Genomic DNA, 144,179 nt, shown 5'->3' with positions numbered 1-144,179 from the left:
TATATAATTGGATGTTTTATTGCATTACGAGGTTTTGTGAAGGTTTTTGTTGGTGGTTTTTATGGTTGAATGTTGGTTGAGGAGACATTGTGATGGGGAGTATAAAATGGATTTGACGGTGGTCAATGGTGGTCCATTTTGTGATGGGGAAGTTGCTGAAGTGGAAGCAAAGCCTCATAAAATGCTCACCTACAGTCTGCCTACTTACAAGAAGGCCCAGGATACCACCTTGCCTCTTCCTCCTGTGCCTCCTCTTTCTCCCTCCCTTCCTCCTTGTGGAGCTTTCCCTCTCTGCCCAATTTCCTGGCTATGTTGAAGACCAGGCGACAATGCAATATCTGTGCCTGTACCTCGATGAGGTAATTCTGTCTCCTACAAACAGGCAAACATATGACTTAGGAGCAGGAGAAGGCCACTCAATAAGATCATGGCTGATCTGATTGTATACTTAACTCCACATTCCTGCCTACCCCCGATAACCTTTCACCCCCTTGTTTATCAAACTCCTTGGTCCTCCACAATTACATTCAGAAATTGACAGAGAGCACCTCCAAGAACAGTACTTCCACAAACTGCGCCTGAGCAAAGTTACTTAAAGACAGACACCTCAGCTGCCACTTGTAATGTGGCCCTTTAATCAGTGTAGGTTCAGAGCCCATGTTGTAGCTTCACACTTGTTGTTTGTGGAGCAAACAACAAAGAGGTTGCCTGCACAAGTTCCCAGGCAAATGTGGAATCCTTGTGTCACAACAGGCTGTGTGACCTCAGGATAGACCTGAAGCAGAACCTTCTGGTGCATGGAGGGAATGTACTTGAGTGTGGCCTTCTCCTCCTCCAACAGATCATGCAGAAAGCTGTGCATCACAAACAAATTTCTAGCCCTCAGTGTTAGTGAGAGCAAGAGCATGAAAGTAAAGGCAAGAGTGTGATTAAGCAGATCACTGTAGAAATAGTGTGATGAGTGGAGGGCCAAAGGCTAGTCAGTTGGGAATTTGAAAGTGTCATTAAAACTGCATTGGGGGAGAGGTACTTTAAGAAGAAAGTGGGGGAGGGGGGTGTGTGAGTGGAGAGGGATACAAGGAAATGATCAGAGATGGTCTTAACTGCGATTAAGATGATGGGAATAGAGAGATATTGTGAGATGATAAAATCATGAAGCTGGCCATGAATATGTGTCAAAGAGTTTATCTGGAGGCAAATCCTAATGGAGGACAAGAATGCTGTGAAATCAGAGAGGGAAAGGTAGATTGAGCTAGAATTAAAATCACTGAGGATCACTGAGTCACTCGGTACAGCGACTGAGGGAAGAGAGCAGTGAAGATATCTCAGTGAGAAACTTGATATAAGAATTTTAAAAAGGAGGCAAGAGAGGTGAAACAAGGTGAGATCCTCAAAGGAGGAGAAGGGAAACAGGAATAGAGAAAGAAAATGCACAGGGAAATGTAATGGGTCAATTTCTAACTTCAATTTTCAGTGCCACTCTTATATTTCAAAAATTATGTACGGCAAGCACCTGAATTTTCAAATGCACAGTTGGCAAGTGAGGCTGTGCACGGACAGAATTTCCCTTGGAAATGTGATTTGTCTCAGGAGAGGGAATTGGGGACAAAAACAGAAATACCTCGAAAAACTCAGCAGGTTTGGCAGCATTGGTGGAGAAGAGCAAAGTTGACGTTTTGAGTCCTCATGACCCTTCAACAGAACTAAGTAGAATTAGGTAAGGGGCAAAATATAAGCTGGTTTAAGGGTGGGGGGAGGGGGAAGAAGGGGGGTGTTGTTGGGACAAGCAAGCAGTGATAGGAGGAGATAACCAAAAGATGTCACAGACAAAAGAACAAAGAGGTGTTGAAGGTGGTGATATTATCTAGAAGAATGTGCTAATTAAGATTGGAGAGCAGGACAAGCAAGGTAGCGCTAGTGGGGGTTGGGTGAAATAAACCATGGGTGGAATACATTTAAAAATAATGGAAATAGGTGGGAAAAGAAAAATCTATATAAATTATTGGAAAAAACAAGAGGGAGGGGGAAGAAACGGAAAGGGGGTGGGGATGGAGGAGGGAGTTCAAGATCTAAAGTTGTTGAATTCAATATTCAGTCCAGAAGGCTGTAAAGTGCCTAGTCGGAAGATGAAGTGCTGTTCCTCCAATTTGCATTGAGCTTCACTGGAACAATGCAGCAAGCCAAGGACAGACATGTGGGCAAGAGAGCAGGGTGGAGTGTTAAAATGGCAAGCGACAGGGAGGTCTGGTAATACTTGTGGACAGACCGAAGATGTTCTGCAAAGCGGTCACCCAGTCTGCGTTTGGTTTCTCCAGTGTAGAGGAAACTGCATTGGGAGCAACGAATGCAGTAGACTAAGTTGGGGGAAATGCAAGTGAAATGCTGTTTCACTTGAAAGGAGTGTTTGGGCCCTTGGACGGTGAGGAGAGAGGAAGTGAAGGGGCAGGTGTTGCATATTTTGCGTTTGCATGGGGAGGTGCTGTAAGTGGGGGTTCAGGAGTAGGTGGTGATGGAGGAGTGGACCAGGGTGTTCCGGAGGGAACGATCCCTACAGAATGCTGCCGGGGGGGTGGGTGAAGGGAAGATGTGCTTGGTGGTGGCATCATGCTGGAGTTGGCGGAAATGGTGGAGGATGATCCTTTAAATGCAGAGGCTGGTGAGGTGATAAGTGAGGACAAGGGGGACCCTATCATGTTTCTGGGAGGGAGGAGAAGGTGTGAGGGCAGATGTGCGGGAGATGGGCCGGACACGGTTGAGGGCTCTGTCAACTAATGTGAGTGGAAAATCTCGGTTAAGGAAGAAGGAGGACATGTCAGAGGAACTGTTTTTGAAGGTAACATCATCAGAACAGATGTGACAGAAGCGAAGGAACTGAGATAATGGGATGGAGTCCGTACAGGAAGAGGGGTGTGAGGAGCTGTAGTCGAGGAATTGGGGCATTGGTGAATCGTTCAATGAAACCAACAATCCAGGGAATTGAAGTCAGAAGGAAAGCTGATCAGATCTTGAGATGCTTGCAGAAGGATAGAGCACAAATCTCATGAGATGTTAATAAGTCTCTACAAGACACTGGTATTTCCACCTGGAGTATTGGCCACAATTCTGGTAGTCATATTACAACATGGCATCAGAAACCATGCTCAAATGGACAACCAAGCTGATAATTAGCTTAAGGATCTGAGCTCTGTGAAGAGGTTGAAAAGTCTGAGATTGGTTACGTTGAAGAAGAATAGGATCAGGGGAGATATTTTTAAAGCAGGGAAGATCATTAAGGGAATAAGTAAAGTGAATCCCAAACTACAAAACCAGGAACACAGATTGAAAGTTTAATGGAGGGAAGGAAGCAAGTAATATAGGAAAAAAAAGTAATGTAGGATTAGACTCTGAGTGGTATTCATCTTGGAGTCAGTCAGATGGAATCATAGTCTTTTCTCATTTTATAGTTTTCTACATTCCTGTAATTTGTCCTTGGGGTTTTAGGGGATGGAGGGGTGAAAAGTCCATATCTGATTCCTGACGATGCCATGTGTTCTCTAGTGACCTTGGAAAGTTGTAGTGTTTGTGCATAGTACTTGAAGGGTAGGGCATCCACTTCATGTTGGTCTTGAGGATATAATTCCCTAATGGCTCATGGTCAATTAGTCATGTGTCCAAACCCTATTGTCACAAACAAGGAGATGAAATGGTTTCCCTGACAATCCTTAAAGGCTTGTATGTTATCCTGGGTTGTCACTTTGGCTTCATAGACATACAAAGCTAAAACATTAAGATACAATTTTGAGTTCAGTGAGCAGGCGCGGTGGGCAGGCATGGGAGTGGGCAGGAAATAGCCCGCTGCCCTCTATCGGCTCACGACCACAATTTCATGCTGGGGTGCCAATTAAGGCCTGTGAGAGTGAACGGCGGCTCCTCAATCATTGGGAAGGTGCAGGTGGGGGCAGGGGCCTTTCGGCCGCTGGGTCCAATGGTGATCTGGCAGCCGGTTTAAAACCAGCACAGTCAGGCCCTGGAGAGCTGCCAGCGAGGAAGACATCTTCAGTGTTGTCAGCAGGAGATTACAAATTATGGATTCAAATGCAGTTGCAGATGCCAGGTGGGAGGGTGGGGCAGGTGGCCACTTGGCCCCTCCCCTGATTTTCTGATGAGTGCCTCTCGGTCCTCCAGGAAGAGGTGCTGCCAGGAGGGACACACTTGTCCCCAGGGATGGAAGGAGGAGGCCACCACACTTCACAAAATGTTATTGGGAGAAGGTGGCAGTGCTGGTGAGCAGCCATGATATTGTGTGGTGCACCTGTGTCCAGTGCCACAAGAGGTTTAACAACCTGCTGCGCTCAGGAAGGGTGAGTACCTTGTTGAAATGGATTAGTGTGTTGAAGTGTTAAGGGCTGGCCGTATCCCCTGTGGAGCTCAGAGGTGTTAAGAGTCTGAATGCTAATTGTCAACGACACTGGAGCTGGCCAATGGGTGAGCCCTGGCTGCTTGGACTGAGTACCTCGCGGCTCGAAGGCCATGACTCAGATGTGCCCTGCAAGGTGTTCCTCAGGCAGGGTTGGCCAGGCTGCAATTGCGCTGCAGGTAGAGAGTGGACTAATCAATGCTCCTCTGTCATTTCAGAGGCAGACCGGCCCATAACAGTATTGAAAGGTCGCAGACAGGTGGAGGCCCCCAAATTTCCCTAATCTTAACCAGATATGAGTAGGATGCCTTGGAGCTGGAGAGACACCACATACCTCGGTTAAACAGCTGCGGTGGAGCTGGGTGTCAGATGAAGGTAAGAGTGCAGTGCACAGAGTTGAGAGTTTCGGATGGTACAAACATTCGTGTGTAGTCTCCTCATTGATGGGAGCCTCAAAACTGGATTCTCCATTGATCATTGAAAGACAATGGCACCATGATGCAGATCTCCATGGTCTCACCAGGGTGCCTGGCATGCACAGTGACAGTCTGATGACTTAAACTAATGACATGTTGTTGTTCTACCTTAGGTTTGCCACCACGCACTCAATCGCAGGACCCCAAAGTCCCACCAATGACACTAGAGGACCGCCAGGATCCAGATGCACCTGCATCACTCCCACTCTCTGAGTCATGCACCAGTGCAGATACCAGCACCTCGGTGGGTATTAGATCTTCGGCTAGAATGTCGGTGCACAACGGTGAGGGCACTTCACAATTGCTTGAGTTGCAGGCAGAGGCAGAGAATGCCCAGGGTGCCGTCAGTCAGAGAACTGCTGGAGACCAGGATGATGCTCAGTCGAACGCAGGGGATGAGCCCCTGGAGTCGTCCATTAGGTGGCCGATGCTGGATATCCAGCGAGATGTGCAGGAGGATCTACTGAAGATCCTTGAGGGTATGCTTTCCATGGTCTCCATTATGGAGGAGTCCATCAGGAGCATGAACACAGCTTCAACTGTTATGGCCGAGCACACTACCTCCTTCATTGAGAGTGGCAATTCTCATGGAGAGGCAGCTCCAGCAAAAGAATCAGGGGTTCCTGAGGTTGCGCTTGGACCTGCAAGCCCTCACACAGGCACTGACCTCAGCTGGTCAGTGTCCGTGTGGGAGATGGATGAAGCACCTAGTATCCCAGCTAGGTGCCCATCCATCAATGGTGTCCAGAGCAACCTTACCTTGGCGCACGAGCTGCCTGTCATCTCTGCGGGCTCCTCTCAGGGTGCTTTCAATGATGGCAGCAGCTCGTCTGCTCCTCTACCAGTGACCCTGGCATCTGATAAGGCTACGTTGACTGGGGAGATGCCAACCATGGAACAGGCCGCCCCCTCCCAGGTGAGGTCAGCACAGGCTCCACTGGCCAGAGTACAACCGCCAAGGTCATCAAGGCCAACAGGACAGCAGAGTCAGCAGGCTGTCTCCAATGCCAGTGCCAGTGAGGGGAGAGAACCAAGACATAGCACTCGCAAAGGTAAGTTTAAGACACCATGAGCACAAGAGGGACTGGTCACAGTGATCTTCTGTTGTGCAATGTTTTGTTTATTTTAACTGGCCTGGGGTTGAAGACCAGAGAAGGTCCTGTTAATTTGTTTTGACTGTCAACATAAAATGAATTTTCTTTTGTCGTAATGGCCTGCGTAAGCTTCACCTTTTTTATTTAACATGGTGCAGGATACACCAGTATGTAATGCTGGATGTGGATGGCTCGAAAATTTATTGCACAGGCACTAAGTGGACTTTAGGGTCAAAGAAAAGGGCCATTTCTAACACCTGGGATGAAGGTGGCAGCCCTGGCATTAGGTGGTAGCGCATATATGGCAGCCTAGCTGAAGGAGCATTGGATCAAGGCATCCTTGGTGTCCCTGCCTCCCTGGAGGTTACTGAGGTCTGCCTCCATGCCCTCAAAATTCTCTTCACTGTTTCCTGACTCACTGCTGGATTCACTGCCTGTGCAGCTGCGTCAACATCCTCTTCCTCCAGTGAGTCACCTTTTGCCAGTGCCAGATTTTGGAGAGCGCAGCATGCAACCACTATCAGTGACACTCGCTCAGAAGGGTATTGAAGTGCTCCCCCTAACTGGTCCAGGTATCGGAAGCAAGTCTTCAGAAGACCTATGGTCCTTTCTATCACCACCCTTGTGGAGGCATGACTCCTGTTATACTGCTGCTCAGCCTCTGTTCTTGGTTGGTAGAGAGGCTTTTCAATGGGTAGCCATTGTCACCCAGCAGCCATCCATCCAGATGGTCTGGAGCACTGAAGAGCCTCAGCACCTGGCAGTGTCTCAGGATGTACGCGTCATGGGAGCTGCCAGGATACCTTGACAGACTTGCAGAATCTGCATCCTGTGGTCACACACTATCTGCACATTCATGGAGTGGAAGCCCTTCCTGTTAACAAACACACCCGGCTGACCTGCTGGCGCCTTGATGGCCACATGTGTGCAGTCGATTTTGCCCTGGACGCGGGGAAACCCAGCAATCGCTGCAAAGCCTTTGGCTTGCTCAGCCTGGCTGGCCTTGTCCATATGGTAATGAATGAAAGTCAATACCTGCCTGAACAAAGCTTCTGTCACCAGCTTGACATGACTGTGGACAGCTGGTTGGGAGATCCCACACAGATCCCCCACGGAGCCCTGGAAAGAGCCAGAGGCATAGAAGTTAAGGGCCACTGTGACCTTCAGAGCCACTGGCATGGGCTGTCCACCCACACAGTCGGAGCTGATCTCAGGCCCAATCATCTCACAAATGGAGTTCATGGTCTCCCTTGAGAGACGGAGCCTTCTTTGGCATTGCACCTCGGACATATTGAGGTAACTGCATCGCCTGTAAACCCTGGCAGCAGGATAGTGGCATCTTCTGTGGCCTCTTTCGCCTTGGACTACCTGCTGGCCCTACACCCCCAGTGCCTGTGTCTCTCCTCTCACAGGTCGTTCCCCTGGAAGCTGCGTTGGGACACCTGGCCTCCTCTCCCTTCTGCCCCTCCTCCCTCAGAGGAGGTGCCTCCAGCGGAGACCACAATCCGCATTACTAGAGTAAAAAGGCTGTCTGATACCTGGAAGGGTCTGCATGGTCTCAATTCTCTGGGGTCCTTGGAGGCACGAAGGAGTCCTGAAATGAAGCCTGGAAATGTTAACAAGGAAGCCCCGAACAGAGATGAAGTGACCATATACCAATAAGTCACCAGCAGCAAACTATCTACCAACCTCCTCACTACTCACACTGGCAATGCTGCTGACCCTTTTTATCCCACCTGTGGATGAGACTTTTGAAATTGTCAGTTGGCCACCTGTCCGTTTTGCCTGTGCGATGAGTGCAAAATTGCACAGGCAACAAAAATTGGTGTCAATTGACTTTTTAATGGCTTTAACTGGCCTCTTAATTAATAGTGGGTGCAACTCTGGCACCCGCGTGTGCCCACCGGGCGAAATATTGCGAGAGTGCATTATGACTTTGGGACGTTCACCCGATGTCATGCTGCACTATTTTATGCTCGAGTGTGTCTGGCGCGCGCCCACATGCCGCGCGAAAAATTCTGCCCTAAAAGTTCGGAGCCTATTAAATAAATGTTTCAAATACCAGCCTAACACAGATTCTACATCCTGCTTATGTGTCTTGTTATATGGCATTTCTGAAACGCAAGTCACAAGCGTTCCAATAACTATTTAAGTTGTCAAGCTCACAGACTCTAAAACAGGAATACTAATCGTGAAATAAAATTGTATAATTTGTAGGGTTTGTTGTGGCTGAAAGGCACACTGATTTTTTTTAAAAATTGTATTATCATAAAATCTTACCAATAAAGTACTGCCATAATATGTGGTTTTATGATAATACACAAAGTGCAAATTACCAAAATGCTAATTGTGAATTCTTGTTATTTTACAACTTTAAGTCTTCAAGGCTGAATAGTATCTAACACACGGTAATCAGTTCAACATTCTGATCTCCTTCCAAACCACAGCAGGAAGGTAATTATTAATAGTTTTATTCTAAGTGAGAGCTGTTGTGGTTTAGATGGGAACAGGAATTAACCCTGGGTATATTCCTACTGGTAATTAGGTACCTCATTACGTATATAAATGGGCAGCATATGAGTCTTTAACTCTGCTTCCTTTTATTTCATAAATAATTTAAACTAAGTACTAAACCAAAGAAATCCAATGATGGAGTAAAACCAGAATAAATACATGCTGCTGATATATTAATTATCATTAGATGATGTCAATTGTACTTGCAAAATAAAGTGGTCTCAAAATATAGTTAACAGGGGCTTTAGCTCAGTTATGAGACAATTGCATGAGTACATGTCCAACATAATTAAACATAAAGTGTTATATGTGTCCTTTAAACAATTCCCATGAATATAACTTATATGGCCTGGTAGAAGAACTGGCAAACAGATGCTTCTTAATTAAGAGCGCCAAATTCACTTTAGACTGTTATATGGTTTACCCATACAGTTCTATAGTTCCATTCTCAATGCAATTCACATCCAGCAATTAGATATGGAGATTTTTAACATTCCTGTTTTGCTAACATACCATGATCCAGCATGTGCTATTGATTGATAAAATGTGGATTCATGACTCCACAAAAGGGGATGCATCAAGCAGAGGCTAAATAATTGCCCATTGGGAAGGGAAATTGGAGGTGAAGTGTGTCCTCCAAGCACAAAAATCTTACCTGTAAATAACTTCCTACCTCCTCGATTATCTCCCAACATCCATTACTCCCCAAGATCACCGGCACTTGGGGCTGAATTTCCTGGAGGCAGCAGCAGTTCCACTGCTGGGGCTGAAAACTGGATGTGATCCCATTTCGATGGGCAGTTGGATCTGGGGAAACATATTGCCACTGGCTGCCAATGAAGAGGCCACTGAAAAGGTCACTATTCCTTTAAGGACAGCGGCCTGCCTCCCGGAACTGACAGTCCAATCAGAGGGCTGGCAGCTCAGCAGCTTCACCTCTACCTGTGGCAGTGCTGAGATTGCAGCTTCATGGAAAAGGTGCCTCCATGGTCAGGTGCCCTTAAAAACAGGTAAGTGGGCTTAGCAATAAGCTGCTCATTGATGCCCAGTTTGGGTTCCGTTAGGGCCACTCAGCTCCTCAGCTCATTACAGTCTTGGTTCAAAAATGGACAAAACAGCTGAACTCCCAAGGTGACATGAGAATGAGATTCTTTGACATCTAGGCCGCATTTGACCAAGTGTGGCATCAAGGAGCCTAGTAAAACTGGAGTCAATGGGAATCGAGGGGAAACTCTCCCCTGGTTGGAGTCATACCTAGTACAAAGGAAGATGGTTGTGGTTGTTGGAGGTCAAGCATCTCAACTCCGGTACATCACTGCAGGAGTTCCTCAGGGTAGTGTCCTCGGCCCAACCATCTTCAGCTGCTTCAACAATGACCTTTCCTCCATTAAAAGGTCAGAAGTGGGGATGTTTGCTGATGATTGCATAATGTTCAGCACCATTTGCGACTCCTCAGACACTGAAACAGTCTATGTCCAAATGCAGTAAGACCTGGACAATACCAAGGCTTGGGCTGACAAGTGGCAAGTGACATTTGCACCATACAAGTGTCAGAAAATGACCATCTCCAGCAAGAGAGAATCTAACCATGTTCAATGGCATTACCATCACTGAATCCCCCACTATTAACATCCTGACGGTTACCATTGACCAGAAACTGAACTGGTTTAGCCATATAAATACTGTGGCTACAAGAGTAGGTCAGAGGCTAGGAATCCTGCAACGAGTAACTCACCTGACTCCCCACAACCTGTCCACCATCTACAAGACACAAGTCAGGAATGTGATGGAATATTCCCCACTTGCTTGTATGAGTGCAGCTTCCATAACACTCAAGAAGCTTGACACTGTCCAGGACAAAGCAGCCCGCTTGATTGGCAGCACGTGCACAAACATTCACTCCCTCCAATACTGACGCACACTAGCAGCAGTGTGTACCATCTACAAGATGTACTGCAGGAATTCCCCAAGGCTTCTTAAACAGCACCTTCAAAACCCATGACCACTACCATCTAGAAAGACAGGGGCATCAGACACATGGGAACACCACCACCTGAAAGTTCCCCTCCAAGTCACTCACCATCCCAACTTGGCAATATATCGCTGTGTCTTCGCTGTTGCTGGGTCAAAATCCTGGAACTCCCTCCCCAGCAGCACTATGGGTGCACCTACACTATATGGATTGCAACAATTCAAGAAGGCAGCTCACCAGCAGCATCTCATGGGCAATTAGGGATGGGCAATAAATGCTGATCGAGTCAGCGACATCCACACCCCATGAATGAATAAAAAAAAGGCCATCAGGGCATGGCAGGCCCCAGTGATTGGGTGAAAGGTGGGAGGGCCCTCACTTGGGGGTGGGCTTTCCAAAGTGGGCAAATTGTCCCTAGAAGTAGCCCTTAATTTTGCCATATATGCCTCAACTGGCCTCCTGGCATGTGTCCAGGCTGCCAACATTCGCACCTCTGGCAAATGGCATGGCGGGGGAAAGAGTGTATTACACTGAGTGAGCCTTATACATACTCAGCTCCAGGCAGGCATCATTGAGCTAACTTTATTTACACACCTAACAGAGAGACAGCAGACAGGGCAAAACAATCAAATGCTCAGTCAGACCTTACAATACACTATAGCGCTGACTCCCTATTGCACACCATTTTGCCATCCTTCCAGCCTCCTAGCTCATCCCCTTGGAAAATTAAATCTCCATCTTGTCCCTGTACTGTCCAACCTCTCCACTGACCCCCTACAATTTTCCCCAAGTGCTCATAATTTTCCCTAACCATCCCACAAGCTTCAACACTCCAGCATCTTCAAGCCATCGCCCCACACCATTCATCCCCGACTTGCCAACCAAGCTGTACCCAACCCCGACCCTGGAATACCTTCTTTCAACAACCACAAAACTTACCTGGTCCTTGGCAGTGGCTGTGGCCCTTTTCTGGAGACTTTCTCTACCTGCCCAGCCTGTCAGTCAGGTGGGCACTGGTTTGGAAATACACGCATGCCATGGAGTTTTAGCGCCACACTATTTGGGCTTCCCAACCATAACTCCGCCACCCAGCTCCACAACCTTACTTCAGTGAGTGTCAGGACCAGAGCCGTTATTAAATTAAATTGATTTCCATCTCAAATGTTGTCCTTTTCTGGGTCCATTCCAGGACATCTTGATGAAATCATGCTTGATTATGCTTGTGAATTTTCCACCTGGATAGGTTTTCCTCCTTCCCTTCATTACATAACCACCATTGACAAACATTCAAAGTAGCATCTTGATTATGAGCTCCTGCCTCTCACATCTATTAAAAAAAATTCAAACTTAGCAAAATGTTTCTTATAAATCCCCACAAGTTTGCATTCATTCTAGTCAATGCAAAGTTATTTGCTGGTGTCTTGGAACAAAAACACACTGTCAGTCTTGAGGCGGCAGGTGGGATTTTCAGACCTCGCCCACTGCCGGGATCATCGGGTCCTGCCAAAAGTCAATGGACATTTGCCTGTGCCGCTGAATCTCCAGCAGCAGGCCCTGTCACAGTGGGGCCGAAAAATCCCAGCCATTGTGTTTTCTTTCAAGAGAGGAATATCATTGGTCACTCATTAAAATGGACAAGTGCTAATCTTCAGTGGATTGATTGAACTCAAATGTGAATCCAATGCTGCCATGGTCAGCTTCTTAAGGATTAGCTATTTCTGCCAATGGAAAGGCATACATTTTGTTATATGTAGGCAGGAAGGATAGAAAAGCAGAATATCATTTAAATGGAGAGAGACTGCAAAATTCTGCAGTACAGGGTGGTCCCCCTATACTTGTACTTGGGCGTCCTTGTACATGAATCACAAAAAGGTAGCATGCAGATACAGCAACTAATTAGGAGGGCAAATGGAATGTTGGCCTTTATTACAAGGGGGAAGGAATATAAAAGTAGGAAAGTCTTGCTGCAACCACACAGGGCACTGGTGAAACCAATCCTAGGGCATTGTGTAGAGTTTTGGTCTCCTTACTTATTAGGGATATACTTGCACTGGAAGCAGCTCAGGGAAGGTTCACTAGGTTGATTCCTGAGTTGAAGGAATTGTCTTATGAGGAAAGGTTGGGCATATACTCACTGGAGTTAGAGGAATGAGAGGTGATCTCACTGAAACATTTAAGATTCTGAGAGGGCTTGACAGGGTAGATAATGAAAGGATGTTTCGTCTTGTGGGAGGATCTAGAAGTGGGAGCATAGTTTAAAAATAAGGGGTCACTCATGCATGATTGAGATGGTGAGAAATTTCTTCTCTCAGAGGGTGGTTAGCCTTTGGAATTTTCTTCCCCAGAGAGCAATGGAGAATGGGTCATTGAATATATCTAAGGCTGAATTAGACATATATTTGGTCAGCAAGGGACTCAAGGGTTAGACGGTGGGTGGGGGAGTGTGGTGCAGGGAGGCAAAGTGGACTTATGTCCACAATAAGATCAGCCATGATCTTATTGAATGGTAGAGCAGGCTGGAGGGGTCAATTGGCCTAGTTCTGCTCCAATTTCTTATGATCTTATAAAACTATGTTCCATAACCGAAGTATGTGATTTACATAACCGTACTTTAGAGTGTGAGCCTTGGCTCACTGGTAGCACTCACACATCCTGCGTTAGCAGAGTGTGGATTTGATCCCTCCTCCAGAGACTTGTGCCCATATCTAGGGCAGGATATTTAGCTCGGTGGTTGGGCGTGTGCCCGACCTGACCGAGGGTGAGATGATGCGTGATGACGTCGGCCGAGCATGCCATGTCAACGTGCAGTTGTGTGATAGTTTAGTTGGCGGGCGTGCACCAGAGCTGGCAGCGCGCCCACTGACATTTAAAAGGCCTGTTAAGGCCATTAAGTAATCAATTGTGCTGAATTTTTCACTGCTCATTCAACCTAATGGTTGATGGGCAGGCAAAAAGGACAAGTGGCCTTTGCATTTTCTGGAAACCTCATCCATGGATGGGATGAGCTTTCCAAAAGCAAACACAAATGAAATAAAAACTTTAATTTTTAATTAGAAACATCTCCCTGCTCATGTGACAGAGTCACACATGGGGACATGTTTCATTAATCTTTTCTGTTGGTTAACAATTCTTTCAATATAGTCTTCATCTTAGGGAGATTACTCAGAACTCTTCTGCACACATGCACGAATTGAGCGCTAGGCCTGCTTGCCCTCCTCCCCCCGCCCCCACAGCTCAACACTGCTGCTTGCACGTCATGCTGGGCAGGCCTTAATTGGCCCGTCAATGAGAAATTGTGGTTCGCTGTCGATTGCGGGCGGCAACCACCCCCGCCCGGCCCAGCTGATCTTGCACGCCAAGGGCAAAATTCTGCCCCGGTGTACTACTGAGAGAGTGCTGCATTATTGGAAGAGGTGTCTTTTAGATGATGTTAAACCAATACCATGTCAGCCAACTCAGGTTGATGCAAAAGATCTTGTGGCACTATTGGAAGAGGAGCAGGTACACTGGCCAACATTTGGCACTCCCTACCAACACCATTAAAACAGATTATCTGGTTATACATCTCATTTGCTGGTTGTGTGACTTTGCTCTGTGTAATTTAGCTGCTTAAAGTACTGCAGTGACTCCATTTCAAAAGAAAATGTTTGGCTATGGCACTTTTTGGGACATCCTGAGTTCATGAATTCAGGTTCTTTCTTCTGTATTTTCCAGAATGTTTTGATCTTTGACTTATCCTAGCAGCATTTCTCATGCTGACACACCCTAAATAGATGTAAATGATCCCATGGCACTATTTTGAAGAGCAGTGGATGTCTCCTCAATGTCCTGACCAATATTTATCCATTGAACAACATCACATCAAATAGACTATCTGGTGATTACTCCTCGTCTGTTTGTGAGATTTAGTCATGCACAGATTGCCGCTGTGTTTCCTACACTACAAATAACCACGCTTCAATAGTTCTGCGTTGGCTGCAAAGCACTTTGAGATATCCTGAATGGTGCTATATAAATGAAAGTCTTTCCCTTACTGTCTTTAAATGTCAGTTTACAAATGAGTTATTCCTGAATAATTGCTAGAAGCTCAAAATCTTAACTGATTACCTCTCCCTTTGACTTGTATACCATGAAACCTTTTGTTATTTAATCTCTCCTGCCTTCCACCCTAAGACCTTCCCTTTAGTTCTTCCACACCATATCTCCCCACCAACCCCCCACCCCCACCCCCACATTCCACTAGCTCAAAACCTCCTATATTTCTAATTTTCCTCAGTTCTGATGAAGGGTCATCATGACCTGAATCGTTAATTTTGTTTCTCTCCATTGATATATGTCCAGCATCTGCAGTATTTTGCTTTTGTTTTGTCTCAATCTCTCATGAAGTTGCAGGATTTCTAGTTTTGGAGGTGTTGAAAACAAAACAAAATGGACAACAGCCCCATTCATCACAAATGGAACATATTTCTTGACTTTAGCTAAGTAGCTGTATTAAACTAGTACTCAGCATCTTTTAAACAAAATTGCTGCCCACATTAACTTCGAACAATAAAATAAACCAGCCTCTTGCAACAAATTAACCACATCATTACTAGCTACTAGCAGACCGTACATTTGCCAGGAGGTGATTTCATAATTATCCACTTTGTCTTTAATGTTAGAAGCTATCTCTTACACTCTCATTGCATCAACCAATAAATTGAATACAATCTTTAAAACTTAGTGGATGACAGTCTGTAAGGAATTTTTGTTGGTCTAATGAAAGGAAGAGGTAGGCATTCAAGTGTATACAGATAAAATTCCCTTCATTATCCCATATCCTGTTCCCAGACAATTTTTACAGAAACTAGTAGTATCGGCACAGTAATGAGACAAACATGTGCAATGGAAAGAATTTTTCCCATGTACAGCCGTCAATCGCCATTTTTGAGGTTGTTGAGCCCGAAATATGACCAAAGGAGCTGGCAAATAACTTGTTGCAAACTTCTGTTTGAAATCGAAAACGCAAGAGCTGCCTAGGTATGTTGCCTTCTGATTTCTCTTAATTCTTGCAATGATTCTATAGACTAGCTGTGCTGAGATTGGCAATTTAATTTGTAAGGATGACAAGTGCAGAAATATATTCCAATGACGTTCAGTGGCCTGGTTCCTATGAGCTCCAGCATGCTGCACCACTCAAGCAGCACAGAAGAATGAAAGTGCCACCAAAGGCTGCAGAACATTTTACCCCTCGGGCGCAGACTTCAAATTAACGTGCGTTTTAGGGGGCAGTGGGACAATTGGCCAACTTGGAAAGTTGTGAAAGGTGGCCATGACGCAGTCACTGGTGGAGGCACTCAGAGCCCCTTGCAATGTATTTATTAATGTTTGGACCAGTATCCATCATGGTTCAAGCTAACAGTGCAGCCTTGCAGTGTGGGTTAGGAGAATGCCTGCGCTTGAACTGAGAGCACAGCATGCAGTCCAATGGCTGAAGCTGCCACCAATCGGTCAAGTGGAGTGGGGGTGGAAGTGGGTGGGGTTTCGGACAGCCAACACGTGAACTATACACCGGCCATCCAAGTGATGGCCAGCACTCTCCTGCATGCGTGAAGGGGCCTTCAGACTTAATCAAGTAAGGTTCATAGCTCACCTATGCTAACCCACTCGTCTCTCACTTTGACCCTGCAGGAGGAGAACATCAGGATCATGGAGCCTGGTGATTTAGCGGTATGTTTCATAGCTTACAGGGAGCAGAGAAGAAGAAGAAGAGAGCGGCGGAGGTGCCTGGTTTGGCAAAGGGAGGAGCAGATCCCTCAAGATGGAGGGGGGACAGGGCCTGCAGTTCATGCAGCTGAGGATCCACGGTAAACCATCGCTCATAGACGCTTTGCCAGAAGCAGGGTCTATAGATGGCACTTGTCATTCCTGCAGATGACTGGGAAACAGTGCTGCTGAAGACTGCACATGTCTATGGAACTGGTCAGTCACATCTGCTGCCTGCTATAGGATTTGGTGCCACGGGGACACGGAGGGCATCCACTGCTAGTGAAAATGACCGTAGTGCTCAATACTTATGCTAGTGGCTCCTTCCAGGGCTCCACAGGTGACCTGTGTGGGATCTCACAAGCCTCCATGCACAAGTGTATCCAGAAGATCACGAATGCCATCTTCACAAAGGCACAGAACTTTGTGCATTTCGCCTGGGATCAGGAAAGCCAGGAAGCAAGAGGGCTTGGATCTGTGCAGGTCTCAGGTTTCCACAGGTGCAGGGTGCCATCGACTGCACTCATGTGGTGCTTCGATCTCCGAGGCAACAAGCAGTCAACTGTGTCAACCACAAGGGCTTCCAAGCGTTAAATGTTCAGCTGGTGTGCAACCATCACAAACACATCCAACAGGTCTGTGCATGATTCCCAAGGGGCGCCAATGACTCCTACATCCTCAGCAGGTCTCAGATCCCTGACATCTTCCAGGGTCCAGAGGTTACAGGATTGGATCCTCAGATACAAGGGCTACCCACAGAGGATGTGGCTGATGATGTCCATGCGGAGGCCTCTGACTGCAGCAGAGACACGGTGTAATAAGACTCATGCCGTGACCCAGTCTTTGGTGGAGCAAATGATAGGCATTTTGAAAATGAGGTTCCAGTGCCTTGACAGATCCAGTGCAGCACTGCAATACAGTCCCCTGAGAGTGTTGCGCATCATCATTGCTTGCTGTGCACTCCACAACCTGGTGCTGGAACGGGGGGAGGACCTGGCTGAGGAGGAGATTGAGGAGCTGCACATATCCTCCGATGAGGAGGATGAAGGGGCTGATGGTGATAAGGCCCTCGAAGGCAAATATGCGGGCAGTGAGGGTATTGCACAGGCCAGATGAGGCAGGCGTAATTGGGCAGCCCTCATAACCTCAAGGTTTGTGGAGGATGATGATGAAATGCAGTGAGGACAGTTCTAATATCCTCACGTTTCATCAGTGAATGTTTGACTCCTGGCTAATGGCAACACACATACCCTCAGTACTCAGGCTCATGTCATGGAGACGCAGTGGAGGCCCTAATAGTCGCTAGGTTCCAGGCGGATGATGACAACATGCAGTGAGAATACTCCATAGGTCTTCACGTTGCCTCTGTGAATGTCTGACTCCTGTCTGGCTGAGGGCTGCTCACTTACGCTCTGTGCTCAGGGGCAAATCATGGAGCCGCACCGTGAAACTTTAAATGCACCTGATCCTTTGTCAGCCTTCAGCACCTGACCCCTTCAGGAATGCAGCATCACTGGTCACAGATGCTGAGGAGATGGGGGCCAGCCCCACCTCAAAGGTGCTGGAAATACAGAGAGGGAATGAGGGAACTCTGTGACGCCTGCCCACAACATTCTGGCAGCAATGACCAGCACCATCAAGGTGCAGGCATCACTAATGTGTCCAGGGAGTGAGAAGCAGGATCATCACTTTGGTCTGAAGGTTACACACTGCACAGGGAAGAGGCCCTGGACTGAGACACCTGCCTTTATCTTGTGCAGGAATCAAGGAGCCAAAGGCAGGGAGAAATTTTTGGGAGTTTATTTACAACAGTGAACGTTATGTACAGGTGATTAACACCCGTGCCCAGGCTGTGCAACCTAACCCTGCCACTACTCCCCGGACATCCACAGCAGGGGTGGTGGCAGCCTACTGACTGCTACGCACTGTCTGTGATGACCTTGACGGGTGTCCTCTGGAGGGCCAAGATTTGGAGGGCCCCGGCCTGCTTTCGGGGTTCTGCCATGTGGCACTGGCACCCTCCTCGACCTGTGGAGCTGGAGCTGCTAGGGTCACAGGAAGATGGGATTTGGATGGGCTGGACACTCCCAGAGTCATTTGGGTGGATGGACCCAGGGTGTGCACCTGCTGATCCTCCTCCCCATGGGCCCCTGCCTGATTCCTTGAGGAGAAGAGGAAGCTGGAGTGAGATAGAGCTACACAGCACCCCTCTTGCATACAGACTGTTGGAGGCCAACTATGGCGTGAGTGATGGAGTTCAACCCACACAGCAGCACAGGACCGATGTCTTGGACCAAGGTCTCCATGGCAGCTGCCACCCTACCAGTGTTGACCTCAGTGCATTGGCATGTTGGCACTATCATCTCAGACTAAAGGCGGACTGACTCCTCCATTGTGCCTTGCAATCTGAGGAGTGCAACAACCTTTCCTGATGTTCCCAAGCTTGCCTTTGTGGCTCCAGAAACCGAGGTATGACTGAGTTCAGAGGTCCCTTGTCTGACTCGGACTCAGAGATTTCTGGTCTCCAGCAGGCCTCCGAGTGCTGGATACCTGGGAAGTCCCTGCCACCGCCTGCTGTGGATCACACAGTGCAATGTGCTCACCAGATTTTGACCCTGAGGCTACTCTAGAACTAGGTCTCACCAAGGTGTGTGGTTCTGCGCTGGTGGAGAGTCTGGGTGAGTGCTGTGACAGGGCTTCAACGAGGGTGTCAGTCAGATTCTTCTTCCAAGGTGTCTTCGGGGCTTGAGTCAAGGGCCTGGCTCATGGACCCCTCAGCTGCTTCCCAGATACACCTGCGAAAGCAAGAGGAGATAATCAGTGCATGGCAGGGGACTGCAGAACAGGGGAATTCACTCACAGCATGGTTGTCTGATGGATGTTGTAGTGCTGGATCCTCACTTGGTTGAGCGCCAACAACCACAGTCAGCACAGGAATGGTCCAGATCGCCTCCAGCCAGCTGAATGACTAAATTTTGATGAAGTTGGTGTCCCTTGAACTGGCAGTGAGTGGAATCCCTGTGGATGTGTGATGGGCTTGTGAGTGTGTGAGTTGAGAGTGATGAGAAGAGTGACTTTGGTGGAATGGAGGACATCATTCATCCTCTTTCAACATTGACCAGCTGTCCTCTTTTACAGGGCTGACCATCACTGCCACCGCCTCCCATGCTGGATTTGTCACCTTGCTTGCTGGTCTTTGTCCAGATTGGGGGGTAAAGGACTTTATGAAGGGCCCCTACTGCATCCAGTAGGCACCTGAGAGAATAGTTGCTAAATTTGAGGGCAGCATGTTTCCTCCCTTTGGCAGCCATGACTTTGCAGCAGCTTCCGATCCCTTAGTGAGCGCTGGCTCTGTGCAGGAGTGCCCTTTAAATTTAGCGCCTGGATTACTGAAGGCCTGAGGTGACGGTGGGGCGGACGAATCAGATATGGCGCAAAAAGCTGCCATTGCAGCCGGTGGGTAAAACGTTTTTTCTGCCCACTATTACATTTTGTGCCAATCTGGGATGATTCTGTCCTTAGTTGAAACGGTAGGTTTTAAGGAGCATTTAAAGGAGGAAAGATAGGGAGAGAGGGGGACAGGGAATTCCAGAGGTTAGGGACTCGACAGCTGATGGCATGACCAGCAGTGGGTCATGATTAAAGTGTAGTGATTAAAGTGGAGATGTGCAAGAGGCTAGAATTGGAAGAGTGCAGATGACTTATCAACACATAATCCATTATTGATTCAGCATGATTTTTGTTGTTGGTTATATTATCCTGATCTATTCTTCATTATTATGAGATTATCCTACACAGATTATCAGTGTAGGACAAAATATTTTGTCTGTCAGTCTACGAAAGAACTGACTAAGAATATTTCACTGTTTAGTTTAGCAGGTGCACCCCTATGAGTGGGCTATAACTTGTATCATATGGTACATTATCCTATCATCTGTCACCAATTAGAATGGACCAGTTACTTCATCTCAGTAAGAATCACATTCCTCCTCTCTTCCAAACAATCATACTTTGCCTTGAGAGTTTATCTTCTGATCTGTCTCAAGAAACAGATTATCAGCATTGTTTTTGGAATCGTATCCCTTGATATGGAGAGAAAATAAGCTTTCTAAAATTTAATTATCTTTAACAAAATATTTCTCAGTTTAAGATTTCCATCATTAACCTTTCCTTTAACTAAAAGTACTAACCAGAGCCAGAAGGGAATCATCAAACAGAACACTCATTAAGTTTTTGGCTCAAATTATTTTAGAATTAATAGAGAATTCCTTTCAAGTTATTTTTAATTGTTATTTAAAACAGTGCGCAGTGAAACTGATTTGGTTCGGTTCAGACAAACTGACGCCAGCCTAAACATAAAATCCTGCATGGTGAAGGGAAAATAGCCAAGCTGGCAGCAAAAGCAAATTCAATATGGCTTCACATATATGACCTTTCAGGCTCAGGCCATTACTAATTTGCAAAACAGGGAAACAAATAGATTCTTTCTTCGGTGTTGTTGCAACGAATGTTGCCTTCTGGGTTCCACGTTTGTATTTGTGCAAAGAGGTTTTGGGTCCACATCAACTGCAAAATTGCAGTATAACTTGGGTGTCGGCTCCCAATCTGACATCCAAGCACACTAAAACTCAGCTATGTGAGATCCTTCCAGGAGGATGTCTTATCTTATTTTAAGTTTGCACATTGTGCAGTATAACTTCACCCTGGTGTAAATGCAATGTTTTAAAAGTGCCCAGACAGACCACTGCAGCTCCTCAGAACTGTTCACACTTTGTATGGAATCCTTTTAATGCTCTGCGATAGCAGATGTTCTGCGGTCAAGGAGCAGATTTCCAAACATGACTGAAATCTGCTGTTGCTTTACTTCAGTGCCCGTCAGACTGAATCTGGCCTATGGACATTACTGACTATGCATTTCATAGCATAAAATAGCAATTTCATATTGGTAGCTGCACTATAATTCGAGTCCTAGGTACCAGTAACATACCAGGCACTACATTCCGTCTCAGCAGCATTTTGCACAACCTTGTGCAAATTATCCTGTGTGAACCAAGCAGCCATGTGCTTAATAGCAATGAAAGGTTACAACATTGAATTTGCAACCTGCATTCACTACCATCAAGGCTCTGAGCTGAGAACTTTGCCTCGTAAAATTGCCCGCTTATCCATTTACCTCCTGCCTGTTTTTAACCCGTGTGTTGTGTAACTCTTTCAAGTACAAACATGTTTCCATCTGCTTCAGATGAAGTTACACTGTTTCATAGTTTGCCATTGTGAGATTTGAACTCTTGATCTTGGGGTTATAAACCCAATACCATAACCACTTGGCCATTTAGGCCAAGCTCCATGTGTTGTGTAAGCCCATGTATACCAGCATAGAGTCCAGATGATCAAATAACCTGTCTGTTGCAATTTTTAACTGATAAGAACACTGTTTTGCAAAAACGTACCTTTTGCAGTGAAGTTTCTATGATGTGCAAATATCAGCTGTATGTTTAATGTAAACTTCATTATCTATATGGTGGGTGTTCTCTCACAGACCACACCCTTTTTGCACATTTATGTCGTCTTTTCACAACTTCTTCACCCACATGCCTTTTCTAGATCTTCCAGACTGGACAAACAGCTTTGGCTCCACATAGCACTAACATCAGTGCACGTTGGGTGGTATGAAGTGCATATGTGCCTGAAGGTGCTGAGACAGATCTCCACTAACTTCCTGATAATAAATAGTCTCAGCCAAAATACAGCTAAGAACAGATTATACATTGTGATAAGTATTATGTTTAAAGAATATCTGAGGGAGGCTGAAGAAAGTAAGCTTTATAATCACATGAAGAACATTTGTTTAGGTCCAATCATAATTAAAACTTTATTAAATGCACCTTTTTAAATTTCATGGTAGATATGACCAAGAGTAGAAGACATAAAGAGTACAATGAGCCTTAAACTTCTGTGGTCCAGAACAGTGTATCTGGGGGGAACCCCAAAGATACACTGGGGAAGCCCCCACCTGAAGTTCCCACGTAAGGTTTGCATGTTAATTGCCCGGGAAGTTCAAACTTCCAAAGGACAATTGCCCTGCACTGGGAACCATCCAAAAATGCAATTCAAATCGCAAACTTCGGACGGTTCCAACTGTGTTACAACAATAGCTACCCAGAAACAATTAGAAGAATTAAAACAACTTCTAGCTTCTGGGTAACAATAGCACTGACCCACCCTCTCCCCCACATGGGACTATCCCCCCCCACCCACCCCCCCCCCCCACCCCCCCCCAGGACAAACCTCCCACAAGTCCCCACAGGACCCCCCCCAATACCCCATGACTCCCCGACTCCCCCAGGCCCAACTCCCGACTCCTGACTCTAAATCCTCGACCCTCCTCCCAGGCCTGACTCCCAACTCCCACCCACTGCCAGACCCAACTCCTGATTCCCGACTCTCCCCCTAAGCTCAATTCTGGACCCCTAGTGCAGTAAAAAAAAGGGGGTCTGGCCTATCTACCTGCAACTGAGCTGCCCTTGACTGTAAGCCCCAGGAGCGAGCTGCACAAAACAGGTCTTGCCCGGCCTGAGTCAGAAGATCCCAAAATTTTCCACCAAAACTATTCAGAAAACATTAAGGCCAATTGTTACCAGAGTTCCAATTCTCATCACTATCTAGTGGCTCCTTTGGGTAACAAGTACTGTGGTCAATAGGTTGGGGCTTGGTTGTATTATGCCCTTATACATAGTTGACACTCAGCACCTAAATCACATATGGAAAATGGGCACTTTAGTACACTGCACCAAGAGGCAGGAGGAGGAGAGAAAATTGCTTTAAAATAAGACATAAAAACAAAAAAACTGCGGATGCTGGAAATCCAAAACAAAAACAGAATTACCTGGAAAAACTCAGCAGGTCTGGCAGCATCGGTGGAGAGGAAAAGAGTTGACGTTTCGAGTCCTCATGACCCTTCGACAGAACTTGAGTTCGAGTCCAAGAAAGAGTTGAAATATAAGCTGGTTTAAGATGTGTGTGTGGGGGGCGGAGAGATAGAGAGACAGAGAGGTGGGGGGGGGGTGTGGTTGTAGGGACAAACAAGCAGTGATAGAAGCAGATCATCAAAAGATGTCAACGACAATAGTACAATAGAACACATAGGTGTTAAAGTTAAAGTTGGTGATATTATCTAAACGAATGTGCTAATTAAGAATGGATGGTAGGGCACTCAAGGTATAGCTCTAGTGGGGTTTTTATTTTATATAATGGAAATAGGTGGGAAAAGGAAAATCTTTATAATTTATTGGAAAAAAAAAGGAAGGGGGAAACAGAAAGGGGGTGGGGATGGGGGAGGGAGCTCACGACCTAAAGTTGTTGAATTCAATATTCAGTCCGGAAGGCTATAAAGTCCCTAGTCGGAAGATGAGGTGTTGTTCCTCCAGTTTTTTTTTCCAATAAATTATAAAGATTTTCCTTTTCCCACCTATTTCCATTATATAAAAAAAACCCCACTAGAGCTATACCTTGAGTGCCCTACCATCCATTCTTAATTAGCACATTCGTTTAGATAATATCACCAACTTTAACTTTAACACCTATGTGTTCTATTGTACTATTGTCGTTGACATCTTTTGATGATCTGCTTCTATCACTGCTTGTTTGTCCCTACAACCACACCCCCCCCCCACAACTCTCTCTCTCTCTATCTCTCCGCCCCCCCACACACACACCTTAAACCAGCTTATATTTCAACTCTTTCTTGGACTCGAACTCAAGTTCTGTCGAAGGGTCATGAGGACTGGAAACGTCAACTCTTTTCTTCTCCGCCGATGCTGCCAGACCTGCTGAGTTTTTCCAGGTAATTCTGTTTTTGTTTTAAAATAAGACACTTTGGCCTGGATTTTCACTCTCAAGTTAGGAAGCAGGAATCGGGAAAACTCTACGCTTGGCACACCCAGGTCAGGACAACGTGCCCCCCAAGGTGGGATCTTCATTGTTGGGGGCTAGGTGTGAGCTGGAGACATTCCAGCTAACCTGGGAAGAAGAACAGAGGTGGGCACAGGTGCTGCTGGGTGCGGAGCCGGGCCGTTTAAAAGGCTCGCCTCAGTGCCTTGGGACTTTGTCTCAATGAAAAAAAACAAAGGCCCTCCAGCCCTCTAGCCCTCACCCCTCACCATCCAAACATTCCTCATGTCCCATTCATGCCAACCATCCAACCCCTATATCCCCTCATGCCCCCAAGCCAAACTCTGCCATTCCATACATAATGAGGCTTGTCTGAGAGCCAAGACAGCTATGAAATTATGGGAACACCTGCCCCGCAGAGGAAGCATTGTTTGATTGGCAGGTCAGGCTCCCTGGTCTCTGTGGTCAATTCCACAATGCTTGTTGATATAAGTCAAGTGGTTTGAAGTGTTTGTGGTTTGTATTTTTTGAAACTTTAAAGGACCTGGATGATTGACATTTTTATTAGCTTGCCATCCAGGTTTTTCTCCCATGGGAGAAATTTATCAAAGGATTACATTTTTACAAAGCTATTATTTTACAAATATCACTATACACTATGGTGTTCATTGGTCCTAGAAAGTGTACACTGAATCAACGGGCATGGAAGGGCCAGAGCTAGGCACAGGGGACAAGAGAGATCATAGGAGGTGGGTGGTTGGATAGAACTTGGCATAGGAAGATGAGGGGACAGGGTGAGTGGGGGGCAAAAATTGGCATAGGGAGCATGAGTGGGACCTTTTGAACTTACCTTTTGAAAGGCCCCCTCATGCAGACTAGGGTTCACAACTCCTCTAAGGGTCCATGAACCACAACTCTTTAAAAATCTGGCCTGGCTCCATGACAAATGTGGAGGTGTAGGAGGTATCCGTCTCTGCAATGGAGTCTGCCAGGTCGGGAGTACTGGATGTGGGCTTCTGACAGGAAGCAGCCCACACCCTTTAAAGGCACTCCTAAAACTTATATAGCTCGGGAATCCCGGAATCGGGAGTTGTCCGCCATTTTTAAAGGGCTCCCGAGTCAACCTGACTTGGTGAAAATCCAGACCTTTGGCCTGGGTGATCGGATTAAAGCCGCTAGCATTCTTAAAGTGCATATTTCCAATGTTTCATTTTATTCAGGATCTGAAGTTCAGCGTCGGACATCATAAAGATTACAAAGAATCGGGGACAAAAAGACACAATAAACCAATAAGGAGTTCAGGCTTGATAAAGTCATGTTAAGTTTTAGAAGTTTTTAGCCTGTGTTTTTTAGCCTGTGTTTGGAAAGGAAAATTGATGAGGCGATGAGTTCAACAATTTTAAGGCCATAGGGAAAATAGGGTAAAGTGGGAGACAAAATGGTGAGTCAATTTGAGCACCATGAGGACTCAAGTAGGAGGAAGCGAGTGTAAGATGGAGCATTTGGTGCTTTGGAGAAACAAAAGATGTATTTTAAAAAGAACAATGGCCATGGTAATATTTCAGCAGAACAGAGGAAGATGAGAAAGGTCAGCTTTAAGTGGATCATCCATCAGATAATGAGCTTCTCTTGTGTCCTGTCAAAGGTTTAGAGAAAACATTCAGAAGTGGTTTCCTAGATCAAGGGATTTGTTTTTAACAGGCTTAAGTTTTGTACAGGTGTTGTAAAAGACGTTGGGGAGAAAATAAATGTTTGGTGCTAAAGAAAAAAAAAACTGGATACTTGGAGACAGTTTTACCAACTGAGGAAGTTCAAGAGTTCCCTTTGACATCAGAAGAGATCAGAATAGAGGAAAATGAACTAAGGGTTGAGTATCAAAAGGTAAGAGATGATAGCTGTTCATTGAAGTTGTGCAAGAAATTTGAAGAAGTTGTGTTCTTGGGAAAATGAATGTGTTCTAAAAGTGTGTACTTTTAAGGAATGTAGAGTATAATTACTATCAGAAGCTGACATGTGAAGCAAGTTATTTCTACGGAGAAGAGCGGACCAGATAACAGAGCTATTGGGGGGAACCCATAATTCAATGGAAAAGAGTCAAAACATGAAACCATTAACAATAGCATATAAGATTGGGCAAAAATAAAAACAAAAAAACTGCAGATGCTGGAAATCCAAAACAAAAACAGAATTACCTGGAAAAACTCAGCAGGTCTGGCAGCATCGGCGGAGAAGAAAAGAGTTGACGTTTCCAGTCCTCATGACCCTTCGACAGAACTTGAGTTCAAGTCCAAGAAAGAGTTGAAATATAAGCTGGTTTAAGGTGTGTGTGTAGGGGCGGAGAGATAGAGAGACAGAGAGGTGGGGGGGGGTGTGGTTGTAGGGACAAACAAGCAGTGATAGAAGCAGATCATCAAAAGATGTCAACGACAATAGTACAATAGAACACATAGGTGTTAAAGTTAAAGTTGGTGATATTATCTAAACGAATGTGCTAATTAAGAATGGATGGTAGGGCACTCAAGGTATAGCTCTAGTGGGGTTTTTTTTAATAATGGAAATAGGTGGGAAAAGGAAAATCTTTATAATTTATTGGAAAAAAAAAAGAGGAAGGGGGAAACAGAAAGGGGGTGGGGATGGGGGAGGGAGCTCATGACCTAAAGTTGTTGAATTCAATATTCAGTCCGGAAGGCTGTAAAGTGCCTAGTCGGAAGATGAGGTGTTGTTCCTCCAGTTTGCGTTGGGCTTCACTGGAACAATGCAGCAAGCCAAGGACAGACATGTGGGCAAGAGAGCAGGGTGGAGTGTTAAAATGGCAAGCGACAGGGAGGTTTGGGTCATTCTTGCGGACAGACCGCAGGTGTTCTGCAAAGCGGTCGCCCAGTTTACGTTTGGTCTCTCCAATGTAGAGGAGACCACATTGGGAGCAACGAATGCAGTAGACTAAGTTGGGGGAAATGCAAGTGAAATGCTGCTTCACTTGAAAGGAGTGTTTGGGTCCTTGGACGGTGAGGAGAGAGGAAGTGAAGGGGCAGGTGTTGCATCTTTTGCGTGTGCAAGGGGTGGTGCCATAGGAGGGGGTTGAGGAGTAGGGGGTGATGGAGGAGTGGACCAGGGTGTCCCGGAGGGAGCGATCCCTACGGAATGCCGATAAGGGGGGTGAAGGGAAGATGTGTTTGGTGGTGGCATCATGCTGGAGTTGGCGGAAATGGCAGAGGATGATCCTTTGAATGCGGAGGCTGGTGGGGTGATAAGTGAGGACAAGGGGGACCCTATCATGTTTCTGGGAGGGAGGAGAAGGCGTGAGGGCGGATGCGAGGGAGATGGGCCGGACACGGTTGAGGGCCCTGTCAACGACCGTGGGTGGAAAACCTCGGTTAAGGAAGAAGGAGGACATGTCAAAGGAACTGTTTTTGAATGTAGCATCATCGGAACAGATGCGACGGAGGCGAAGGAACTGAGAGAATGGGATGGAGTCCTTACAGGAAACGGGGTGTGAGGAGCTGTAGTCGAGATAGCTGTGGGAGTCGGTGGGTTTGTAATGGCTATTGGTGGACAGTCTATCACCAGAGATTGAGACAGAGAGGTCAAGGAAGGGCAGTTCATTCAGAGAAAATTACAAATCCCTGAATTGGTGAAAGATCATATGAAGAAAAGTTGCTGAGATATGGACCATGTTACAGTGTATACTACTTCCTGTTGCAGCTTTAATGTTCAAAGAGGTCAGAGAAATTCTTTGAAGTGATGCAAAAAGTAGTGATTTTCTTTACAGCTCTGTGAAAACCTGTTTATTGGCTTAGGAATTCTGCCTTTTTTGTTTAACAATCTGTGACTTGCAAATTATAGACGATGGAATAACAAAACCATATTGGACAGTCTGTACACTTACACTTCTATTAAAATGCATACGCATCTCTTCCACATGTCCCTGTTTTCAATAGAATTGAAGTAAAACACCCTTCAAGATTGATTCTGTTCTCATTTCTTTCCTCACAGATGTTAAGAACAGTTCTGCATTATTAACAAACCTTTCATGTGATGACTACATTTGAATTAAACATTTTCAAAACAAATCTTGTCCAAAATCATTCCAATGATGGTGATTCTGATGAAAGGTTGCATCCATAACACTAACCTTTAACCCCAAAATTTCCTTCATATTCTGATTAATACACAGGGTATAAACTGTGCATGGAAAAGAAAGGACCAATTTCTATTCTAGTTATGCCTCCTGCGCATCAGTCCAAGTAATGAAATTATCAATATTTCAACTGAATATCCTACTTAATCTTTACAGCCATTGCATTTATATACCACACTTAATATAGTAAAACATCCCAAGGAACTTCACAGGGGCATACTCAGATAAAAAATCAACACTGAGTCAATAAAAGAGTTATTAGGATAGGTGACTAAAAGCTTGGTCAAAGATGTAGGTATTAAGGAGGATATCTAAGAAAGAGGGAGAGAGATAGAGAAGTTTAAGGGGAGAATTCCAGAGCTTACTAGATGGCTGAAGGCATGGTTGGCGGTAGAGGGACAAAGGAAATGGAGGTTACACGAGAAGCTTGAGTTGGAGGAATGAAGGGTTCATGGAAGGCTGTAGGCCTGGAGGATGTTCCCGATATAGGAGAGACAAGGCTATGAAAGGATTTGAAGATGCGGAAGAAAATTAAATTTTTAATTGAGGCATTGGTGGACTGGGAGGTAATGAGATTAATGAAAGGTAAGGTACTGTGATGTAATTGCACCAACAAATGTGTCAATAATTTGTTTCATAACCAAGGATACTGAAAGTGAGTGTGGAAATGAAGGCTTTAATAAAATGTGCAACAGCATCAAACTCAGATTGCCAAAGAGACTTTCACTGGTTGAGGATTGCTCCACATCCAAAGTCATTTCTAAAATGTCTGTAATGAAGACAAAAATGATGGAATTAAAATTCAGACATGGCTGCACAATTCTTTGTAAATGTGAATGTAACCACTTACTTCAGAGCCTACCCAGTCGATGAACGCAGAAGGAAGTGCTGTGTCAAACATCATTAAAATTGATAAATGCAGTATCGTGTCACACACGACATTAGAAAGAAAACTACCAGTAACAAGGCAAACAATGTTATTGCTGTCTATAATCTACAAATAAATATGATGAACACCATTCCAGGAAATAGCTTACTCTTTAGCGTTTACATATTTCTGACATGTATACTTAATAGTACCAATGTTTTTAATTTCAGCTAGGTCCATGAGACATCATTGCTTAGGTGGCCTCTCACTCAGCTTGTAATAATGGGAAATAATTTAGACATCAAATAAACATTGAACTTAAAATTTTACATCAGTACAGTAAAAGAATAGTATTTATTTTTAAACATTGCTGTTCTTTGTAATATTTCAAAGAAGCAAATCTTTGAATGAACATGCCTGTAACTGAAAAAAACTTCAGGTCATATACAAGAAATTGAATTCCATAATGGGCCAAATTTTCTGAGGAGTGGCAATCTCCATCGGATTGCTGCTCTGCTCCTATTTTCTCACCTTGCATCGGAGCCCACATTTCTGGCCTGGACTTCCGAACTGGGCCTCTTCAGAAATGCACAGAGTACCTCTTCTGGGAGCCCTTCCTTCATATTACAGGGTAGTTGGAGGAAGCCTGGCCACACCCCATTTTTACAGCACTAGCTGCCACATTCCCATAAGTAGAAAGTTTAAAGGTCCAAAAGCCACTTTGAGACGTTACGCAGAGAAGGGAAGTGTGTAAGGTAGGTGGGTGATGGGATAGGGTGGCAGGTGGTTGGTGAGGAGGTAGGGTGACAGCTAAGTGGGTGAGGGAGTAGAGTGGTAGGTGGGTGGATGGTGGGGTAGGCTAGCAGGTGGGTTGGTGTGAGGGAAGGGTGGCAGATAGGAGGGTGAGAATATAGGGCAGCAGGTAAGGGTGGGTGAGGGGCTAGAGTGGCTGGTTAGGGAGGAGTCAAATGGTTGGGGGCATTGGGAGTAGTGAAGGACTCAGGTACTCAGGGGCTAGTTTGGTCAGGGATGAGTTCCATGGTCAGGAGGGTAGTCGTCGGGGTGGGGAGGGTAGTTAAGTGTGCGGGGGGGTTATTGGATGGCAGGGGAGGTTGTTGGGTGGTTGGGAAGGGTAGTCAGGAGGTCCAGAGGGGGGTTGGGGGTGTCAGTAGTATAGTTACCCAGGAGTTCAGCAAGAAGTGCTGAGTGAATGCTTCATTTTGGCCTTCACTGGAGGACCCCACCGTCACAACTCAATTCACCCCACGTGATATCAAGAAACAGCTAACACTGGCATCTACCCAGCTATGTGGAAAATTGCCCAGGTATGTCCTGTACACAAAAAGCAGGACAAATACAACCTGGCCAATTACCACCCCATCTGTCTACTCTCCATCATCAGTAAAGTAATAGAAGGGGCCATCAACAGTGCTATCAAGTGGCACTATAACCTGCTCACTGATGCTCAGTTTCGGTTCTGCCAGGACCACTCAGTTCCTGACCTCATTACGGCCTTGGTTCAAGCATGGACAATAGAGCTGAACTCCAGGGGAGAAGTGAGAGTAACATCAAGGTAGCATTTGACTGAGTGTGGCATCAAGGAGCCCCAGCAAATCTGGAGTTAATGGGAATCAAGGGAAAACTCTCCACTGGTTGGAACCTTACGTAGCACAAAGGAAGGTGGTTGTGGTTGTTGAAGGTCAATCACCTCAGTTGCAGGACATCACTGCAGGAGTTCCTCATGTTAGTGTCCTCAGCCCAACCATCTTAAGCTTCTTCATCAATGACCTTCCTTCCATCATAGGGTCAGTAGTGGGGATGTTCGCTGATGATTGCACAATGTTCAGCACCATTCGCGACTCCTCAAATACTGAAGGAGTCCATATCCAAATGCAGCAGGACCTGGACAATATCCAGGCTTGGGTTGACAAGTGGCAACTAACAATTGCACCACACAAGTGTCTGGTAATGATAATCAAGAGAGAACTTAACCATCACCCCTTGACATTAAATGGCATTACCATCACTGAATCCCCCACTATCAACACTGATTGTCACTCTGAGGAAGTTATAGCCCAAAAAATACAATTCATCCATTTTCATTCATTTTATTCATATACATACAGGTCTCTCCATGTCCCAGTATGTCTCAATACCTTTAACTGCCAGCTCCAACACTCTGACCCTGTAAATAATTTATCCCTTAGGATCTCCCCAAAGCCTTTCATTTCAAAATGGCAGGTGTTTGTTGACTTCTGGCAATAGGATGTGACAATCGCTCTACACAAGTGCCAGACAATGACCATAGAGAATTTAACTATCTCCCCTTGACATTCAATGGCATTACCATCGCTGAATCCCCCACTGTCAACATCCTGGGGGTTACCATTGACCAGAAACTGAACAAGACCAACCATATAAATACTGTAGCTACAAGAGCAGGTCAGAGGCTGGGAATTCTGTGGCGAGTAACTCACCTCCTGAATCCCCAAAGCCTGTCCACCATCTACACCACGTGCCTGGATGAGTGCGACTCCAATAATACTCAAGAAGCTCAACACCATCCAGGACAAAGCAGCCTTCTTGTTTGGCACCCCATCCACAAACATTCACTCAAGACAAGATGCACTGCAGGAACTCGCCAAGGCTCTTTCAGCAGTACCTTCCAAACCTGCAAACTCTTCCATCTAGAAGGATGAGGGCAGCTGATACATGCGAACACCACCACCTGCAAGTTCTCCTCCAAGTCACTCACCATCCTGACTTGGAAATATCCTAGAACTCCCTCCCTAACATGCTCTATTGGTGTACCTATACCACATGGACTGCAGCGGTTCAAGAAGGCAGCTCACCACCACCACCTCCAGGACAATTAGGGATGGGCAGTAAATGTTGGCCCAGCCAGCGACACCCATTTCCCATGAAAGGGTAAAATTAAGATTTGCAACAGAATCAGCTGTATATCCTTTAAATGTGCTCTGATTTGACCGTGCTTTGGTGATGTTTCGAAATTAATTTTCATCAGTGGATCTCACTGGGAGTCCTAAAATTGAATTTCATTTGTATTGCACCCTACAGTAGCCTACAGACAATCTAGGATTATAAGCACAATTTAGCATCCAGTTTGCTAATGCAACCAACAAAAAGTTCCTAACATATTTTTTAACTTCCCATTTTTCATTAATGGCCTTTCAGCCCCTTTCCTATGTGATGCAAAGGGGAACAGACAGCCTCTTTTATTCCAGTGGTTTTATTTGGTCTGAGAGTCACAGCTAGCTCATGCAATATTGATTTTGAGCTAAGCAATATTGATTTTGTTAGTTAACAATAACAGAATGCAGGGATGCTAGCTTTGGCTCAGACTCGTAATGTTTCCACAGGAAGAAAATTAAGTTTGGAACATAATAGCCAGTAATTGAACAGTCATGTGACAATCATTTTCTCTCAATTTGGTTGGTTCTTTGCTGGCATTCCTTCCACAGCACTACTTCTAAAGTTTTGAAATTTGCAGGTTTAAAAGCTTTCATGAAAACTCCTGAGGAACTTGTAGCCTAGCTTGTTCTACTTGTAGCCACAGGCTCACATTGTTTTGCCTTTGTGCAGGGAGTGCCTGTCTTAATTGAATGGGGAGGTCTACATACTTTGTGGTGTTCGTTCTGTCACTTACGAAAGACAAATGCTGGCAAGAAATGTTGTTGACATAAGAGGCAGGCACCTTTTGCTTGTATGGAGGTCACGATTGGAGAGCTGACAGTGTTCACTGCTCTCCTATGCACACTATTGTCTTGCCGCAAGACTTCAGAATCTCTCACTGATGACTGTTTCCAAACGGATCATGCTTGCACCTTGGACTGTAACCCCCTGATTGTCATTTTATGCACTGTATTTGTTGCTTGCCTGCCTGAAGTTTTCTCCTCAGCAGATTACTATTGGTACTATGTGTTTCTCAGTAGCAGTCGATGTAGCAAAGGATCCTTATTTCACAACATTCCCAACTGGAAAGTAGAATCTGCACTTCTGTCCATACAGGTTTGCATCATTTAATGGAATGAAGTTAGTGACTTTCTCATCAGTCATCCTTGTGAGGTAAATTCCATCTCATCGGAGCCCCAATGAGATTGGAACTCAGCAGAGTCTGGATCAAGGTCTATGTCTTCACTGTAACAGCCATTCTTTATCCACTGCCTGCACACCTTTCTCATCCATGATCAATGACTTAACCTGTGTTGTCTCAACAAATTCACTAATGTCCTCTATGTGTGTGAGTATGTATATGTCACAACTGTTTTCCCACTTGGTGGAGGTGCTTACGTGAGCATATCTATTAATTTCCTCTTCCCATGTTTGTAAATGAATGTATCTGATTATATTTGCATAGCCCAGGAGCGACAAACCCATCCATTACCTCAAACATTCATTTCCTCCACCGCCGACGCACAATGGCATTGTGTACCATATCTACATTAAGCAGTGTAGCAACTCACCAAGACTTCTTCGACAGCACTTTCCAAACCCACAATCTCTACCACCTAGAAGGACAAGGGTAGCAGACACATGGGAACACCACCAGCTGCAAGTTCCCCTCACCACACACCATTGTGACTTGCTGTTCCACAATCGCTGGATCAAAATCCTGGAACTTCCTTCCTAACAACCCTGTGGATGTACCTCCACCACATGGATTGCAACAGTTCAAGAAGGCAGCTCACCCAATCACCTTCTGAAGGACAGTTAGGGTGGGCAACAAATGCTGACCTTATCAGTGATGCCCACATCCCATAAGTGAATTCAAAAAAACTTCACGCTTCCCAAACCCTGTAGCTTGTTACATCTAATTATCTCTTTATGTTTTGGACTAGGCCTATCATCCGTTCTGATATTCGTATTTATTCAGTGCAGCAATGTTTTTCACTTTATCAAGTTTGAAGTAGTGTCTGTGCTTTACTGCAAAGCATAAAGGATGTGGTCACTGTAATAACAATGTGTGCTATTTCCTTTGTTTACAGAAAGACCACATACCAAGAGGAAGTAGGGTTGCCAACTCTGGTTGAGCATACTCCTGGAGGTATTATTGCATAATCTCCTGACTCCAACTACTCCTCAACCACACGACTGCCATTGGTCACCTGACACAGCCATTATCACACTGACTACCTCCCTGTTCCCAATGAAAAACAGATCCTTTGGGAGGCATCTTTTGCACTTTGAAATATTTCAGTCATAGGGACCCTTTTGGCTCCCGATCCCGCACCGATCTGAGGGGGAATCTTCCAGGAGGATGACAATGAAGAGGCCGCCTCCATGTTCACCATCCAATTAAGGGGGTCAGTGGGTTACTGAGATCCAATCAGGGCTTGCAATACTTGACAGACTGCAGCCCTACTGCAGGGTGGGCACTGCTGCGAGAAGTTGGAGACCAGAAAGTCACCACAAAATGGCAGCGCCCTCAGAAACCTGCCTAACATTTGAAAATATGGAAGACCCACAGCTCTTAAGGCCTCCTCTGTGGAGGGGAAATTCCTCACAGGAAGGGTAATGGCCCAGGCTCCATCATTTGCAATAATGCAGTTTAACAATAGAGCAAGTGAGATTATGTATCTTGGCCCTTTGGCCTGCCACTGGGAAGCCATCTCCCAGTTGCTGCCAGTTTCCTGAATTAATTGAGGTCCGGTCCAACACCAGGAGAATCTTGGTGGTCCCTGCACTTGATTCAAAGTGGGTCCTTAACTGATCCCAACTGGTTAACCACTGCCGCTGGGTGGGTGGCCACTGCTAGATTGCCTCCGGCAAGATCGCTGGTAGGGAAGGAATGGAATGGGGACCTGACTCAAAGTGTCACACTTGATATTTGCACAAGGTCCCACTTCAAACTTGCCTCCAAGGGGCTGGGAAAATTCTGCCCTTTGCAACCTCAATGGATGACTTTTGACTTATCCCCCACCTCTAAAATCTTACAATTAATAAATATAAATTCAGAGTAAATGCAATATAAAAACAGCTTTGTAAATGCCCCTAGGTTTTTGTTTTCAGAGTTGCTGGAAGCAGTACCCAGGAAATCAATTTTTCATGATTAAAGACGTTAAGACTAATCCTTTGGCAACCCTGAGAGGAAGTCAGTATAGTTATGCTCAACTCAGCACCTGTGAAAATGGATTGCTGTCAGGACACACACATACACACACACACGCACACACACACACGCACACACGCACACACGCGCACACACACACACACACATACATATACATACACACACACATACATACACATGCACACACACACACATACATACACACGCACACACACACGTGCACACACACACACACACATACATATACATACACACACACACGCACACACACACATACATACACACGCACACACACACACACATGCACACACACACATACACACACATGCACATATACACACAGACACATGTACATGCACACACACACACACATATACACACACAGACACATGCACATACACACACACACATACATACACGCACATACATACACACACAGGGCAAAATTTTCCCCCTGTCGGGGGGGTGTTGTGTGGGGGCAGGCGGGAGCGGGTGCGAAGTCAATTGGTGCCCCTGATCGGGTCCATGCCCCCATTTTATGTGGGCAGGCCAAATTTAGGCTCGCCCAATGTGACACACACCCAGAAGTGCTGTGCACTCCCCGTGTGGGTGGTGGGTGGATTTCCCTGAGTCGGGGCCTGGGCTCTTTACACATGTGCGCGAAAGAGCGCGTAAGACCCCCTGACGCACCTCAGTGCCTCAGGGAGATTAGTTAAGGTTTTTAAAAGCTAAATACAGAAAAGAAAATATTATATGATATGTCCCCTCATGTGACAGTGTCAAGGAACATTAATGGAAAACTTTATTTAATTTGTAGAAACTTCATGAAACCTCATCTCGCCCATGGATGAGGTTTCATGAAAATTGCGAAGGCCACCTGGGCTCTTCGCCTGCCCGCCAACCTTAAGGTTGGATGGGCAGCTCATTTAACTATTTTAGTTAGTTTTTAACAGGCCTTAATAGGCCTTTGACAGCTCGGCGGGCAAACAGCCGAGTTGGCTGCGTGCCCGCCAAACTGAACATCTAAATGGTGCACGGTGAAGTCAGGATGCCCGCCCTACGTCACCATGTGTTATTTTACTCGTTGGCAAGTGGGCCCTGCCCCTGCTTGCCGACTGGAAAATTCTTCCCACACATACACACACTCACACACAGACATACGACACACATATACACATGCATACCCAGACTCACACACACACGCACACACACACACGACACACACATACACACATACTCACACATACTCACACACACACACACACATATACATGCACACATACACATACACACGGTCACACATACACACACACAAAGACATATATACATACACACACACACACACTCTCAAAGACAAACACACACACACACACATGCACACATGCACACATGCACACAGCTACTCATATACGCATATACACATACACACGGTCACTGACACACATACACAAGCACACACAAAGACACATGCACACACAAAGACACAAGCATACGCACTCACACACACATATGCATGCTCACAATCACACATAATACACACACACAGACACACGTACATACACAGACACATGCACACATACATATATGCATACCCACACTCACACACAAACACACACACTCACACACAAAGGCACACATATACACACAAAGGCACACAAAGACACACATACACAAAGACACACAATACACACACTCATACACATACATACACATATACATGCACAAAGACACACACACACACATATACATGCATAAAGACACACATACACATGGTCACACACACACACACACACACATACACATGGTCACTCACACACACACACTCACACACATAAATGCACACACACATACACACACAAAGATACACATACACATGCACATACACACACACATACATACACACATGTGCACATACATACACTCACACTCATGCACACACACACACACATACATTGATACACTCACACACACTCACGTACAAAAATACACATACGGACACATAAAGACACACATACATACACACTCTCACACACGTGCACACACACATAATACATATACACACATACACATACACACACACACTCACACAGATACACCGATACAGACACAAAACACACACACACAGACACACACACCAGCACCCCCCCCACACACACACTCACACACACAAACACACACAGTCACACCACACACTCACACCCACACATAAAATCACACACACACACTTACCCACACACAATGACACACAGTCACACACTTGCAGACACAAACACACACATGTACACACACACAAGCACACAATCACTCATATATACACACACACAATACATAATCACATACACAGACACACAAAAACATACATGCATACTTGCACTCACACATACACACACTCAGAAACATACGCATACACATAATACATACTCACAAAGACACACATACACATATACACGCACAAAGACACACACACATATGCACGCACAAAGACCCACACACACATAGTCACTCTCTCTCTCACACACACACACACACACACACACACCAGCACACATACACACACATAGACACAAAAACACACACAAAGACACAAAGCCACACACACACATAGTCACTCTCTCTCTCACACACACACACACACACACACACACACACACCAGCACACATACACACACATAGACACAAAAACACACACAAAGACACAAAGCCACACACACACATACACACACACACACGGCGGAATTTTGAGGTTGGTAGTTGGGCACTGTCAGCGGGACTGAGAGAGGCCGGGAAATGTCCCACTGTCCATGATTGGCCCCCGAACGTGATTTCATGCTGGCAGCCCAATTAAGGCCCACCAGCGTGAAATGTGGCCCTTCACCTGTCTGGGAGGACTGAGCGCAGGCAGGAGCTTGTCGGCCGTCAGGTCCAATGGCGACCTGGCGGCCGGTTTAAAAACAGCCCAGGCAGCCCCAGAAATGCTGCCCCGTAAGAATGTCTGTTCTGTGTTGTCTTGATGGGATGGAGTCGAGCGCAGCTGGAGGTGACAGGTGGGAGGGCAGGTCAGGTGGGCACTAGGCCCCCTGGTTTTCCGATGAGTGGCTCGCGGTCCTCCTGTAGAAGGTGGCTGCCAGGAGGGACACTCTTGTCCCCATAGATGGGAGGAGGAGGCCACCGCACCTTACAAAGAGGGCTTGGGAGGAGGTGGCAGCGCTGGTCAGCAGCCATGACGTGGTGCAGCGCACATGGGTGCAGTACCAGAAGCGCTTCAAAGACCTGCTGCGTTCAGGAAGGGTGAGTATCATGTTGACGTGGATCAGTGTGTTGAAGTGTTAGGGTCTGGCTGTCCCCCGTGAAGCTCAGGGGTGTTAGAGTCTGAGTGTCAACTGTCAGTGACGCCAGAGCTGGCCAAGGGGGTGAGCCCTGGCTGCTTGGACTGAGTGCCTTGCTGCTCGAGGGCCACGACTCGGGTGTGCCCTGCAAGGTGCTCCACAACTGGGGTTGGCCAGGCTGCAATGGCGCTGCATGTACAGAGTGGACTAATCAATGCTCCTCTGTCCTTTCAGGAGAAAACAAGCCATAATCAAGCAGAAAGGGTACAGACAGGCGGAGGCCTGCCCATCCTGCTGCTGCTCAGCAATTTCAAGCAGGACACCCTAGAGTTCAAGAGCCAGCATGCTCCACATGCAACCGGGCGTGGAGAGGCGGGGGTATCAGACTAAGGTAAGAAAGCAGTGCACAGGGGTGAAAGTTTTGGATTGTGCAACCGTTCTAGTGTAGTCTCTATATTGATGGGAGCCTCAAACCTGGAGTCCCCATTGATCATTGAAAGACAATGGCACCATGATGCAGATCTCCATGGTCTCACCAGGGTGCCTGGCATGCACAGTGACAGTGTGATAACTTAAACATTCCTTGTTCCCATTTTTAGGTTTGCAAACAGGCATTCACTCTCTGGACCCCGAAGGGCCATCCCTGACACCAGAGGACCACCAAGTGTCATCTGCACTCGCGTCACACCCGCTCTCTGAACCAGGCACCAGTGCAGATACCAGCACCTCGGTGGGCATTAGAGCAGCAATTAGTACCTTGGTACACACTGGTGTGGGCACTTCACACTTGCTTGAGGAGCAGGCAGAGGCAGAGAGTGCCCAGGGCGCTGACAGTTGGAGAACTGCTGGAGACCGGGACGATGCTTAGTTGAAGGCTAATGATGAGCCTCTGGAGTCATCCATTAGGCGGCAGATGCTGGATGTCCAGCAAGATGTGCGGGATGATCTGGCGGAGATCCATGAGGGTCTCTGTGCCATGGTATCTGTTGTGGAGGAGTCTCTGCAGAGCACGAGCACTACGTTAACCATCATGGTCGAGTGCACTGCCTCCTCCATTGAGAGAGTGGTGACTCTCATAGAGGGGCAGCTCCAAGAACAGAATTAGGAGTTCCTGGGGTTGTACTCAGACCTGCAAGACCTCACACAGGGAATACCCTCAACTGGTTAGTGTCAGTGTGGGAGATGGATGATGCACTCAGTATTCCAGCCAGGTGCCCTTCCATCAATGGTGAGCTGGGAGATTCAGTGCGACCTCATGTTGGCACAGAATCTGCCTATTGTCTCTGTGGGCTCCTCTTAGGGTGCTCTGGGTGATGGCAGCAGCTCCTTCATCCCTCCATCAGTGGCCATGGCGCCTGATGCGGCTGCGATGGTTGGGGAGATGCCAGCTGTGGCGCTGGCTGCTCCCTCCCAGGCAGGGCCAGCACAGGCTCCACAGGCCAGAGGACAACTGCCAAGGTCATCAAGGCCAACAAGACATCAGAGTCAGGCAGGCTGTCTCCAATGCCGGTGCCAACAAGGGACGAGAACCAAGATGTAGCACTTGCAAAAGTAAGTTAAAGGCACCAAGAACACAAGAGGGACAGGTCACGGGTGATTTTATGTTCCTTTATGTTTACTTTATCTATACTAGTCTGGGAACAAAGACCAGAGAAGTTTATGTAAATATTTTGGAATAGCCAAAATGAGAAAAGCTTTGTTTTTGTCTTCATGGCCTTAGTATGCTTCACCTTTTTGTTTTATTGGTGCAGGGTACACCAGTATGTAATGCTGGACATAAATGACTCTGAATTTTATTGCACAGGAACGGAGTGTTCTTTGTGTTCAAATGAAAAGCTCCTTTCAGACATCCGGGCTGGAGGCGGCAGCCCTGGCATGTGTTTGGAGCTGATCTTTGGTAGCCTAGCTGAAGGAGCGTTGGATCAAGGCATCCTGGTGTCCCTGCCTCCCTGAAGGTTACTGAGGTCTGCCTCCACACCCTCAGCATTCTCCTCACTGCGCTCCTCTTCTGACTCACTACTCGACTCATCCTCTGTGGCCTGTGGAGCTGTGCCAAGATCCTCTTCCTCCAGTAGGTTCCCCCTTGCCAGTGCCATATTGTGGAGAGCGCAGCATGCAACCACTATCAGCGACACCCACTCTGGGGGGTATTGTAGAGCACCGCCTGAATGGTCCAGGCATCGGAAGCACATCTTCAGAAGACCAATGGTCCTCTCTACTACAACCGCCCTTGTGGAGGCATGAATCATATTGTAAAGCTTCTCTGCCTCTGTTCTTGGATGGCGGAGAGGTGTCATAAGCCACCTCTTCAACGGATAGCCCTTGTCACCCAGCAGCCATCCATCCAGTCAGTCTGGAGAACTGAAGAGCTTTGGCACCTGGGACTGTCTGAGAATGTAGGTGTCTTGGGAGCTGCCTGGGTACCTTGCACAGACTTATAGAATCAGCATCCTGTGATCACACACTATCTGCACGTTCATGGAGTGGAAGCCCTTCCTGTTGACGAAAGCACCTGGCTGACCCGTTGGCGCCTTGATGGCCACATATGTGCAGTCTGGATGCAGGGGGGGGAACCCAGCAATCGCTGCAAACCCTCTAGCTTACTCAGCTTGGCTGGCCTCGTCCATACGGTAAAGAATAAGGTCAGTATCGGGCTGAACGTTCTGTCAACAGCTTGGCGCAACTGTGGACAGCTGACTGGGAGGCTCCACACAGATCCCCCACTGACCCCTGGAAAGAGGCTGAGACATAGAAGTTGAGGGCCATTAAGACCTCCAGAACTATTGGCATGGGGTGTCCACCCACACAGTTGGAACTGACCTCAGGGCCTAATCATCTGGAAAATGGAGGTCATGCTCTCTCTTGGGAGGCAGAGCCTCCTTCAAAATTGCACCTCAGACATATTAACGTAGCTGCATTGCTGCCTGTAAACCCTGGCAGCAGGATAGTGGCGTCTTCTGTGGCCCCTTCTGCCTTGGACTTCCTGCTGGCCCTGCGCCCTTTGTGCCTGCGCCTATCCTCCCACAGGTCTCTCCCCTGGACACTGCATTGGGACATCTGGCCTCCTCTCCCTTCTCCTGCTCTCTTCCTCCTCCGACGATGTGTCTCCAGTGGAGATCACAATCCCCATAACCAGGAATGTTGTCTGATACCTGGAAGGGTCCACATGGTCTGAATCCTTCAAGGGCTTTGTGGACAGCAATGAGTCCTGAAATGAAGCCTGGACATGCTAAGAATGAAGCCCTGAACAGAAATGAAGCTGCCGAGTACCAATAAGCAACCAGCTGCAAACTATCTCCAAAACTACTCACTAATCACACTGGCAACGCTGCTGACCCTTTTTATCCTACCCTTGGACGAGGTTTGTGAAAATGTCGGCTGGCCGCTTGCCCATTTTACCCATGCGATGAGCCGGAAATCGTACATGCAATGAAAAATTGGATTCAATTGGTCTCTTAAATGGCTGCTTAATTAATGGTCGGCACCACTCCAGCACCCGCATGTGCTCACTGAGCAAAATATCATGCGAGTGCACGATGACACCGAGACGCTCACCTGACACCACCGTGCACTATTTTACTCCCATTCGGGTTGGGCACGCCTGCCCTCAGGACATAAAATTCTGCCCACACACACATAGACACACACACACGTACGCACACGCACGCACACACACAGACACACACACATATAAACACTCAGACACACACACACACTCACAGACATACACACACACACACACACACACACACACTGACACACATGCACAGGCACACACACACACTCACAGACACACTCACAGACACACAGACAGACAGACACACACACACACACACACACACAGACACACACACACAGACACACACACACAGACACACACACACACACGCACAAACACACGCACAAACACGCACAAACACACGCATAAACACACGCACACACACAAACACACACATATACACGCACAAACACAGACACACACATATGCACACGGACACACACGCACACACACACAAACACAGACAAACACACACATACAGACACACACAGACACACACACACACAAGCACACACATACACACACACAAGGATTTATGTGTTCCCTCTACAGGTGCTGACTGGCTTTCTATGTGTTTCCAGCCTATTGTTATTGGGCACCATCATCCGGTCTTGTTGACAGTGAGCATCATGGCGGGCTGGGGGTTGGGTGTGGGGGTGGGTGGGGGGGGGGTGGGGGTGGGGGGGGAGCACAATTTGGTGGGAGGGGCAGAAATCAGTTTCACACCACTGTGAAATCAGAGCGGGATCATCCGATGGCATCTGCCGTGGCAGAACACAAATCCCACTGGAGGCCGGCGTGAACCCAATTTGCATACCAATAATGGAATGTAAAGCAAGGTCTGACCCAAACCATCCCCCCCAATGCCCAATTTACCGTTACTCCAGTGGGAGAACGCGCCGGCCCAAAACACATCTGGACAAGTGTGACATGCAGAATTCGGGACTTACCATTAGGGCCTTGCTCAGATTGCAGGCATCCAAGGAGAAGAAGATGCTGGAGCCCTACAGCTACCGAACCCTGGGGAAACACGTACGTCGCACACTGGGTGGATCCTCATGCACGTGGCTCTGCTGTGAGGCAGCTGTCAGAAGGTGGGAGGTCTCTGCTGATGCTTTGGGTCTGCTTTGGAAAATCAGGGCCTTGGCCATGGGCTGCTACGGATGATCGGTGAGGGGGGAGGAAGAGGAAGATCCAGCTGAGAATGGGAGAGGAAGGTGTACCGGGGTGGCCGTGGTGGTGGTGAGGTTGGGAGGGGGAGAACCAAGGTGGAGGGAGTGGGGGACGAATATGTTGGGGGCACTGAGGTTGGGAGGGGGATAACAAAGGTGTTGGGGGTTGAGGTTGGGAGGGGGGAGGAGGGAGTATGGGGGAAGGAGGGTGTAACATGGGGAAGCAAGTGGGGAGATAGGTGTAAGGGGGAGGAAGGCGTAAGGGAGGGAGTTCAGGGGAGGGAATGAGTTCAGAGGGGGGGGAGGTGTCTGTGGGGAGGAGGTTTTCCAGAGCAGGGAAGGTGTCCAGGGTGGGGAGGAGGGAGTTTGGAGGCACTAAGGTGTCCAGGAGGAGGAAGGTGTCTGGGAGAAGGAGGCAGTAAGGGTGGAGGAGGGAGTAAGGTGAGGGGGGATGTCCAGGTGAACATGCAAGGGAGGGGTTTGTAGTATCAATGACTGCCTCCTGAGGAGGGAACTGAGTGTGAGCATGGTAGGAGGGAATGGTGAGTATGAGAGGGGCAGAGGGAGCCAGTAGGATGGGAGGGTGTGTGTGCATTGGTAATGGTAGAAGGAACAGCGAGGTTGGTGGGGACTTGGAGGCAGACAGGGACCCTGGGGGTGGGAAGGAGGAAGTCGGGGAGGTTAATGTGGATGGTGATGGGATTCTCAAGAAGGTAGAGAACATACACGTTCACCTGGACATCCTGGAATGACAAGGTTCAGGTTGGTAGGTGATGGTGGGGAGGTGGAAGGTGAAGCCAGCAGGGTCAACAATGATGGGGGAAAGAATATGGGTGACTGGGGGAGAGGAAAGGACAGGGGAGCTAACAATATACTTCACTACCATGGTTGTCAAAATCAAAAGTGAGCGGAGCCTCGTGTTGGACGGGCACAGGTGCTGCATGGGAGTGCGATCAGTGGGTGGGCAGAGATGCAGGTCAGCTCAGATGGACGACTGAAAGAGAACCCCAGCAGGCAGCATTGAAAATGCTCAGGACAGTGAGATAAGTGTGAAGGATGAAGGTTCCGCATGTGTGGGCGAGTACTTGCACAAGGCTCTGAAAGGCCCTGAAACGCACACACCTCTCCCTCCAGAATCACTCGTGGTCTGGCTGCGTGCAACTGAGCTGCTAGTGGGGGGAAATGCAGTGGGAGGATTGGCAAAGTCTATTAATGAAGCTGAAAGACAACATCACACATTATTCAGTAAAAGTGAATATATTTTCAGATTATAAAGTGACAAAATGTGTTCATCGTGCAACCACCTGTGTTCAGAATTCCTTAACTTTTCTAGGCCTACCATGTCTCCTAGGGTGTTGCTCTGACATCGACAGCAGGGGTGGAGACAGCCTGAACAGTGGTTGGCCCTGTTGCCTCTGATGACTTCAGCATGGGTCCTCTGGAGAGCCTATGCCTTAGGAGCCCCAGCTTGCTTTCGCTGTCCTCCTGTGGACCAGCTGCTCCCTCTGTGGAGACAGAGGATGAGGTTGAGGGCATTACAGGCAAAGGTGACTCGGAGGGAGCGGTCACCCTCTGAGATTCCTGAGTGGATGACCTAGCGGTGTCCAGCTGCTGCTGCTCCTCCCTTCGGGTGCCCAAGGGCCCTGGCCTCAGGGATATGTGACTTCTCGAAAGGACAGGCAGGAAGGAAAGGCTGGTGGGGTAGCTTTGTTACTACGAGATGGAATAAGTACGATAACAAGAAAGGATCTTGGACTGGAAGATGTAGAATCCATATGGGTGGAGGTAAGAAATAACAAGGGGAAGAAGACACTGGTGGGAGTAATCTATAGGCCCCCTCACCGTAGCTATACTGTAGGACAGAGAACTAATCAGGAGAAAATGAAGGCATGTAAAAAAGGCAATGCATTAATCATAGGTGACTTTAATCTTCATATAAATTGGGAAAATCATATTGGCAGGGGTAGGTACGAGCAAGAATTCATAGAGTGTATTCAGGACAGTTTCTTAGAACAATGTGTTGTGAATCCAACCAGGGGTAAGGCCAGTTTAGATGTGGTAATGTGTAATGAGGCAGGTTTAATAAATGATTTCAGAGTAAGGATCCCCTAGGAAATGATGCCCATAATGTGGTGGAATTTAGCATTCAGTTTGAGAGTGAGAAACTTGGGTCGGAAACAACTGTGCTAAACTTAAATAAGGGTAATTATAAAAGAATAAGGGCAGAGTTGGCTGGATTGGACTGGGGAAGGAGTTTAACAGAAAAGATGGTTGATGAACACTGGCAGAAGTTTAAGAAAATAGTTCATGACTCTCAACAAAGATATATCCCAGTGAGGAAGAAAGGAAGGGGATAAACCAACCATGGTTAACCAAGGAAGTTAAGGATAGTGTCAAATTGAAAGAAAAAACATTCAATGTGGCAAAAATTAGTGGGACGCCAGAGGATTGGGTAAGTTTTAAAAATCGACAAAAGATGGCCAAAAATATATTAAAGAGGGAGAAAATAACCTTTGAGCAAGTAATATAAAAACAGACAGAAAGAGCTTCTTTAAATATATAAAAAGGAAGAAAGGCCAAAGTGAACATAGGCCCCTTAGAGAATGAGGCTGGGGAAATAATAATGGGGAAGCAGGAAATGGAAGATGAATTGAATAAATACTTTGCTTCAGTCTTCACAGTAGAAGGTAATAATAGCATTCCAAAAATACTAAATAATCAAGGGGCAAAAGGGGTGGGGGAGAAAATAAATACAATGACTATCTCCAGAGAAGAAGTACTAGGGAAACTAATGAGGTTAAAGGCCGATAAGTCCCCTGGACCTGGTGAGTTGCATCCTAGGATATTAAAAGAAATAGCTGCAGAGATAGTGGATGCACTGGTAGTAATCTTCCAAAAATCCTTAGATTCTGAAAAAGTCCCAGAGGATTGGAAAACTGCCAATATAACACCCTTATTCAAAAAGGGGAGGGAAACAAAAAACAGGTAACCATAGGCCAGTTAGCTTAACATCCATCACTGGGAAAATGTTGGATTCTATTATAAAGGATGTAATAGCAGAGCATTTAGAAATATATAATTTAATCAAGCAGAGTCAGCATGGTTTCATGGAGATGGAATCATGCCTGACAAATTTATTAGAATTCTTTGAGGAGGTAACAAGCAGGAAAGATAAAGGGCAACCAATGATTTAATATATTTGGATTTCCAAAAGGCATTCGATAAGATACCGCACATAAGGCTACTTAATAAGATAAGAGCCCATGGTGTTGGGGGTAGTATATTAGCATGAATAGAGGATTAGCTAACTAATAAAATACAGAGAGTTGGGATAAGGGGGGCATTTTCGGGATGGCAGCCTGTAACTAATGGAGTGTCAGTGGGATCAGTGCTGAGGCCTCAATTATTTACAATATATATTAATGACTTGGAAGAGGGAAGTGAATGTATTATCGCCAAGTTTGCGGATGACACAAAAATAGGTGGGAAGGCAAGTGGTGAGGATGACACAAGGAGTCTACAGAGGGATATAGACAGGTTAAGTGAGTGGGCAAAAACTTGACAGATGGAATATAATGTGGGAAAATGTGAGGTTATGCACTTTGGCAGGAGGAATAGAGGAGCTGAATATTATTTAAATAGAAAAAGACTGCAAAAGGCTGCAGCACAGAGGGATTTGGGAGTCCTTGTGCATGAATCCCGAAAAGCTAACATACAAGTTCAGCAGGTAATATGGAAGGCAAATGGAATGTCGGCCTTTTTTGCAAAGGGAATGGAGTATAAAAATAGGGAAGTCTTGCTAAAACTATACAAGGCACTAGTTAGACCGCACCTAGAATACGCTGAACAATTTTGGTCCCCTTATCTAAGGAAAGATATACTGGCATTGGAGGCAGTCCAGAGAAGGTTCACTCGGCTGATCCCAGGTATAGACGGATTTTCTTATGAGGAGAGGTTGAGTTGGTTGGGCCTGTACTCATTGGAGTTTAGAAGAATGAGAAGTGACTTTATTGAAACATTTGCGATTCTTAGGGGGCTTGACAAGGTAGATGCTGAGAGGTTGTTTCCCCTTGTGGGAGAGTCTAGGATCAGAGGCCATAATCTCAGAGTAAAGGGGCACCCATTTAAAACAGAAATAAGGAGGAGTTTCATCTCTCAGAGGGTAGCCAATCTGTGGAATCTTTTACCATAGAGGGCTATAGAGGCTGGGCCGTTAAGCATATTCAAGGCTGAGATAGATTTTTAATCAAGTGTTGTGGAGAAAAGGCAGGAAAGTGGAGTAGAGGATTATCAGACCAGCTGAACAATTTTGGTCCCCTTATCTAAGGAAAGATATACTGGCATTGGAGGCAGTCCAGAGAAGGTTCACGCTGTTGATCCCAGGTATAGAGGGATTTTCTTATGAGGAGAGGTTGAGTTGGTTGGGCCTGTACTCATTGAATAGTGGAGCAGACTCGATGGGCCAAATGGCTTACTTCTGCTCCTACACCTTATGGTCTTATGGCCTGACCCCTTGAAAGGAAAGAGCACCTGGAGGGACAGCAAGGTGCCCTATTTCCCTCTTGCATCTCCACATTCTGCTTGACCAGTATCTCTATGACGATCGCCATCCTTCCCGTGGAGACCTCCATACGTGCACATGTGGGCACAACTTCATCAGAGAGCAGGCGATGCACTCATCCGAGTTGCCTGCCTCTCTGTTAAAGGCTTCCAACAACTCTGCGTGATATTACCCCACCTTCTGCTGACTCTTGACCATGAGTTGGAAGGCCAAATCCAGAGGCTCGTCATCTGACTTGCACCTCACAGATGCCTCTTTGCAGCAGTCCTCCGAGTGCCCGGGAGCTCATCTGCACCTGCCTCCTCCTCCTGCAGTCATGTGTCCATGCGGTGGCCACCCGATTTTGAACCTGAGCCTGCTCTAGATCTAGGTCCCACCAAGGTGTGTGCCTCTGCATGGTGCAGGGTCTGGGTAAGCGCTGTGATGGGCCTTCCAGGCTGCTTATTTCCAGCTCTTCAATGGAGGAGGTTTCATCTTGGCTGGAGTTGAGGACCTGGATGGAGCTGAGGGACTGGCTGGCTGAGAGTGTTGGTTGCTTGGCAGAGCTCCCTGTGAACCAAAGTAGAGATAATTAGTGCATCGAGCAGAGACAACAGCAGAAGAGAGAGCACTCACGGTTGTGTTGAGAGAGGGATGATGTGAGGCAGGATCTTCATGTGGGCATTCGCTGCCAACCTCACCATCGCTGCAAGCATGGACTTTGTCCTCACCAGTCTGTGCGATGGCACACTCCTCAAAGTGGGTGAGGGGCCTAATGTGGGCCACTCCACCCCTGATCTGGAACCACTTTCTGCTGTTGTAAGCCAGTTTCTCCTGCATGAAATCAGATGGAGAGAGTGTGAGCGGGTCACATGACACTGCGTGGAATGTTTGTGTGTTGAGCAGAGACATGGAGGGATGAGGACATAAGCTCCAGGGGATATGAGCCTGATGGGGATGTGGGAGTGCATGTGAGAGATAGTGGTGTTGTCCTGTGAGGTGTGAGATCCCTGTGGATGTGCGATAGGTTTCTGAGTGTGTGAGTTGAGTGTGATGAGGTGGTTGACTTACCCTGGTGGAACGGAAGAGAGCATGCATCCTCTTCCTGCACTAGATGCCTGAACTCCTCTGTGCTCTGGTGGCGCTGACCACTGCTGCCTTCCAGGCTGGATTGGTGACTCTGGTGCAACGTCTGCTGCCAGAGCGGGGGGTAGAGGACATCATAGCAGCCTTCCACTTGTCCAGAAGGTGCCACAGAGAGGTGCCACTAAATTGGGGGCTGCTGTCTTTTTTGCTTTCAGGGCCACCTGTCGCCTGGAGCAGCCCTGGTCTGTAGACGTGAAGTATCTGTGCCCTGGTGTGCTTTAAGTATGGCGCCCGGAGTGAGGAAGCGCTGATGTCACAGCATGGCAGGGAAATCCGTGCCCATCTGCCAGCGATCTGGACTGATTCCCTTGAAGTGGGATGTGCTGGGAATGGGACGATACGACATGAAAACTCACCACCGTGGCCGGATGGTAAAACAACATTTTTTTACACCCGCTACCGCACTTAGTGCAAATCTAAGATGATTCTGCCCTTTGTTTCAGCTATCTGGCACTTTGTCTTTGTGGTTTCCATATGTTCCCACGTGTAAAGTGGCCCTGTCTATACCTTGTTCTGTTCATCAAATATGCACATTCTACAGCTGGAATGATACACTTTGGCAGTTATTAATTTGGCCATTATTCCGCTATTTAAAGAAGTTAACAGCATTAATAATGTAGGATTTTTGTTTGACTGCTTGTTTAAGCTAGCAATGTGAGTATCCATATCTAATGGTGCTCGACAGAAAGTGAAACCAATGTTTCATTCTGATGGTTAAATCTATGTTAGGGATGAAAGAACATAAATAGAAAATTTCAGTACAGGTTTGCCAACTACCTGCTTAAAATGGCATTCCTGTCTTTACCTTTATTTATGCTCATTTTGTTTGATCAAATACACATCTGCATTGCCTACTTTGCCAGCTGTTCTTTTCTGAACATTATTTTTTTTTGTATTCATTCATGGGATGTGGGCATCGCTGGCTGAGGCAGTATTTATTGCCCATCCCTAGTTGCCCTTGAGAAGATGGTGGTGAGCTGCCTTCTTGAACCGCTGCAGTCCATGTGGTGTAGGTACACCCACAGTGCTGTTAGGAAGGGAGTTCCAGAATTTTGACATCTCTTTCAACTCTTCATCTCCATCTAGCCCAGCCTTTCTGTTGAACTGCCTTTTCTATTATTCACAATTCTTAGTGGTCTCATTCCCCTTATAAATGTCTCCCCCCCCTCTCTCACCATGTTTCTTTATTTCTATGTCAGCAACAGTAGATGCTTTCATGCACAACAGGGCCAATCTTTCTCTGGACCTGTGCCTAGTACTGGTCAAAAAGATTTACAGATTCAGGTCGTTTGTATAGCTGAGATGTTTCCTTGATGGAGGCCCACTTTCAGCAAGACCTAGAACCTAGAAGAAAGGAGAAAGGTCCACCACTGCTGCAGATCAGAGAGGCCCATGTTTGGGGCCTTACTGGATGCTGTTCAGAAACAACAGCAAATAACCTACGGTGTTAATCCCTGGTCTATTGCCTGTGAGAAAAAAAATGCTTGCCTTTGTGGCTCATGTGTGATTGCTGCCTGCCCTCTCTAATCATCCAGAAAAGAGCTTGATGTTGGGGCTTGGACCTTGTTTTGGCACCCCTCAACATGGTTGCTCTTTGAGAAAATGCCCTATCTTGCCCCATTTATATGGCAGCTTTTGGTATGTACGTATTGTCAGAGCAGTCATCCCCTTCCCCCTCACCTGGGCAAAGTCCCAGAAATCCTGGATAATAAGGAGCCATAAGATCCTCTGCTGATAGATTTCAGATCAGCACCAATAGCTTCCACGCTGAGCAAGGACCAGTTGTCAAAGGTCTCAATCCCTAATGGCCTTCATAAAGCATATAATATTTGCCGGAGTTGCAACTAGATTATTTTCCACCCAAGCACTAAGTCCTGATGCCCTATTAAATCACTAACTTAGCCTACCTTATTTCCAATATTTGATATAAACACACTGTTGTGCAGGGATGGGTGGTGGTTGGTGTCATGAGGGTAAGTGACTGCATCCCAGCATAGGTGTAGTGTGCATTTGAAACCATTGGCACTGAATTTGCCAGGCTGGGGAAAGGTAATTTAACTTACATAACCCTGGCAGGTGCCCGCCCCAGTAGGGACACATTTCAGGTACCCATCAACTCTAGGAGTTCTAGCTGAAGTCAGCTCACTCTGGAGAGGCTGCTGGGGTCCCCTCCAACAGCTAAAACCGTACTATCCAGTGGCCCCTTCTTAAGGAAACCAAAATATTCTGAAAAGATTGAAAATCTTCAAGGACTCCAAGCTATGTCCCAGGCAGATGTGTTCCTGTGCCTCCACCGATGATACCTAAGACCCTTCTCGGACCAGGGTCATGGGAACTTCCAATGATGGGAGTTCCCAGATCCCCTCCTTTGATCACTGGCTTGTAAGGGCAGGTGCAAGATCCATGATATCCCAGGTATGAGGGCCAGGACCTGATGTATCGGGATCATGGTCTATTTTCTGGTCCTTACTCCGGGAGTGCACCAGATGCGTTACAGTTCCACAGATGGTATAAAAGTGCATGATATAAGGGAAATATATGTTTGGATATTGCAAATAAACTAGCCTTAAATAGAAACACATCTGAGTTCAACATATGTTTGAGTCATGTGACTCAACATTATTTGTTCATTTTCTAAATAAAAAGAGAAAATGGTGTAAATGCAGAACAGTCAGCCTCTGTATGTAATGTGCAAAAGGAAAGTTAATGTTTCGGGTGTCACCCATTCTTCAGAACCAGTGATGAGCTCATTTTTTTGCTGCAGCATTTAACCCATCTTACATTTGGAGGACACAGCGATGGGTTTGGGAGAATTTATTGCTGGTCACACTATATGCTATTTTAATTGACTGCATGAAAAATCTACAACACTTTATTCTTAATTCATGGTGGCTCACCAGCACCTTCTCAAGGACAATTAGGGATGGGCTATAAATGCTGGTTTAGCCAGCAACACCCACATCCTGTGAATGAATAAAAAAAAATTGGTATGTTAACGATAAAAAAAAATTAACTTGGAAGCTGGAGAGCATCCAAAACAATACATTGACTTAACTTCAGTGCTATGTATTCCTTACTTATCCTCGTAATTTCCCTTTACCTCACACATTTCTCTCAGGAAAAGCCAATCTTATATTTAAAACCTTTATTTGGAAGAAAATCATAGGTTGTTCATTTGGCAGTTCACTTTTGATGGAGTCAATAAGTGCCCCAGAAAGAAAGAACTGCTAAGATTTTATTACTTCCCAACATGACTTTCTCATAACCTTGAACACATCAATCTCAGGCCAAGATTTTCAGGCTTGGTTTTTGCTTAGCAATCCTTTTATACATTCTTCACTCAGGGAGGAACCATTTGATGGAAATGTGTGTTTTTTCTTTGTTTTCTTTTGCTATGTTTTAAATGCATAATGCAATAATGTAAAATGTTTCAAAGTTTATCACCTCATTTGCTTCTCACATTATTGTTGCAAAATTAGTGTACACATCTTCTGACTTACCTTCCTGCCTAAACAACAATAAATGACACATACATTTTCGTTGAAGTCATGGCCGCTTAAATATTTCTAATTTATTTGTTCATGGAATATGGGTAACACTGGCAAATCTGTATTTATTGCCCATCCCTAAAATTCCAACAACTAATGCGGGAGTGAAGTTATATATAAACCAGACCAGTTGAGTTCCCTGTCCTGAAGGACATTAGTGAAGTAGTTGGGTTTTAACCATAATACAGCAGCTTTGATGGTCATTTTTCTGAGTGCCAACCCATAATTTACAAGACTTATTGAATTCAATTTTACAACCTATCACAGTGTGTTTTGAACTCATGACCTCTTGGTTGCTAATCCAGTGCCAAAAACCATACAATGTAATGGGTAGTGACTATTCTTATTTTTTGGATGCAGTGGCTCCATTCTGCTACCCAATATTTTCCTGTTTCTTTCTTTTTGCACTTTAATTGAATATATATGTTTTAATGTTGTGGATGTGAAGTACCTCAGTGAGACAAATGTGGCTCTGCTGCCAAAAGTGGAAAAAGTAGTTTTGCCTATCTCATCTTCAAATGATAAGATCCTCACAATATAGCAACTTGCCCAATTTTAATTGGCTTTGGGGAATTACACATTTTGTTTGGCCATATGTCATTGAGACTACCATACTACCACTGTCCCCAACCGCCACCCCCCCTCCCCTCAAAAATCCCATTTCAACGCATAGTTCCTGTGTGATATTTCTATATTATCCTAAAAGTTGATAGCTTTGAAGCTCCCTTTGATGCCATCGCCTCTTGGGTTCTTGTAGATTGTCTTGCAAGTTACAGGGGATGACTAGGAGAACCCCATGGAAATTTAACCCCTTAACATTCTGCAAGGGGTTCAGTTGCAACTTCTAGTGATGAAGACAATGATCACTCTTTGCACTAAAGAAGTGCTCCCTGACAAACTTGCATTTTACAAGTTCCTTCGAAACCTCAACTCTTCCCTCAGAAAAGTGCAACATTTTGGTGAAGAGCAGAATAACTCAGCACTGTTTGGCTAGATTTTTAATTTGCCTGCCATTTTGTTAAACCTAGGCTTCTGATTTAGTTTTGGATGGATTGTGAGTGGAGGAGACCCCAGTATGAGTCAAGATCAGATCACTGCCTTTAGTATGAAAGTGCTGTCCAAGTGACCTAGGACAGCTGTTCCTGAGTTATTGTACATGCTATGATGCTTGGGACTGATTAAAGTTTTAATGCAGAATTGTGTCATTAATGAATAAACAGTTTTGCACTGTTGATCTCTCAATAGCATTAGGGCCTCAACAAATAGGCACTTTGAAGTCTTCTAGTGTGATTTGTTGCTCTTCAAATACAAACATTTTTACCTCCTGCACAATTATTCTGATACCAAGTAATTCTCCTTGGGAAGAAAGATGCGCTATATGTAGTAAGTGTAGAAATTTCTAGCCCTTGTCACAGGATGTTGATGTCTGTCAAATCATTTACACTACTGACTGCTATTGTAAATGTATTTGTGTTGTGACTACTATTGTCCCAATGTGCAATCTCCGACTGCCAATATGAAGTCCAGTGGACTAAACTTGGCAAATCACCTCTGATATCTAGAAGCAGATATCACTTGTCTGACTTACTCTATTGCCCAAAAGGAATTGTCCTTGAGGATATCAACATCAACAGTGGACAGGTGATGGCATATTGGTATTGCTGCTGGACTAGTAATCCAGAGACCCAGGGGAATACAATGGGGACTGGGTTCGAATCCTGCCATGATAGATGGAGGAATTTGAATTAAAGTCTGGAATTATAAGTCTAATGGTGACCATGAAACCATTGTTGATTGTCATAAAAACTAATGCCCTTTAGGGAAGCAAATCTGCTGTCCTTACCTGGCCTACATGTGACTCCAGCAATGTGGTTGACTCTGAAATGGCCGAGCAACCACTCAGTTGTATCAAACCGCTACAAAACTGCTCAAAAAAGGAATGAAATTGGATGGACCACCCAGCATTGACCAAGGCAATCCAAAACGACAATGGCAAAACTCAGCCCTGTCGATCCTGCAAAGTACTCCCTACTAACATCTGGGGACTAGTGCCAAAACTGGGAGAGCTATCTCATAGACTAGTCAAGCAACAGCCTGACATTGCGATCCTCACGGAATCATTTCTAACAGATAATGTCCCAGGCACCACCACCATGTTCTGTCCTACTGGCCAGACAGACGCAGCAGAGGTTGTGGCACAGTGGTATACATTCGGGAGGGAGTTGCCCTGGGAGTCCTCAACATCAACTCCATGAAGTCTCATGGCATCAGGTCAAACATAGGCAAGGAAACCTCCTGCTGATTACCACGTACTAAATCAGTACTCCTCCATGTTGAGCACCACTTGGAGGAAGTGTTGAAGGTGGCAAGGGTGCAGAATGTACTCTGAGTGGGGGACTTCAATGTCCATCACCAAAAGTGTCTCAGTAGCAACACTACTGACCGAACTGGCCGATTCCTAAAGGACATAGCTGCTAGACTCGGTCTGCGGCAGGTGTGAGGGAACCAACAAGCGGGAAAAACACATTTGACCTCATCCTTACCAAGCTGCCTGCTGCAGATGCATCTGCCCATGACAATATCAGTAGGAATGACCACTGCACAGTTCTTCTGGAGACAAAGTCCCACCACCACACGAAGGATACCCTCCATCGTGTTGTGTGGCACTACCATTGTGCTAAATGGGATAGATTTTGAACAGATCTAGCAACTCAAGGCTGGGCATCCATGAGGCGCTGTGGGCCATCAGCAGCAGCAGAATTGTACTCGAACACAATCTGTAACCTCATGGTTTGGCATATTCCCCCACTCTACCATTACCATCAAGCCAGGGGATTGACCCTGGTTCAATGAAGAGTGCAGGAGGGCATACCAGGAGCAGCACCAGACATACCTGAAAATGAGATGTCAACCTGATGAAGCTATAAGACAGGACTACTTGCATGCCAAACAGCATAAGCAGCAAATGGTAGACCGAGCTAAGTGATTCCACAACCAACGGATCAGGTGTAAGCTCTGCAGTCCTGCCACATATGGTGGTGAATGGTGGTGGACAATTCAGCAACTCACTGGGGGTGGAGGCTGCACAAATATCCCTATCCTCAATGATGGAGGAGCCCAGCACGTCAATGCAAAAGATAAGGCTAAAGCATTCGCTACAATCTTCAGCCAGAAGTGCCAAGTGGATGACCCATTTCAACCTCCTCCGGAGGTCCCCAGCACCACAGATGCCAGTCTTCAGTCAATTCAATTCACTCCATGTGATATCAAGGAACGGCTGAAGGAACTAGATACTGCAAAGGATATGGGCCCTGACAATGTTCCGGCATTAGCACTGAAGACCTGTGCTCCAGAACTTGCCACGCCCCTAGCCAAACTGTTCCAGTACAGGTAAAACACTGGCATCTACCCGGCTATGTGGAAAATTGCCCAGTTATGTCCTGTACACAAAAAGCAGGACAAATCCAAACCAGCCAGTTACCACCCCATTAATCTACTCTCCATTAGCAGTAAAGTAATGGAAGGAGTTATCAACTGTGCTATCAAGCAGCACTTGCTTAGCAATAATCTGCTCACTGACACCCAGTTTGGGTTCCACCTGGCCACTCAGCCACTGACCTTATTACAGCCTTGGTTCAAACATGAACAAAAGAGCTGAACTCCCGAGGTGAGATGAGAGTGGCTGACCTTGACATCAAGGCAGCATTTGACCGAGTGTGGCATCAAGGAGTCCAGCAAAACTGGAGTCAGTGGGAATTGGAGGAAAACTGTCCACTGGTTGGAGTCACACCTAGCACAAAGGAAGATGGTTGTGGTTGTTGGAAGTCAGTCATCTCAGCCCCAAGACATCACTGCAGAGGTTCCTCAGGGTAGTGTCCTCGGCCCAGCCATCTTCAGCTGCTTCATAAATGACCTTCCTTCTTTCATAAGATCAGAAGTGGGGATGTTCGCTGATGATTGCACAATGCGCAGCACCATTCGCGACGGTTTAGATACTGAAGCAGTCCATGTCCAAATGCAGCAAGACCTGGACGATATCCAGGCTTGGGCTGACAAGTGGCAAGGAACATTCATGCCACACAAGTGTCACATAATGACCATCTCCAACAAAAGAGAATTTAACCATTGTCCCTTGACATTCAGTGGTATTACCATCACTGAATCCCCCACCATCAACATCCTGAGGGTTACCATTGACCAGAAACTGAACTGGACTAGCCATATAAATCCTATGGCTACAAGAGCAGATCAGAGGCTAGGAATCATGTGATGAGTAACCCACCTACTTACCCTCCAAAGCCTGTCCACCATCTACAAGGCACAAGTCAGGAGTGTGATGGAATACTCCCCACTTGCCTGGATGAGTGCAGCTCCCACAACACTCAAGAAGCCTGACACCATCCAGGACAAATCAGCGTGCTTGATTGTCATCACATCCACAAATATTCATTCCCTCCACCACCGATGCACAGTAGCAGAAGTGTGCACCATCTACAAGATGCACTGCAGGAATTCACTAAGGTTGCTTCGACAGCATCTTCCAAGCCCAGGACCACTACCATCTAGAAGGACAAGGGCAACAGATAGGTGGGAACACCATCACCTTGAAGTTCCCCTCCAAGTCACTCACCATCCTGACTTGGAAATATATCGCCGTTCCTTCATTGTCGCTGGGTCAAAATCCTGGAAGTCCCTTCCTAACAGCACTGTGGGTGTACCTACACCACATGGACTGTAGCAGTTCAAGAAGGCAGCTCACCATCACCTTCTAAAGGGCAACTAGGGATGGACAATAAATGCTGGCCCAGCCAGTGAAGCTCACATCCCATGAATGAATAATAAAAAAAAGGCATCATTGGATTCACCTCATTGAATGTCATCATCATCCTCCATAAATCTAGCAGCTATGAGGGCCTCCCGAGCCTGCTATGTGCAGCCAGTGTAAGAGCCTCATCCTCATCATCATTGCCTTCGCGGACCTCCTCACCCTCATTCCTGTCCGTGTCCTCCTCACCAGAGGAGACATCCAGCTCCTCCATGATTGTCCTCAGCCAGCTCATCTCCCCGTTGCTGTGCTAGGTTGTAAAAGGCGCAGCAGATGACGACAATGCGTGACACCCTCTGTGAACTGTATTGCAGGGCTGCATCAAACCGATCCAGGCACCGGAACCTCACTTTCAGCATCCTGATAGTTTACCCCACCAAGTTTCGAGCTGCAGCATAAGCTTCATTATTCCATCGCTCTGCTGCAGTCTGAGGCCGCCGCATAGGTGTCATCAGCCACGGCCTCTGCTGATAGCACTTGTCCCCGAAGAACCATCCCATCAGCTTCTGTGGACCCTGAAAGACGCCAGGCTAACAGACTGAGGATGTAGGAGTCATGCAAACTCCCTGGAAACCATGCGCAGACCTGAAGGATGTGTTTGTGATGCTCACACCACAACCAGCTGCACATTCAGTGAATTGAATCCCTTGCAATTAATGTAGTCCACCGTATGTTGCGACAGAGATCTGGGTGCCACGTGAGTGCAGTTGATGGCACGCTGCACCTGTGGAAAACTTGAGATCTGGGCAAATCCAGTCACTCTTGCATCCTGGCTGTCCTGGTCCCGGGCGAAATGCATAAAGTTGTGTGCCCTCACGAAGATGGCATACGTGACCTCATGGATGAATTTGGGGGTGGAGGCTTGTGATATCCCATAGAGGTCACATCTGGAGCCCTGAAAGGAACCACTGACGTAGAAATTGAGTGCCGCAGTCACTTTCATTGCCACAGGCTGTGGATGCCCTCCATATCTCTGTGGCGCCAAATCGTACAGTAGCTGGTAGATGTGACCGACCAGTTCCCTAGACATGTGCATCCTTCGGCGGCACTGGTTCTCTGTCATCTGCAGGAATGAACAGCGCTGTCTACAGACCCTGGGTGTTACTAGGCACCAACCTGCGACGGCTCACTGTAGCTCTTTGGCAGCGTGTGTGGGACCCCCAGCCTCCCCTGGTTCCTGAAGATGCTGCCCCTCCCTCTGAACAGCCAGGAGCCTCAGTCACTCTCTCCTCTGTTGTTTTTGCTCTCTGTATGCCATCAGGCATACAGCTAGTTCACTAGGCTCCAAGATCCTGATGTACTCCTCCTGCAGGATGAAAGAGAGAGATGTGTGGGTTAGCTAAGAACCTGTCCTGGGTAAGTGTGAAGGCGCTTTAACACATCCCAGAGAGTGCTGGCCACCACTTGGATGGCCAGAGTTTAGTGCACTGCATGACTGCCTGAAACCCCACTCACCTACACTCCACTCCACCTGACCAATTAGTGTCAGCTTTGCCCAATGGACTGCATGCTGTGCTCTCAGCTCAGGTGCAGACATTCTCCTAACCTGCGCTGCAAGGCTGCACTGTTAGTTTGAACCATGGGGAAGACTGGTCCAAACCAGAGTGCTGACATTACAAGGGGCTGTGAGTGCCTCCACCATGGCCAGCTTTAGCAAGGAGCTTGAACAACGTGTACAGTTATCCAACGTGAGCAGTCTACTAAAACACTCATGATTTTGCAGTCTGTGCCAGGGAGGTGAAAAGCTTTTGAGCACTTGGTGCACTTTGATGCCTCTGTGTTACCTGAGTGGGCAGAGAAGCTAAAGGCCCGACTCCAATCACATCAGTATGGCTCCACCTGAACTGTCTGTTGCAGAGGAATGGTCACTTTATACAGGTTTCCTTAATGCACTTCCCTCGCCCAACCCTCCTCCACCCCAAATGCCTATGCACAAAATTCAATGGCAGGGCTGCCCTTAACTGCCCCCCTCCAACCCACAAGGCGCCTCAATGGCAGGGCTGCCCCGAACCCTCCCCCAATGCTCATCAAGTTTGAAGTCCAACAGGCGACCCTGGCGAGCGCTGCACATCGTTACTGTGCACTCACTTCCAAGTTCCCCTCAAAGCACAGGCCGCCAAGGGCATGCCTTTTATACACTTTGTGAAACACATCAGCGTGCTTTCCCGCAAACGTGGACAGACGATCCTGCAGGGGGTCACAAATTCAGCAGGCTGGCCTAATGATGTTATACAGATGTAATACAATGAGGTTCCTGATGTCTGTTGGTCGGAAACAGGCCAAGTGGACGATCACAAACTGGTTTCAAACTGTCATAAAAGCAATTGAGCCATGTTGCCCGCTCATGCCAGTAAACACGCTCGATGCCCACGGGCACAGAAAAGCCTGGTCCTTGTGTGCATTAAGAGTTAGGAATGTGGGTTAACCAGCAGATTTATCTGAAAAAATTAACTGGAGTCTTAGGAGGAGTCATTTCTTACATTGATGAGTATGTGGACGGAGACCACTGGCTGCTGACCTGTGTGCTATGTGGGGAGAGATGGGCTGATTACAGTGTGTGTGCGGTGCTGGAAGAGGGGATGATTACTGTGCATGTGTGTGTGTGTGTGTGTGTGTGTGTGTATGTTTGTGTGTGGAAGAGGAACTGCTTAGAGTGTATGTGTATTTGTGCCTGTATGTGTGTGTATATGTGTGTTTATGTGTGTAGGTGTGTCTGTGGAAGAAGTACTGCTTTGTGTGTGTGTGTGTATGTTTGTGTGTGGAAGAGGTACTGCTTAGTGTGTGTATGTGTGTGTGTGGAAGAGGTGCTGATTAGAGTGTGTGTATGTGTGTGTGTGTGTGGAAGAGGTGCTGATTAGAGTGTGTGTATGTGTGTAGAAGAAGTGTTAATAGTGTGTAGAAGAGGTGTTGATTAGAGTGTGTGTGTTTGTGGAAGAGGTTGTGTGTGCATATGGAAGAGGTGTTGATTAGAGTGTGTGTGTTTGTGGAAGAGGTGTTGATTAGAGTGTGTGTGCATGTGGCAGAGGTGTTGATTAGAGTGTGTGTGTGTGTGCATGTGGAAGACGTGTTGATTAGAGTGTGTGTGTGTGTGTGCATGTGGAAGAGGTGTTGATTAGAATGTGTGTGCATGTGGAAGAGGTGTTGATTAGAGTGTGTGTGTGTGTGCGTGTGAGTGTGTGTGTATGGAAGAGGTGTTGATTAGAGTGTGTGTGTGTGTGGAAGAGGTGTTGATTAGAGTGTGTGTGTGTGTGTGTGCATGTGGAAGAGGTGTTGATTAGAGTGTGTGTGTGTGGAAGAGGTGTTGATTAGAGAGTGTGTGTGTGTGTGTGCGCATGTGGAAGAGGTGTTGATTAGAGTTGTGTGTTTGTGGAAGAGGTGCTGACTAGAGTGTGTGTGCATGTGGAAGAGGTGTTGATTAGAGTGTGTGTGTGTGTGTGTGTGTGTGTGTGGAAGAGGTGTTGATTAGAGTGTGTGTGTGTGGAAGAGGTGCTGATTAGAGTGTGTGTGTTTGTGGAAGAGGTGCTGATTAGAGTGTGTGTGCATGTGAAAGAGGCGTTGATTCGAGTGTGTGTGCATGTGGAAGAGGTGTTGATTAGAGTGTGTGTGTGTGTGTGTGCATGTGGAAGAGGTGTTGATTAGAGTGTGTGTGTGTGTGTGTGTGTGTGTGTGGAAGAGGTGTTGATTAGAGTGTATGTGTGTGTGTGTGGAAGAGGTGTTGATTAGAGCGTATATGTGTGTGTGTGTGGACGAGGTGTTGATTAGAGTGTCTGTGTGTGTGTGTGTATGGAAGAGGTGTTGATTAGAGTGTGTGTGTGTGTGTGTGTGTGTGTGTGTGTGGAAGAGGTGTTGATTAGAGTGTGTGTGTGTGAAAGAGGTGTTGATTAGAGTGTGTGTGCGTATGGAAGAGGTGTTGATTAGAGTGTGTGTGTGTGTGTGTGTGTGTGTGTGTGTGTGTGTGTGTGTGGAAGAGGTGTTGATTAGAGTGTGTGTGTGTGTTTGTGGAAGAGGTGTTGATTAGAGTGTGTGTGTGTGGAGGGGCTGGAGAGAGGCTTCACAGAGTCCTCTATCGCTGGGAAATATGGAGCGCTAGGCTGAAACTTACATGAGTACATAAAATAATAACATTTTTGCAAAGTTCTTTAAAAACATAGCTTTTCATATTTATATGATGTTGATCCAAGAAATGTGAACTTTAAGAATTATATACTGAATGTTACTATGCTGCTTTATTTACTGTTTTGTTTTTGTTGGTGTTTGGGGTCACGTTAATTTTCTAATGTTAAAGTGTGGTCACATTGTAAGATGTGCTTGGGAAGCACTGTGCTAGACCTTTGGTTCGCATTATTTCTGGATGTATTTTGTGTTTTCTACAGTCAAGATATATGGAAAGTAACTTATGAGAACATAGGAATGCACAGAACTGGGAAAGACCATAATGGCCTCACTGAGATAATTCCCTAGAAAGTCTGGCATGCCCATTAATGGGCATATGAGGGCACAGGGACAATCAAGTTTCCTGGATATTGGGCCTCGGACTTCATTTTGATGTAGACAGTGAGCTGTGTGGAGCTGCTGGCATCACAGCGGCCCTGAAGTAAGTGAAGAAGGATGGGTGATTGGACTGAGCTGGCTGAGGGAGGTAATTGGTGATGGGTTGTAGTGGAATGTTTCTGTGGGTGGTCAGGTCAGCAGTGGTTGCTAAGATGATCAGTGGCCAGGGAGGGAGCATCACATGCTTTTTTTAAATATGACGGCAGGAGGAGCACATCTGTGTGCAGGTCAATATGGTGTCTTTCCTGCTGGTTAGCATCGTGTTGTGCTGTGTGAGGTCAACATGTGATGAGTGAAACACGGGGACATTTGATAAGTCAAAAATGGATCCTGCAAGACCTACAAGGCAGTGATTCAAATAAATTATTCTGCAGTTTAAATCACACAGCTCTCTGCTGGCAGTAACATCTACTTTATCCAACATGGTGGGTTGCGCAATTGCAGACAAAAATCTACACGTGCTTCCTGCCTGCTATACTGGAAGTTTGGTAAATCATTAGGTACTTGTAAAATGGGCATTGCATGGTAGAATTTCTAAGCCATGATCTTTAATCAAAATGGCATAAATCATAAAGCGTTGTGGTTACAAAACATGTGAGTCATGAAATTTGAGAATTTTCCTCCGTAAATAATCAAACTAGTTTAAACTGCTGTCTGCACCTCTTACATCTGATAGAAAGCATTTTCCACACCACTTTCTAAAATGAGTTAAAACAGACCACAAAACTAAAATGCCTCCTACATCTGTGTGCCTTTGCTTTTATAATTCAGATTTATCACAAAATGTAATGCTTAAAAAGCGAAAAACAAAATAACATGAAGTGAATATACATATATATATATATATATATACATATATTATGCCTATCTGGTGATTTTAGTACTACTCTGATGCATAAGAAACATTTTAAAACAGATTTAAAATGAGATACTACACAAGCGTAAATTGCATAAAACTGTTAAACAAGGTATCTCTCTGATTGATTCCAATGAGTTGAGCTGTAGTTCATATACAGATGATCCTTAAGTCTAGTTTAAAGCGACTACTAGTTCATTGGATGTCTTCAGTGAATGGTGGATACTGCAAATATACTTTTACAATCTTCCCTGACTTTATAGTTCTTCAGTAATTTATGTTCTTTGTTCACCATATAACTCGAGTGAACCCATTTTCTTGAATTATGAGCAGTGTCATACAACAAGAGACGTTCATTTAAGACAATGTTATTATGGGTATTCTGCTTGTAAGTCAACAATGATATCCTCTGTGACTGCAAAGTAGCCCTGTGCTTTCTCCTTGTACTCCCATGTGTTCACCCTTAAAAGTTCATCATTGACTTCCTTTTCTCTCTCATCCACATTCTACATCTCAATTTTCTCGACATCAGTCAAAAGACTCTGCCCCATTGTGATTTACTTCAGTCCCCACCCCAAACCTGTCCATCTGCTCATTCAGGCTGAATGAGTCTACACACAACAGTGCCTGTTGGCCCAAACTGAGCTTCAAAACCTATTTTTCATTCACTACCAACAATAAATAATTCCATCTCTGCAATAATGCTCACCTTTGTTGCTACTTCACTGCCACTTTTATCAAAATTTTTATTCGCAACTTTGGCCCTAATTCAACTTAATTTCTTCTGTGATTCTCCATCTTTACTATACTTAGTCGCATGTAACTTTGTAGGCCCAGTTCTGTTTACCACACTGCACCTGCACAAGTTAGGCAGAGGATACCTGAAATCCACTCTGCCTGATGGGCCTTAACCCACCTGTATTTATAGGTTAGATCATTTACTGACACTCCCCTGGTTCAGGAACATACCAGGGTAATGTCAGTAAAGGCTGGTACCAAAATTGGGTAAGAAAAGTGCACTACTGCTGCAGATCTGAAAGACCTGGGAGACGTAATGACTGCATCTTCTGGATTTTGGATTGTGGTGCAAAATCAAGAGCTCGAAGACCTCAAGCCCTGATGATCCTCTGCTGATCCTGCAAAGATAATTCTAACCCACCGGGAGGTTCACGGAGATGGTAGCTCCATCTCAGATCTTTTAAATTAAGGGGGCTTTCTGTTATTTTAGCAACTGTGCAGCAGAGCTTCAAGAAACAGAGTACATAGGCCTTAGGTTAGGATTGAGGGTTAAGGACACAGTGGGACTTTGTGGCTGGAAAGTACTGGTGGAAACTCTGGGCTTTGAAAGAGAAGGGGCATGGTGAGGGACTGTTGGGACACAGGCCTAGAAACAGCCCGGTTGCACGTGAATAGCTGATCATGACTACAAATCAGTAACAACTCTAAATGGGTTGACATGGACACAATCCGTTTTATACAGTATTGATAGATGAATATACGCAGTTACTATTCCCATTTTTTGCATTGTATTCCAACATATGCTTGAGTCTGGTAAATTTCAGTGAGCACTGAATTTGATTTTGCTGTAATTTAGTTAATTTTGATATTTTACTTTTATCTATAATCAGTTCTCCTGACCTGACCATTTCCACAAGTGAGATCTGTGGTTCTTGGTTGCACTCTACAGGGTCTCAAGGGATATTTTGGAGTTGATTGACCTTTATAATTTATGGCAAGGCAGGGGGCATGGGGTAGTGGTGTGGGACAAGCTTATATTCCAAGCATTTCAGGTTGGTCCTCTATGTTGCTGTTTATACTGAAAAAAGGCAATAAAAAAATCATGGTTGTGTAATCATAAAAATCTGTGCCGGCTGCTTTTGTTTTTTGTTTGGGTAGTTAAAGAGGATAGATTGCCAAAATTCTTTCAGATGTGACTCTTACCAGCCTCACACAGGAGCTACTACATGCAAACAGCTCTGATTCTCATTACTAAATATCATAATGGTTACTGAGCTGCCTGAAATCTGGCAAATGTTAGAAAGGCAATAATGCAATATAGCTTACAAAAACCTGCCAACTTCTGGAGGTCTCCTTCAGGGTGGTCCAGGATATCAACTTTGGTACTGTTATGGTAAATTATCAAAATAAAAGTGAAAGAAAAGAATGAGTGGGAGAAAATGCCAGATAAGCTTTTTACATTGTTTTATTTTTCTTATATGATTTTTATTTCCATTACCCTTGTCTTTTAATGTTTGGAGGTTTTTCAAAAAAAACATCCAGGATTAGACATTAGACAATGAATGTACACACAAATTCAATCTTATACTATTTCAGTGTTGGGTTTCTGCCATTAAATATTGCTCACGTTTCTATCATCTCTCTAGTCATTGCTAGTAGAAAAAAAAAATCATGAATTAAAACACTCCAAAGTGGTTGAGAGGGTTTCTTGAGTTGCCACACCTGTTTAGCCCGCCTTTTGTGCAAGGCACATTTTGGAAAATGGGTTGACGTGTGCACTAAGAGAAGTTGCTCCAAGGATCGTTAAGGCTCTGATTGACAATTAAATTACCTGTTAGCACTCATTAAAGAGCCTGCATGCCATTTTGCTGTATGACACATCATATAAACTATCGCTTAACAGCAACCAGTTGAACATAAGTAAAGAGGTTTTGAGGATATTGAGCATTACTTAAAGCCATGCTTGGCTTTCATTGTTCATTTATTACTGGAGATAGGTCGCATTTGAAACAGACTTTTAAGACACATTGGCGAACTTTCTGGGACACTTTGTGAAGGTGTCACAAACATTCTATCAATTAGCTTCCTGAAAATTCTCAGAGAACTTCACCTAAAGGGAATAAATGCAGTGCTACTATCATATTAGAGGTCTAATATGGGTCATTGGGAGAAAGAAAGTGCTTGGTCATTGGATTTTGCTAGGGGATCCCTTGGTCTCACCAAGGAATGGAATGAAGAGATGCCAGGCAGGACAGCAGGGAGAGGGACATGAAAGGTAGGAGGATGAGGTGGGCTCATGTCCCTCCATTGGTACAAAATATTCATCCTCCTTTGGGCCACTTCCACCAGAATCTCCAGCGCAGTGTCTAAGAACCTGTACACTCTCTTCTTAGGTCCCTGAGCCATTCTGTAACATCCCACTGTGTATCAGCCATCATATTACAAACCTTCAGTGGAAGTAGGTGTATGGAGGCTACATATACCACTGCCTAAGAATTGCTTCTAAACAGCGTTTGGGTGTTAAACCTGTGGGTATCTGTTTTAGCAGCTCCAGACATTTTGGAATTATGTTAATCACTACCTAGCCCCAAAATTGCAGACTAAAACTTTCAAACAGGCGTGCCTTACTAGCCAGCACCCATTTAGGGCCAGTTTTGACCCTTTCTTTTTATTTATTTTTTTACAGAATGTGGGCATCGCTGACTAGGCCAACATTTATTGCCCTTGAGAAGGTGGTGGAGAGCCACCTTTTTGAATCACTGCAGTCCCTGTGGTGTAAGCACACTCACAGCTGTAGGGAGGGGAGTTCCAGGATTTTGACCTGGGGGCAGTGAAGGAACAGCGATATATTTCCAAATCAGGATGGTGAATGGCTTGTAGGATAATTTGCAGCTAGTGGTGCTCCCATGCATTTGCTGCTCTTGTCCTTCAAGGTGGGAAAGGTCGTGGGTTTGGAAGCTGCTGTCAAAGGAGCCTTGGGGAGTTCCTGCAATGCATCTTATAGATGGTGCACACTGCTGCCACTGTGGGTTGGTGGTGGAGGGAGTGAATGTTTAAGGTGGTGGATGGGGTGCAATTCAGCGGGCTGCTTTGTCCTGGATGATGTCGAGCTTCCTGAGTGTTGTTGGAGCTGCACTCATCCAGGCAAGTAGAGAGTATTCCATCACACTCCTGACTTGTACAAGAGAGTTTCTTCTGAAATCCTGCATTATCTATTCCTACACGTGGATATCCAATAATAGAAATGTAAATGCACTTGTGCTGCAAAAGTTCATTACATATGGGTACTAACTTTCCAACAGAGCAGCCTGCATAATTCATTTCACGCTAGATTGTTCAGAGTTGGTTTCTGTTTACCTTCAACTTGGCCTAAAATCTCAAGCTATATGTTTTGTATTATACATTTCTTACTCAATTTGACATTAGAGACATGATAGAAGTGCTTTTGTTGTTATATCATTTGTTGGAATTGAATGGAGTTTTAATGTTATTTTGGCTGTATAACTCATTTTATTGGAAGAACATAACATAATTAATTATAGAGTATATCTGCTTCTTTCAAAGGACCCTGCACAATGTCCAATGTCATGGAACCTACCCAGTTGATGCATTCTCTTCAGTGAAGTAAATCTTGAGTAGAACATGGGAAAATAAAGCACTGTGATCTTTGTGATATCAATGATAAAGAGGTGAATGGGTAACAAATATTTCTGTCATATCTGATGACAATTAAATTGGCCCATAGGTTACTCTTAGCTTCGATGTTAGAGACATTTTCACGATGTGTAAAGTGCTCAGAAAAAAAAATGAGCTGTAATGAATACAAATATATATACTTTTGGAATCCTAGTAACTCCTCATTGAAGCAAAAGACTGAAGAGAAACTGAGGAAAACATTGTGTGCCAAAAATATGCTCTTAATGTTATTAAGAGCTTGTGATGTCCAACTAAATTGAAATTTTGGAAAAATGTATTGATTTCCTCAGGATGGTAAGGATAGAATAAAGCCTTTGTGATAGTCCAATGATGGCAGACTATGTTTGTAAGTGGGAGCATTATTACAGAGTTTTCAGGAGCCAAGCATCAAGGCTGCTTGTATATTTGTTCCCTGCCAGGCAATGTACAACCTGATGAGGAAATGGCAAGCAAAAGTCATGGATGTCATCGCAGGTGCACTATAGTTTAAAACAAATTACAACCAGAGATGGATACCAACTGAGACCCTTAGATCTCACAAAGGAGCAGCCCATCATTATATTGACCTTCCAAAGTGCCTTTAACCGCATGGGTTCTATGGTAAGGTGGAGTGCTATGTACCTTTAAGAGAATGTAGTTAGTTGACCATGTGACTGTGTTGACCAATTGCTACACAACGTGGGCTTCTTGGGTAACTCTAAATGTAGAACTGGGGGTGACTGAAGAAGCGCACATGGTGTTAGTGCCCTGTTCTTAGTTCCAATAAACCACCAGTGTTTGTTCAGCTAATCACTCTGTCTGCCTATATTATTTCAAGCACCAACTAATGTGTTATTGTCACAGGCGCAGCTAGCATTCACCAGACAAAATGAAACTGATAACCAAAGACATAGAAGGGTCCTGGCCCAACTTGCTGAAATTTGGGATAGGATATACAGTGGCCTCAATGGGTGGATGAGAGTTCTATTTGACCATAATTATGCCACTAGAGCAGTATTTCAGACTTTCAGTAATTAAGTGAAGTTTGCTGTGTTGATTTTCGGTTCTTTACATGATTGAGCCTTCAGGTCGGATAATCTGTTTGTTCCTCTGGGTAGAATTTTCAGTGCCTGCTGACGTTGGGCGTGCTCGGTGGCATGAGTGGGCAACATGGCGAGAAGGCCAAAAATCAGTTTCACGATGTCGTGAAATCAGTCCACTCAGCCCATTGATGGCGGGTGGCATTTCCCACCATCGGACATTGGGAACCTCATTGTAATACGTCTGCACATCATTATAAGGTCAACACGCCTGGATCAGCCCCCGCAATGGATTGTCCACCCACATCAGTGTGATTGCATGCTGACATGTTTCACAACAACAGATATAAAGTGTGTACTTGGTGGGCTGCACTTTGAGGGGAACATGGAGGTGAGTGCACAGAAATGCTGCGCAGCACTTGCCCGGGTCGTCTGTTGGACTTCAAGGTTGAAGCACGTTAGGGAGTGGATGAGTAAGGGCTGCCCTGTGGTTGAGGCATGTTAGTGGGGTGGCCAAGGACTACCCTGCGGTTGAAGGTACTGCCCAAGCACGTGCGGGCTGAGGAGGAGAGTAGCAGCCACACATTAGGGAAACCTTGTATAAAGTGACCATTCCTCTGCAGCTGAGACAGTTCAGCTGCAGCCACTTTGACATGTGTGGAGTTGGGCCTCTAGCTTATCTGCCCATTCAAGAAACGCAGAGTCTTGAAAGTACCACCAAGTGCTCCAGTGCTTTTCACACCTCAGGCACAAGACTGCAAACTAATGAGCGTTTTAGTGGACCGTAGAACAGTTGGATGACTGGGCAAGTTGTACAATCCCCTTGCTAAAGCTGGCTGTGGATCAGTCACTGGTGGAGGTGCTCACAGTCCACTGCAAAGTCATCATCCTGGTTTGGACCAGTCTCCCCCATGGTTTAAGTTAGCAGCGCAGCCTTGTAACGGGTTAGGAGAATGCCTGCGCCTGAGCTGAAAGCACAGCATGTGGTCCAGTGGGCAAAGCTGCCGCCAGTCGGTCAGGTGGAGCAGGGTGGAGGTGGATGGGATTTCGGGCAGTCATGCAGTGCACTAAACTCTAGCCAAATGTTGGCCACCACTCTCTGGGATGCGTTAAGGGGCCTTCAGATTTATCCAAGAGAAATTCTTAGTACACTCATGCTAACCCACTCGTCTCTCTCTGTCATCCTGCAGGTCATGGAGCCTGGTGAACTAGCTGTATGCCTTGTGGCTTACAGAGAGCAGAGACAACGGAGAAGTGGATGACGGAGGTGCCTAGCTGCACAGAGGGAGGAGCAGCACCCTCAGGAAGAAGGGGCGGCTGGGGTTCCCACACACACTGCTGAAGTGAGCCATCATTGGTCAGCACCTAGCTAGACCCCAGGTCTATGGATGCCGCCTTTCGTTCCTGTAGATGACTGACAACCAGTGTCACCAAAGACTGTGTATGTCTAGAGAACTGGTCAGTCACATCTGCCACCTGCTGCAGGATTTGGTGCCACAGGGACATGGAGAGCATCCACTGCCAGTGGCAATGAAAGTGACCACAGTGATCAATTTTTATGTCAGTGGCTCCTTTCAGGGCTCCACAGGTGACTCTGTGGGATATCACAAGTCTCCACCCACAAATCCATCCATGAGGTCACAGATGCCATCTTTGTGAGGGTACACAACTTTGTGCATTTTGCCTGGGATTAAGAGAGCCAGGATGCAAGAGCGATTAGATTTGCCCAGATCTCGGGTTTCCCACAGGTGCAGGTTGAAGAAGGAGTTAACTATGTCAACTGCAAAGGCTTCCATTCACTGAATGTACAGCTGGTGTGTGACCACCACAAATGCACAGTTTCTAGGGGGCGTCCACGACTCCTACAGAGTCCACAGAGGCTACAGGGTTGGTTCCTAGGGAACAAGGGCTACTCACAGAGGACATGGCTCATGACACCCATGCAGTGGCCACAGACTGCAGCAGAATGTTGCTATAATGGAGCTCATGTAGCAGCTCGCAACTTGGTGGAGCAAACCATCAGGAGCTGAAGATGAGGTTCCGGTGCCCGGACCAATCTGGTGAAGCCCTGCAATATAGTCCACAGAGGGTGTCATGCATCATTGTCGCCTGCTGCGCCCTTTACAACCTGGTGCTGCAATGGGGAGAGGAGCTGGCTGAGGAGGAGATGGAGGAGCTGGAGGTCTCCTCCGATGAGGAGGATGTCGACATTGCTGAGGATGAGGAGGTCCTCGAAGGCGATAATGATGGTGATAAGACCCTCACCCTGGCCAGATCAGGCAGGCATGCTCGGGAGGCCCTCATAGCTGCTAGACTTGTGAAGGATGATGTCGACATGCACTATGGATCTTCACATAGCCCCTGAGAATGCCTGACTTCTGTGTGGCCGAAAGCACTCGCTTGCACTCTGTGTCATATCATGGAGACACAGCTATGAAACTTTAGAAGCATCTGATCCTCTGTCCACCTTCAGCACCTGATCCCTTCAGTAGCACAGTGTCACTGGCCACAGATCCTGAAGAGATGGGGGCCAGCCCCACCTCAGAGGTGATGAGAGCACACAGAGAGAATGATAGAACTTTGTGACACCTGCTTGTGACATTGCTTTGGCAGCAATGACAAACACCATCGCGTTGCAGCCATCACTAATGTGTCCCGGGAGTGTGAGGCCAGACCATCACTTTGGTCTGAAGGCTGCATAAAGCACAGGGAAGAGGCCTTGGACTGAGACACCTGTCTTTATCTTATACAGAAAGGTTTTACATCTGAGTGACATGAACACTACTCATCAGAACAAGGAGCCATAGATAGGGAGACATTATTGGAAGTTTATTTACAATAGTGAACATTATGTACAAGTGATTAACACCCATGCCCAGGCTTTGCAACTACATCTCCTTAACTTTCCTAACCTTGCTGCTATGTCTTGGTGCTCTTTGGGCATCCACAACAAAGGTGGAGGCAGCCTGCTGACTGTGACACACTGTCTGTGATAACCTTGGCGGGAATCCTCTGGAGGGCCGAGTCCTAAAGGGCCCTGGCCTGCTTTTGGGCTCTGTTTTCAAAGCCTGTGATGACCTTGATATCAGGCTTTCCTCCACCAGTGTACGACATCTTCCTCTTGTTATCTGCTAGCTTGTCCTACATGAATAGAGATGGGGAGAGTGTTAGCGGGACACCTGCCAGGCCAGATGATAAGTATGACTGAAATGTGTGGGTGGTGAGTGGTCCCATGGACGGGATGAGGACAATGAAAGTGTGTGTGTGAGAGAGCGAATGGTGATGTCCCTTGAACTGGCAGTGATGGGCCCTATGGGTATGTGATGGAAATGTGAGTGTGTGAGTTGACAGTAATGAGAAGAGTGACTTACCCTGGCGGAATGGAGGGGTTCATTCATCCTCTTGCAGCACAGGGTGGCTATCCTCTTTTGCAGGGCGTTGGTGCTGACCACCACTGCCACCGCCTCCCAAGCCAGGTTAGTAAGGTTGCTGCCCCTTGTGTGGCCAGAGTGGGGGTAGAGGACATCACAGCAGGCCTCCAATGCATTTAAAGGTGCTCGTGGCAAGAATCATTGAACCTAGGGACTGCAGTATTTTTGCCTTTCAGGGCAATGTCTTCCACGCAGCAGTCCTGGGCTTAAAGCACTGAGAGGTGTGCGTGCAGCTGGATTTTAAATATGCGCCCGGCATGATGAAGTGGTGAGGTGATGGCGTGACGGGTGAATGAGAGCCCGCCCACCACGGAAACAGCATGTTTCCTGGGAATGCATAATTAATGTGGTGGGTTTGGGATGATATGACATGAGAAGCCGCCATTGCGGCTGGTGGGTAAAACATCGTTTTCCTCACCCGCTATTGCACTTAGTGTAAATCTGGGACGATTCTCTTACTGAAGCCTAGGAAAACCTGAGTGTCAATCCAGTGCATTAGTCATAATAACAAGGATTTCTGACTGACTCCAAGCAGCACTACAATACTAGATAATGTGCAGTTAATGTCATTCTAGAATTTATAGGATGCAATTACAGGATCCATTTACTGGCAAAGGGAGATAATCTCAGGTGGTGAGGGTGCCAATGGACCAGCAGCAGACCTAGAGACATTTGTAGGGACATGAGAAACATTTGGAATATTGAGGGAAATTTAGTGTGGCCCGCTGGAGTGTGTGGGGACAGGGTGGGGTCGGGCGGTGGGCATAGAACTGGAACAGAACACGCTGGAACAGAAGTTTGACACTGTCATATTGGGTCCACATTCTACCAATGGTGGGAAACTTCCAAGGCCATGTTGCTGCTATAATGTGGCAGAAGGCAATTATAGTAGTTATGCAGGCAATTGATAATCATTTAAATGCAACTGAATGCGATTTAATGTTCTGAATTCAATGAGCAGATTCCCAACCACTAAAGATGCTGATATAATGGTAATGTCACTGAACCGATAATCCAGAGGCCCAGGCTAATGCTCTGGGGACATGGGTTCAAATCCCACCACAGCAGCTGGTGGAATTTAAACCAAATTAATAAATCTTGCACTTCAGAAGGGGAAGGCCGTGCAGCTGGATTTGGATGAGCCAAAATTCTCACCTGATGAAGAGGATGTGGAGAAGAGGGCAAAGTAGACAGGACAGGATGATGAACTTCCTGCACCAGAGGCAAGAGCAATAGATCAATGTGCATGGTGGGCTTGGGAGAGCCTAATTCACACCCACTTCCTGCAACCATGATGACCTTGAAATTGTTGCCAAATAAGATCTCCACCATGCATTGGCATGACATTGCCTTCCACTAATTATTCACCCCCTCCCCAATCAACTCGCTGGGAGTTAGCATTGATCAGAAACGGAACTGGACTAGCCATATAAATACTGTGGCAACAAGAGGAGGTCAGAGGCTGGGAATTTTGTGGCGAGTAACTCACCTGCTGACTCCACAAAGTCAGTCCACCATCTTTAAAGCACAAGTCAGGAGTGTAATGGAATACTCCCCACTTGCCTGGATGAGTGCAGCTCCCACAACTCAAGAAGCTTGACAAAAACAGAATTACCTGGAAAAACTCAGCAGGTCTGGCAGCATCGGCGGAGAAGAACAAAGTTGACGTTTCGAGTCCTCTTGGGTCATGAGGATTCGCAACGTCAACTTTGTTCTTCTCCGCCGACGCTGCCAGACCTGCTGAGTTTTTCCAGGTAATTCTGTTTTTGTTTTGGATTTCCAGCATCCGCAGTTTTTTGTTTTTATCAAGAAGCTTGACACCGTCCAGGACAAAGCAGCACACTTGATTGGCACCACATCCACAAACATTCATTCCCTCCACCACCGACGCACAGTAACAGCAGTGTGTACCATCTACAAGATGCACTGCAGCAACTCACCAAGACTCTTTTGACAGCACCTTCCAAACCCTCAACCTCTACCACCTAGAAAGACAGGGTCAGCAGATATATGAATGTTATTCACAATAAGAGATTGTGGTGGAAGAATTAATCCAGACTGGGTTTTTTTTTATTCAAGCTGGTTTATTTTCCAGACAACTCCAAAGTGCTACTGACTTCCAAGTAGCTTCCACACAAAGTGTTCCAGCTGTATTTTTTAATTAGCAATTGTTTTTAACAAGGTGATTGCCATATCAACAATGGGAACACCACCACCTGCAAGCTCCCCTCCAAGCTACATACTGTCCTGACTTGGAAATACATCACTGTTCCTTCACTGTCACTGGGTCAAAATCCTGGAACTCCCTTCCTAACAGCTCTCTTCTCAAGGGCGAATAGGATTGGGCAATAAGTGCTGGCCTTGCCAGGGCTGCCCACATCCAATGCAAGAATAAAAAAAAACAACCATATCTGAGGATATCAGGAAACTCCTTCTGCCCCCACACAGACATGCAACTTGCAAGACTACACATTCCATCTGACAAGACACCATTCGCCGCATCAATGACCCAGATTTCAAACATAATATGAATTTTTTTGAGACAACACCATCAATCATTTGCATGTACACACCCTTAACACCTGTGACTTTCTGGTGCATCAATGTGCTTTTCTTAATGCACCTTTCCATTGGGTGTGCACCCTGTGCTTGTAGCTGAAGTGGAATTTGACTGTGATCAAGCTGCCCTGTGGCCTGGGGTGACCTTAGCGATCTTCTGCTGGCTGCCTGAGGTCAGGAGGCCTCAGGCATTCTGAGGGGCTCCTGAAAAGGTCCAGGACCCACCTCTATTGCCAACAGGTGCTGGAGACACTGAGGCCATTGGCAGAGGGGATGAAAAGCTGCTGTCCACAGTCAGAGCACCCGAGCGGAGCAGAAGTCAGCTGCTCCTCCTCCCCTGTGATGCATTCTTACATGCCTCTACAATTCGGAGATGGGGCAGCATCTAGAGGCGACTCCTGGTGCCTCAGCCCACTCTCACCTTACCACTGCTGCACAGATCCATTGATGTGAGAGTATCTGCGCTAATGTTGGATGCGGGGGAATGATGTGTTACCCGCCTATTCCATGCAGTCTGGAGGAGGAGCTGCAGGAAGGCATCACTAAACCTCAGGCCACCTGGTGTCTTCCTCTCAGGCAGCCTCCCAGTCCACTGCTTGGTTTCTCAATTAAGCCAAAGTAGTTTTGGGGTTTCCAGCACAACCAGAGGGTTTGCGGGATCTTCCATTCAGCCAGAAGGGTCTTCTTCACTGTTGCTCAAGTGATCCTACAGATTAAGGGAACATTGCATGGAGGTCTGGCAGCCTTTTGAAAATGGCATCAGCACCTGCTGTTCTGTCAGCTAATGCTGAGATCGATGCATTACTGCCAGGCACATGTGACATGATTAGACAGGTCCCGTACCTCCATGACTTTTAAGTGGCCGACCACTGTGTGATTGTGGTCAGCCAGCCACATCCCTTCCATTTGGCGATGGCACCTGCTTCTGGGTCTGCTGCAGAGACCCACACTTTGGAAATTAAATTCAGCTCATTGTATGCAGTTTGAGCAATTTGCCTTTAAAAGAAATTCATTTAGAGAAGAACAACAAGAAAGATTTGGAATTTAGGACTCTGTTCATGAGGAGAAGTAAAGCTGAACTTCTTTACATTGGAGAAATAAGGAGTTCGCAGGGCAGCGTCCTTGGCCCTGCCATCCTCAGCTGCTTCATCAATGACCTTCCATCTATCATAAGGTCAGAAGTGGGGATGTTCATTAATGATTGCACAATGTTCAGTACCATTCGCTACTCCTCAGATACTGATGCAGTCTGTGCCAATATTCAGCAAAACATGGATAACATTCAGTTTTGGACTGATAAGCACCACACAAGTGCCAGGCAATCACCACCTCTAACAAAAGAGAATCTAACCATCTCCCCTTGACATTCAATGTCATGACCATTGCTGAATCCCCCACTATCAACATTTTGGAAGTTACCATTGACCAGAAATTGAACTGGATCTGCCATATAAATACTGTGGACACAAGAACAGGTCAGAAGCTGGGAATTATGAGGCATGTAACTCACCTCCTGACTCCCCAAAGCCTGTCCACCATCTACAAGGCATAGGTCAAGAGTTTTATGGAACACTGTCCACTTGCCCGGATGTGTGCAGCTCCAATAACACTCAAGAGGCTTAAAGTCATTGTAAGAGGTGGTGGTGCAGTGGTATTGTTGTTGGACTAGCAATCAGAATGCTCTAGGGACCAGGATTCATATCCCACCATAGCAGCTGGTGAAATTTGAATTCACTTAAAAAGAAACAGTCTAATTAATGACCAGGAACCATTTTTGTAAAAACCCATCTGGCTCACTAATGGTCTGGTTCACAAATCCCTTTAGAGAAGGAAATCTGCTGTCCTTACCTGATCCGGCCTCCATCTGACTCAGACCCACAGCAATGTGGTTGACTCTTAAATGCCCTTTGAAATGGGCTAACGAGCCACTCAGTTCTCAAGGGTAATTAAGGATGGACAACAAATGCTTGCCTAGCCAGTGATGCTGACGTCACATGAACAAATTTTTTTTTTAAAATCCCATCCAGGACAAAGCAACACGCTTGATCGGCACCCCATCCACCACCTTAAGCATTCACTCTCTCCAACACTGATGAAAGTGGCAGCCATGTGTACCATCCACGACATGCACTACAGCAACTCACCAAGGCTTGTTCGACAGCACTTTCCAAACCCACAACATGTGCTACCTAGAAAGACAAGGGTAGTAGATGCATGGGAACACCAGCACCTCTAAGCTCCCCTTCAAGTCACACACCATTATGACTTGGAAATATATTACTGTTCCTCCACTCTCATAGGATCAAAATTCTGGAACTCCCTCCTCAGCAGCACTGTGGGTGTACCTACACCACATGGAATGCAGTGGTTCAAGAAGGCAGCTCACACCACCTTCTCAAGGGCAATTAGAGATGGGCAATAAATGCTGGCCTTGCCAGTGACGCCCACATTCATTTATAGAATAAACAAAATAAATATTCAGAAAATATGGAGGCAGCAATGAATTAGACAGACTGCTTGATATGAACCCTGATCATAGCACAAAAGAGTTTAGGTGGAAACTTCCACACATAGAACAGTGGAGATGTGGAATAGACTCCCAACAAAAGCAAATGACTAGCTTCGTCAAAAAGGAACAAAGTGATTTTTGGCTGGGATTGGGATTTTCTTTTTTATTATTTTTCACAGTCATGAGCAGCACGAGGAATCAGGTAAGCATATATTCAATGCCCATCCCTAACTGTTCTGACAAGCTAGTAGTGGGCCCTCTACTTGAGCTGCTGCAGTCCTGGTGATGGTCTTGCTCCAGCAGTGGCATTGGGGAAGGAATTCCAGGATAATGACCCAGCAACATTAAAAAGCATATTGATTTAGTCAAAATGGTGTATGACTTGGAGAGGAACTTGGAAGTGATGGCATTGCAAAAATCTAGTTCATGGTTTATTTGTTTTAGAACATAACTTTTAGCTTTAAGAATTAAAAGGTTAAATATAAGATAAGTGGAAAACTTAATTGAGAAACTGATAAGCAATTCAAACAAGCTTGGAGGTGATTACAGTTAAAAGCTAACCTATATTTATCTTGATGGCCAGAATTGGAAGTGTAAATGCAGAACAATTAGATGACCCATTTCTGGCCCTTTGGGTAGAACCATGGTATGTATCATTATCTCCATAAAAAGAAGCCAAAACCTACCAATTCTGAGAAAGAGAGGAGTAAAACTCCATTAGAGGTAGAAATTATTTATATGAATTACAGGATCAAAGAGCTATGTTGAACGTAAAATAACTTGCTTGCATTTCTGGTTTAATCATCCCTAAATATGCAATGTTGTCATTGAGATAGTGATACAGGGTGGAACCTTGGCTAGAAGGTTCTATTGTTTAATTCATTGTGTGTGTTTACTGACAGAAGTAGGCAGTTCAGTTTGAGAACAGACAAAGGCAGTTGTAGTTTTGCTTTGGTGAAGATTGCATCTCACCAGATTGAGAGAGCCAACAGGAAGCGATAGTCAGTTAGAACTGCATTTCAAGCAGAGAAAATATGAACTTCATTGTTCACCACATGGAATGTGGATGGGCGCTATCTCAGTTTGGATTTCATGAGTTAAAAGCATCAGGAAGATTTGCTCTAGCTTACAGAAAGTGGAAGACATCTACAGTGGTTCTTACAGAGCCTTGTGGCAGCAAACAATGAGCAGAGTTAGCTTGAAAAGCTGTGGAAAAGCAGTTGGGTACGTGTCAGTAACCCGAACAAGGAGCTGAGGCATCCACAGTTGTGAGATCAGTAAAGGAAAAGGTGGAAAGTTGCTAAGCCAAAAGTTAATGAATGGAGCCCCATAGAATCCTACCTCTGAGGAATAGCTGGAACACTAAGGAGAATTAAAGTAAATTCCAGGAGACTGTGGCATACCTTTTGGGATGGTCCCAGGAAAAGTGAATGAACTTTCAAGATTTTGTAACAAAACGGAGCTCTTAGGGGCAGTAAAAAGTAAAACTTTTAAACTATAAACTGTAGTGTTATTATAACATAATGTACTTTAGTGTTAAGTTAATAGTGCTTACTTTGCTTAATTCCTTTTGATGTACAATAAAGTTTGTTTTTGTTGAAAAATGTGAAAACTTGTGGTGTTGTTCTGTCGGTTAAGTGATGAGTGTTCAGATTTCTTCTTTAGATGGCAATGGCCACGAACAGGATCATAACAATGGCACTCCTTTTCTCAATGGAGATTAAATCACTAGATATGGACTGAGTTAACCAAATATTCCATGAGACACGATGGGTGCAATATTTACAGGGAAGGAGCAAGGGGTGGGGGTGTGTGCAGCTCTCTGGAAGAATGGGTTTCCCTCAGCTACTGCTGAATTTAAAGACAGGACCTAATTCCCATTTTTGAAATCTGTTTCTCGGCCTCAGTTTGAGACACTGACTGGCTATTGCGTGGTAGAGAACAAGGAGGAGAGAACAAGATCACAGAGCATTGCAGATATCAGGGAGGAGGAGGGAAAGTCACAGAGTGATGAAGAGATTGGGAAGGAGGGGAAAAGATCACTGAGAGCTTGTGGAAGCCATGGGGAGGTTTGGAGTGGGAAGAGATTGCGGGTTTTCAAGGAAAAGGGAGGTCATTGAGTCATGGTGGGAGGGAGGCGGAGGTGTTCGCTCGGTAGGGAATATAACATGTTTGCCTGGGAAGCACTCCTGCTCCTTCTGGTTCACAAGGAGTGCTATAAAACACTCCCATTCAGCAGTCCTCACCTCTCTTTAACTGCCATGTTTCCTGAGATCAGTGTTAAAGCTGGAACATAGAAAAATAATCTGAGACATGCAGCTTGATTAAAATTTGTAAATGATGGATCCATCTCCTGACAGTGGGTTGGTTGCCTGCCCTCCATTAAAACTGGAGGTGGGCAGCTGCAAGAAGGGATGGGCTCAGTTTGGAGATTTTTTTACATTTTGACTTACCGCCTGGTCTATTATTGAGGGATTGATGTTGGGGTATTGAATAATGTTGTCTAGAGGCCAGCAAGCTAGAATAGTCAAAGAATAGTTGATATGTGAGGATACATAATTATCAGCTGTTTACTAGATTTTGAGGATTAAAGACAAAACATTCCCACGGGAAGATAAATAAGATGGGTTATATGATAATTATACTTCCATAGTTTGTGGAGGGAATCAGCTTGATGAAGGAAATGATCTTTTCACAGTTTAGGATATCAGATCATTAAAAAAATGACTTGCATTTATATAGTGTATTTCACACCCACAGGAAAGCATTTTAAGTCTCAAAACACTTTACAGCTAATGAAGTATTTTTGAAGTGTAGTTACTGTTGTAATGTAGAAAACATGGCAGCCAATATGTACACAGCAAGCTCCCACAAAACACCTGAAACCTGCAGATCGCGGTGTATAAGTTGACCAAAGATATAAGAGGACCCCATTCTTTTCAGCTCCAAAAGTTATGTTTTTGCATATACTGAGTTTATAAGTTGACCCCCATTTTTCATCCACAAAATGCTATTCTCACACTAATAGTCTCAATTATTCACTCCATAAATGACCTTATAATTGGGTGCAAGGGATCACACAAAATATGTAGGCTGTATTGCGAAGATGTGCAGGAGTTTAAGACAGGCTCACACAGAGCAGAACCCGCATGGTGAACTACCCACGGCCACACTTATTTAACCGACACTTCCAGTGCTACCTTCCCCTCACATGGCAGAGTTTTCAGATTGTGCATTAGGCTTTCAGAACCCATCGAGCTGGAGTGGAAGCAAGTCATCCTTGATCCTGAGGGGCTGCCTAAGAAGAAAAGCTAACACAGTTATGAGAGAAAGACAAGAGGCTCTAAGGAAAGAAGGTTGAAGGACATAATGCAGAGAAGTTATTCTTTTTTTAGTAATATTTTAAGTGAGACAACCCACTAAAGTGGGATAGAAGATCATGTTCATTATGTTTATCAATGAAAATAAGTGAATCTGATTAGAACTGTTGCCCTGTATGTTCAACTTAATGCAGAATGAAGCAGATTAACAATTTGAACTAAAACTCACCTCATCCTATGTTAACTTAATCCACTGTTAGAGGGATTGAAGCAAAACAGATGCAAAAAAGCAGAAGGATCTAGTCCAGGTCACAAAGGGATGGTATTCTTCATCTCTGGGTTATCCTATGATACATGTAGATACAGGTCAGTGCAAATCAACACCGTTAAAATTAAGTTGCTTTAACTGCTTGGGGGAACAAGCAATGCCACTGAAACCAAGAAGATGCCTGAGACAGACCTGAGTTCGCAATAGGTCTTTTCTCAGCCCACATTTTCTTCTTACAATACAATACAACTCCTCCTAGCGACCAGGGACTGCACTAAATAAAGGTTATTTTTTAACTGTGAATGAGTTAATAGTTTTGAAGCTAAGCAGAACAAATCAACCACAAGAGGATACCACAGCTTTAAAGGATTATAAGAACAATATTACAAGCTGGTTTGTTCTGCCACAATTGCACTGATTTTCAAACCTCAGCAGTGATCTGGTATTCAGTTATGTGAGAGCTGAAATGTGACTGCTTGTTTAAAATAAAATGACAGTTTAAGTTATATGAAAATCCTCGCACCTCAAAATCCTGCCAAACCAAGATGGCTAGATTCCAAAACTTTCCAACGTAAAGAAACTGAAGGATAATAGTTTCACTTAATCACAACCACCCTCGTGCTTATTTTACAGCAATTACCTTATTAGGGAGTATTATGTGCAACCAGTGTTGACGAAAATGTCAGGAATCACTGGTCATGTTCACTTGAAGGATTTGTCTAATGGGAACATTTCTTTTGATGTGAGGTCTAGTATGTCATGTCATTTGTTTACTTCAGGTGTGATTTGTCTAGGCAGTCCACAGGTGTTCAATAGGCTTAAACCAACTACAAGTAGGTTTACATCTTCATTGTAGTCTGACTTACACTTACTGCCAGTGTTTGCATTGCAGTTGGGAAAATGCAAATGGTATGTTCTGTCCATAGTATGGAGAAGCTGGATGATATATTTTACTTCTTTTTTCAAAGAACCATCTGGACTTTTAACAATTCAAGCATCTCAGAATATCTGCTGTTTATATGGACATAGGATGGTGATGATAGATAGAAAACAGTCAATAGCAAATAGCCAACAGTGTACAGATCACATTCTGTTAGCCGTTTATAAGGAATCGTGGAGGAATTTGAAGCCCAAATTGTCAGCCCCCTGGCAGAAAGAAGCTTTCTGCTATTAGCAGGAAGCAGCAAGGAAGAAATTAAAATTAGTATCTCCAAATTAAATATCTATCATTCATTAAAATGAAATAGAATACTTTCCCATTTTGGTGCCAGGGGATTAAAATCGTCACCCAAGCATTCCAGTATAAGTGGTGGGATGTTGCTGCCCATTGCCTCCTGCATTTACTTATCTAGGTTTGTGGGTCGGCTGAGGTCATAATTGAAATATGACAAACGTGCCTCAGGAGACCCCAAACTGGGAGAGTATGTCTGTCCAAGGGATAAAGGGTTGCCAGGGCCTTCCCACAGAAACATCTTTAAATGGTTCAGCATGGCATTCGCAAGCATGTCAAGAAATTATGGCTATTTTTAAACGATTTTTTGTGGATTTGGGTCATAATCTGTCAGAAACTGTGCTTCAGAAGAACCTGCACAGCAGTAGTCCTCTAAGCCACCTAAGCCAGGAGGCAGTATACATTAATTTTTTAAGAAAGAAATATCCTCCCTTCACATGTGGGACCCGATTAAATTCATCTGGAGGCTGGACAGCTCTGCTTATTCAATGTACCAGTCAAAAATACTATACCAAATCTCCCTCCAGTTTGAAAAGTAAGAACTATCAGCTTAGGAAGTCCAGGCTTCTAGTTCCTCCCCAGCTGTCATTAGCCTTGTAAAAGATGGAAATTCTGCCCTTTACATGGTAAAGAAAAATTCCCTAAAATGGTGGAAAACTGACAAAATTGGACTTTGTCAGTTCCTGGGGTCCTGCTGATCCCTGTTTTTTGATGGTCAACAGGCAGAACCTCTGAAATTTTGACTGTTTTATGAATTTGAGGCACGTCAAGAGTTGTTAGAGCTGAAAAGTGAACACTTTCCATTTGGATGCCAAGTAGCAGCATTAAACACTCCAGCTCAAATACAGACACTATGGTCAGAATTTTGCCCTTGGTGGGGTTGGTTGGGGTGAGTGGGGGTGGGGGCGGTTGAGAAGCCGACCGCCGCCCGCAATCAGCACTGCACCGTGATTTTACGCGGGCCGGCCAATTTATACCCACCCAACGTGAAATGCGGGTGGCAGTGCTCAGCGCTGCCTATGCAAGCGGGAGAAGGAGGGCGAGCGAGCCTAGCCTGAACTTGGCGCATGCGCACGAAAGAGCGCTTCAGTCTCCCTGAGGCACGGAGCTGCCTCAGAGAGATGAAACACTGTTTAAAAGAAATAAGGAATGGAATGAAAATGTTATAAAACATGTCCCTCACAGGGACATGTTTTTAATTGAAGTGTGATATTTTTATTTTACTTTTATTTCCTTTAGGAAACCTCAAGCCACCTGTGGTAGAGGTTTCCCAAAAAGAGCAAAGGCCGCTTGGCATTTTCGCCTGCCCACCAACCGTAAGATTAGACGGGCAGCATAAATTTGAAATTAATTACCTTTTCAATGTCTCTAATAGGCCTTTTAATTGTTGGCAGGCGTGCTGCCAACTCCGATGCACACCCGCCGAACGAAATATCCCGGGACTACGTGATGACGTCGGGACACTTGCCCAATGTCACCGTGAGCCATTTTACGCTCGCTGGGTCAGACATGCGCCAGCCCACTGAGCTCATATTCTGTCCTATGGTTAGATGCAGAGTAAAGCTTCCTAGATTTTGTCCTAATCTCAGTAGAGCACCCTCTACTGCACTAATTTAACATATTTCCATTTGCCACCCAAATCAACCTCCCTCCGTGTCTTCCTTGAGTGAGACATTCCTGATTTTGATTATTATTTTTTATTTTGTATTTTCATTATAGTACTTGGAGCTTAAAATCATGATCCTGGTCAAGATAACTTTACAAACAATAGGGCCAGAAAGAGAAACAAAGGAGATAAAAATATCTAAATAAAAATCCAAAAATGTAACCGGCCAGTGCTCCATTAGTACTAGATTGAGGTTGTACAAACACATTTATTCCAGGCAGCAGAAAAGCCTTTAATTCCATCAGTCTGGCATAGGCCCCAGCAGTGAAAGACCAATGTCATGTGTACAATACTCAGCACTTAACAATGTACCTCTCCCACTATTGCTGCAACTTGAGTCAGGTTATTCGGTAGTTCGTACTTCATTTTCTGTTATTTCTTATTCCTTGACATGTCATATTTTTTTAAGCATAGCTGTTTCTCTGTGCCCCTAATCTCAATTCCTGGACAACCTCTAAGAAAATTGGCCTCTGATTTGAAACTCAGGGCTGAATCTTGCTGTGATATCAGGAGTCTTGCCTGCCAGATGGAAAGCCAGTGAGACACTCGTGCTGCCCCTTTTGAGTAAGGCCTACTGAACCACAAGCCAATTAGGCAGAGGCGAGGCCAGCGGCGGGCCTTCCCCTGGAAGCAAGACCCCGGGAGCACAAGTCTTGCCAACCGAAAGCTACCAGCCAATCAGAGGTCGGCAGCTCTTGTGCTCAGCAGCGCCTCTAGAGAGGCCGTGGCTACTGCTGGAAGGACAGGCACTGGAGTCCCATCTTAAGAAGTGACCCCAGGCCACCATTAAGTAATGTGGAGGGGTGGAGGCACTCTCGGGGAGCCGGGTGCAGGGAGGTCAGCAGCAAGAGCTGGGGAGTGCCTCTCAGTGGGCCCACTCCTTCCCAATGTCCAGTCCCTCACTCAGGCACTAAGGTGCCTTTGGTTGAGAGGCCACCCCAGCCCCCATCACCCCCTGGAGGTGACAGGCTGGCTGCACAGTTTTACCTGTCGTGCATTCTACATGGTGACAGGCTCCTCTGCAGCTGGGTTAACACCAGCAGTAGTGAGGCCCTTAAGGAGTAATTGATCGGCCACTCAAGGGTCTCAATTGGTGGTGGGTCAGGAAGGCCAACCAGGACCTTAATTTTGGCAGAGGCAGAAAGATGGTGGGCTCTGATACACCACCATCCTACCTAATTACATGCCCTTCCTGCCTCCCAGCTCACCATCACTGAGAGTGTAAGATTTTTTTCAGACTTAGCATTAGATCGACATCAAAGTTTTAAAGCTATTTTGGCAATCTTATGGACACATTTTGTTAGGTAAGAAAATTCTGCAATATCTAGATCCCAACCTAATTCCTGAGTGTTCTGTCACCTGCAATGTGAGTGGCCACAGGTATTCAGCACCCATTTCTTTTATTTGGGAATTCTGGCATTGCAATCTTAAGTCAGTTTGTTAGTCCAGGTCCCTGGCCACTGATTATTTACTGGTCTTTTTTTTAAAATCACATATATTTAACTTTATTCAAAAATAGAGCTAAACTGTAGGTCTTAAGTTTTTGGGCATGGAAGATAGGACAAGAAGATAATATGGGTAGAGTTGCTTCAGAATTTAGGGCAAGATCCAGCTTCATCCCAGTATCTACCTCCTGTTTATGTTGCAAAGTATAGCAGAAGCACGGAACCTTCCAGCCTTGCCTGTTATGTCCTGAGGTAGGACAGGCAAGGTAGCATTTTTTGCTTAAAATCCCAGGTAGGAGAAAGCACGCCTACATTTTCCAAGTGTACAAATTATAGTAAAAACTAGAAAGTAGGCACCTAATGCCAGTTTCCTGATAACAATCCATCAGCTGGGCAGAGTCAACACTGAGCCATACTGGTCATCTGAAGTCCCATCCCACCACGGGTCCAATTGTGAAATGGAATACAATGCGTTTCAGAGACTTTATTTTTTTGCTTTCCTTAACTCTACGTATAATTCTGGTGTTATTCTACGATTTAAACATATCACTTGACCAATTGCAGGTCTCCAAGGTACTGCAGCAGTCACTGTGATGTTCTGTTGAACTTGTGGCACTGTACTATAATTGGTATCCAGACGATGCTACAACCTCATCACTACCTCAAACACTACGGTTATGGCACAGTGGATGGTAAATGCTGAGCTGCTCAAACTCCAGAGGGAAACTTGAAACAGCTGCCAAAACAATTCTTGCAATGTATGTAGCTTGAGGAGCGGTTTTGAAATCAGGGGAAAAATTTTGGGGGCACACTGCCATTTTACGTGCAGGCCAATTAAGGCTCGCCCAGCGTGACGTCCGCCAGGAAGCACTATGTGCTCCCTGTGCAAGCGGGAGGGGTGATTCCCTCAGCCGAGAGTGCCCTCTTTTACGCATGCATGTGAGAGAGCTCACAGACCTCCCTGAGGCTAAGTGCTGCCTCACACTGTCACATGCGTTGGGACATGTCTATGAGTTTTATTGAAACTTTCTTAAAGATTTAAATACCCTCATGAAACCTCATCCAGCCCGTAGATGAGATTTCATGCTTTTGCTGAAGCCCACCAGGGCTCCCGGCCTGCCCGCCAGCCTTAAGGTTGGATAAGCAGATCTATTAACGACCTTAACTACTTTTTCATAAAAACAAAAAAACTGCGGATGCTGGAAATCCAAAACATAAACAGAATTACCTGGAAAAACTCAGCAGGTCTGGCAGCATCGGCGGAGAAGAAAAGAGTTGACGTTTCGAGTCCTCATGACCCTTCGACAGAACTTGAGTTCGAGTCCAAGAAAGAGTTGAAATATAAGCTGGTTTAAGGTGTTGTGGTGGGGGGGGGAGAGAGAGAGAGAGAGAGAGAAGTGGAGGGGGGTGGTGTGGTTGTAGGCAAAAGCAGTGATAGAAGCAGATCATCAAAAGATGTCACAAACAACAGGACAAAAGAACACATAGGTGTTGAAGTTGGTGATATTATCTAAACAAAAGTGCTAATTAAGAATGGATGGTAGGGCACTCAAGGTATAGCTCTAGTGGGGGTGGGGAGAGCATAAAAGATTTGAAATATTTAACAATAATGGAAATAGGTGGGAAAAGAAAAATCTATATAATTTATTGGAAAAAAACAAAAGGAATGGGGAAACAGAAAGGGGGTGAGGATGGAAGGGGGAGCTCAAGACCTAAAGTTGTTGAATTCAATATTCAGTCCGGAAGGCTGTAAAGTGTCTAGTCGGAAGATGAGGTGTTGTTCCTCCAGTTTGCGTTGGGCTTCACTGGAACAATGCAAACTACTTTTTCAATGGCCTCAATAGGCCGTTGACAGGTCGGCGGGCACACAGCTGATTTGGCTGTGCCCCCCCCCAACCTGAAAAAGGAAATGACATGGGGTGATGTTGGGAGTTACACCCGATGTCATCCCGCGTCATTTTATGCGTCGGCGAGCGGGCCCCGTGCCCCGCTCACCGACCGGAAGATCCTGGCCCAGGAAATGATGTCCCCGGCTCCTTGTGATGATTTTATAGTAAAGTAAACATTTATTAAAGAAATAAAGAAAACAAATAAAACACAATTACACTTAAACACACGAATGGTTTCACACAGTAAACAGTACTTTGAAACAGCTCCACAAATCTTAACTTAACTACCCTCAAAGCTAACCTTCCCCTTTTCTATTCAGCAACTATCCTTATAGATTTTAGGATCTATAGAAGTCCAGTAATTTTTATCACACTGCGATTTTTCCTTGGAAGGTCCTCTGAGGCTGACAGCAACTGCTTCTTTCAATCTGGCCTTGTTCACACTGTCTTCTGGGAGTTTTGACCAGCTGCCCTGCTGTCTCCAGGGGGATCTAAGCAGCTACCCCTCACATAAGCTTTAGTATTTCCTTAAATGCATTCCTTCTCTTTGACCTCTCTATTATCTCAACCAGTCTCTTCAGAAATGCTTTCTTCCCAGAATTGATTAAATCATTCTTTACCTTAGCTCATAGGCCTATAAAAACAAACTTATCCTATTTTACCTTATTTCCTTACACCTTTTTACAACCTGCATATACCCCCTTTGAACTAAAACAACTCAATTCAAAACTATTCCTGTAAAAGCTTTATGTAAAACTCTGATTGAAGTTCCTCTTGGTTCATTAACATTTCAAAATCACGGTTACTGTTGACTTTAGACCCTAACCATCACTCTAGCTCTTAATCCAATTACAGCCTGATATCCAGTACATATGAAAATATGCCAGGGTTATTACCAGAAGAAAGATGTTACAATTTCTTGTTTTCTAGACACCACTCACAGGACTGTTAACTGTTTAATAGTCAAGGGTTCTGAAAATGTACTTTATGATCAAGGGACACAACCATCCCCTACAATATTCAGCTCAGCTATAATTTACGATGTAACTTATTGGAAGTGTGAGCTGATACCGGGGCAATGGGAAATCTGACACTTTGGTGAATGAACCATCTATCTCCTTAACCAATGATATTTAAGGATTGAGAAAGAAACTGAAAAAATGGAAAAGGAGAGCCAGATCAGATACAGAAAGAGAAATAAAAAGAGAGAAAGGTCATCAACCAGAAAGTTTAACTTTGTTTCTCTCTCCACAGATGCTGCTTGACCTGCTGATCTTTTCCAACATATTTGGATTTTGTTTCAAATTTTCTGCCTCTGCAGTATTTTGCTTTTGTGCAACAGGTGATGAAAGATCAGGTTTAGAGAGACAGAAAATGTAATAGAAAAGAGAAGTAAGAAGAATATAAAATCTTCGAAAATTGTCAGTTTTAAAATCTCTAAAAATAACTTACCACTTGTAGGAATGAGATTCAAAAGTTAAATTGTTCTCTTTCTGGGCCAGAGGCTAATTGACATTGCATGAACAATTATCACACCATTAAAAAAGTACTCATGCAACTAATTATGGCACCTATCTTGCAGCAAGGCTAAGGTTGGGATGCTGTTTATGCAAGAGAAACGACAGAGTGATACAAATTAGCCAGCAAATTCTAGAGATTAGCAATTCATGCCATATCTCGTTGTTCCCTGAACATAAATAATGGTGTGTATCATGAACTTGACGGTATTTCACCAGGAAGATTTGACACAATGAATTGCTAAATTCCAAAAGACATAAAAATGTCAACTTTCTTCCCAGAGATTCACCTCTATATCTGGCTGCTGGCAAGTGTACCTAGATTCAACAATGTCTGCTATTCTGATAAGACACATTCTGACATGATTTTCATTGCTTTATGAACTGCTGGATTAAAGGCACATACCAAACCTTATGTCACTGCAAGACTTGTCCAGTAAAAGTAACATATTTCTGGCATCTTTGTCTAACCTGCTCTGAGGTTGGTTTCTGCATAAAATGTCCATTTGATTTGTAGTTTGACAACTGCTTTTTTGTTGTCTGACAAGATAATAAAAGGCATTTGAGGGTTTCCACAAAACCAAGACTCCAAAAAGTAACAGGATGGCATTTCTCAGAAGAAGGCTAAAATCTATTTTGTTCTGTAATATATTTGGAAGTTTAAGATCCTTACTCCAAAAACACAATTAATAAATATTTTATCTAGGCTGTTACTAAGAGTGGTAAGTTCTACGTAAGGAAATAGAATAAACCATAGCACATTGTAAGGTCAAAAGCAGAAAGGTCCACATATTGTATTGTACAGCTGCACCTTATGTGCTTTGATGGTTCATGTTTAATTCTCATCTCCTCCAGCCCCCAAACATTTGGTTCTCTTCCCTATGCCACACACAATTTCCTACTATGAATGTGAGCAGGTTGCCTTGTCCTCAGGCTACTGCTAATGCCACTCTTGAATTAATCAACAGAGGGTGATAAGCCTGTCAAACTTTCTTCCTTCTTTCTAAGGTACAATGTTACTTCCGGTGCCTGATGCCTCAGGAACTTGTTGCGTGAGTTAATTTAATCTAATACTGTGGCCTGGATTTTAATATTCTGGCCTATTCACGCCGGGAACCCTGAAGTTTCAGCCATATATTTATCACTGGCTTTTTTAACTCAGTCATGGCATTTGCATTTGACTTCCATGTTTTCTGACCAGTTAGAGCTGGCAGGCATAATGAAGACCTGAAGCAGCCTGTTTCAGCTCCATTATTTAAAGGGGTCCTGCAATCGTCTGAATGGATGCATTCTTGAAGAGCTGAGCCAACAAGTCAGGTTAAGAAGAATGGATTTTATTTTGCAATTATGGCCCAGATCTTCTGGTTTCCAGATCATTGGACTCCCCTGGCACTGCAAACCAGCGCTCCCGGCCAAGATCCGCTACAGGACCCTTGGAAGTCCATTTGCAATGACTCTGGGGGAATTGCCCGGAAAATTTAAACTTCCAATGGGCAACTCCCCTGCCCTGGAAGCCCCCAAAAATGTCTCCAACTCTGAGTTAGAGTCAAAGACTTCAGACGGTTCTGACTTGCTTACTGGATAGCTACCCAGGAAATGTTAGACAGAAAATTCCTAGTCTAATTCCTGGGTAGCTATACAACTGACCCCCAAATCACTCACACTGACCCCTCCCTGACTCCCTCCTCAAGCCCCTAACTCCCCCAACCCTTCGACAAACCTCCTGACCACCTGGCTACCCTTCACTGACCCCACCCCGACTCCCTCTCAACTTGACCTGATCTGACCTCACCACCCAACCCACCTACCACCCCAGCCTCATACCCACCTCCCACCCTACCCACCTGCCACCCTGCCATCCTACCACCTACCACCCTACCCACCTGCCACCCTACCATCCTACCACCTACCACCCTACCTGCCTACCACCCTATCCACCTGCCATCCTACCCACCCTATCACTCTACTACTCTACACAATTACCACCCTATCCACCTGCTACCCTATCCACCTCCCACCCTAAACAAATACCACTCTACCCACCTGCCACCCTACCCCATTACCCACTTACCTCACCAACCCTACCCCTTACCCACATATAGATGCACCTATTCACCCATTCACTCATACACTAATACACTGAAAAGCTATTTGAATATCCCAGCTTTTCAATGTGTATAGTGAACACTTACCAGAATGCAGCAGCTTGTACCGTAAGAAAGGGACGTGGATTGTCTTCTCCAATTATCCAGAAGAAGCAGCTCCACTTCAGGTACGCTCTGCTTTTCAGGGGAAGCCAGGATTAGAAGTCCTGGCCAGAAATGCTGAGCCAGGGTGGAGCGCAGAAAAGTAATCCGGTAGTGATAGCCATTCCTCAGAAGATTCGGGCCATGGAATCATATAGGTTTCCAAAAAAAGGAAGCACCTTGTGGGAGGAAACACACCTGCAGCAAAAGCTCACCTTCAGACAGGATTTTAGAAATTTATGTACTTCAGGGATTCAATTCCTATTGCAAGTGATCATTTTCCACTTTACATAAAAAATGTGAATGCAATCTTACACCAGAGAAACATGCGCACACGTTCTCAGGGATTGTGTTACATATAGTTCATAAAAGACAAAAAAAATACATATTTAGTAACTGGACCTGGAAACATGCACAGCCTTAACCTAACATATATGAAGTAGATGTGTTAAAATTCAAAGAGCTTCACCATTTGAAGTGATGATACAGATATATCTTAGAATTTTATAATAATGTTCTGCAATAATTCTTCCTGGACCAAGATTGCCCATCTACTGTAAAAAAGGCAATATTATAGATATCCTTTCATTCAAGAATGTCAGGTGACCTGTAGCGTCCATAGGTTTGATCAATTGCATACCCGTTTATCTCACCCACCTACCACCCTACCCCATTACCCACTTACCTCACCAACTCTACCCTCTTCCCCACATACCTATTCACACACAAAAAAAACTGCTGTTAATTTTCTTTTCAGCTTTTCTGAAATGAGAATTATGAATTGTTCGGAATGAGCATGAACCTTATATAAAAGCATGCTGAGCTGTTTCTAATCCCCCATTGATTTATATTGTTCCTTTGTCTGCTTTATGTTATGGGCAGTTGAATCTTTTGGTTAATTCTTGCCTTACCCACTTCCTCCTGGAGTCTGTATTGCGTTTCGACTTTTCTTTAGTAGACAACAATTTCAAGTTGTTTCCTCTCTTTAAAACGTTTCCTTTTCTTATGTACCAAGGTTTGAATTTTCACTATAATCACTTTCAGATGCTATCCAACAGCTTTTCCTCCCACTAATAAATAAACTTGGTTTTCTGAAAAAGAAAAAGTAGTACTGGAGACCAAGAACAAATGATTAATGTTAATTAAATCTAAAACACATCAAGATAAATCAAACATTAAAATCACTGCCGAATTAAAAAATTAATTACCAAGACTACCAAGCCTAATTATAGCAGGCAACCACAGCATAGCACGTGGTGCCTTTCTGCCTCCCGTAGTAGGAGCCAATAAGGTTTGTTCTAGCATTCCTGATGTCAGGCAATATTTTTGGTTGCTGTCTTTCTCAGAGGGAATCATTCAATCTTTTTTGTGTAGTAGTTAGTAATCACAACACAGTGCACACTGCCTCTTTGACTTCTGTGTAAGGAGTCACTGAGATCCAGTTCTTACATTTCCCATGCTTAAGAGTCTGATTGTCTTGTGTGGGTCCCATAGGCTTTGTGTTCCCAGACTTGGGTCTTTAAAACTTGCTGTGAGACTTGCCAACAGAAAACCAATTTTACAAATTCTGGCAAACTGCCAAGAGAAGCAACTCCTGCCTTAGGCACCACCCCTGTAATATAAAAGCAGTGAAAGAGTCTGTTCCTCAGTTTTCTGCCTCAGTTCCAACTCCCATATGCATGAAAAGACCTGACAATGCTAAAATTTACATAAAATAATGCTATTTTCTAATATACAGAGCATCCTCAGACAACAGGAAAGAACTACCTAATAAAGAGATTCCTATTTTCAAAAGCAATAAGGAATCTGATGATGCACGCATTATCCTGAAATTGTCTTTTAATCCATTTGCTCATCTGGCTTTCATAGCACTCATTCAAATCACTTCAAAATTTTCAAAAGATAAAACTGCAATTATCATTTTCAACTACAAAAAGTAAGGATATTTGAGTCACAGAGTTATTTCCCTGACAATATACAATTTTCCATAAAATATTCATCATTAATTTATATCTCTAGGTATTAATCTAGAATGGTTAAAGCCTGCCCTTTCACTGTTTCGATTAATAGCACATACTCCAGTGGGTTTAACAGTGACCAACAGTCCCATATTTTCAGGGATTGTCCCTTTGTTGATGGTTTATCCTGTCTCCCTTAAGAAATGCAATTTTTCCCTTATTTCTAGACCAGCCTGTGGGAGATTGAGCCTGCAAGTCTCCTCTTGCCTTTGCCTTCTTGTTGTATCTTGTGAGAACTGTGCCTGCTGGCCATCAAGGGGAGTCATGGTCACCAGAATGCCTCCCGGACACCCACACTGCTCTTACTTTAATTCCCTTTAACATGCTAGTTAATGCATCCATTTAAATTACTGCATGTGATATTTTAACAATTTTTAATCTATTTTAAATGTAAATGTGCTAAAATATCTTAGAATGCAATTTCCATGAACTTATTTTCAGGCGCACTAAAAAAGTACCCAAAGGAAATGGCAACCCAAAGTGGCTCCACGTCTTGCACCTTCATTTTCATTAAACATCAAAAATTAGGAGTAACAAAAATTGGTTCTACTGATACCCATTTCAGTTTCTTTGATCCAAGTTCCTGTTGAATGAGGCCACCTGTTAGGAGGGCAGCTTTGCAAATTTTACTATTTAATGCCTTATGGCAATCAGAACCAGAGCCGCTCTGGCAAAGGCTTCTCTTCCTGTTTAAAACTGTTGCTTCTGGAGTCCTCTAAGAATCTATCGTTGGCCCTTTCATATGTCTCATGTACATCATCTAAAAACCCAAGAATAGGTTCTGCAAGTACACTGATGACACCAAGCTTTACCCCAGCACCACCTGTCCCAACTTCTGAACTGCCTCTGTGCTGCCAGAATATTTGTTTGACATCCAGTTTTGGGTGTGCAACAATTTCCTACAGTCAAACACCGGGCAAACCAAGGCCATCATCATCAGCTCCCATCATAAACTCTGTATCATCTGTACCCTTCCCCTCTCAGGTCACTCTGGATGAGTACAGCTCCAACAACACTCAAGAAGCTTGACACCATCCAGGACAAAGCAGCCTGCTTGATTGGCTCCCCATCCACAAACATTCACTTCCTCCACCACCGATACGCAGTGGCAGCAGTGTGTACCATCTACAAGATGCACTGCAGGGACTCACCAAGACTCCTTAGGCAACACCTTCCAATACCACAACTGCTACCATCTAGAAGGACAAAGGCATCAGATAGATGGGAACATCACCACCTGGAAGTTCCCCTACAAGTCACTTGCCATCCTGACTTGGAAATATATCGCCGTTCCTTCACTGTCACTGGGTCAAAATCCTGAAACTTTCTCCCTAACAGCACTGTGGGTATACCTACATCACAGGGACTGCAGTGGTTCAAGAAGGCAGCTCAGCACCACCTTCTCAACAGCAATTAGGGATGGGCAAAAAGTGCTGGCACAGCCAGCGATGCCACATCTTGTAAATGAATAAAAAAAACTCAGAGTGAACCAGGCTATTTGCAACCTTGTTGTCCTATTTAATCTCGAGCTCAGCTTCTGACCCCATTCCTTTTCTATTATAAAGGATGTCTACTTCCACCTCTGTATCACTAACCACCACCCCTGCCTCAGCCTACCTGCTCATGCGCCCTTTCTCATCTCCAAAGTCTTCTCCTGTGCGGTCCTGTCCTGGCCAGCCTCCTATCCTCCAGGTCCTGTAAGCTCCTGATCATCCAAAACTTTACTTTCACTAATTCTAACTCTTACCACAGTTTCCTTATTTATGACTCACATCCTTGCTATCTTATTTTGTCTTCCGGTCTGCCCAAAGCCTCAATTTAGAATTCTCATCTCAGTGTTTAAGATAACTTCATGGTTTTTAACTCTATAACCTCTTCCAACCTGAAAACCCCCCCAGAACTCTCCATTCCTCTGACATTGGCTTCTTGTGCATCCCCCTTCTCTAGCCCTACATTGGTGGGATGACACTGGTGTAGTGGACATTGGTGTAGTGGTAATGTCGCTAGACCAGTAACCCAACAGCTCAGGCTAATGCTCTAGAGACATGTGTTTAAATCCCTCCAGGGCAGCTGGTGAAATTTGAATTCAATTAATAAACCTAGAATATAAATGTAGTCATCAGTGATGGTGACCATGGCATAAAAATAGAAAATGCTGTGAAGGTGATAAAGGAGTGGAAACTGGAAGCAAAATTGATAATTTTTTTCCAGGTTCAGGTGAGAACATGAATTGGCATTAAAGCGTGGTGACCATGACAACAATCATCGATTGTCATACAAACCCATTTGGTTCACTAATGCCCTTTAGGGAAGGAAATCTGCTGCCCTTACTTGGATTGGCCTACATGTGACTCCAGACCCACAGCAATGTGGTTGATTCTTAAATGCCCACTGAAATGGCCTAGCAAGCTACTCAGTTCAAGAGCAGTTTGGGATTGGCAGCAAATGCTGGCCTTGCCAGCGAAGCCCATATCCCATGAAAGAATTAAGAGAAAAAAAAAGATCGGTTGCTAGGTTTTCAGCCACCTAAATTTTCTCCCTAAATACCTCCATGTCTGCAACTTTCTCTCCTTCCTTATGACACTCCTTAAAACTCACCTCTTTCACCAATCCTTTGGTGACTCCTCATAATATCTCCTTTTTTAGCTAGACATTAATTAACTTCTGATTACTCCTCCCCGAAGAGCCTTGACACTTTTTTTAAATGCAATTTGTGTTTTAGTTATTGTTGAGCAACTACTGCAACTACAGAAAATGCAATCACAATCGGTCTGCAGATGTTAACAAAGAAGACCAAAAAAACCTGAAAAATAACAGAAGTGGGGTGTGAAATGCCATATGTACTGCATTTGCTAATGAAACATCAAAGATTTCTCATTATGGTGATTATTCTAACACACCAGCTGGTGTCCAGTTCTCTTTAATAAATCAATGCATTTGCTACCTGATTCTATCAGATTGTTTCATTAATAAATAGCTGTGATTTTATAATAATCTATTGGCTGCTTCATGTGGTAACTGTTCTTATGGTGAAAGCACTGCCTCTGGGCCATTCACACTAAGAAAGTCCTAAACTTAACCCTAAAATAAAAGCAAAATACTGCGGATGCTGGAAACCTGAAACAAAAACAAAAATTGCTGGAAAAACTCAGCAGGCCTGACAGCATCTGTGGAGAGAAAGAGTTAGCATTTTGAGTCCAGTTGATTCTTTTTCAGAACTAAAGAGAAATAGAAATGTGGTGAAATATATACAGTATGAGGGGGAATGGGGGACAGATAAAGCTGGATAGAAGGCCAGTGATAGATGGAGGCAAAGGAGAGATTGCAAAAGATGTCATAAACAAAAGGTCAAAGGGGTGTTGATGGTAGTGTTACTGGCTAAAGGAGGTGCTAATGGTGACATTAAGAGTAGAAAGCAGGATGAGCCAGTGATAGATGGCCCGAGTGGGGGGTATGGTGGGGGGAGGGGACGGTGTGGTAGCAAGGATCAAAATAGGCTAAAAGATGGTGATAAAACAATGAATGGAAATAAATTTTAAACATAATAAGAGAAATAGGGGGGGAAAATGTATATATAAAAATTTAAAAGTAAATATTAAATAAATTTATTAAAATATGTTAAAATAAATTTGACCTCCAGTTTGTGCTAATTTATCTGATCTCAGCTGGGAAGACAGTAAAAGCTGTACCGTTGACCGCAGTGGTAATTGCTCGTGAAGCCCCTCATACCCAAATAGCCTGTCAGCCTTCACCATGGATAATTGTTTCTGGGGTGAGGATGTGGCAAGCGACCCCACTTTGTGGAACTTTACTCCTGTAGGGGAGTTAGCCCCTTCAGCACAGGGATAAGGGAGAGAAAACTGAAAGACAATCATATTTGACCATTTTAATTTTTAGCTGGCATTTTGCCTCTCTTGCCTTTTTACAGATTGGCTTGTAGAAAACATACCAATGTCAACACTTCAAACCCTCGCTGTTATTTTTAGGATCAAGGAAGTCTTTTGAATTCTTAATTTTGAGATTTATGTTCGAACTTATCATTCACTTTGAGAATATAAATCTATTTCTAAGTCTAAAAGAAAACGGCAAAGGAATGAATAAATTAATAATAGATCATTTGGTGGAATTATTTGTCTCCACACATTTTTGCCGTCACCCTTGCACCAGAATAGTTATTTTTAGACCTTGTATGCAATATAACTGTTCTACATTTCTCAGTAGAAAATAAAACACATAGACTGATATTAAATATTGAAGTTGGATGTCAGTCTGTTGCATTTTAACAAGGGTTGCTTTGCTCACGAGCCGGTTGCACTCTTATCTGTTGGCAGGCGAGTCAATTACAAACAGAAACATAGAAACTAGGAGGAGGAATAGGCTGTTCGGCCCTTCGAGCCTGCTCTGCCATTCATTATGATCATGGCTGATCATCCAACTCAACAGCCTGCTCTCACTTTCTCCTCATATCCTTTGATCCCTTTGGCCCCAAGAGCTATATCTAATTCCTTCTGGAAAACATACAATGTTTTGGTCTCGGCTACTTTCTGTGGTAACGAATTCCACAGGCTCACCACTGTCTGGGTGAAGAAACTTCTCCTCATCTCAGTCCTAAATTGTCTACCCCATGTCCTCAGACTGTGACCACTGGTTCTGGACTTCCCCACCATCGGGAACATCCTTCCTGCATCTACCCTGTCTAATCCTGTTAGAATTTTATAGGTTTCTATGAGATCCCCCCTTATTCTTCTGAACTCCAGAGAATATAATCCTAATTGACTCAATCTCTCCTCATATGTCAGTCCTGCCATCCCAGGGATCAGTTGGGCAAATCTTCGCTGCCCCCCCTCTATAGCATGTACAGCCTTCTCAGATAAGGAGACCAAAACTGCACACAATATTCCAGGTGTGGTCTCACCAAGGCCCTGTGCAATTGCAGCAAGATATCCCTGTTCCTGTACTCGAATCCTCTGGCTATGAAGACCGACATACCCTTTGCCTTCTTTGCCGCCTGCTGCAGCTGCATACTTATCTTCAGCGACTGGTGTACAAGGACACCCAAGTCTTGTTGCACATTCCCTCTCTCAATTTATAGCCATTCAGATAATAATCTGCCTTCTTGTTTTTGCTACCAAAATGGATAACATCACATTTATCCACATTATACTGCATCTGCCATGCATATGCCCACTCACTCAGCTTGTCCAAATCACACTGAAGCATCTCTACATCCTCCTCACAGCAAACGCAGAGATCAATATGAAATGAAGCACATACTATTTATTTACACAAACAACAGAGCACTAACATGATGTGTGCTTCTCCATCAGAACCTACTCTAGACTAACATTTACATGGTAGTCTGCGCTACACAGCTATTGGGTCTTACAGCCAGGTGGTCAATTTGCTCACAGCCTCTTTAAGGTGTATTACACCTCAGAATACCACATCTCTCCCCCTTTACTTGAAAGTGCATTTTACAACATATCAATTACTTACAAAAAGGAACTATTTACAAATTTTAGTCTCTCAGGAGGCTTTTTCAAATGTGTCGACTGTTGTTGTTCTATGACTTCAGGTGGTTTACCTAAGGCCAAACTCTTAGGAGTTATCTGTTCACTAGGCTCCCCATAGGAACCTGAAACTTTGCCCCTTCAACTCTCTTAGGCTGAACAGGTCCTGCAGGTACTTCCAAAACAATAGGAGTTCCTTCTACCTGTGGCGTCGACTCCAAAGGGAATGCTTGGTGCACCTTTTCTTATGGATCTGTTTCCCGTTTCCTAAGGTGATCTATATGCCTCCTGATTAGCTGACCTTCAACTGATGTACGGTAGGACAGGGGTCCTGTCACTGCACTTGCTTTACCTGGTAGCCATTTGGACCCACCTCTAAAGTTCTACACGAAAACAGCTTCCCCTACAGTGAAGTTTCTTTCTCAACTATGGCAATCGTGTTCATTTTTCTGGGCCTCCTGACTTCTCTCTACCCTCCTCCCTAAATTTGGCATTATGAGTCTTAACCGTGTCCTGAGAAATGTCTTCATTAATGGCCCTGTGGGGGCAATACCGGTGGCTGTATGTGGTGTGGTTCTGTAACTAAGCAGGAAGTACAATAACTTTGTTACAATAAAGTGGGGGCAATGGCACAGTGGTATTGCTGCTCAACTAGTAATCCAGTAACCCAGGAAAATGATCTGGGGACCTCGGTTTGAATCCCACCATGGTGGAATTTGAATTCAATAAAAATCTTGAATTAAAAGTCTAATGGTGACCTTAAACATTGCTGATTGTCATAAAAACCCATCTGGTTCACTAATGTCCTTTAGGGAAGGAAATCTGCCATCCTTACCTGGTCTGGCCTCCATGTTACTCCAGATTCTCCAGACCCACAGCAGTGTGGTTGACTCCTAAATGCCCTCTGAACAAGGGTGTTAAAGGATGTGCAATAAATGCTGGCCTAGCCAGTGATGCCCACATCCAATAAAAAAGAAAGAGTACACCTCTAGATTTTTCATTCCAGACTTGAAGGTCTGGAATGCCCTCTCGGTCAACCCATTGGATGCAGGATGGTATGGCGAGATCCTGACATGTGTTATGTCATTGTGGGTTGCAAATCTTTGGAACTCCCTGCTAGTGAATGAAATTCCATTGTCAGACACTACTACCTCCGGTAAACCATGTATTGCAAAATTCTGATGCAATCTGTCTATGGTGGCGGCAGATGTGGGTGATCTCACCTCATATACATCCATCCATTTGGAGTGGGAGTCAGTAAGTAAGAGGGACGTTGTGGCCAAAAAAGGTCCCATATAGTCAACGTGGAGGTAGACCCATGGCCTTCCTGGCCATTCCCAAGGGTGCAGTGGAGCAGAAGGGAGAAATTTCTGTACCTGTTGGTGCTGTATGCAGCTCTTGAATAAGTTTGCGATCTCAGTGTCCATCCCTGGCCACCATAAGTAGCTGTGTTTCATTCTGGAAATGCTGGGGCGAGCACAATGCAATTGTATTAATAATGGTTGTCTTCCTCTGGGAGGCACAACGACTCTCATGCCCCATTGTAAGATGCCATCCTGGCAGGTGAGCTCATACCTCCTGTTAAAAAAAATAGGGCTTCATTTCGAACGACTTTGGCTCATTAGACTATCGCTGCAAGACTTGTTCCCTGACATCAGGCAGAACTTAGTTGCAGTTGGTCCATTCTCTGATCTGTTTGGCATTCACTGGCGATGAATCGCGAAAGTTTAATAATAAGACGAGTTTTTGAGGGATGGGACATTCACATTGCTGTCCTTCAAGGGTAATCGGCTCAGTGTGTCAGCATTGGAAATCTGGCTTCCCGGCCTGTGGATAAAAGTATATTCATAAGTAGCTAGAATCAGTATCCAGCTTTGGATGCGTGCCAAGGTGATTGGGGGTAGCGCCTTATTTTCCCCAAACAAGCCTAGTAGTGGCTTGTGGTCGGGCACTATGGTGAAGTGGTGACCATGGATGTGCTGGTGGAATTTATTAATGCCAAATACGATGGATAATGCCTCTTTTCCTATTTGTGAGTATCTTCATTGTACCTCACTTAGAGGTGAAGTAGCCAATGGGCCATTCAGAGCCATCTGTCATCTGGTGGGAGAGCACTGCCCCTATTCCCTAAGGGGATGCATCACAAAGAACAGGGGTGAGGGATCAAGCTTGGGTAGAGGTAGCAATTCAAGATGTAGAGTCAAGACAGGAGAGCAAAATAGTAATTTGAGAAAAGAGGGTCAGAGAATGGCAGGAAGGGACAAAGAGAAAAAAACCTAAGAATACATCAACAGTCAAGACTAGATGTTACAAAGGTAACAGAAGGACAAAACTGAAGGCACTCTATCTGAATGCACATAGCATTCATAACAAAATTAATGAATTGATGGCCCACATTGAAGTAAATAAGTATGATCTGATAGCAATGATGGAAACGTGGCTGCAGGACGAGAATGATTGGATCTTTAATATTGAAGGGTATATGACATCCAAGAAGACTAGGGAGCTGGGTAAAGGTGGAGGGGTAGCACTGTTAATCAAAGAGGGCAATTGATGCAATAGTTAGAGATGACCTTAGTTCAGGAGATAAGGAAATAGAATTGCTTTGGGTGGAGATGAGGAATGGTAGGGAGAAAATGTCATTAGTGCGAGTGGTCTACAGGCCCCCTAACAGTAGCCACAGCATAAGACAAAGTATTCAAGAGAAAATATTGTGTGTTTGTGATAAAGGGGCAGTAATAATCATGGGTGATTTTAATCTATACAGAAACCGGAAAAATCAGATTGGCAGCAATAGTCTGGGTGAGGACTTCTTAGAATGCTTTCGAGATAGTTTCTTAGAGCAGCATGTTCTGGACCCAATCAGAGAACAGTTTATATTAGGTTTGATATTGTGTAATGTGAGAGGATTAATTAATGATCTCAGAGTAAAGGCACCCCTAGGTAGGAGCTACCACAATATGATTGAATTTTACATCCAGTTGTAAAGGGAGAAGAGTGGGTCAAAGTCTAGTGTCTTAATTTTAAATAAGAGCAACCATGAGGGGATGAAAGCTGAGCTAGCTGAAGTGAGCTGGGAAACTAGGCTAGAGGATAGATCAATAGAGAAGCAGTGGCACACATTTAAGGAATAGTTCAGAGTATTCAGAATAAGTACATTCCTACTGTAAAGAAAAATTCTAAGGGGAGGACCTACCATCTGTAGTTAAGTAGAGATGTTAAGGAAAGCATCAAACTTAAGGAAAAAGCATATAACTCCACAAAGATGAGTGGCAGGACAGATGATTGGACAGAATATGAAGAATGGCGGAGAATGACTAAAAGGCTAATCAGGAGAAAGAAATTAGAGTATGAGAGGAAGCTAGCTAGAAATGTAGAAATGGATAGCAAGAGTTTCTTAAAAAGGCACTTAAAAAGAAAAAGAATAAGTAAAGTGAGTGTTGGTCCTCTATAGCGTGACAGTGTGGAGTTAATAGTAAATAATATGGAAATGGCGGAAGAAATGAACAAATATTTTGCTTCAGTGTTCACTATAGAGGGTACAAAAAACGTTCTAGTAAAGGCTGCAAATCAGGAGGTGAACGGGAGAAAGGAACTTGGTAAATTGAAATCTCTAGGGAAATGGTACCGAGCAAATTGATGGAGCTGCGGGCTGGCAGGTCTCCGGGTCCCGATGGATTAGATCCTAGGGTCTTAAAAGAGGAAAGGAGGTAGTCGATGCATTGGTGTTAATTTTCCAAAATTCGCTAGATTCTGGAAAGGTTCCATCAGATTGGAAAACAGCAAATATAACCCTTATATTCAAGAAGGGACGGAGGCAGAAAACAGGAAAATATAGGCCAGTTAGCTTGACATCTGTCATGGGGAAGTTATTGGAATTGATCATTGAGGAGGTTATAGCTGGGCACTTAGAAGATCATAAGGCAATTGAAAGAGTCAGCATGGTTTTGTGAAAGGAAAATCATGTTTAACGAATTTATTGGAGTTTTTTGAAGGAGTAACATGCACAGTGGATAAAGGGAAGCCTGTAGACATACTGTACTTGGATTTCCAGAAGGCATTTGAGAAGGTACAACATCAAAGATTATTACGAAAAATAAAAGTGCATAGTGTAGTGGGTAACATATTAGCATAACATATTAGCATGGATAGAAGATTGACTGGCTGGCAGAAAGCAGAGAGTATGCATAAATGTGTCTTTTTCTGATTGGCAGGATGTGTTGAGTGACATTCCTCAGGAGGTCTGTACTGAGGCCTCAATTTTTTATGATTTACATCAATGACTTAGATGAGATGAGGGGAGTGAAGACATGGTAGCTAAATTTGCAGATGACACAAAGATAGGTAGGAAAGAATGTTGTGAAGAGGACATGAGGAGGTTGCAGACAGATATAGAAAAATTGAGAGAGCGGGCAATTTTTAAAAATTCATTCAAGGGATGTGGGCAACACTGGCTAGGCTAGCATTTATTGCCCATGCCTAATTGCTCTTGTTCAGAGAGCACTTAAGAGTCAACCACATTGCTGTGGGTCTGGAGTCACATGTAGGCCAGACCAGGTAAGGGTAATAGATTTTCTTCCCTAAAGGGCATAAGTGAACCAGATGAGGTTTTACAACAATCGACAATGGTTCCATAGACTTTTTGATTCCATATTTTTATTGAATTCAAATTCCACCATCTGCATGGCAAGATTCAAACCCAGGTCCCCAGAGGATTACCCTGGGTCTATGGATTACTAGTTCAGTAATGATACCACTACGCCATCTCCTCCTCTTTATGGAAACTGGAGTTTAATATGGGAAAATGTGAAGTTTGGCAGGAAGAACTGAAAAGCAGAGTACTACTCAAGTGGAGAACGGCTGCATAATTCTGAGGTGCAGAGGGATCTAGGTGTTCTAGTACATGAATCACAAAAAGTTAGCATGCAGGTACAGCAAGTAGTTAAGAAGGCTATTGGAATACTATCCTTTATTATGAGAGGGATTGAACATAAAAGTAAGGATGTTATGCTTCAGTTATACAGGGAATTGGTGAGACCGCACCTTGAATACTATGTGCTGTTTTGGCCTCCTTATTTAAGGAAGGATGTAAATGCATTGGAGGTGGTTCAAAAGAGGTTTACTAGATTGATATCTGGAATGAGTGGGCTGTCTTATGAGGAAAGGTTGGATAGACTGGATTTGTTTCCACTAGAGTTTAGAAGATTGAGCGGTAATTTCATTGAAGTATACAAGATCCTGAACGGCCTTGACAAGGTGGACATTGAAAGGATGTTTCCTCTCATGGATAAATCCAGAGCTAGGGGGCACTGTTTTAAAATTAGGAGTCATCTGTTTAGGACAGAGATAAGGAGAATTTTTTTCTCTTCGAGAGTTGTGCCTCAGAAGTTATTGGAGGCGGGGTCATTGAATATCTTTAAGGCAGAGGTAGATAGATTCTTGTTAGGCGAGGGAATCAAAGGTTATCAAGGTTAGATGAGATGTGGAAATCGAAACACAAGAAGATCTTATCGAATGGCCGAACAGGCTCGAGGGGTCGACTGGTCTACTCCTGTTCCTATTTATTACGTTCTTATGTTCATATGATAAAATCAATTGTTTCTTTGGGTCGAAATGTACCAACAGGGCCAATGAATGTAGTAACTGCTTTACTGCTGTAAAAACCTGTTGTTGTGGGGCTTGGCAAATCCGCCTGTGGTTTTTCTTGAGTAACTCATATAATGGAGCCAGTACAGTCAACAAATTTGGGAGAAAATGACCATTGTAGTTAACCACTTCCAAGAAGGACTTGAGTTCTGTGGCATTATTCGGTGCTGGCACCTCATGAATAGCTCTCAACTTGTCTTCTACTGGGTGTAGGCCCTGCAAATCGACCCAGGTAAATCACATCTTTTGCTTGGACGATATATTTTTTCTTTTTCAAGCATACTCCAGCTTGTGAGAAATGCTTCAATACCTTTTCCAAGTCAGCCTGGTGTTCTTCATCTGTCCTGTTACCAGGACATCATTGAGATAAACCACCACATGGGGTAGACCTTGGAACAAATTTTCCACAGTCCGTTGGAAAATGGCACAAGCCGATGGGACTCCGAAGGATACGCTGGTATACTGGTACAACTGGTGTGTGTTGATAGTCCCAAAATCCAAGGGGTCTTTTCTAGCTCGACTTGCCGATAAGTGTGGCTCATGTCGAGTTTCGTATATGCGGATCCCCCTGCCAGCTTGGAGTACAATTTATCAATTTTTGGTATAGGATTAAGTCTATCAAGTCTGGCTACTTTGTTAACAGTCAACTTGCAGTCCGCGCATATTTTCACACTCTGGTCAGGCTTTAGAACTGGTCTGCACTGGAGTGCTGTGTTTGGCTGCAGCAGAGTGCTTCCGTTGGAGCAGGAATAAGGGAAATTTAGGGCCAATATAATAAAGTAATATAAATAATCCAAAGTAGAATAAAGTTAATGTAAGGGAAGTAGAGTTAGGGCATGGTAGGGCAGCTCAGTCAAGTGGAAGGCATGGTAATAATTCTTGTAGGTCTTTCATTCTGAGTTGGAAAATCTCAGTCCACTCTAATTTTATTTCCTTAAGCCAGTTCCGACCAAGTAGAGTTGGACCTGCTATCACTATCAGGGGTAGGTTAGCAGACTGGCTTCCATATTGTACTGGAACCTTGCATGTATCTTCCACTTGCATGTTTTTGCCAGTATATGTCTTTAGTCTGGCATCTGAGTTTTCCAGCTTTAGTGTGTTCCCCTATGACTGTCATGGATGAGTCTGTATCCGCCTCCATTTAAAGGGATTTTCTGTTGACTTCTACTGCCACGTAGATTGGCTCTGTTTTACCCATTTTTAATTTGTGCAGGAAGTACATATCTGACTCTGTTTCTTCTGGCTCCTCCATTATATAAATTTCATGACTTCTGCCTTTTGGTTTGAACTTTGCCCTCAATCTTTCTTTACAATATCACATAATGTGCCCATTGCAATGACAGTAGAAGCACTCAGTTCTTTTAAATTGTAGTTCTTTTTAGACTGTCTGGTTCCAAATCTGCTATTATGAATGTGGTTTTTATTTGTTAAGCCATTGCTGTTTGCTGGTCTGTTAATGGCGGCTGTTTCATGCCTTTCCGCGGAGCTCTGTGCTTCCACATCATTTCTAGCCGGTGCCTCCCTCCTGATGTGAAGAATGGAGCCATTTGTGCTCCCTTGATTTCTTCTGAGTCCCTGAATGTGCTTTCCATTGTGAACGCCAACTCCAGGGCTTTGCTGAAATCCAAATTTGTCTCAGACAACAACCTTTTTGAATGGCATCTTCGTTAATCCCACACGCTAATCGGTCTCTTAACATATCATTAATCGACGTCCCGGACTCACAATGCTGTGTCAGTTGTTTTAAGGCTGCTACATAGCAAGCGACTGTTTCTCCAGGGGCACGATACCTTAAATTGAATTTCAAATGTTGCGTTGTTACCTAGGGTTTTGCTTGAACTGGCCTTTCACTAGATTCACCAATTCATCAAAGCTCGTGGAATCTGGGGCATTTAGGGCCAAAAGGCTTTGAATTAGGCCATACATTTTACTGCCACATGTTGACAAGAGGATCGGCCACCTCTTTTCCTCCCCAATATGTTGTTCACCAAAAAGAAAAACGCGAGGCATTCAATATAATGTGACTAGTCATCGGTGGTCAGATCAAATGGTTCAATCCGGCCCAATTGTGGCATATTGGAAGGTGATGGCTTTGACAACTACGGTGAGGGTTTACAATTGTAAAGTACTTACAATCGGCCTGCAGGCACGGCTACTTCAGTACGGTTGAGTTTCCGTGACTTTCCTGGGTGGTGTTTTGTCTCGTCGCCAGTTGTTTTTTATTATGGGTCACTTTGCTTGCAAGCCGGTTGCATGCTTATCTGTCGGCAGGTGAGTCGATTACAATATACTGCAGACACAGAGACCAATATGAAATGAAACACGCACTATTTATTTACACAAACAACAGAGCATTAACAAGATGTGTGCTTCTTCAACCAGACCCTATTCCAGACTAACATTAACCTGGTAGCCCGCGCTACACAGCTATTGGGTCTTACTGTCATGTAGCCAATCTGCTCACAGTCTCTTAAAGGGATATTACACCTCAGATTACCACACAGATCAACCATTGTATTACAAAATAAAAAGCACTTGGAAAAGAAAACACAAAGATTTGTAATTTAATTAAGATTAGATATTGATGAAATCTAATTTTAGGCTTGAGACAGTTTATGAACAAAACTGTCAATCCGTCTGAATCACCATACCTTAGTTAGTGATTTTTTAAGATACCTGGTTTTATCTATTTAGTCAGATATATGATTCATGAGCTTTAGCATTTTTTTTAAATTTTGGATCGGTAAGTGGTGTTGCTTAACTGAAGATGGTTCATGAGTGTGTTTTGTAATTGCCCAATTACTTTTAAAGGCCCTCAGGCATAATTAATTTACTTTTATGTTCTGTAAGCTCACCACCTTTCAATTGGCTTCAAAAGGTTTACAGAAAATTATCCAACATTAGGTAAAAATATAGGCAGACAATGAGCAGAATCATCCCAGATTTGCACTAAGAGCGGTAGCGGATGGGAAAGAGGACATTTTACCTGCTGACCGCAATGGCAGTTTTGCACGCCGTACCATCCCATTCCCAGCACGTCCCACCTCATTAATAATGCATTCCCAGGAAACACGCTGGGTTGTTGGCAAGGCAGCCTGATTCGCCCACCCTGCCATCACCTCAGGCCTTCAGTAATCCGGGCGCCATACTTAAAGGCCACCACTGCACAGTGCTAGCACTCTAGCTAGCTCGGTCAAAATCCTGGCATTCCCTTCCTAATAGCACTATGGGTGTACCTACACCACAGGGATTGCAGCAATTCAAGAAGGCAGCTCACCACCACCTTCTCAAGGGCAATTAGGGATGGGCAATAAATGCCCACATCCCCTAAATGATTTTAAAAAAAAGCTGCGTAAGGGATAGGAAACTGCTGGAAACTGATGGCTGCGTCCAAATTTAGCAATGCCTCCCTTGAGCACCTACTGGATACAGTGGAGGGCCTCCGCAATGTCCTTTACCCCATTCTGGGCAAAGACTAGCAGCAAGGTGACAGTGGTGGTCGGCGCCAATGCCCTGCAAAAGAGGACAACCACTCTGGGTGCAAGAGGATGAATGATCTGCTCCGTTCCACCAGAGTAAGTCATTCTTCTCATTACTCTCAACTCATAAACTCACAAACCCTTCACACATTCACAGGGATCTCACACCTCAAGGTACAACACCACTAACTCTCACACACACCTTCACAGCTCCATCAGGCTCATATTCTCTGGAGCTCGCATCCTCAACCTGTCCATGACTCCGCTCACCACACAAACTTTCCACACAGTGCCTTGTGTCCTACTCACACTCTCTCCATCCATTTTCATGCAGTAGAAGTTGGCTCACAACAGCAGGGATAGGTCCCAGACTGGGGGTGGAGTGGCCCACATTAGGCCCCTCACTCACTTTGAGGAGTGTGCCACCGCACTGACTGGTGAGGACGTGGACCATGTCTGTGGCAACAGCGAGGTTGGCTGCAAACACCCTCGTGAGGATCCTGCACCACATCATCACTCTCTCAACACAAGTGTGAGAGCTCTTTCTCCTGCTTTTAACTCTGCTGCCATGCACTAATTTTCTCTGGATTTGGCCTTCCAACTCATCATGGAGAGTCAGCAGAAAGTGGGAGATCATCACACAGAGCTGTTGGAAGCCCTCTACAGAGTGTCATGCAATTTGGAGATGGTAGTGGGCCTGTTCCTTGAACCACAGCAATCCTTGTAGTAACGGAGATCCCATTATGGTGTTAGGCTGGGAATCCGAGGATATTAATCCAACAACAGTGAAGGGACAGAGATACCCAAGCCAGGATGGAATGTGACCATTTGGAGATGATGGTGTTCTCACAGTATTGTTGCTCTTGCCTTCCTTAGTGATAGTGAACAAGAAGGGAGGTGCTGCCAAGGCAACCTCGGTGAGTAGCTGCAGTGTATCTGCAAATCATACATACATAACACACTGGTAGTGGAAGGGGTGAATGTTGAGTCTATTGGCAGAGGCACAGATTATAAGTGAACTGTGACTTGGATTGTGTCAAGCATCCTGAGCTGTTGTAGCTGCATGCATGAAACCTTCATCTTGCCTTTGTTCCATTCAGGTTCGACACTTTCATCCTAACTGACTTCAGTTTTGCTCAGGGTCCTCAGTCCCATACTCAACCAAATGCTGCCCTCATGTTAAAGATAGCTACACAAACCTGTCTTCTGGCATTCAGCTCTGTGTCCATGTCAGGATCAAGGCTGCTGATAAAATCTAGAGCTGAGAGGTCCTGGCAGGGCAGGATCATTGGTGAGCAACTCATTGGTGAGTAAATAAATCTAGAACATGAAAATGAATCTGTTATCTAACAATGCCATTTTCATTTAGGTAAGCATGGAAATTCACTAAGAGCTGGGTTAAACACTTCAAAACTGAAGTTTTACAGAAGGGTAGCAATCACTGTATTGTTAAACTCCAACAATATCTTTAACCCACAGTGGCAAACCACCACCCTATTGTCCTGTTCTTTTTCCTGTGGTAGTTAAGACCTTTTGCTCCTTCTGCCTGTGGTTATGCTGAAGTTACTTATCTGTTATTGTTGTGGGTTTGAGCTGCAATTGTCCTTGGTTAGGATCCATAGAGACTGCTCGAGGCAAGGCTTCTGGTAAACTTGAAATATTTTTCAACCTACTTCTAACTATATACAGGATAAGGCTTAGCATGAAGCTTCCCTCAGTCTGCCCTGTTGTCATGTAATCACACATCAATGATGATGTGGACTGTCTATTTACATATTTAACATTAACTGCTTATACTATGTCTCCCCCCAAGTCGTAGACTCTATTCAATACATTATTTATATTATTTTACACCTCCCCCCAAAAGTTCCTGCTTTCATCTCTGGTTCACAGAGGTAACCACTGTGTGGTTTCACTGATCTCCACAAAGTTCTTCTCAGCTCTGTTGAAGGATGTAAAGTATTCAAATTCTTCTTGTTCTTTCTCAGACTCACTAGAGTAGTATGCAGTGGCAGATTTATAGTTAGTGGGGCCCTGTGCTCAGTTTCATTTTTGCACTGCCCCCTGGGCCAAACAAAACTCCCCCTCAGGATAACCCACACTCACACCCCCATCCCACCAGACACAGCCCAAAACTACAGGGCATTGGTTATTTCACTGGTCTTTTCACAGTCACGGAACTACTTCTGCACACTATCATATAACCTCAGTTCTCACCACTCAATTGAGAAAACTTAGTGCCTCTAACGAGATGATATATCTTAAACGTGTATGCAAATATGCATTGTTTTGCTCTTGTGGCACAATTGGTTATCACGTGGTACATTAATCCTGCACTGTCAGACATACAATACTGAGGGAGTACTGCACTGTCAGAGGGACAGTACTGAGGGAGTACTGCACTGTCAGAAGGACAGTACTGAGGGGGAGCTGCGCTGTCAGAGGGACAGTACTGAGGGAGTGCTGCACTGTCAGAGGGACAGTACTGAGGGAATGCTGCACTGTCAGAGGGACAATACTGAGGGGGAGCTGCGCTGTCAGAGGGACAGTACTGAGGGAGTGCTGCACTGTCAGAGGGACAGTACTGAGGGAATGCTGCACTGTCAGAGGGACAATACTGAGGGGGAGCTGCGCTGTCAGAGGGACAATACTGAGGGAATGCTGCACTGTCAGACATACAATACTGAGGGAGTACTGCACTGTCAGAGGGACAGTACTGAGGGAGTACTGCACTGTCAGAGGGACAGTACTGAGGGGAGCTGCGCTGTCAGAGGGACAGTACTAATGGAGTGCTACATTGTCAGAGGGACAGTACTGAGGGAATGCTGCACTGTCAGACATACAATACTGAGAGAGTACTGCACTGTCAAAGGGACACTACTGAGGGAGTACTGCGCTGTCAGAGGGACAGTACTGAGGGAGTGCTACACTGTCAGAGGGACAGTACTGAGGGGAGCTGCACTGTCAGAGGGACAGTACTGAGGGGGAGCTGCGCTGTCAGAGGGACAGTACTGAGGGAGTGCTGCACTGTCAGAGGGACAGTACTGAGGGAGTGCTGCACTTTCAGAGGGTCAGTACTAAGAGAGTGCTGCACTGTCAGAGGGTCAGTACTAAGAGAGTGCTGCACTGTCAGAGGGTCTATCAGGGAAATGAGCATCGCTGGGAATTCAGGGATTGGGATGAATATCACACACCATGATTCCAGCCTCAGTGTTTAGATATTCCGGGAATTCCTCTCAGTCTGGTTCTCAACACTCACCAGTTTCTTAGTCCTGTTTCTATTGGTTTTAATCCCCTTCTCTCTCCTTCCCAGTGTCTCCTGGTTTCCTGGGGTTCACCAGCTCTACTACCTGCTCCCTCCACTATAGGAGTGCACCCCCAACTGAACATTATTCATTGGCCAAGCTGTGAGCTGGGTATTCGACCTTCGGGGGGAATCACAGCTGGAACTGATTCTATCTCCAAACAGTAGATAACACTGGTAAAAAGCTCACAGGATCCTGGGCTTAATAAATAGAGGCAGAGGGTTAGAAATGTCAATCTGTGTATATAAAGGGTTAATGTATATCGGGATTACAATGTGTCTGCAGGCAGACACATATCTGTCTGTCTCTCTCACACACACACACACACACACACACACACACACACACACACTCGTTTGTGAGTGGAAATGCCATTGATGCCTTCCTTGCTCCCACACATAGGACTCTGCCCTCACTCATTCCCCTGTAACTGAGGGGACCAGCCTGAGGAAGGGGATTTCCAATGACAGTGAGGCCAGTGGCGGTGAGTGAGGGGCTGCTTATTTATTCCAGATTCTAGTCCTAGACACTGTCTGCAACTGTGTGTGTGCGTGTGTGTGTGCGTGTGTGTGTGCGTGCGTGTGTGTGCGTGTGTGTGCGTGCGTGCGTGTGTGTGTGTGTGTGCATGCGTGCGTGTGTGCGTGTGTGTGCGTGTGTATGCGTGTGTGTGTGCATGTGTGTGTGCGTGTGTGTGGGTGCGTATGTGTGCGTGCGTGCATGTGCGTATGTGTGTGTGTGCGCGTGTGTGTGTGTGCGTGCGTGTGTGTGCGTGCGTGTGTGTGCGTGCGTGTGTGTGTGCATGTGTGTGTGCGTGTGTATGTGTGCGTGTGCGTGCGTGTGTGTGTGTGCGTGTGCGTGTGCGTGTGCGTGTGTGTGTGTGCATGCGTGCATGTGTGTGCGTGTGTGCGTGCGTGTGAGTGTGTGTGCATGTGTGTGTGCCTGTGCATGCGTGTGTGTGTGTGTGTGTGTGTGCGTGTGTGTGTGTGTGCGTGTGTGTGTGTGTGTGCGTGTGTGTGCGTGTGTGTGTGTGCGCGTGTGTGTGTTTGTGAGCAAAAGGGCTGCGCAGCTGCCCCCAACCTGCCAAGCACTGAGTTTTCTCTGTGTGGTTCAGTCAGTGCTATCTGGGGGCTGTGGGCATGTTGAGCTCTTCAGAGAAGGGAACCTTCACCCCAATGTCTCCAGTGAACGCATAGGGGAAACTGTCAAGAGATTTTTTGTATACAGCTGAGCAGACAGTTTAACATCTCAGCTGAAAGATGGCATTTCCAACGGTTCAGCACTCACTCATCATTTTGGGGGCCCCCTGTCAATTGGGGGCCCCGTGCCATGGTATGGTGTGCTTTCTGGTAAATCTGCCCCTGATAGTATGTGAATCATTAGAGACCACCAGCTCACTGTTCCAGTCATCGTCTTGATCTTCTGGGTAACTGGTTCATTCCATTGAAGATCTTCTTCTTGTAGATATGAGTGCACTTCTGTTTCTTCTCACTATTCCATTTCCAGTGTCCACAAGATCACGGCCTGTGTGATTTTGATCACAAATCCATACTGACTCCCCTGCCTGGAGCTCTAGTAAGTGATGTATCCTCTGGCATTGATTATAGTTGCTGGTTTGATTTTGCACAATACTCATCTTCTCCATGATTTCTCTATACTTTCTGCCTTGTGGCATGGCATAAGCATATGCAGAAGTTTAGGAATTTGAGTCTGTAGTCGTCTTCCCATTAGAAGTTCACATAGAGCCAGACCATTCTGGAGTGATGTGGAATGGTAGCTCAATAGTGCCCAGTTAATTTTGACATTTTTGTTCAACAAAGCCTTTATTGTTGTTACTCCTCTTTTGGCCTCCCCATTAGCTTGCTGGTATCTGGGTCAGCTAGCTGTGTGGACAAATTCATAGTCTTCTGTGAAACATTTGTAGGCAAACTGTGGGCCATTGTCTGAAATGATTAGGATTGCAATGCTGTGCATGGCAAAAATTTCTTTTAATAGCGTAATGATATCTTCCAAGGTGGGACCATGAAGTCACTTAACTCAATCTATCTGGAGTGATAGTCAATGACTGTGAGGAATGTCTTCCCTCTGAGCACAAAGCGATCCATTCCGATGGTCTGGATGGAAATGAGGATACCATCAATGGTTCTCTTTGCTCCTGGCAATGGATTGCACAGGGTGTGTGCAATTCCATAGAATCTCATCCTGAAATAATACTTTGAGCAACGAAGACATTACAGTGTTGTGGATGATATGCTGATTTACAGTGAGAGATTAGTCATACCCAGAGTCCTCTAGTAAGGGTAAGATTTTCTCTGTGACTTTTCTTCACTCCAGTCTTTGAGTCCTGTGGCATTTTGCACTTTCCTCACAGTCATTTTGCTTGTTGCTTTTTCAGTTGCTGGGTGGTTTACTCTGTGCTTTTTGCATTGTCTTTACTGCTGCCATGATCTGTTATCATTGTTGCGGATGTTAGCTTCAGTTGTCCTTGGTTAGGATCAATAGACACTGCTGGAGACAGGGCTGTTGATAAACTTCAACTTTTATTGAACATACTTCTAACTATATATAGGACAAGGCTTAGCACAAGGCTTCACAAAAAAACTGTCTCTCAGCATGCTCTGTCATGTGATCTTAAATCACTCTTATTTACATATTTAACATTAACCCTTGAAACTACAACTTACTCATTGTCACCACTCAGGCAGAACATGGCACTAGCGTGTGAGTGTGCTGCAAAGCCTACAGGAAGCAGAATGTACACAACAACAAATGCGAATCCTTGCAGCCAACTATCAAGTTCCTTGATGTTGTGGCACAGTGGATGGTAAATGCTGAACTACTCAAATTCCAGAGGGAAACTTGAAACAGCTGCCATGACTGTTTTGCAATTTGTAGTTTTATTTCGAGACGCATGCCTTGAATTCAGTAGTAAAAAGCCCAACAAGTCTTAAAGGTTTTTTACAAAACTAAATTAAGTATTTATTAATAGAAGAAAAGATTTTAAGCACATACATGGGTCTACAAATTGCTACTTTAGTAACTTCTAACTCCCCTTATTAATCAGACTCCCAGTTACATCTACGGTAAGGTAACAGTAAAACAAAATAGATTTCAACAGACCCAAGCAAAGCACACAATACCCTGGAAAGGGATATTCACATTGAGTTTTCTTAGCTTTGGTTCCTGTAGACAGCAAGTTGATACATATGGGCTGGAGGCTTTTCACACTTGCTAGATCTTAGAATGTCTTCTCCTTACACATAACCTCATCTACTTTATACAGGTTTCTCCCTTTTTAATGTAAATTCCATTGTCCCAATATGTCTTTGCAACTTTACTTTTTCCATAACATAAATCTTTCATTGTAATCACATTGTAAGTAATTTTTGGGAAAAATAAACATAGTTTGGCTTAACTTCTTATGGCTATGTGTAACATCCCATTGTCTGTTTGAAATTCATACTACTCTGGTTTATCTGAAAATACAAATGTTCCTCACACCACACATCCTAAAACTTCAGCCATGTTTACGTATTTAGTATTTCAAACCTAAATTTGAATAACTCAAACGTTCCAGACAAGCTGTCTGCAATTCAATTAAAACCCACATACACATACCTACGCACAGAGAAACTAATCCAAACCGCTCTATTAACCTACTTTTACAATAAATCACAATGATATTATGAAAATTATTATATTTTCATGACACTTAGGCATTTGTGAACCCATCTGGTGTCAAAGTTGATCCACAGAAAATAAGAGCAATCAAGGAGATTCCAGCTCATCACAACCTGACTGAGCTCCAGAGATTCATGGATGTGGGAAACCAAGTTGCAAAATTCTTGCCCAACCTAGTTGTCATCAATAAGCTACTAGATCAGATCTTACAACAAGGCAATACATGGTGCTGGGAGGGAGCACAACAAAGGTCTTTGGAGAAAATCAGAGATGCTGATATCACCTGATATTTTAATACACCATGACACAGAGCTTGTTTTCATTGCTGCTGATGCATTTTCTACAGGATTGGGAGCTGTACTCTTTCAGATACAAACAGGTAGAAAGCGTAGATCAGTTTACTATGCATCCTGTTCACTGACAGATACTGAACGGACATATGTAGTAATAGGGAAAGAAACATTGGGCAGAATATTGTGCTCGTTGGGCGGGCGCACGCTGGGCCTGAACAAGCGTAAACGAGCGTCCCGACGTCAACGAATACTTGTGCGATATTTCAGCCGGCAGGCACATGTGGGAGTCAGCAGTGCGCCCGCCAACAATTAACAAGCCTATTAAGGCCATTGAAGTTCTAATTAAATGAAATATTTCGCTGCTTGTCCAACCTTATGGTTGGCGGGCAGGCAAAAAGGCCAAGACATCTTTGGATTTTTTGCAAAATCTCATCCATAGGCAGGATGAGGTTTCGATCAATGATTTTTAAAAGATAAAAAAAAATTTCAAACTAATTTCTAACATGTCCCTGCTCATGTACAGGGTGACATGAGGGGACATGTTATTAACATTTTTAAATTCTTTATTTTTCATGTTCAAAAAGCTTCAGCTCCCTGAGGCAGCTCTGTGCCTCAGACAGCCTTTACTGCGTGTATGCGCAAAGTTCTGTGCTCGACCTCCTCCCGCCACCACCCCCCCACACCGCAACCACCCCCTCCCCCCTCCCCCCCCAAACAATGGCAGCATTGAGCGCTGCAGCATGCGATTCATGTTGGCTGGCCATTAACGGCCAACCAGCGTGAAATGGCAGTCGGGGCCTGATCGCAGGTGGCGGTCCGATTCGCGGCTGCTCCCGCTTGCCCCCACTGAGCCCACCCGACGATCGGAAAATCCTGGCCATTAGCTGCAACGTGGGCTTGTGAGAAGTTTGCAGGTTATGTTCTTGGTCTCTACTCCAAGTTAGAGACAGATCACAAACCCTTAGTGACACTCTTAAATTCTGGGGAGTTAGCAAAAATTCATCCATGACTACAATGATTCAGACTGAGGGTGATGAGGTTTGATGCAAAGACAGATGGGAAAACAACAGACTAAGCAGATGCTTTGTCCTGAATCCCAGTGGCAAGACCTGAAGAAGGCAAGGTAGCCCTTGTCTACTAGGTAGAAACCTTTTTTTTTCATTCATGAGATGTGGATGTCGCTGGCTGGGTCAGCATTTATTCCCCATCCTTGAGAAGGTGGTGGTGAGCTGCCTTCTTGAACCGCTGCAGTGTAGACACACCACAGTGCTGTTAGGGAGGAAGTTCTAGTATTTTGACGGGGGCATTAAAGGAACGGCAATATATTTCCAAGTCAGGATGGTGAGTGGCTTGGAGGGGAACTTCCAGGTGGTGGTGTTCCCAAGTGTCTGTTGCCCTTGTCCTTCTAGATGGTAGCGGTCATGGGTTTGGAAGGTGCTGCCTAAGCACCAGCAACAACCTTAACTCTACCAGCAACAACTCAGAGACCGAATGAAATCAGAGGTGCACAGAAATCTGATGAAGAATGCATTCAGTTCAGACAGTATTGTGTCAAAGGGCGGCCAGCATGAATGCCACAATCCCATTCTCAGACAACACCATAAACAGAGAGATTACCTCAGTGTAGTAGTTGATGATTTACCCATTTATGATGAGAGATGGGTCATTTGAGCATCCTGAGACTCGACATACTACCTAGGACAAATGGGCATCACAAAATGTTGAGCCAGAGCAAGATATTCTGTTTGGTGGCCAGGTCTCTCAAAGTCGTTGGAAAAGATGATGTCAAATCGTAATACTTGTGCTATTCATTGTTAGGAGACAAGAAAGCCATTGATGTCATCTTCTTTTCCATCAAGAACATCTTGGGATGGACCCTTCTGAACACAGAGATAAAATGTTCTCGATCATAGTAGGCTACTACTCAAGATGGATAGAAGTCAAGCAACTGCAGTGTCACACCTCTGAAGCAGTATTTACAACACTGAAGGAGATATTTGCAATGCATGTAATCCCCAGACCGAATGACTTTGAAAAATGGACCACAGTTTACCAGTGATTATGTTCCAATAAAGTTACTGTGCTGTAACCTCCGAGCACCTCAGCATTGGATTTGGGGGGTACCCTAAAGATGCGCTGGGGAATCCTTCATGGAAGTTCCAGGTAAGGGTTTGCACACTTCCTCTGGACACTTGCCCTGCACTGGGAGCCACCTGAAAATGTGTTTTAAATAGCAAACCTTTCATTGCTCCGCCAGGGTTGCACCAATAGTTACCCAGAAAATGTTTAAAGAATTAAAACCTCTTCTAACTTCTTAGATCTATTGTAAACACCCAGATCGGCCCCAATGGCCCTCCTCTCAGACCTCTGATAACCGCCCCCCCAGTGAACTCTGCCCACAGCCTGATCAATGGCCCAGAAGAAATCCCCCCCATGGACCTGCATCCCCACCTGACCTCTGATCGCCCACATGGGCCCAAACTGACTGTACCCACCACCCCACACCACCACCCCCCCCACCCAACTCCGACAATCTCCTGATCTCCGGTCCCACCATCCCCCCACATCCCTGACCTCACACCCTGCCCACCCGACCTCTGCACTCCCCCACACTCCCACCCGAACCCCTCAACATCCAACCCCGCACCCAGCACCACTCCTGACCTCCACCCCTTAATGCCCTGACATCTGAACACCTCACACCCCCAACCCCCAGCCTCTGCACCCAATCTCTCCACTCTACGACACCCAAACCCCCAGTCCCCAACAACCCCAACATCCAAAACCCCCACCCTGTGATTTCCGAACACCAACCCCTTAACATCTGACTTCTCCATCCGAATTCCCGACATCCAACCCCACCGTAAACCCCCGTCCTGCAACCTCCCCACTCCCCGACCTCTGATCCTCCCATTCCCCCCAACCCACCACCCCTCCCAATTCAACAAGAAAATTAGAGAAAAATATCGGCTTTCAAAAAGAAACCTCAAGAAGAAATTTTCTGAGAGATGCGCACATTATTTGAAAGAGTAGGCTTGGAATTTTCCATTCCTATTTGTGGCAGGAGTCATGATGAGTGTGGGGGTAAGTTTGGTGAGAGGGACAGAAATCGGTTCCATGCAGGGGTGAAATCACAATGGGATCATCCGATAGTGTCTACCATGGCGGATCGTGAATCCCGCTGGAGGCCGGCCAACTTGCATCCTGTTAATGGGATGCAAAGTAAGGCCTGACCGGAATCATTCCCCCATGCCCAATTTACCGTTCCACCAGTGGGAAAACATGCCAATCCAGAATATGTCTGGACCAGCGAGATGTGCAAAAGTTGACTTACGGTTAGGGCCTTGCTCAGATTGCGGACAGCCTAGGAGAAGAAAATGCTGGAGCCCTACAGCTACCGGACCCTGGAGGAACACATGCATCGCACGCTGGGTGGATTCGCATGCACATGGCTCCGTCGCGAGGCAGCTCTCGGAAGGTGGGAGGTCTCCACCCAGCAGTTTCGACTGCACTGAGGCTTCGGATCTTCATGGGCTTTGCTGATGCTTTGGACCTGCTTCAGAACTTCAGGAGCTTCACCATGGGCTCGCACCATCTCCCAGGGGGTTCACAATGGGCTCGCACCATCTCCCAGGGGCTTCACCATGGGCTCACATCATCTCCCAGGGGGTTCACCATGGGCTCACACCATCTCCCAGGGGCTTCACCATGGGCTCTCACCATCTCCCAGGGGCTTTACCATGGGCTCGCACCATCTCCCAGGGACTTCACCATGGGCTCTCACCATCTCCCAGGGGCTTCACCATGGGCTCTCACCATCTCCCAGGGGCTTCACCATGGGCTCTCACCATCTCCCAGGGGCTTCACCATGGGCTCTCACCATCTCCCAGGGGCTTCACCATGGGCTCACACCATCTCCCAGAGGCTTCACCATGGGCTCACACCATCTCCCAGGGGCTTCACCATGGGCTCACACCATCTCCCAGGGGCTTCAAAATGGGCTCACACCATCTCCCAGGGGCTTCACCATGGGCTCACACCACCTCCCAGGGGCTTCACCACAAGCTTGCACCAGCTCCCAGGGGCTTCACCATGGGCTCACACCATCTCCCAGGGGCTTCACCATGGGCTCACACCATCTCCCAGGGGCTTCACCATGGGCTCACACCATCTCCCAGAGGCTTCACCATGGGCTCACACCATCTCCCAGGGGCTTCAAAATGGGCTCACACCATCTCCCAGGGGCTTCAAAATGGGCTCACACCATCTCCCAGGGCTTCACCATGGGCTCACACCATCTCCCAGAGGCTTCACCAGGTATGAATGGGAGAGACGGGTGTACCGAGGGTAGGGATGAAGTTGGGAGGGGAGGAGGCATTTGATAAGGGAGGGTGAAGTTCAGGGGTGGGGTGAAGTTGGGAGGTGGGGACGAAAATGTCGGGTATGAAGACGTCTGGGGGTGGGGGGAGACGCTGTAAGCGGAAAGGAAGGTGTAAAGAGGGGGGAATGTGTAAGGAGGGGGCAGAATGTCCAGGTGAACATGCAACGGAGGTGTTTGTGGGGTCAATGTGAGCCTCCTGGGGAACAAATTTAGGGTGGATGTGGTAAGGTGGAATAGTGAGTGTGAGAGGGGGCAGAGGGAGCTGGTAATGTGGGAGGGTAAAGGTGTGCTAGTATTCGTAAAAAGGGCGGTGAAGGTGGTTGGCCGGGACATGGAAGAGGAAAGGAGGAGGTCGAGGAAGTCAATGTGGTTGGGGGTGGGATTTTCTTGATGTATTGTACTGGAACTATAATCTTTTTCCTAATGATATTGGATACTTTAAAGCAAGCTTATGTTTGTGCCTGTGTATGGTTCTGGATGTGCATGGGTTAAATTATCAAAGGAGTTAGGTTTAAAACAGGCAGTTGAAATGGCCAATTTGAGATGAACAAGCTAGGGTGAGGTCTCAGCAGGTATGGTGTGAATGGGATTTGCATTTTTTTAGATAAGTGGGAGAGTTGTTTGATTTTCAAAGGAACATGGAAAATGTTTACAACTGGCAAGATAAATAAGGCAAGGTTATTATGTTTATTTTTCTCAAAAGTGCTGGCCATAATGAGAATATGAAAGATTTTTATATTCTGGGAAAAGTAACTTCTAAAGACAAGTTCAGACAATGGGGTTTACAAATCAAATGGGATAAGATATATTTAAAGAAGGATAGAGAGCTGTGTGAGGTGTGGCCATGTGAGATTTTGAAAGATGCACCGTAGGAAACAGACTTGGGGGGATAAAGCCTCTATCCACTCTGCAGAAGTTTGCTGTTCCAGTCACCAAAGTTGTGTTAATAGCCTTTGAAAGTCTATGGCCCAGTGGCTGCTTATGGTAATATTGCTGGATGACTTTATCAATTTGGAATCTATTTGGACTGTTACCTTAAAGGGGTGCATAGTTAGAAGCCTGGTTAAGCAGAAATTTTGGGAACTGTTATAACTTATAACTATTATAACTGTTATAACTGTAAACTTGTGTTTAATTTTTTTTCTTAATTTGTTAATAAATGTTTTGATTTAATCTTTAAAATCTCTAAAGATGGTAGTGGATTCATTACTACTGACTTCAGTGCACAAGCCTTCTCGTAATAAATACAAATTGCAAAATCATTGTGATAGCGGGGCCAAGTTCCCCTTGTGGATTTGGTCAGCCTGGCAAATATCACCTGCCCTGTCATAACAGTAGGCAATATGCACATTCACCTGAACATTCCTGAAGGAGAAGAGTTTGGGATGTAAGGTCATGGTGAACAGATGGAATGTGATGCCAGGGGATCACCATGGGTGACCATGCAGTGACAACCAGATTGTGAGCCCTAGCCTGCTCTACATCCAGGTCTCCTCTACGCTGGTGGAGGACATGGGTAAGCACTGTAATGAGTCTTCCATGCTGCTTGTTTCCAGCTCTTCAATGGAGGAGGTGTCCTCTTGGCTGGAGATGAGGACGTGGATGGAGCTGGGGGATTGGTCAGCTGAGGGCGTTGGTGAATCAAAGTAGAGATAATTAGTGCATGGCATCAGAGTCAGAAGCAGGAGAGAGCACTGACAGCTGCGTTGAGAGACGGATGATGTAGTGCAGGATCCTCACGTGGTTGTTCGCCACCAACCTCGCTTTCGTAGCAAGAACAGTCCACGTTCTCATCAGCCAGTGCGATGACACGTTCCGGAAAGTGAACGAGGGACCTCATATCGGCCACTCCACCCCCAGTCTGGGACCTCTCCTTGCTGATGTGAGCCAGCTTCTCCTGCATGGAAACAGATGGAGATAGTGTGAGCAGGACGTATGCCACGGCAGATGATAAGGATGCGTGGAATGTTTGTGTGATGAGCAGAGCCATGGAACATATAAGTATATGAGCTCGAGAGGGTATGAGCATGATGGAGATGTGAGGCTGTATGTGAGGATTAGTAGTGTTGTCCCTTGAGGTATGAGATTCCTGTGGATGTGTGATGAGTTTTGGAGCATATGCTGAGAGTGATGAGAAGAGTGACTTACCCTGGCAGAACGGGGGAGAGCATTCATCCTCTTCCTGCACTAGATGGCTGACCTTCTCTGTGCTCGCAGTGCTGACCGCTGCTGCCACTGCCTCCCAGGCCAATTGATGACTCTGGTGGACCTTCTGCAGCCAGAGCTGGGGTAAAGGAAATCGTGGTGGCCTCAATGGTGTCCAAATGGCGCTCCTGTGAGGTGTCAGTACATGTGGAGGCTGCCGTCTTCTTGGCTTTCGAGACCATCTGTTGCCTTGAGCAGTCCTAGCCTTTGGACATGAAGTAGGCTGTGCTCTGGTGTGCTTTAAATATGGCGTCTGGAGTGTGGAAGCACTGAGGTGATGGAGTGGCGGGCAAATCCGAGGCCGCCCACCCACGATCTGACGTGTTTCCCATGTGTGCATTATTAATGAGGCAGGGTGCACCAGGAAGGGAACGATACGGTGCGGCCAGCGGGAAAAGTGTTGTTTTTCATGCCCACCGCCAGACTTAGTGCAATTCAGGGAAAATTCTGCCTTAGGAATACATCTGAAGGACATTATAAAATGGTACAGTACAGAAAGAGGTTGTTTGGCGCATCATACCTGTGTCGGTTCTTTGAAAGACTTATCCTGTTAGTTCAACTCTCTTGCTGTTTGCTCATAGCTCTACAATCCTTTTTGTTTTTAAGCACTAACCCACTTTCCTTTTGAAAGTGACTGTTGAATCCACTTCCACCCTTTCAGGCACTGCTTTCCAGATCATCAATAAAAATCCGTCCACTGATCTTTCATGGTGGAATTCCAAATTCCTTGGCATTTAAGCATAAAGCTGCCAATGTTACATGGACATAAATTTAACATACAATATACCTGAGGGATGCTCTCAGGCTTAAAATCTGCAAGTCTATGACAAGTATAAATAACACCAGCAGCTGTACAGAGAATCCCTGAGATGGAAACTCTCCTGACTCAACATGAACAGAAACTCTTTTGAAAAATATTGAAACACAGGTGTGGACGACCACCTGTGAGAGCAAATGTAATAACTTTACTGGTGTCGTATTCTGACTGTTGACACACTGCTCTAGGTTTTATAAGAAATGTCTGTTTGTTTCTAAGACAGTAGCTCAGACTAGCATCTGAAAATGTTTCTAACAGGAGGAACAGTAGTAAATTTTGGGCTTGAATTTTTGTGTGTTACTCTAGTCTTCTGATATAACCCTGGTGAGAGACAAGCAGAACCCCAAGGTAATAGTAGAGATCTGTTATAGCTGATTCTTCGCCATTTTTGGGAGTTTTCTTGGTGCCTTTCCATCTGCCCCATAAAAGGCAAATGATGGTTTGGGGGCATTGACTCCCTCAGTCAAGACTTCCTTGACCCAGCAAGGGGATCCAGTATTGCTGTTCTGGCCATTACATGCAGTAGTTGAGCTGTACCTGCCCACACAAGGGCTTCATGAGAGGTTCACCAATGGAGAACAGATCAACTAAGTGGCCTGGGCTCCAGAGTGTAAACAGTTAAAAAAAATCAATTCATAAATCAGGCCCTTTCTTTGGGAGCTGATCCTTTAGTAGCACACTCCACCCCAAAGGTGGGCAGAAGCCGATATCCCTCAGCATGGGGCATGAGGGTGCCATGATATTAACCTAACAGTCGAAATTGTAATCTGAGTTATTTGGGCCATTATTCCTTTGACTCATAAATAAGCTATTGGAATACTGTAGATTACTACACTTTGGTATTAATTTTTTTGAGTAAATTTGAATTATTCACTGAATTTTTGTAGACATGTTGAACTGAAATTGAACATTCAGACTGTCTCTCAGCAGGGGAATCCAGCAGCTGACCAGGAATCTGCAAGGTCAGGTGAAGGTCTTCCACTAAATCTTTAACAGAGCCATGGCATAAATATCCCACTTCCAGGTTTCCCAAGCAATTGGAGTGAACCAGTCTGATCATGACCTGCACCTCATTGTTGAAGTTTCAGTATTTAAAGGCATCTTGACAAGGAACAGAATGGAACCATTCTAAAACTGACAAGCGGCAGTCAGCAGCTCACGTGGTGGCGTGTAAGGGAATGGGGAGACATAAGGGCATAGGAAATGGTTGTTCTGTAGGCCATTTGGCCCTTCAAATTTGTTCTGGTATTCAATAAAATTATGACTGATCTTCTACTTCAACTCCACCTTTCTTCACTATCCCCATATCCCGTGATTCCCTTAGTAACCAAACATGTCTTGAAACGACTCAATGGCCAAAAACTTACCTGTGTCGGGTGGGCTGGGTGGGAGCAGGCAGGGACGGGCACGGAACCGATCGCTGTCCGTGATCGGCTGCGTGCCGCCATTTAACATGGGCAGGCCTTGGCCCGCCCAGCATGGCGCATGGCCAGTATCGCTACCTGTGCGGGCAGGAGGAGGAGGGAGAGTCCTTGAAAGAGTGCAGGAATCTCCCTGAGGCACGGAGCTGCCTCAGGGAGATTAAGTTGCTTAGAGAATTTAGCTATAAATAAAGTGTAACTTATTGCAACATGTTCCCTCATGTGACAGTGTTTTTATATTTTTAGGAAAATTTTATCATTTAATTAATAAAAGCTTTAGGAAACCTCATCCTGCTCATGGATGAGGTTTCCTAAAAACGCAAAGGTCGCTTGGGCTCTTCACCTGCCTGCCAACCTTAAAGTTGGACAGGCAGTGTTATTAATTACTTTAATTTGTTTATTGAAGGCCTTAATAGCCCATTGACAGTCCTGCCAGCACGCAGCCGCCTCTGGCCCGCGCCCACCGAAAGAACGATCTAAATGATGTCATGTCATCTCACGTCAGTTTGTGCGTCGGCGTGTCGGTTATGCCACCACACGCCAATGGCAATATTCTGGCCAATGGCTGAGCATCCACAACTTCCTGGTGTAGAGAATTCCAAAGATTCACAACCCTTTACATGAAGAAATTGTTCCTCATTTCAGTCCTAAATGGTTAACCCCTTATTCTGAGACTGTGACCCCTACTTCTAGATCCTCCCACAAGGAGAAATATCCACTTAAGAATTTTATATGTTTCAATTAGAGCACCTCTCATTCTTCTAAACACAACAGAATATATGTCAAGTCTACTCAATCTCTCTTCATGGGACGATCCTCTCATCCCAGCAATCAGCCTTGTGAATCTTCATTGCACATCCTCTAAGGCAACTTCATCCCTCCTTAGGTAAGGGAATCAAAACGGCACAAAGTACTCTAGATGTGCTCTCACCTAGACCCTGTATAATTGTAGTAAAATCTTTTACTCCTGTACTTGTTTTGTTAGAAGAGCTGATATCATTTGCCTTCTTAATTGCTTTGTGTACCTGTATGAACTCCAATGAAGTGTCATATTGAACCTGAAACATTGGCCAGAATTTTCCGTCCATGATGGCCTTGGGCACCATGGCAGACATGAGTGGACAATATGGTGGAAAGGCCAAAAATCAGTTTCACGGCGTCATGAAACTAGCTTGTTATCAGCTGTTCACCCATCAATGATGGGCCACACTTCCTGCTGCCAGACATTGGGAACACCATTTTAGTACATCTGCATATGATTATAATCCCTGCCCACTGGAATCATCCCCCACGCTGGGTCATCTGGGTATGTTAGCATGATTGCACAGTGGCATGTTTCACAACTGTACATAAGTGACGTGCACCCGGCAAGCTGCACTTTGCTCGGGACTTTGAGGTTTGTTTGCCTACCTTTCTTGGGTCATGGTCATCAGCGCCAGGCTTCACAGGCAGCACCACATCACTTTTAGGAGGGTTCATAGGTAGGTCTCTACCTACCAGATCAGCCGTAAGGCGAAGGTGGCTTTTCAATGGCCGCAGGGCTAGAGCTTGTTTGGGGAAGGGGGAGAAGGAGCCTCAGGCAAGGGAACAAGCTGCAGGTCTAGGGCTATGCTGAGGAAGGGGGTATCCCAGGGTGTGTATGGGGGCACATGTTAATCTGTGCAAGTGCCTCAAGATGGTGAGGGCTGAGGATGCAGTCTAAAGAGGAGATGAGGCCAGATGGTGATATGAGGGTGCGTGTGAGAGAGTGAGTGGTGATGTCCCTTGAGCTGTAAGTGAGTGAGATGCCAGTGAATATGTGATGGGCTTGTGTAAGTGATAGTTTAGAGTGATGAGATGGTTGCCTTGCCCTGATGGCACATTTATCCTCTTCCTGCACTGGATGGCCAAACTTTCCTGCGCAGCATTGGCACTGACCACCACTGCCACCACCTCCCAAACCAGAGTGGTGAGTTTGCTGGACCGCCTGCGACCAGAGCTGGGGTGGGGGACATCACGGCAGCCCTCTGAAAGACATTTCATTGATGAGTCACTGAAATCTTTTTGGTTTTCAGGGCCGTGTCGCTTCAATGGAGCAGTCCAGAGCTGCAAGCATTGAGAACTGTGTGCTGCTGCAGTTTAGATATGACAACCGGAGTGAGGAAACATTGAGGTAAAAGCGTGGCCGAAGATTCAGAGGCCGCCCGCCAGCGAGACAGTGTGTTTCCTATAGTTGCTTAATTAATGAGGTGGGAAGCAGATGGTATGATGCAAAAAGCTGCCACTGCGGCTAACGGGTAAAACATCCTTTTCCCTGCCCACAATCACACGTAGTGCAAACCAGGGACGATTCCGCTCATTAACTCTGTTTCTCTCACCACCGGTGCTGCCAGATCTACTGAGTTCTTCCAGCACTTTCTGTTTTTTATTTCTGATCTCCAGCATCCATAGTATTTTGCTGATGTCAAGCTAACTGCCTAGAGTTTCATGTTCTCTCTCTCCCTCCTTTCTTGAATAGTGGGTTTCTATATGACTCCTTCCAATTCACAGGGCTGTTCTAGAATCTAAGGAATTCTGGAAGATCAAAACCAATGCATCTATCTTTCCAGCTATCTCTTTTGAAAACCCGAGGATGTGGGTTGTTTGGTTTCAGAAGAATTGTTGAGTCTTAGTCCCATTAATTTCTCCAGAAATAATTCTTTAATAATACTGATTTATTTAAGTTCCGCATTCTCATTAGATCCTTGATTCCCTGTTATTTCTAAAATGATTTTTGTGTTTTCTATTATGAAGACAGGTACAAAGGATGGAATTTTATGGTTCCTCCCACCAGCAGCATTTTCTAGCCCTGCCGAAGTCAATGGATTTTTGAACGGCTCCCTGCATTTTACAGCCCCACCCCCGCCACAATAGGGCCTTAAAACTCCGCCCAAAGTATTTGTTTAATGGCTGTCATTTCCTTATTACCCATTATAATTTTTCTTGTAATGGAAAAATGCTTGCAGCACACTTGCACAAACCGCTTCCATTTTACATACCTATAGAAATATTTACTACCTGTTTTTATGTCTCTTGCTAGATCATGATCATATTCTGTTTTTCCTTCTTTATAAATGTCTTGCTCATCCTTTGCTGATTTCTACAATCTTCCCAAACTTTAAGCTTACTATTCTCTTAGGCAAAAATTATAAGCATCTTCCTTTAATCTAATACTATCTTTAAATTCTCTTGTTAGCCATATTGGACCACTTTTCCAATGAGGCTTTTTTTCCTTAAGAGAGTGTACGCTTGTTGCAAATTATAAAATGATTCTTTAAATATATGCCTTTGATTATCTGCCATTGTATCTTTTAATCTAATTGCTCAATCTGCCTTAGCCAACTCGGCCCTCAGACCTACATAGTTTACTCTGTTCAGACTTGAGACCTTATGTTAGAATTTTCTGCACTTAGTCCCTGTTGGAACAGGAGGACCATTTTCTGGTTGTGAATCTGATTAACTAATTCATGCGACTTGCCATGGCTCTTTCCCAGAACAATGACATTAGCATTCAATCCCTGCATTTCCTGAATAGTTGGGGAGGGCGGTCGGGATTACACATCTAAACAAGCAATGAAAGATCTTTATTTAAAGGGGCCTGGCAGGGTTCACAATGGAAGCTACTTGCTACATTTGAGTAAATCTGTCCTGAATGACTGTAATGATGTTGGAGGTGCACTGTGGCATGTTTTCCACCAGCTGCCTCAGGAGGATGCAAACAATGTTGTAAAAGTCTTTTGCTTTTGCATTAAATGCTATCTAAATGCAGGACAAATAAGGTACCAAAGCCTTGCCCATGCATTTAACAAAGAGAGATCGAATTTCATGTGGATTTACCCCGAGTGACATGTATAATCAGGGTATTAAAAACACCCACCGTAAAAGAAAAAAATGGACAGAATCTTCTCCAAGTTCAGAACCTTAACAGAGTCTGGATTTGCAATTGGGAGAAGATTAGCTGTTGGCTACTGCGACAGTCTGTAAGCAAGAGTCACTCGATTTTTCCAGGTAGGATTATTACTTTTTTTAATGCTCTACAAGAAATGTCTCCTTGTGTTTGAGACATTCCCAAGGGAATATATTTTTGAAACACACCTTTCTTTGAGAAAAACTTGAATGCGGGCCAAAGTATCAGGGAATTTAGTTTCCAGTAACAAGAATCTGATAGCTTAGATTTTTCTCCCATTTTTTTTCTTTACTTTTTTTTCCCTCCTCTTCTGACAGCATTGATTCCTTGTTGGGCACAGTTCACTAGGCCAAATACATTCTTCTGTACCTTAGCCAAGTGGTCATTCATTGCATGTAAGCCTAGACATTGAGTGTAGGCAGACTGTTTGACGTTGAGTGACTTCACATTCAGTTGTGTCCTCAACTGATGTCCTATGGGGAATGTGAACAAGGTTTTGAAGCAACAATAAGTCCTCAGCTTCAGCCTTGGTTCATCCTTGTCCCTGAGTCAGCAGGTTGGGTTTTAGACCCTTCTAGGACTTGAACACAAAATCTAGGCTATCACTCCAGTGCAGTGTTAGAGAGTGCTGCATATGTTGGAAGAAAAGGGCAGTCTTTTGGATGGAATGTTTAACCCTATCATGTGGACAAAAAAGACCCCATAGCATTATTTTGAAGAAAAGCAGGGAGGTTCCCTCCAGTGTCCTGGCCAATACTTATCCCTAAACCAATTTCTAAAAACAGAAGATCTGGTCATTATCACATTGTTGCTTGTGGGACCTTGCAGTGCATAAATTTACCACTGTGGTTCCTACATTAGAACAGTAAATACACTTCAAAAGTACTTCATTGACTGTAAAACAGTATGGGACATCGGGAGGTCATGAATGACGTTATATATAAACAAGTTCTTTTCTTTCTTTATAGGCATTACTCATTGTCTTGGTTAAAATTAAATAGTGTAATAAATAAGATTCTTATCCATTTCAAATTAATGACTTTCTTGCTGCTATTGTTGGCTCCTGTTAGTTTTCAACACCGGATATATCCAGTGAATGCTGACATATGGGAACTGCTGAGGCAGCTCAATTAAAAATTACTTTCAACTACTGGAAATCATTCTCGAACAATGCTTGAGATCTTGTAACGCATATGCTGAAATAATTTCCTTAGTAAATATTTAGTGTACTTAGATGACCTCATTGCATATACAAATTATTTTGATAGTGTAGTTACAAGGGCTGAAGGAGATAGTTGGTAGCTTATGTCAAGCTGAACTTATACATTTTTTTTATTGCAGAACAGTTTCCATTATGCCTCACCGACCTTATTGTAAATATGACAAACTATTCATGAATCTAAAGTTTGTTTGAGGAACTCAAAGTTTATGGAGCAGAGTCAAATGTTGCAAATGGGATCTAATATTAAATGATCAGAGTGAATAATTCTACACTTGTGGAAAAGGTGGGGTGAGGATGCATCCTAAGAAACTCCACTTTAAACATGAGGCAGCAATACACCGCAAAGAATAAGAGCCATGTCCTCTGAAGCCTGCTACAACTATTTCCCAACCCAATTTCACCAGACTCCCTGGAGCATGAGGGAGAGGCAGCAACCCCAATATCAATGAGCCTGTAAATTCAATCAGGGAGAACCAAGCATCAACATAGTGAGCAGACACCTGCCCGACTGGAGATGTCGCCTAGCTAGTAAGTATTGACGTGATCTCTTGTGCAAAAGTGCGGTTGGGGTTATTTATGGTTAAGCATTTTGGTTAGAGATTGCAATCAATAATTTGTTACTGTTACGGTCAGGTGAGAAATGCTAGAATGGGCCCCCTCTCTTTTCACTCCTCGATTGACCGCAACAGGTGTTTTTTTAAAATATCAGTGAGTGTTTAGCTGTTTACAAGCTGTGACTGTAAAAGACACGCAGACAGGTTTCCTTGTAATTTAAAAAAAAATAGTATTTATTGTACTTAACACCCAACCTAAGTAAAGATAATAAAAATCACACACACACATGGATCAAGAGTTAACACATACGCATACACATACTCACATACGCATAAGTTACAAAGTATTGGTGAAAAAAGAGACACGCCGAGGCTTTTCATCAAAATAAAATAAGTGACAGCTATTCACTGACTCATTCTACAGGGCAATGCCTTGACCAATCAGGGTCAAGCTGCCTGGTTTAAATTTCAAACAATGCTTGGCAGTTAACTGTCAGTCACCATCACTGGTGCATTCGTCATGGCAACACCTCTACCAATCAGAGTCTACTTGCCAACCAATCAGCATCTCTTCTCACACAGCATAAATCGTTGTTTTCCCCTTTTATTGGTATTCTTGTGAAATGTCCTGTTGAGTGCAAGATGAAAAGCTTTGATATGTCTCTTTTTTCAACAATACTCAAGCTCTGTACTACCAAACCACTATAAGCTGTAAAGTGGGAGGATGGATGAAAAAGGTTAGTTGTATATGGGTCTGGTAGACTAATGCGTTGGGTGGTTTCAGATTGGGCTCAATGGTCTGTCTGAATTCAACGGGATGATTTAGAGAAGTTGATGGATGGTTTCTATTTGGTTTCCAGGAGTCAGCAGCTGCTGGGTTGGTTTTTAGGCGCTGCCCACGGTGCACAGCTAGTCAAACAACAGGCAGGGCTCAAGCTTGTAGGATAGATGGAGAGAGTCCTCAGGGCCTTTCTTCCATAATCTAATCATGTCTAAACCATGGGCCTGGAATCAACTCACCATGACTATGTTTGGAAACTGGGCAGTTGGTGAAAGCAGATCGTGTGGTAAACCAACTGACCCTCTCATATGGTTTAAGTAACTTCTTATCTTCAGGCCATAGCAGAGAAAAGGAAGAGATGCTGAAGCTGAAGGAGTTCCTTTCTCAACCAGGGTCCATTGTTCAAAGTGATTGTGTCTGGTGGCTTGGCCCACACCCAACTGAATACACAGGTTGGCTGGATATTTTGTGAATGGCTCAGGATATGGGTTATTCACACCCCTCTAAGGTGATTGTCTCTGATGGAATTTCCTAGACATCCTGACTCCATTTTTAATGGCTTTGGAATTTATAGGGTACAGTCATGAAAATATTCGGTCATCTCAGAAGCTTCTGCTTAAGTCATTTTTTAAAAATGCTGCTGTTCAGTATTTTTCAAACTCAACCAGTGGTTTCAGTCCAATAAATTAATAAAGTCATTTTCGATATAAAACATGACTTCTTAAGAGTTACGAAAATAGCTTCAGACTTATGCCTTGCTTTAAAAATGAATTTAATGAAGGGTGAAAATTGGAATTCCTAATAGGAATAAGCCTGCTTCCTTTGTGGCTTGAGCCTGAGTATTACTTTTCATTGTCGTTTTTTTTTCAGTTTTCTTCCTCTTTCTGCCACCTTTGAAGGCATTGCACACTACTGGGTTATATATGCCTTCAATAATTCATCCAAGTTACCCCTCTTCACGTGTGAAAAGTGTCGGGGCCATTTTAACTTAATTCACTGGATGGGAAACCCTTGGGATCAGCTGCAACATTGGTTTTACTTTCCATTAATATCAGTTTTCCAATGTCTTCCAATCCCGTGTGTTTCCAAGTTGTTTGACTGTGGCGGCAAACTCATTCTCCCACACACAGCTTCTGGTATGGGTCTGTGGATAACCATCAGGAGCAAAAATATTGCTTTATTTTTCTCCTATCATATTCTAAGAGCTCAGAGGTCCCATTGCTAATCTGGGTGAGAACAGTTAACTCAGCATGGACCAAGGGTTGACCCTGGGATACTTCTAATACTCTGGGTCATATGCAGTAAATTTACCAACTGAGCTATTGGATGAATTTGTGCCATCTATTTAGTCACTATCACTACATTTGCAGGGCTGCTTTATTTGCTTTGGAACACAAAATGACTTATTGGCAGCTTGCATGAAAATTTTGCTTCTGGACAGAAGACCAAGATGAAAATGTCCTCAAATCACCTTTAATAAAGACTAATAGTTGTACGACTAGACATAACAACAGCTGAAAGGACTTATGGGAAACTTTGGAAGCTTTTAAGTGAGCTGTTATGGTCTAAAGAAAACATGGTAAGACCAAAGTTGCACAATTTATTTCCACTTTGTGTCTGTAGGACTGGCAGCACCCTGTCTCTCACTTCTCAAATTGTTTCACAGTCAATGTATAGGCCATTCAGAATTCCTGGCAATGTGCCCAACAGTAAAACAGGGCAACTGGTCACCACAGACTCTGATTTCTTCATTGACTGATACATACAATATTTAAGATGGTAAAATATATGATCAGAGTTAATAAATCAAAAGTACTTTAGTAAATTATTTCAAATTTTAGATGAAAATGTAAGATGATTTAAGAATTTTGGATTTCTTTATGTATTTATATCCTTTACATAATCTTCATAAGTATGGCACATTTGTAGCTATTTAACTTGTTTTAATATTTTTGATTGGTATCAGTTAACAGATTCTGCCAAGTGAATAATTAACTTTCTGAAATAATCTTGAAATGAATAAAGGAACAATTGCAACACAGTGCAGTGAACTGGAGCATATACTCATATAAAGAAGAGCTAAAATAATTCTTTGAACACAAGCTTGTATTTGTCTTCATTATTAATAGATAGGTATTGAAATATTGTTGGACGTAGGGAAGCAAATTAAGACCATTCCTTTATGATATTTTTTTCAGTAAAGATGAACTGTTCAGATTCTTTAAAATTTTACTATAAATATAAAAATAAAGTTATGATCCCTTCATTCTCCTGTGCTTGTCTTTTGAATAATCCAGTGAAAGCTAAATGCTGTAGATAAGGATGTCCAAAGCTTTGGTCTTCGTGAGTCACTTGGATTAATACCAAAGAGTCTCAAGTGTCACAAATAAAGTTTACATTCATTTTTCTATTATTATGCATTTATCTCAAGCTAACTGATCTTGGTACTTTGATTAAGGACAACTCTACATTTGAGGCAACAGCACTAAGGACAGTACTTTCCAAACATTTAGGCCCACAACATTCAAATAGAAAAAGCTAGTGGAAAGCATTATATATATATATATATATATAACAAAAGAACACTGATTGGGCTTCAATAGTGTCCCCATGACATCCGTGAATTAGATCAAATTCTTTACCAAAACAGATTTGATCTCTTCAGGATGTGTTGATGCAAATATAAACTTTTAGGTGCGGAATTTCTTCAGGTCTGATCTCCTGTTGTAACTTTGGTTGAAGGTCTGTGGAAACCCTAGAGAAATAGTGTAATTGGGCATTAACATTGTTTCTGTGGGGTTATCCCAAGTTATGGCATGAGCTCAGGAGAAAGCCATAAGCCAGAATTTTACGTTTGCCGTGTGGGCACACAGCAGACATGGCACTTTGCCAAATGGGGTGAGACGACATCAGGAGGGCTTCCCAACGTCATCGCACCGCCTCACGATATTTCGGTTGGCAGTCACACATGGAAATTGGAAGCGCTCTCACCAACAATTAAAGGGACAATTAGGGCCATTAAATCCTAAATGCACAGCAACCTTGAGTGGCCTGTGCCCTTTTACGCTTGGCAGGATAAAAGGCTCAGAAGATGTTGGAAATAGAACCATAGAACTATAGAAAAGTTACAGCACAGAAGGAGGCCATTCAACCCATCTTGTCCATGCCAGCCCGAGGACACCCAGATGCCCTTTCTAATCTCACCTTCCTGCACCAGGCCCATAGCCCTGCAGCTTATAGCACTTAAGGTGCAGATCCAGGTACTTTTTAAAAGAGTTTAGAGTTTCTGCCTCTAACACCAACTCGGGCAGCGAATTCCAGACACCCACTAGCCTCGGTGTAAAAAAGTCTTCCTCATGTCTCCCCTACACCTTCTGCCATTTATCATGAATCTATGTCCCCTGGTTCTAGAATTCTCCACAAAGGGAAACAATTTTATCCTGTCCACTCTATCTATTCCCCTCATAATTTTGTACACCTCAATCAAGTCACCTCTCAGCCTTCTTTGTTCTAAGGAAAATAATCCCAACCTATCAAATCTCTCCTCGTAGCTACACTTTTCTAACCCTGGCAACATTCTTGTAAACCTCCTCTACACTCTCTCCAGAGCTATTATGTCCTTCCTGTAATGTGGTGACCAGAACTGCACACAATGCTCCAGTTGTAGCCTCACCAGTGTTTTATACAATTCCAACATTATACCCTTACTTTTATACTCTATACCTCTGCCTATGAAGGAAAGCATTCCATATGCCTTCTTTACAACCTTGTCTACTTGAACTGCTGCCATCAGGAACCTGTGTACTTGTACAACAAGATCTCTCACTTCATCTACCCCTCTTAGTATATGTAAGGGGTTAGGAGTTTTGCTGTGAGTTGTTTGTTGGTGGATTAGAGATCATTTCTGGCATTTTTTGGTTGATTTAGATAAACCCAGGAGTGCTAAACATTTGCAGAGGCTTTCTGCAGAAAGGCCCCTTCAGTGCAGAAACCTGTGCAACCTTCAGGACGATAATGGGGATTGTGTACTCAGCTGGAGGGACCTCCTCCACAGAGGAGGAGAGGGCCAGAAGGGAGAGGAGGCCTGTTGCCAGTCGGCACTGTCCCAGGGTCTGATCTCTGGACCGAGAGGCACAGCCAGAAGGGGTGGAGGGCCAGCAGGCTTTGCAAGGGAAAAGGGTTTGGAAAAGGTGCCAGCAGATAGAGTGTATAGGCAGCGATCATGTTACCTGGACCTGACAGGGGTTCAGTGTCGGAGAAACTCTGCCCCTCCAGGGAAACTGTCACCTCTATCTATGACATGATTGGCCCCGAAAAAGCCTCAAACTGTGTAGGTGGCCACTCAATGCCACCCTATGCTCTGAAGGTGGCAGTGGCCCTAAACTTCTATTCCTCATGATCATTTCAGGGGTCAGTAGGAGATCTCTGTGGAGTCTTGCAATCCGCAGCCCACAGCTGCATCAAGCTGGTCACAGGTGCACTGTTCCAAATGGTTAACACCGCCATTCACTTCAGGACAGAGGAGGCCAGCAGGCAGAGCGAGCCAGAGGCTTCACTGCAATTGCAGGATTTCTGAGAATTCAGGGAGCCATTGACTGCACACATGTGCCCATCAATACACCAGCGGGAGAACTGTGTGCCTTTTTCAATAGAAAGGGTTACCACTCTAATTATGTCCAGTTTGTGTTTGACCACAAGAAAGAGACACTGCAGGTTTGTCCCAGGTATCCAGGGAGCTGCCATGACGCCTACATCCTGTATCACTCCCAGGTGCCAAGGCTGTTCATCGATCCAGCACGATTGGATGACTAAATACTGAGGGGCCAAAGGCTATCTCCTGACAATGTCGTTGATGACGCCACTAAGACACCCAAGGACTGCAGTCGAGGAGAGCTCCAACCGCAGTCATGCCTCCACAAGGGCAATAATTGAGAGGACAATAGGCCTGCTCAAAATGAGATTCCAAAGCCTGGAACACTCCGGAGGATCACTACTGTATCCTCCAGGACACGTCTCCCTTATTGTAGTAGTCTGCTGTGCCCTACACAATCTGACTGTCTCAAAGGAGACATTCCCCTTGGACGATGAAGACAGAAATGCTGTTCCAGAGGCCGCAGGTGACAATTCCAGTACTGAGTCTAAGAAGGCGCCTGATCAGCCCCAAGATGAGGAGCAAGATCCCAAATTGAAGATGCTTATGGGAGATCAAGGAGGCCTTGATTCAGAAGTCTTTCAGTTCAGACCCCAAAGCCAGGAGTCAAACTGATGGCAAGGTGACTTCTATATTACTGATCTGTGCTGATGAGATCCTCCTTTCACCCTCCACGCATGTCCCTACCTCTAAAATAAACTTTGCAATCCAGTTTATGTGTGACACACGACTTCAAGGCCTCCTCCCTAACAGTGCATGAAGCACAATAAGGCCACTGGAGATGATCTCACATTTTAATAGTGAAGTGTGAGATATACATACACCATTACATACATGTCATGAAAAATAAATCACCCATTGGGGCCTCTCTGTGATTATATTGACTTGAGTTTCCACTTACGAGTGCTACATCCTGGTTCTTCCCCCTCACTGGCAGCTGCATTAGAGGCAGGTTGCTGACTGATTCCCCATTGGCCTTGATGGCTCTGGTCACCGGGGCCTGTGTGGGCATCAACCAGGCAGGTGCATCCTTGCCATGACTGGGCACTCCTCAGTTGTCAGAATCTCCTCAGATGCAACAGTGACTGGCAGAGGGGCAGAGGAGGTGCTGTCATCATCAGCAGTACCCTGAGAGGAGCCCCCAGATGCATGGAGTTGCAGGTCATCTGCCAACATGAGGTTTGTTTGAACCTCCCTGCTCACCTGAGATGGATAGGGTGCCAGCAGAGTCATTAGGAGAGTCACCATTTTCTCAATGGAGGGTTCTGTGTGCTCAGAGCTCTGTGTTAATGCAGTACTCGTGCTCTGCAGTGACTCCTCCAAAATGGAGACCATGGCACGCAGACCCTCAGGGGTCTCTGCCAGATCTTCATGTGCATCCCACTGGACATCCAGCATTTGCCGAGTAATAAACGACTCCAGAGGCTCATCATCTGCCTTGGGCTCAACATCGTCCTGTCTCCAGCAGTCCTCTGACTGCCAACGCCTCCGACAGCTCCTCAGGTCAGTGTGAAGTGCCTTCTCCAGTGTGCACTGCCATTTGGTTCTGAAACACATATGCCCACCAACACACCTGTATCTGCGCTGGTGCATAGTGCAGAGGGAGGATGTAATGCAGGTGCAACTAGCAGCAGGTCTTCCTCTGATGTGAAGGGAGGGTGCTCGAGGTCGTTCTGGGATCTGGAGGATCTTCTATCTGAGGCAGGGGAAATGTACATAAGTCTTGATCAGCATTAATAACTCAGAGTGCATTCATTCTGGTTGCTTCTCAGAATGGATATCTGGATCAGCAAAGACTTCTGAATGGATAAGCATCGGGGAAATTCTGGATTTCACATGTCAGTTTTACAACAACTGCCCTACATTCCTTCCCCATTTCTTCCTTGTCCACTGGACTCTTAGCCTCCTCCGAGTCTCCAGCTTCTCCGCCTGACTTAAAATTAGTGGGTTGGGGACACCACTTTCTACATTGTGACTCCTTTTCTCCTGTAATGACATAAGTGCTTTCATGAGCTCCCCCCTCTACATGCCAGAACATACCAGCCTTCCCCGAAAGATACAGGTTCAGATGGCAAACAACCCTTACCTTCATGCTAGCCATCCGGTATATTCACATACAGTCCTTAAGGGCCCCTTAAGAGGTGCCAATTTAAGCTCGGGATTTCACACCTATGAGCCCAACAAGTGCTGTCACACATAAACACATCTCTCCATGGTTACATCTGTAATCAGTACTCACGCTTTCAGGGTGAAGAAGGTCATTGAACCTCTTCCTGCTCTGTATCCACGGCCTATGGAGTACATCAGGTCCAGTCACCAGAGTTTCCACCTCCATCCATGCCTCCTTTGCTAAGTGTGGTGGTCCCCACCAGCCCCCTCGCGGCCGCAATATCACATGTTGGGCATTTACTGCCTCCAGCAGAACCCGCAGGCACTCATCAGAAAAGCAGGGGGCCGACTGGCTCCAGCCATTCCCATCGCACCTGACAGGGGCTCCGGGTGCAGAAGACATATTCCAGCCACAAGTGACAGCACAATATCTCTGGAAAATAGTTTGACCCTTGGAAACTCAGCAGCACCCTGAGGCAGTCCCATAACAACTGTCAGCCCTTAGGGAGCTCTTTTTAAATCATTCATCCCAGCACTAGACCTCCTCCCGCTACCACCGCCACCTCCCCACCCCCCAACCCTCCCCTGGCAGTGCTGAGCCTCTCTCAGCGAACATTTCACACTGGCCACTAATTAATTGGCCAGCCAGTGTGAAATAGCTGTTGGAAGCCGATTGCGGGCAAGAGCAGATTTCACATCCGCTTCTGGTCCTGCCAATTGCACTCACCTGACAAGCTGAAAATTTAGGCCATAGAAATTCCAGACATTATTTTATGTTTATAGATCAAGCTCTTGAATTTTAGGCTTAAGACTTAACTACTAGGGAAGACATGATTTGCAAAAGCAATAAATAGGAATTGTCATGAAAGCAAAATACTGCGGATGCTGGAAATCTGAAATAAAAACAAAAAATGCTGGAAAAGCTCAGCAGGTCTGAGAAAGATGTAATGGACAGAAGACAAAGGGAGTGTAAATGGTAGTGGTAAAGATTAAAGAGGGTACCGATAGTGGCATAAAGGTAAGAGCAGAATGTGTTAATAGCGGAACAAGGGTCAATATTCTGTGAAAGCAAACATAGAACACAATGACAGATGGCACTGTGGGGCGGGGTTGGGGGGGAGGGGTGTGTAGTGTGGTGGGATTGGGGACAAAGGTATAAAAAAAATGAATAAAAATAAATAAATAAATTGCAAAGCAAATAAAACCAATTGGATTAAAAAAGATGTCAAGGTAGAGGAGGGAGTTCATGGTTTGAAGTTGTTGAACTCAATGTTAAGTCCGGAAGGCTATAAAGTGCCTAATCGGAAGATGAGGTGCTGTTCCTCCAGTTTACTTTGGGGTTCACTGGAACATTCACTGGACAGATATGTGGGCGTGACAGCAAGATGGTGTGTTGAAATGGCAAGTGACAGGAAGGTCTGGGTCACACTTGTGGACAGACCAAAGGTGTTCCGCAAAGCGGTCGTCCAGTCTGCGTTTAGTCTACCCAATGTAGAGGAGACCGCATTGGGAGCAGCGAATGCAGCAGACTAAATTGAAGGAGGTGCAAGTGAAACACTGCTTCATCTGAAAGGAGTGTTTAGGCCCTTGGATGGTGAGGAGAGGGGAGGTAAAGGGGCAAGTATTGCACCTTCTGCGATTGCATGGGATGGTGCCGTGGGGAGTGGATGAGGAGTTAGGGGTGATGGAGAAGTAGACGGAGGTGTCACGGTGGGAACGGTCCTTATGGAATGCTGACTGGTGCGGTGAAAAATGAGGAGAATGGGGATCCTATCATGGTTCTGGGAGGGAAGGGAAGGGGTGAGGGCAGAGGTGCAGGAGATGGGTCGGACATGGCTGAGGGCCCTGTCAACACAGTGAGGGGGGAGCCATCGGTTAAGGAAAAAGGAAGACATGTCAGAAGCGCCATTTTGGAAATTGGCATCATTGGAACAGATGCGACGGAGGCGAAGGAACTGAGAGAATGAGATGGAGCCCTTACAGGAAGCAGGGTGTGAGGAGCTCTGGTTGAGGTAGCTGTGGGAGTCGGTAGTCTTGTAATGAATATTGGTGGACAGTCTATCACCAGAAATGGAGACAGAGAGGTCAAGGAAGGGAAAGGAAGTGGTGGACACGGACCATGTGAAGGTGAGAGAGGGGTGCAAATTGGAAGTGAAATCGATAAATTTTTCCTGGTCCAGACGAGAGCGTGAAGCTGCACTAATGCAGTCATCAAAGTACCAAAAAGAGAGTTGTGGGAGGGGGCCTGAGTAGGACTGGGACAAGAAATGTTCTACATACCCCAAAAAAGACAGGTATAACTAGGATCCATACAGGTACCCGTAGCCACACCTTTTATTTGGAGTAAGTGAGACAAGTTAAAGGAGAAATTGTTCAGTGTGAGAACAAGTTCAGCCAGATAGAGGAGAATAGTGGTGGATGGGGATTGTTCAGGCCTCTGTTCGAGGAAGAAGTGGAGAGGTTTCAGACCATCCTGGTGGGGGATGGAGGTGTAGAGGGATTGGACATCCATGGTGAAGAGGAAGCAGTTAGGGCCAGGGAACTGGAAATGGTTGATATAATGTAGGGCACCAGAGGAATCACAAATGTAGGTGGGAAGAGACTGGACAAGGGAGAGAGAGTGGAGTCAAGATAGGAATAAATGAGTTCCATGGGGCAGGAACAGGCTGACACGATCGGTCTGCCGGGACAGTCCTGTTTGTGGATTTTGGGGAAGAGGTAGAAGCAGGCCGTCCGAGGTTGAGAGACAATGAGGTTGGAAGCTGTGGAGGGAAGATCTCCAGAGGAGATGAGGTTAGTGACAGTCCTGGAAACAATGGCTTGATGTTCAGTGGTGGGGTCATAGTCCAGGGGGAGGTAGGAAGAAGTGTCTGAGAGTTGGAGCTCAGCCTCTGCGAGGTAGAGGTCAGTGCGCCAGACAACAACAGCACCACCCTTGTCAGCAGGTTTGATAACAAAGTCAGGGTTGAGAGAACGGAGTGTGGCAAGTTCAGAAGGAGACAGGTTAGAGTGGGTGAGAGAAGCAGAGAAATTAAGATGCTGATGTCACGCGGACAGTTCACAATGAAAAAATCAAGAGCAGGTAGGAGGCCAGAGGGAGGGGTCTAGGTGGAGGGAGAATACTGGAGGCAGATGAACTGGGGGAGGACACCTGCTCAAAGAAGTGAGCACGAAGACGAAGGCGACGGAAGAAGATTTCAGCACCGTGCTGAGCATGAAATTCAATGAGGTGAGGGGATGAAACTGAGTCCTTTGCTGAGTACAGAACGTTCAGCATCAGAGAGGGGAAGGTCAGGGGGTATGGTGAATGCACGGCAAGGGCTGGGATTGGAAGAAGGGATGAGGTCAGAGGGACGGGAAGGGGTGGAGGGTCCAGGATAGACGTTGGTATCGATAAATTGTGGGAGCTTGCATTTCTTAACACCTGAAAGGAAGAAACAAAGTTTCTTGTTAAAGCATTGCATGAGATGAGGAATAAAATGAAACTGGGGGCAAGGACCGCTTAGAGATATGGTGAGCTGGTGCTGCTGGAGAAAGAGGTTGTGTGTGTACATATGGCAGTGCATGGCACTGAGTGTGGATCTCAGGATGCGGCAAGAACAGCGATCCGAGGAGCATCGTATGTCCCGGAGATACCTGTCATCCTGAGTGGGTTCGAAACATGAGGGATGGAACTTCAGCTGGAATCCATGTGGGGTAAGTCAGAGATGGAGACAAGAAGGGAAAAAGGCTGTGAAAGTGAGTTTTAGTAAACACCTTGTCAAACACCAGGAGGGAAATAGAAAGCAACAAAGGTGAACAGGGTGAAAGGGACAAATGGAAACCCTATCAGAGAGAAGAACAGTACTTCTTCATGATAGGTTTTCCTGGAAGAGAAGTGGTAGTGAATTAAGCACTAAGTTGAAAGCAAAATACTGCGGGTGCTGGAAAACTGAAATTACAACAAAAAATGCTGGAAAAACTCAGCAGCATCTGTGGAGAGAGAAACAGAGTTAACATTTTGAGTATGTATGACTTTTTTATTTATTCATTTTTTATCCTTTTGTCCCCAACCCCACCTTCCCCACCCCCCCACTCCACAGGGCCATCTGTCACTTATTTCTATGTTGTGCTTCCACAGCATGCTGACCCTTGTTCTGCTATTAACATATTCTGCACTTATCTTTATGCGATTATCAGCACCATCTTTAGTCTTTACCACTGCTGTTAACACTCCCTTTGTCTTGTATCCATGACACCTTTGTCAGTCTCTCCTTAGCTGTCACCTACCCTTGACCTTCTATCTTGATCCACCCTCTCATAAACAGTATAAAATCCATCACATTTCTACTTCTCTTTAGCTCTGAAGGCAAGTCATACAGGCTTGAAACATTAACTCGGTTTCTCTCTCCACAGATGCTGCCAGACCTGTTGAGTTTTTCCAGCATTTTTGTTAACTATGAATTGTGTTGACTTCAGGCTTTGTTCTGCAGTATTTGTTATTTTTATTGTGTGGACCATCATCACCAACTAAACTATTGCTCTTCAACTCTCATTTGGTGAGAATAAATTAAATTATACCTCTGAGCACATTGCGTGAAGAGGCTTATCTGCCGTTATCAACTCAGAGTTTCACAGGGTCTCTAGTGCTTTTGCCATAAACAGATTTATAGGATTCAAGACAAAATTCTGAAATGCTTTAAGTATAGTAAGCATCATTTCAAATACAATATGCACAAGAAGGATATGCAATGAGGAAAGGTTAGAAAAGTTTTGGCCAGTTTGATCCTCCAAATGAGTTTTAGAATAGGAATATTCTGTTTGTTGCCCATCTGAAATCTGGTCTTTGTAAGGACTGTTGAAATGGTTATTTTTATATTTATACCCAGTTGGTTGTATTAAATATTTGCATCATTTGTGAAATTCCATTGGGTTAATTCTGTGGTCCAAGTCTTTAAACTAGCAGTATGTAATCAGTGAATGTGAGCATGACTAATGTGATTATCGCTAAAAGGCACTTTGTAAAGGCTCGACATGGAGAAATCAAACTAAAAACATTCTGTAACATTTATCAACTATCTGTGACTTTTCTTGATTACTGTATAAAAATAATAAGGATTCCAACTTACACTGAAATCAAATCAGCCGCCATGAGACCTGCAACCTGCTCTAACACTCAGGAGGTAATGTTTGAAAAACTTTTGTTTCAAAGAAGACTGCAGTAATGGGAGCTAGAATAGAGCTGACTTAGAACAGTCATCTCTGGTCCTACTTTGCCTAGAGTAATTAGGTTCAGTCAAAAACCAATAGAGTTGATGCTTTTTTCAAGATGGTGAATTGTAAAGATACATTTATCAGTTCAAATAATTGCAGTAGCAGCAACAAGCAGATCTTGAATACTCTGATACTTAATACACCATTCTTAGAAATTTTCTTAATGGTTTTATCTATTCTTAAGATAATAAGGACCTTTGAATGTAGACTCTTTTTCTTGTATCTAGGTCAGTTTCAGCATTTTGATCATTGTAATACTATTCACTGCAATATGCTTTTCTTTCAGTTGTCCAAAAATCTTGCTAACATTTACAGATCGGGAAATTGTGGTTTAGTCACTGGAAGGACTCAAAATCAGTGCTCGTACAGAAAAACTTTCTACATCCTGGTTGGAGGTGGAAAAGCACAATGTCATCATACTGCAGAGAAAACATCCCAATGTGTATTTATACAACTTTGGAATAGTTGAGGTAAATAAAAATGTCTAAGCAGTTTTTCTGTAATGCAGTAAAACAGCAAGAAATATGTTGTTAGCAAGGAAAAAATAACTAGAATGTAAGCAATGGGAGATAGTTGATAGTTATAAGTCAAAGTCATGTAAAGCTCTAAGCTGAATTTCTATGAGGAATAATTGATCTCGTAGAGTAAAATGTTAACAGTTATGTCAATCGTGAAGATGTAAGTGTGACATCAGGGTCAGATGACCAAGAGAGCAAGGCACAGAACTATCTGTGTCCAGAGAACAATGTATTTACCATGAGTTCCTTGTCAATAAATAGTTTCAAGAAAAACTATATACTATCTCCAAGTCACTCACAGAGTAAGCAAAACCTTGTCAAAACATTGTGGCAGTGCTGGAGGCCGCAATTTAACTAGCTGAGATCACAGATTGGTTACACACAGGTGAAGACCTTGGAACAGTTTGACTTCACACCGAAAAACAAACATAAAAAATACCTAGATAAAAACAAAAAAACTGCGGATGCTGGAAATCCAAAACAAAAACAGAATTACCTGGAAAAACTCAGCAGGTCTGGCAGCATCGGCGGAGAAGAAAAGAGTTGACGTTTGGAGTCCTCATGACCCAACAGAACTAGGTGAATCCAAGGAAGGGGTGAAATATACTCCTGCATGGGCCCCAGCTATGCCTGTCTCTTTATGGGGTATGTGGAACATTCCTTGTTCCAGTCCTACTCCGGCCCCCTTCCACAACTCTTTCTCCGGTACATTGATGATTACTTCGGTGCTGCTTCATGCTCTCATCGGGACTTGGAAAAATTATTAATTTTGCTTCCAATCTCCACCCCTCCATCATTTTCATGTGGTCCATCTCTGACACATCCCTTCCCTTCCTTGACCTCTCTGTCTCAATCTCTGGTGATAGACTGTCCACCAATATCCATTACAAACCTACCGACTCCCACAGTTACCTCCACTACAGCTCCTCACACCCCGCTTCCTGTAAGGAATCCATCCCATTCTCTCAGTTCCTTCGCCTCCATCGCATCTGTTCCGATGATGCTACCTTCAAAAACAGTTCCTCTGACATGTCCTCCTTCTTCCTTAACTGAGGTTTTCCACCCACGGTCGTTGACAGGGCCCTCAACCGTGTCTGGCCCATCTCCCGCGCATCCGCCCTCACGCCTTCTCCTCCCTCCCAGAAACTTGTCCTCACTTATCACCCCACCAGCCTCCGCATTCAAAGGATCATCCTCCTCCATTTCCACCAACTCCAGCATGATGCCACCACCAAACACATCTTCCCTACACCACCCCCCCGGCAGCATTCCATAGGGATCGTTCCCTCCGGGACACCCTGGTCCACTCCTCCATCACCCCCCTACTCCTCAACCCCCTCCTATGGCACTAGCACATGCCCACGCAAAAGATGTAACACCTGCCCCTTCATCTCTTCTCTCCTCACCGTCCAAGGACCCAAACACTTCTTTCAAGTGAAGCAGCATTTCACTTGCATTTCCCCCAACTTAGTCTACTGCATTCATTGCTCCCAATGTGGTCTCCTCTACATTGGAGAGACCAAACGTAAACTGGGCGACCGCTTTGCGGAACACCTGCAGTCTGTCAACAAGAATGACCCAAACCTCCTTGTCGCTTGCTATTTGAACACTCCACCCTGCTCTCTTGCCCACATGTCTGTCCTTGGCTTGCTGCATTGGTCCAGTGAAGCCCAACGCAAACTGGAGGAACAACACCTCATCTTCCGACTAGGCACTTTACAGCCTTCCGGACTGAATATTGAATTCAACAACTTTAGGTCTTGAGCTCCCTCCTCCATCCCCACCCCACCCCCTTTCTGTTTCTTCCCCCTTCCTTTTGTTTTTTCCAATAAATTATATAGACTTTTCTTTTCCCACCTATTTTCATTATTTTGAAATATTTTTAAATCTTTTATGCTCCCCCCATTCCCACTAGAGCTATACCTTGAGTGCCTTACCATCCATTCTTAATTAGCACATTCGTTTAGATAGTATCACCAACTTTAACACCTATGTGTTCTTTTGTTCTGTTGTCTGTGACATCTTTTGATGATCTGCTTCTATCACTGCTTGTTTGTCCCTACAACCACACCACCCCCCTCCACTTCTTTCCCCCCACCGCCCCACCTTAAACCAGCTTATATTTCCCTCTCCTTGTAAAGAAAGATCAGTTCTGTTGAAGGGTCATGAGGA

Source organism: Carcharodon carcharias, chromosome 5, assembly GCF_017639515.1.
Source record: "Carcharodon carcharias isolate sCarCar2 chromosome 5, sCarCar2.pri, whole genome shotgun sequence".
Classification (NCBI taxonomy): domain Eukaryota; kingdom Metazoa; phylum Chordata; class Chondrichthyes; order Lamniformes; family Lamnidae; genus Carcharodon; species Carcharodon carcharias.
This window is presented reverse-complemented; position numbering follows the sequence as displayed.